This window comes from Amblyomma mixtum, chromosome 3 (assembly GCF_055824585.1).
Source record: "Amblyomma mixtum isolate Tamu chromosome 3, ASM5582458v1, whole genome shotgun sequence".
Classification (NCBI taxonomy): domain Eukaryota; kingdom Metazoa; phylum Arthropoda; class Arachnida; order Ixodida; family Ixodidae; genus Amblyomma; species Amblyomma mixtum.
The window spans coordinates 83,084,614-83,228,792 of NC_143014.1; the positions used below are offsets into that span (position 1 = coordinate 83,084,614).

The 144,179-nt window shown below is 48.7% G+C and overlaps 1 protein-coding gene and 1 long non-coding RNA gene across 2 annotated transcripts; both read right to left on the reverse strand.

Moving 5' to 3' along the window:
• Positions 1-14,806: 14,806 nt before the first annotated feature.
• On the reverse strand, positions 14,807-31,113 carry LOC149350816 (uncharacterized). Its single transcript, XR_016290455.1, has 3 exons — positions 31,046-31,113; positions 28,876-30,867; positions 14,807-16,126 (listed from the first exon to the last, which is right to left on the reverse strand). It is a non-coding gene; the product is annotated as an uncharacterized LOC149350816 (long non-coding RNA).
• Positions 31,114-57,084: 25,971 nt separating this feature from the next.
• Positions 57,085-87,528, reverse strand: sowah (ankyrin repeat domain family member sosondowah). Its single transcript, XM_089579970.1, has 6 exons — positions 87,225-87,528; positions 86,930-86,991; positions 82,734-83,195; positions 61,783-61,968; positions 59,896-59,928; positions 57,085-59,117 (listed from the first exon to the last, which is right to left on the reverse strand). Exons 1-6 carry the CDS (start codon positions 87,349-87,351, stop codon positions 58,668-58,670), a joined length of 1,320 nt encoding a protein of 439 aa, XP_089436096.1. The 5' UTR covers positions 87,352-87,528; the 3' UTR covers positions 57,085-58,667.
• Between the last annotated feature and the right edge of the window lie 56,651 nt (positions 87,529-144,179).

A 144,179-nucleotide genomic window follows, 5' to 3' on the forward strand; every position in this document is an offset into this window, starting at 1 on the left:
TTGGCGACAGCGCGCTCCGCAAGACCGACGCGGGCAGTCAGCAGCGCGTGCTGAGCGTCCTGAACGGTACTTACGTGCTAATCCGACGAAAGGACACGCCATTCCGCAGCAGATGGCCGCGGGAGGAAATCGACGTGATGAGCGTGAAGTGGGCGCGCCAGGTTGGCGTGAAGGAAGCCCCAGCAGCCGCCATGCGGATGAAAGAGAACATAGGCGCAACGCAAATCAGGGCTGTCCTCGCTTCACAGAATGATGAAAACACAAAGCAAATAGCAGTAAAATAAGCTCTTTTCGAAGCAAGCATGAACGGCTGCTGTCCGTCCCGGGAGCAGTATACCCATGCCCTGACGCGCCGATGACACGCTAACAATGACTCGGCGCGTCTGCACGACGACCCAAGAGCGTCGTGCAGCGCGTCCCTCGTCGTTTTAAGGTCAGCACCGACGGATGTATTCGACGAACAAAACGACAAACTGAGCTCCACGATTACGAAATAGCGACGAGTCGGCTGCAGTTCCATGAAGAACCCAGCCAGTTAAGCTCAATAAATAGCTCCTCTAAGTCTCCTATCACGCGCAAGCATATTGCGAGAAAAAAAGAATGGCTCACCACTGAAGCTACAAGCGTTCGCTGTCTACATCGATCACGAACGCGCGTGCCACGAACACGAAGAGCGGTAAATTAAAAGCTCTGCCTCCGAGATAAACAGCTTCCATGAAATGGACGTCTTTCGCTACGCTAGGTTGGATGCGGCTCATTCGGTGACCTGCACCACATCCACTGGCTTCGTTGTGTGCGACTTTGATACGCGCGAGACCTCGATATGTGCGCGACCTTATGGCAATATGTGCGACCGAGCTCGCCTCTTCACTGCGACAAAAGCAAAACGCATCGCACACTTCTGCAATTCAGATCAAATCTTCTGCTAGGCCCGTATATAGGCGATGCGCATTCACCTGTTCTCTAGTCCCGTTCGTCTTATAGTCGGACACAACTTAAGAATGAAGCGGCAAATGTCTCTCAAAGGAGGACACATATGAAGGAAGCCAACAGTCATCGAAACCAAGGAGCACATCAGTCAGAACACCCCCTTGAAAATCCAATGCAAAAGTATAGCCCTCTTGTTCGCGTTTATCGAACTCGCGTTCAGCAGAACGTTCGATATACCGAATGGCGCGCCGCACCTCTGCAAGTGTTGCTGTTGTTAGTGGCTATTTATTGGTAATAAGAAAATAAATTGAAGGAGCAGTTGTTGCTAGCCGCGGCATCTGCCATCGAAGCCTGAAGCACCTGAGCAGCAGCTAGCGGGAATAAAATCACACGCTTATCCGCGTTTTCGATCACTTTTCGCGCGCTTGTACACCTTGCTAGTATTGCAAGTGCTGTGAAACCGCGTGACGAGGTGAACGTGGGCTGTGCTTGAGGGCGGCCTTCGGTTTCCTGTACTAATTTTGCACGCCACATCCAACCAATTTAACTAAAGCATAGAGACGGCTCTCGCCTGGCGTGCTTTGCTCGCTTCCCTGCCGAAGGGATTGCGGAAACCAGCTGTAGCTTAACTTTAATGAGATTATCCTATTTGTAGTGTACGGGTCACAGGATTAGACATCTTACGATAAGCAGTGGCTAGTTCCAGACCACCGTCCACTGCGGTTTAGATCCGAAGCCAGTTAGGCCTAGCAACGCCTAGTGCGCGCTGCGAGCACGCCGGCGAGCGACATGCCGCTGCAAGAAGCGCGGTTATCAATGCATTCTTGCTTCTAGGTTACAGATAAGCTTATCTACTGTCATTTTTATACATCGAATTATCGATACAGCGACTATTTAGCGATTCATTTCGTGTTTGATATATCAGGGTTCGACTGTATATATAAAAAAGACAAATGACAAAAACTAACACACGACTCTTAGTCGCGATTACACTGTCAAAAAACTTCCCACTTGAGCCTCCCACTAGTTTTAACGTCATATGTTCCCATGCTAAAACCTTGCAGCAGAGGCTCAACCCAAAGCAAAACCATCGTACACTCTTCGTTTGCTGCAGATATGGCATGCTATCGGCTTTGGGTTCGTGTCCTATTTCTTAAAAATTATGGGTTCCAGTCGAAGCGCGCCCAGATTTCATCGAAACTTGTCAGTCACTTAGAAAAAACGAAACTGCCACTGCAATCGTTTTGTCGTCACAAGAATGCTGCGTGAACTTCGTATTTGGCTTCGCGTGTGCATGGCTAAGAATGCGGATTTTTCATCGAAAATTGTTTCTAATTTCTGAAGCGAAGCGTAAAAATATGGCTGATTTCATAGCACGCCTAATACAAAGTCCCCAAGACACGCGACTGGCAATTTGGCTCACGGCGGCAATGTGCGCCAACGATTGCCTGATTTCACACACAAATATGAGAACCGAAGTCCAACTTTCACCGCCCTAAGTAAAGCTCCGTGCTTTAGCTATCGCTCGCGTGTCCTGGAGACTTTTGTCACCGATACTATATTTCCTCCTCTGCTGCCCTGTCAATGCACAGCAGGTCCCGTTTACAAAAAAAAAAAATGGCGACGATTACGTTACTTCCTAAAGCGAAATTTGAGCGCAGCTTATGAGCCGCTGAAGCTTTTCGATAGATTGAGGCAAAGAATTCGAGCAAGACGTGTGTACAATTACAAACAACTTGTTATTTTTCACACATATTCCTTCTTCAAGAAACACTCTGCTAACAGTTCTTGACTGTCATGAAGGAGGCTTTGTGGTCGGAGAAATAGATGGATATACGGTCGACTTGCTGCACCAATGCCCGGTTCTCAAAGACGAGGTCTAAGCAAGTATTTCGCGAAGTTGTCACAGCTATGTGAGGCGTTACAAGCGAGAGGAACGGGATGTTTTCCCGCATAAGTGGTAAGCAATTCCTGTTTGTCTCTACGTTAAGGTCCCCACCCACCTTGCCACCCTGGCAGGTGGTAGTTAATGGCTGATCGCGAGAGTTCGCTCACCGTTATCAGCGCTAAAGCATGCAGCCCACATCTCTCTCTCTCATCACCCCACGTACCTATAAGCGGATTCAGGCGTCCACTGACCCAGGGTGCCAGCGCACTTCCTTTCCATAAAATGATCGGAGTGTAAAACGTTCTAGAGACTGGAACAGCCTGCCAATCGACTCCGTGCACCACTCCGATCCACTGCACTTCAAGGCTGCCATTCAGTCTCTCATTAGTGGAACACTCAGCCCATCCCTCATGTAATACCCCATTTCTGGGGCATTTGAGGTATTGATAATAAATAAATAAACACAATGAACGCCGTCGGCCTATGGCTTCAGCGCCGCGTTTCTGGCACAACGTTGTCAATGTCAATGCATGCAGTGCACACCTGTCACTACCGCCACTTAGCTTAATGCACGGTTGAGGTGTCCACTGTTCCAAGAGGGCAGTTACACGCCTTCCCTCTGGTTCAGGTGTCCACCGAGATGTGTGAGACAGATACTATGCCATTTCCTTACCTTAAAAACCAATTTACCAATTTTTACCCTCTCCTTTCCAAGCTCCCGCTGTCCACTGCTGGTTACAACGGACAACGGCGACGTCGCGAAACGCAGGAACGGGCGCCAAAGAGCTGCGCTCTAAAAAACATTTAAAATCGACGTAATGAACTGAAAAATTGTTCCATGTCTCTCATAGGCTTCGCTCCCTTCCTTTCCCGTAACAACATAACCACGACCGCCAAGACTACCCCGACAGCCCTAAAGCACCCAACTAGTTCTAAAGAATGCCCTTGTTCAGCCAATAAGTCACAGAACTAGAAGAACATGACTTCGAAAGCAGAAAAAGGTAGCACTTAACCCGCCTGCAAACTACGAGGAGAGCGCAGTGAGGGAACAGGCCACTCGTAATTAAACAGCTCCGAGAACAGACCGAGATACAGACACCCAGCCGAGCGGGCGAAAGACCCAGCGACACGCACTGCAGCGGCTGGTCTTGCTGCCCGCGCACCCCGAACGGAGCCTGACCAGAGGCAAGAGCGCGGGCCAGTGAAGGCTGACCCAGAGCCGAGACAAGCCTGGGAACAGCGCGGGGTCCGAGCGGGCGGCAGCCTCAGCCGCTGGCCCCGAGTCACGCTTGGGCCATTTACATAGCTTATTTGATCTGCATGTTCAAACACAGCTCCCGGCCGCCGAAAACAGCAAAGAAAGGAGAGCCGTGTCCCGCCGAGACAACACAAAACACCCCGGGAGATGCGACCCGCATCGCGGCGCTTGACACGAGGATTCCCGCTGGCAGCCCGACGGCGGTTTTTTACCACCGCCGCGGCTGACAGCGCGCGGGGCTTCCGACAACCGAAAACACCGCGGCGTGCGTTGTCACGACTGGCGTGACGCGGTTCATTTAGAGGAACAAGAGGCGCCTGCCTCGGCCGTCTTTTGAGGGAGCTCGGCAGCTGCAGCCTCGGCCAACAGCGCGCACGCATCGACCCCGCTTTGGCAGCACTATTTCCAGCCGCGGGATATACTCCGCATTGTTCCAGAAACGGCGCCCACAAGGAGGAGCGTCCCGACCTCCTCTCCGCCCGCGCCGGCGATGACACAATTTTCGCGACCAGTGGGCCAGGGGAATTTCGCTGGAACCGCCCGGCGGCGCAGCCAAACGTCGCGCCCAGCACCGTCCCGTCGGGAGTGTCACGAATCGAGCTCTTCGGAGCTTCGCGCGCTTTTGCGCCCCGAAGCCGGTCACGCGGCAGAACGTCTTGAGGCGTGCATTTGGAGGCAATAACTTATAATACAGCGATCCTAGTCTGCCGTCCCGGAACAGCGCTCCAGTTAGGTTGGGACAGACAGCTTTTCGAATGCAATCAAAAGAGTGGCTCGAGGGGTCCACCAACTGGAAGACAAGAACCACGCGACCGAGTTGCACTCCTTGAGGTGGGTGAACACACTTTTTGCTGCGATAGTAGCGCTAGGCGACTTTCTTCGAGGTAAACGCCGTCTTAGCATGTAGCCTGAAACACCCGAGACGGCGGCGCAGCAACCGCAAAGAGAACAAACCGGTCCGAAAGGCCACACAGACGACAAGACGGCACGAGGGAAGAAAAACACGTATTCTGCTGCTGCGTTCACACCTTCGCCAACAGGCAATGTCGAGGCTGCATGCAGAAAAAAGTCGCGCGTCGGACCCTGCTAATTAGCGAGCGTTACGGCGTATACACCGTCAACTTTACCGGACCCTACTACCGGCTCGATCTTCAACATCATTTGTACGAAATCGACGTCAGGCTGCGGTGGCGCCGCGATCTAGTCTAAGGAAGATCTGCGCGCGCGGGGCCATCATCAAAAAATTTACTAAAGAATCACTTTGTTCGCTCCGTTCAGCACCAGTCGGCTCACCGGCACATTCAGACATTGTTTTCGCATTTCTGCTGCAAAATATATACCTTGTAATGGATGTTTACATTACAACGAGATAGGAAAGCCGCTAAATGCCGCTGCGTGAGTTTAATGGTGCCAGCGATACGCAGTAGTTATGGGAACAGCAACTTTGCACGCTGTAGAAGAACGCCTGCAGGGCCATGAGAGGGCAGCTGACAGCAGGCATCGAGCATATATAAAAGATTACTTCCTCGGACTAGAAGTGCCACGTAAATATGAGGCGCCGTCTGTTAGCAAACATTGCTGTGCGCGCATGACTAATGATCACATTTCAAGTGCTAAGAGAATGGTGCCTGACTGCGTCTGTAAAAGCAGGCCTTTTATTACAGCGTTCGTGTGTGGTGATATGCTCCTTCGTTCTGCACAGAGAGCTAGGGGCGATATGATTGAATTCCGATTCAATTTCATTGTTTTTTTTATACACTTCGTTTTTGCCTCGTACCCTAGCTAGTAGTCACTGGAATCAGACACACGAGCGGATGGTTAGGATCGAACAGAATTAATAATAATAATAATAACAACTTTATTTGCCATCAAGATGTACAGCCTTTGTCAGAAGTTTAGAGCCCAGGGAGTTTGCTTCTGGGCCACACTGCTTTGCTCGTAATGCGTCCTCAACGTCCCAAATCTACTGAAGGTAAGAAGATTTTTGGTCCTGCTCCCTCCGATGCGTAGGACTTCCACAAGTCCTACAGGAGCGCCAAAATAGTGCTCAGAAGTAAACCCGCTGGGCTCTAAACTTTTGACAGCCTTCATCTAGCTCAGACAGCTTCCTCATTTTTAGTCTTCCCATTCTGCCACATGATGCAGTTACTAGCATTTATACATATCCTGCAGTAAAAAAAAAATAATTCACAGTGATTACAGATTTGGTGAACACTTCAGTTTTCAAGCAAAAATGCGCTTAGATGCAGGTCTTCAGAAATTCAATTATTTATTTATTCACTGAATTACCAGTTCTTTAGCTTGATCAGTTGCCATGGGAACCTATTTTACTTCACTTCGTTGTAAAGTGAAGGTGGTGAATGCCTTTCTCCCCATCAAACAGAATGCCTGTACCCTTACTGCTTTGTCCTTTGGCCATGCGTTTTTTCTTTGCTTGTAGTGCCGTCCCTCAAGGTAATACCAGGTTGACTCGTTCCTTGTGTTTGACTATTAGTCGTTTGTTAGTTGGATCGAAACGGAAGTGTTCATGTGTATTCAGTCTAATTTTTTTGTTCCTGTTTCTAATTGTCATCACCTCCTTCTTCTGGATGCCAGCATTGCGCAATCTCGGCGCCATGCATACACACGATGCCGCAGCCACGGTTGAAACCTCCCACTGCTAACTGCAAAAGCGCATGAAAATCTGCTCTTGTTGTCTACCCTAAGTACATCGCATTTTTATTGCGAAAGCAATACTACTCACAAGAACGGCCTTTCGCGTAGCGGCGGCCACTTGGCACGTTTGACCTTTAGAATGACCCCTGACGTCATACCATGCCTAGTGACGTCAATGCGTGACGTCATACCAGGAGCGAGAGACGGGCTACCAACTCGGCTCGTCGGGTAACGGCGGCCGCTTGGCACGGCGCGCCGCGCTCTTCCCACTAGAGGCGCTGCATATGCAGTATAAAACACCTGCTTTCGCAACCTACCAGGCTTAACCAAAGCTAAGCCCCCGCAAATTTTTTTTTAGTGTAAAAATCTACACCAAATATTCTCCCATTGCCAACCGCAAGTGCTCCGCCTTTTTTGGTGTGAAAATCTACACCAAATCTGCTCCGATTGCCAACTGCACGCGCTACGCATTTTTTTGTGTGAACGGTCGACGCCGCCGACGCCGGACAATTTTTGCCGACATGGGGTTACTAACGCTCTCGTCTTAAGAAGTAGTCTTCCGAAACGAACAGAGCAAAACGGCCGCCCGTAATAAGTTGCGCCCGAAACAAGGTCCGAAGACTAGAGGGCAGGTAGATGAGCGTTATCGTATCGTATACACAACGAACTTATTCTACAACGGCCTGCGCTCCGTCAACGGGAGTAGCGACAGCTTTGCACCTGTACGCCTGCCCGTAAGCCCACCAAAAATATTTCCCGCAGAATTACGACACCCCATAAACACCCTAAGCTCACTTTGAAAGCTCATTTAAACTGCCTCCAGTATTCGCTGCATGGAGCATTTGAGGCAGTACCAAATGTCGCATTTCTCGAGTGGTCCAACTGCGCTTATTAAGCGGCAAAAGCCCAAGGTGGTCGCCAGCCGAATTGAATAATGAATTCGCCCCATCCTTGAACTGAGACGCTCAACTTTACCCGAGTCACTTTCGTGAGTCAGTGACTTCACTGCATGCCGCCATAATACGAATCGCGTCCAGCGAAAACAGCAGGCGACCAAAATCCCACGAAATTCACAGACAAAAAAAAAATAAAAATAAGCATCTGCCTTTGACCCAGCGCCAATCAAATGTCTGCTTACTCCATGAACACCGCGAAAGCTTAACGCTCGCGCAAAACGTCCAACGCAGACGAAAGCACGACGCCAACAGCGCACCGCGTTCGCCGGAAGCATGTCACGAAGACGCTTTTCGGAGGGTCGGCAGTGCGCACCACGTGACTCCCGCGCCGTTATCTTCTTTTCTCTTATATTTTTTGAGTAACCAGCGCCTTCGCTGGGCGCATTAACCTGCCGCAGTTCTACAAGCGAATGTAAATGCTGCTTTTACTACCAACTTATTAATTACTGTTTGGTTTGGTTTACTAGGGGTTTAAGGTCCCAAAGCAAATCAGGCTACGAGGGACGCCGTAGTGAAGGGCTCCAGAAATTTCGACCACCTGGGGTTCTTTAACGTGCACTGACATCGCACAGTACACCGGCCTCTAGAATTTCGCCTCCATCGAAATTCGACCGCCGCGGCCGGGAACGAACCCGCGTCTCGGGTCAGCGCAGCCGAGCGCCGTAACCACTGAGCCACCGCAGCGGGTAAATTACTGTTTGCTAGAGCCTACTTCATAATTTATAGTTGGTTTAGCAGGAAATGCTCGTTGAGTACACATGAAGGGGGGGGGGGGGGGGGGGTATTATTTTTTATAGGAATTACCGTTGGCTGCGACTGGGGGCTGACATCAGATCGGATTCGGTCGCAAAGGGATGAGGTGTGTGTACTCGAAGTTGCTGCCTCGGCCGTACGTGCTCGGAACATTCGGAGCGGTCTCACGCCTTCCTTAGCTCTCGCTTGTCGCCAGTTTCACTGCTTTCTTCCTTTTGTAAAACCAAATTACACAGCAGGCTTGTTACAAATCATGTCTCCTTTCAGGCTGTAAGTTCCTTCATGCCGCCATTTCCGCATCGTGGCCACGACAATGCTGCGGTAAACGCTCCGCTGGCATACCTCGTGCTCGGAGGATGCTGCGCTTGCATTAGTGAAGGCTCCCGCTGAAGTTCATGCATATATTACTGCACTAGCATCTTTGCGATGCGTATGCTCACTTCACGACGCCGGACGTCTTGTAGGCAGGTTAAGCACAGCTGCAAGGCACGGGTAGGTTGAGAGGTGAACGAACGAACGAACAATGGGCGGGCATAGGGAAAGCGGACACCGAGAAATCGGACACGTTTAACCTTTCCATTCATTAAAAAAAATTGGCAGTGGCTTAGCTCGGCTATTCCAGGATATACGTAGCGAAAGCAAGCGCAACGACGCGGCAAGCGGTGTGACGTCATACCAAACGGCAGCGAGGCGCGCGCTGTGACGCCATGCCAGACGGCGCGGCGAGCGTGCGGCGGTTGCTAGGCAACGGCTCAAGGACGGTCCTTGTGCCTCCTCGGAGCACCGCCACAGCGAAATCGCGAGTTGGTGGTCAAAGTAGCTTTCGCTAAAAAAAAAAAAAAAAAAAACCAGAAAAAAACAGCACACAATGCAAATCGGCCCTCAATGCTCAAAACTATTTCACTGTGCAAACTACACACAGTATCAGGTTCGCTTATGAGCAATAATAAGCATGTTTATAAGATGCAGCGAAGAAAAACACAGCTAAATCTTGTTTTCAGGTCATAAATACCTCCGGCACAACCTTCACTCCCGTCCACTCCTATCAAAAGCCTCACGTCGCTCAAGTATTCGCTCCACGGTCTACATTTCACCGACAATTTGAAGCCTCTTACGAGAGATGACGCTGGCTGCTCAAAAATAAAACAAAAGAAACAAAATGGACGACACTGGCGCCGCGGATCACGTGGCGCGCAGCCGACCCCCTGAAAAGTATTTCCCGCGTTCTGCCGTCTATTATAAAGAAACTTTCTCGCAAGCTGGCGGCAATACCGACATCTGTTCAAACAGCGGGGAAAGAGCGGCACCGCGACGATCGCACCGAAAGCACAAGGAGAGGAGCCACGGGATCCGTTCGCCTTCGCTGAGCACTCGTCCTTCCCCGAGAGCGAAAAGGGGGCAGAGGGGACCGCACACGTGTCGACTCGGGGAGAAGGAATCGAAGCGAGAGCAGTCCAGCGAGGGACCATCAACGCCCAACAACCTACGGCCTGCGACAGCGAACTGCGCGGTGTCAGCACCCACAGCGCGAAAAGAAGCGATACAGGAGCGTAAGCGAAAGCCAATTTCATCCCATGTCACTCGCGACGACCTCGAGAGACGAAAAGAACGCCAAAAATCTACTACACGTGCAACAGTTTGTTTGCTGGACCGAAGGACACCGTTTGCTTAGTTCCCCCCCTTTTTTTTTCTTTCAGCACTAGGTATAGCGTCGAGAGTCGGCACATTCACTGCGCCCATTCTGACACATGCACTGAACCTCGCTTTAACGAAGTTGAAGGGGCCCGGCAATTAGTTATAGCCCGTGTTGGCCGAGCTTCCAAAATGAATCGTCATTCCTTCGTTATATCCGTTATTTCGTTATAAACCGTTTCATTATTATGAGGTTCGACTTATACGGCAGAAGTAGCTCGCCTCAGATTTTTTTTATCTCGGTAAATGTTGCGCATCATGAAATTTTGGCACTACTGCTAAGTTAAAAAGAAAAATTTACGGCATTCTTCATTACAGCGTTGATCGCAAAGAAGTCGACAGAAAGGCGTCAGAGATGCGTAGTTAAGGGGAGGAAGCTTGCTTTTCTGGTGTCCAAGGGTTTCGCCCGTTCAGTACAGGAACGGCTGCGGAATTAAAAAGGCTTCAATTCGCGTTTTGTGCGTGCTAATACATTCACGCGAGTCACCTGAGATATTTGACGGCTACTGCTATGAGCTCGAAATTTCTTCTGTAACCCTTCAAAAGCATAAGACACATTACTTTCCTGCTTTAGTGTCTGTGCGGACATGCAACATTAAAATATAACATCTACCTCAGAATACTACCTACTCGCTCCCAATACTTTCTTAGAAAAGCTCTGATTGGGACTGGCTCGTCTATATTAACGGCACTTACGCGCTGATACTTAATCAAACTGTGGCCACATAGTACGATTGGTGTTCATGCGCAGATTCGCAGTTTTCACCATGTCAATGCATGTGAAGTAGCGAAAGTGCGATTGCGTGAACCCTGCCAGCACACTTAAAGGTCACACTATAGGTTTCTCCAACAGTACAGTACGCAGGTTTCTCACTGAAGTAAGCAGCGCCGTCTAGTGTCGCGTAAACCATTTATTTCACAGTGGTGTGAAATATATGTGAATGGCGGAGACGCATTCTCCCCTCTCTCCCTCTTTACCGATCCCCTTGGACCACCCATTAGGGGCGGCAGATGAATGGGGAACAACACTGGCGTAGTCGGATTAACCGCGGTGTCAAGAAAATCGGTGGACGCCATTGGCTGGAGGGCTTCATTTGATGGGCACCCGCCGTTAAGTTATTGAGTTGTATCCGACTATATAGTTGCACGGCCTCAGAGCGGGGCTAAGAACTTCTACAGATGGCGCCACTGGTACTAGTGGAGAGCTCCGAATTACGAAAACTGTTGAACGGACGCAACATGCCCTTAATTTTTCTTCCCACCACGGATATTCTGCACGGTGCCATCGCACGTCAAGCAGATTCACCGCTTGAGTTGAAACAAGAACAGACAGCGATGAAACGCCAAAGCAGTCTCGGCACAGATTTCGAGAAACGGAACTGCCGACCGTACAGCGCCGGCACTAATGGAGGCAGTGACCAACAGTTTAAGCCTTTAACAGCAGCCGGCTGACTGGAGCTGGACCTTGGCCTCAATGCTGCCGCCCTCTTCCAACAACATCAGGGCACGCCCTCCCTTCGCCGACTAAAGACGGCGCCAGCTCTCACTTCCAGTGTCGCGGGCTACGAACTCAATATTTAGATAAGCAGGTCAGAGTCTCGAGAACGACCGATGCCTAGGCCGGACTACGCTGGTACATGGACGTGCACCGCGTGACCAGAGGAGATATGCTGAAAATTTTCGCTGTCGCAATTCGAACCTAGAAAGTTTATAAGATTATCCGTGCAGCAGTCATCGTTTTCTGCGCAGTACTCCACGAAAATAGTTTTTTTAAATAACCGATGAATCGCAATAACCGTTTTCACGAAAGAAAACGCTGTGCGGCAAGAAATCCGTCAGGTATGGCGAATGCAGTGAGCGGGAATGCGTGACTTCCAGCCATCTGCAGAACGGCAGCGACTATGGTGCCATTAGCAGCAGCCAGCACACCATGCACGACCATATACGGCAAGCTCGTCACAAGCAATTCGTAGTCGGTGCAATGGAATGACAGCCACTTCAGGGCACTGAGTTCGATTGCTTTTGTGCTCAGATGCTTAGTTTCCTAGACACAAAACTGGTCGAGCTTTCACTATGAAAATTTTTTCTCGCCTACTTGTACACTATTCAGGATGCGCTTTATCTCAACCCTTAGGTTAGTTTCAGCGCCAGCTGGAATTCCCAGCTATGCTAAAACTGCGAGTTGCGAGGCTGTACGCGGCACGGCTGAAAAGTATGCATAACGGGAGCATTCTTGTCCCCGGTATGCGTTTACGTTTCAGGCTAACACGCTTTGGCTGCGTGTGAGTAGTTAAATCAGTGCGCAGATTTCTACTTCAAAATAAACGTTCGCGCCACCCTAAGGTTCCTTCCCTTCATTTTACTTTTGACACGAACCAGACGCTACGTGGCTTAGATGCATATCGCGTTCCCGACATGGCGCCAAACGGGAATAATTGCAAGCACAATGCCTCGAGCTAACTTGAACACGAATGAACGCAGCCGGCAAGACTGAAGCGAGTGAAGGCGTCGCGTCCACACAGGTGGGACACTATTCTCGGAGAACGTTATAGGGACGTAAAACCCGTGCGCAAGGCTGCGTCGGGGGTTAAAAAAATGAAATACGAAAGACGCGGCAAGTGAGGCCGGCTAAGTTAGCGTCGTCTCGCTGCAAGGCCCGCCGCCAACCCGTGTCAGTGCACGAGGGGGGCGGGTGCACGGGGCCGGCCAGGGGCGAAGCGCCGCAATCAGGCCTGCAGGCCGGCCGAGCATTAATGAAGCCGGGAGGAGCAGCGCGTGATGGACGGCCGCCAGGCGCGTGTTTGCCCACGGACGAGTGTGCCAGCGCATGCAGATGCGCCCCCTCGCGGCCCGCAAATTAAGCGGCCGAACAAAGGGGCCCGGCGCATTCGCCGCTGCTGGCCTGGCTGCCCTCCTACATATGGATGCGCTGATTAAGACACCGCGGCCCAAGCTCCCCCCCTCCTCGCCCAAGATAAACACCCAGAAGTAGACTGGGCTGCCGGACGTTCGATAGCCGTGTCCACCGAGTGCGCGCTGCACCGCTAGGCCCGAGCGAAGCTCCCGTTTTTCGTGCTTCCCTCCCCGCGCCAAGTTCCAGCGTCGTTCTCTCAAGACGAACGAGCCGGCCCAAAGTGCGTTTTCGATAACGCGGGACCGGGCTCGACACTTCCCCCGCACCAGCTTCGTTCGAGCGGGAGAGCCACCCGGGCCCGCACAAAGCGGCCACCACAGATAGAGTCACTCGGAACAGCTATTCACGAAGGCAACGCATACGATAGGAAACAAACTCGAGACGAATGCGAAAGAAGCTGCTGCAACAGCTTCCTTCCAACTTCCTTCCACTCAAAGCAGTCCTCCGCTGCAAACGTCAAGTATCGTTCGGTGGCCTTTCATCAGCTCTGCGTGGCTAGAGCTGGCTAAGAGTACAATTTATTACGCATCTGTTGACCACACACGCAGTAAATTACCCTACGTGGGAGAAAACGTTCCCCTAGTGCACTCCCTAATAGGGGCAGGGTATGCTCCTCTAACCCCACAGTACAGACATCCACGCCGAAAAATACGGAATACTTACGGTTGGCAATGGGAGTAGATTCCCACCTCGACACATGGGGAGTTAATGCGGTTAGTAATGGGAGGAGAGTAACAGATTTTAGACTCCTCCCATGGCTACTCGCAAGAACTGCGTATGCTTTGGCATAGGAATCTGCTCCCATTGCCAAGCGTAAGTATTCCGTATTTTTAGGCGTGGAAGTCCAGTGATGGCGCCAAGGGGCGACGAGGGGTGGCGGCCGCCACCTGAGAAATTTGTTGGGCCACATAAACGAAAAAAAAAAAAATAGTCGAGTGCAAGGAAGACGTTACATGGCAACGCAGCCCGCACTGCAGCCCGCTGTCCACCCTGGAGGGTGGAGAGCGAGTGCATGATACCCTACCGCAGCGTTTTATTAATTTATCATTCATTTTATCAATTAATAAGAGGAGCCGCGTCCATGGCCTCCAGTGGTCTCGCCAAACATACCGAAACATCAGACCACTGGAATGACTGGGAGGCATGCAGCGGCACTGGCAGAAAGAAATGAGCTCCAGCGTTCAGACGATCGAAACGGCTGTCTAACTATATCGACTTCGAATCGAAATGACCGCTGAGTACAGCACTGTACTATCGGAACATTCGACATTACACCGATAGACGCTGCTTAGAGTGCGGGCTTCTACTGCGAACAACGTTCCGCTACGGGAGCCGAAACACGCCATTAAACTCCTTATACATAGATTTCCAACTTTTCAAAACTATTTTCTTGGCAGGCGTACTATAGGCTCTTGAACGAGCCAATTCTCTGCCATACGGGCAGTTGTAATTTCCTTGGTTACAATAAAATAATAAAATAATTAAACGGAAAAACCCGCCCGCGTATAATTTCCGCGTCGGGAAAGTAATAAGCGCTGGTAATGAAAGTGATGCGAAAAGCGTTGTGCTCTGTTTTATGGCTACCACGCGCCAAACACAAGGCTTAAAGAAAAAGTTCCTAACGGCGTTATTAAGCTGTACAAGACTACATATAAGCTACTTCTGCAATTTCTATGCAACCAACTCTTCAATTCGGCTCCTGCTACCATGGGCATTAAGACCCCCAGGATACTTTCATGTGATCAGCTTTGTGAGCATGACTCAATTTCGTTTATGGTTTATGGGGGTTTAAAGTCCCAAGGCGACTCGGGCTACGAGGGACGCCGTAATGAAGGGCTCCGGAAATTTCGACCACCTGGGGTTCTTTAACATGCACTGACATCACACAGTACACAGGCCTCTGAAATGTCTAGGCATCCCACCTAGTGGTTGTAAGGGCGTGACCCTTCAGGTCACGACCCCCAACACCTCTCCCTATGATTTAATAAATGTTTTCACCACCACCACCCATCGAAATTCGACAGCCGCGGCCGGGATCGAATCCGCGTCTTTCGGGTCAGCAGCCATGCACCATAACCACTGAGCCAATTTGATCAGTAATTTGACCAATGACTCAATTTGATCAGTAAAAGAAAAAGTGAAATCCATAGGAACACATATAACACCACCATTTTAATTCTGCAACTCTGTTACAAGTTGGAAGAATAAAACTACCCTATAGTCGCATTTACGCACCGAAAAGATCACTGATCGCTAAATATTAAAGGGACACTGAGGACAACGCATGTAAGTTTTGTTCCACGTAAAAATCGGTTCTATGGCTCTTTCTAGGCACATTTGTACGGCAGCAAAATCTTTCCCGCAATTCCATGCAAACCGTGACGACCACACCGAAAACGACTCCGTGACCATCGCTTGAAAATAATGGCGTTACAGCACAGCCTCTGGAATCCGTGCCGAAAAAATACTTGGGACATCGGCCAGTGATGGCGACAGCTGTATTTCGTTTTCTGGTATTTTCTAGTTATAAAATTTGTTTTCGCTTACGCTAGCCTCTGTGATTGGAACGCGGCAATATATCGACAAAGGCCTACTTCGATTTATCCTCAGTGTCCCTTCAATCACCTGCGACTGTTTGAAAGTTCTGGCCAAGGTGTAAAGTCGGACTCCACTGACGCAAACCCTCTAACGTTAATTTATCGTTCTCACCTAAGGCGCATTACAGCTGTGCTTTTAAAAATAAAAAAAGTCACGAAACAACCGAGCGCGACAGGCGACGACCGACAATATGCGCACGAAGTCAGGCGCGCCAGCGCCACACCAGCCGCTAAGTGGACCCCGCGTGAATGACCGGCACCCGACGGACCGCAGGCAGCCCACCAGTGCCAGCAAATATCCGCCAAACTACGCAGGAGAGGTCCCTGAAGCGAGCCATTCTTCCAAGGCTCATTTTTCCCGTTCCCCGAACAATGAAGTTCACCACCACTCACCGACTTGACGTTGGGGTTGAGATTGTAGGACCCGGCAATCAGCTTAACGATCTCGGCACTCCCATACTTTGCCGCCCAGTGGAGCGCCGTCTGAAAGTTGAGGCAAAAAATAAAAATGGTAAAATTGTAAATTGTGGTTAAGAGAGCACGCGCTACGCGGGAAGCCGTAGTGCAGGGCTCCAGATTAATTTAGGCCACCTGGGATTCTTTATTTTACGGGGTTTAACGTCCCAAAGCGACTCAGGTTATAAGTGGAGGCTATAAGTAGTGGAGGGCTCCGGGTAATTTCGACCACCTGGGGTTCTCGAACGTGCACTGACATCGCACAGTACACGGACCTCTAGCATTTCGTCTCCATCGAAATGCTACCACCGCAGCCGGGATCGAACCCGCGACCTTAGGATCAGCTGCCAATCGCCAAAGCCACACAGACACCGTGGAGGGTCGGAAATAAAATAGACGTTGCTATCTGATCGTAAGAGGCAGGCATGCTTTAGGTTCAAAGCAACTTAGTTCAAACATGAACCGAAACTGACCACGTGCAGAGCGAGATGGGCGCCATCAAACACAAAAATCGCCAACCTGGCTGTTACAGGACTTACACCGCTAATTGCAATAAAATTTGAACAAGTAGTCTTTACACCAATCAATGCGACTTGAACAGAGCTAGGCGCATGAAACGTTGGATGGGCTCGCGGAGAGATTTTTGCATATGCTGAGAGATTAAAGGCCCAGAAAAGCGATGTCATGCAAAGCTTGTTTGTTTGTTTGTTTGTTTGTTTGTTTGTTTATTGGGGTTTAACGTCCCAAAGCGACTGAGGCTATGAGAGACGCCGTAGTGGAGGGCTCCGGAAATTTCGACCACCTGGGGTTCTTTAACGTGCACTGACATCGCACAGCACACGGGCCTCTAGAACTTCGCCTTCAAGAAATTCAGCCGCCGCGGCCGGGATCGAACCCGCGTCTTCCGGGTCAGCAGCCGAGCGCCGTAACCCCTGAGCCACCGCGGCGGGGCATTACTCCCTAATTAACACAATGTCAACTGCGAAAAACATTCTGGCGTCACATAACACAATGACTTTTTCGAGTGTTCCTGGCGCCCGACCAGCACTCAGCTGGATGCATGGGAGCTCTTGCTGGCACACATGCATCCTGGCGCCAACGATGAAAAAATGAAACAAAGTAAAAAGTAGAAACGAAAAAAAAAAAAGAAAGCTACCAGAGAACGAACATTGGGTACAGGTTCATACGTCGGGGTCCGTGTTTGACACAACTGGATCAGAATGCGCACTTTACGCAACCACGCAGACAGGAGGAAAATGATTCGCTCTTGTTTGACCAGAATGACGACACTATACAAGTAGCCAATCGCCCAGCCCGTAAGGGGCCGAAAGCTGCCTCAAGCGTGATGCTGCGCCTGTTGTCGACTGCACGCCGCTCTCTCGGGCGAAAGCAGACTACTGAGTAGTACACGCGTGCTTCGGAATAAACGCGGACACGTTCACCCCTTGTTCAGTCGCAGTTCACTGAAGTATACACCTGGGTTTTCTAGTCACGAGATTGCTTTCCAAGCAAGGTCATTACGACGTTCATATCGTAACACTTGCTAAAATAAGCAATCCGAAAATATAAGCAAGCCGATTTGTAAACCTGGCTTCTATATTTAGGAGCCCAAGCGGTGCTTCCTTTTTCAATCCTCTGCTTGTCAGTGCGTGTTTTTCTTTTCTTTTTTTCAAAAACGCCCGTCGAGTCCTCGGACATATCGCAAATAAAAGCACGCCAAGCTGACACTGTGCCCTTCACGTATGCACTGTTGGGGAGCGTCAGTATCGCATTAAGGTAACTCGAGATGGCGCCGCTGGAAGACACTACAGTCAACACCTGAATTCTGGGGGCTAAACCTTCGAACTCGGACTACTGAAGCTAGCTTCGATCATGCTCGGTAAACGACAATCGGACCGCGACAAGAGTGACTGAAGGCGCACTCCTAAAATAAGCGACTTATTCCCGCTTACGTTCAGCTGACTTGTGACACAAAAGCAACCTCTTTCGAAGTCGTACAAGCTGCCACGTTTTAAACGAGCACTCTACGCCCGTCAATGCCTGCTTTAACGCGTGAAACTGTGCCTAGCCTGGTGTTCCATGCACGTCTGCACTTTCGGTGAGACTTCGTGTGAGGCCCGCCGGTTACGCGTCCAGGATGCCGCGCTTAAAGGGACCAGCAACTGGTTTTCAGGCCTCTATTTTGTTTGTTTTTTGAAGTGCAATGGAAAGCCTACCCTGTGTATATATATATTAGAGACTTACACCTGCAAACTCCCAAGTCCAAACGCTAAACAAATACTTCTAGCGACAGTAAAGTCCGAATGCGTTCTTGTTTTTCTCTCTTAGCAATGCGATTTTAAGCAAATGCGCGTAAGATGTAGAGCCCGGCTGTATTATTTCCTATTCTAGTGTCGTACTCCTTGTAAGAAGAGCGTGTCGTCAGCCCCGATGCTCCCTGCCATCCTTCTCCTTTTGTTCATCTTAGATGTAACGGCAACGCCGCTCCGTTCATTGTTTGTTTGTTTATTGGTGTTTAACGTCCCAAAGCAACTCAGGCTATGAGGGACGCCGTACTAGTAGTGAAGGGCTCCGGAGATTTCGACCACCTGGGGTTCTTTAACGTGCACTGACATCGTACGGTACACGAGCCTCTAGAATTTCGCCTCCATCGAAATTCAGCCACCGCGGCCGGGATGGAACCCGCGTCTCTCGGGTCAGCAGCCGAGTGCCGTAACCACTGAGCCACTGCGGCGGGTGAGCCGCTCCGTTCAATACGGGCTTTCTTTGCATCTCTGTATCATAAATTTGCACCAAGGAAGCTCGTTTCTTCCACTCGTACAAGTTTAAAGTAAAATATTTCTGTTTAAAAGGTCACGTTTCCTTTGATTATATGTCAGAAAGCAACTTTGATATGTCAGAAAGCAACTTTGTTTTTTCATTCTGACAACTGTTTAATCAGTACTTTGGTCGGTTGCTGCTTCCTTTAACTGCACTAAGAAGAAAATTAATGTAAAAATAGTCGCGACCCCAAATTAACGCACGGAGCCCACCAGTGGTGTGGTGCCCCGTACCTTAAATCGAAGCGCACCGATTCTCCAGATTGATGGCGTGAATACACGACCATACCTCCTCTCTTTGCTTATCTGCCTCGCATCGGAATTTAGCCAGTCAATGAAAACATATGCTACAGCGCATAAAATGACTTTTACTAATGAAACACGCATTAGCTCATATCTACGAGCTCCAAACTGGGCAACTCCCAGTAATGCCGGAGGTCCTTTAAAGAGCACACAGTATATGTGATGGCTCATCAGAAATAAACCATAAAACTGACGATGACTGCATCAGGTAGGGCCTCAGGAATTTGCGACTGGCGCACACGCACACCGTTTTCGCATATCGGATACGCGCTCCCGTGAACATAACTGCACCTGAAACTGCACATGTCAATAGAAGAGAGTGTCTTAAATACCACAAAGGGGAGTACATTTTAAAAAAAACTGATGCATTATTCACAATATTCTATACTTACATCAAAGCCTACGTGTTCGCTAACAAACTGACCACAAAGCGTCGCTTCTCTTGAAGTCTGTTGAACTAGAAATACAAAATGTGTTTTATCCGTTTACTTCATTTAGGACTCTACCGATAAAACGTCGGATCATTTACATCATAATTTCGCCGAACACTTTTTTCGACTTCCGCTCCATTTAATGTAGAACCCCTGATGGACCTACAAGCCACTCGCGATCCAGTGCCACCGCTATTGGGCGCGGGGACAAACCGTGGCGCCATCTCCCGGCAGCGCCCGCGTGACTATGGAAGGGGGATCACGTGTGCCACTCTCCTTGCTTTGCAATGCGGCTCAGGCCGTTCAGTCATATGGTTTAGTTTTCGTGTTTACGGCTGTGTGGTCGTGTTTACAGTCTATCTGAGCCATAAAATCGACTTCTTCGGTGACAAAGCACCCCACCGAGTGAACCAGCTATCGCAGAATTGTGCGGTCCTCCTACTCTTGGACAAGTAGGAGCCCACACTTGAGGATGTTTTGTTCTTATCTTGAAATTTTTCCTCCTCCTCCTCCAGTGGTGGATGGAGCTCGCGCCCAATAGCCTCGCTGCATTCTTGTCAGCCACGCAACGTGCACAGAATATCCCAAGGCGGAGAACTCCCTCATCCGGTTCGTCGTACGCACAAATGAAATGTCTCGGCGCTACCTTTTGTTTGGAGACACCATGTGAGCTCCACAGAAACGGGGCAGCCATGGCTTAATGAGCCTGGAGGGAACCTGCCGCTCGTTCCACCACGTATTCCAGAGTCCGCAGAGTATACCCGACGGGCGTCAGTTTACGTCGTACACAAAGCCAGCCTCCAAGGTGCTGTAACGGCGTGCTGTGCCGTGCACAAGTTCGCGATGGCAGGCAGGAGTCGGTGCTGCCTTTCACTGCGACTATGAGCTCGTCAGCCGTGTCATCCACCGACTTATTTCTATACACAGTGGCCAGCCGAAGGCAGCAGGTGGCGCCTGGGCGAGACGGGGAGTTCCTCCTCGGGGCCACACCGTGGTCAGCCGCCTCGCAGCGGCGTCCGGCGGCCCTCTCCGTCGCTCCCACCACGGCGGCCTGTCAGGCGACGCCGCGAGAAGACGCATCACGGCGGCGAGAAGAGTGCGATCGCAAGGCAAGCCACGCGGCGCCTGCGAGTCTATCGGGCGCGACCCAGCGCTAAACAAATCGATGGCCGGGGCCTGGCCACCCTTTCGAAAGGGGGAGAATAACGACCGCGGACGGGACGCTCACGAACTAGTACGCGCGGCGGTCGACAACTGGAGAACACGAAAACCAGCGTGTGGTCGGACCGCGCGCGCAGTTCGTTTTCCTCTTATCACGACCACGTCAAAGCGCCTGGCAGCGGGGCCGAGGAAAGGGGGGGAACAGGACGACTGGTGTAACAACCGCGAGCACGGGAATCGAGCCATGTCTGCAGCCCGACACCGCGATACAACTTCCTCTTTTCGAGACCGCCGCCTCCTCGCGTGCGGCGAGCACACAACATGGCAACAAGAGAGACACTGTCGGATACGCGTCGCAGCCCATTAAAGCTGCGATTTTACAGCGCCGATGGGCACCCCCGAGGGAAAAATAAAGGGCAGAAAACCAGAAGCGATGCCGCGCACGAAAAAGAGACCCCCCTCCCAGGCAATCGCACGACTCGCGCGTGTACAGGACATCGCCAACAGAAGCGCGGCGCCTGTAGTGCGTGCGTGCTCGCAACACGGGCTACACCAACCGTGTGGCGACAAATCACGGCAGTCCAACACAGAAAACTGATCCGTTATACTGTCATGAGGAGAGCGCGAGCGAAAATCCTCGCGCGCGCCCCCTCTCGCTCAAATCTTCCGGGCAAAGAGAAGCGCACACCGGCAACAAATACCCAGAGTCAAAACGAAAAGACAGGAGGAAAACCCTCTGGCAACAGCTTTTTCAAACTTTACCCGAGCCGTCGTCTCTCGCCGAACGTCAGCGGTGGAGGCTTTAATAACGCATATAATACGCCTGGCGCCACGCTGCGAAGGAGGGATGCGGGGAGGGTGGCGACGAGGGGGAAGAAAAAAGAAAAGGGCCAGACTAGAGGACGAAGGTTTACAACGCAAACACGGCAGCTTGCGCCACCCAAACAGCCTCGGCGGCCTCCTCGCTTAGACGACTGCGCAAAACTCCAGAACAAGTCATCTCGAGCCAGAAAGTAATCACAAGGCGGCGCGGACAAGTGCGCTAGGTGTCGATATAATCTTACAAGCGCGGGGCCAGGAGGAGCGCGCGGGGAGAGGGACGCCACGCGGAGCGAAGGGCGCGCCACACGAGAAATAACTAAAACCTATCAGTCTTCGTACCTTTTTAATTTGCTCTTTACACTGCCACCCTCCATCCCACGCACTCGACAAACTTGCCGCGGCCGTTTCCCACGTGCCGTTCTCTCTTCCTTTTTGTTGGCCCGGGCGCGAACAGTTTCTTCGAGTGAGCAGGTTCCGGTACAGCTGCTGCCTCGCACTCTAGCCCCCCTCGCGCTTTCTCTCTCTCTCCCCCTCCACTGCACTGCAGCAATATCGCGTGGCTTCGCCTGTTTACGCCACCACTGCCGTTTCTGCTCGATATCGGAGTCGAATAAATCACCAGGAGAAAGGCTCATTTTACTCGCGCGGAAAATTCGAATATCGAACCACCTCGTCCTTCCAATTGTCGCGTCGCTAATAAAGTCGTGCAATTTTTTGCGAGGATTTTTTACTGCTCTAAAGAGCAAAGATGGGTCTTACCGCGGATGAGTTGGACCACGGTGGGAAGCGGCATTTCGCGAACCTGCACAGCCTTTCCTGTACGCAACTGCGTTGCGTAGCTGGGTACAAGCGAAAAAAGAAAAAAAAAAACAAAAAACTTCGGCAACTATGAATAAAACCTGGGCAGCCCTCAACAGCACCCACTGACCTTTACTTTTGAACGTAACTTGCTGCGAAAGGCCAATGGAAAGGAAACACTTTTGCCCCAAACGAAAATGAGCGAGACTTTTAGACAAGAGAACGCCTGCGCTAAAAGCTCCCCTGCAAATGTCGCCGCCGTCAATCAGCTGAACGCGGGAGGGGCCAGATGCGGGGCGATGGTAAACGGAGACGTGCACACTATGCGACCGGGCGGAGTTTCCGGGTGGCTTTCTCAGATTAACGCCGAGTCGCCTCTGCCGGCGCCTGAAGCAGCAGCTGCTGTTGCCCAGGACCTCATTCAAACAATATCTTTCCAGCCAACAAGCACCGGACGCAAATTAGCGAGGGGCCTCAAAAGCGGAAGCGACGCGGCGGAGGCGAAAGAATGGGCGTGTGATTAGAACCATCAACGCCCATCGCAACGAGGCATTAGTCTGCCCGCCAGCGCCGATGCGAGCGGCCCGGATTGCCGCGCGCGCGCCGCCCCGGCGGAAGCAAGAAGAGCGCTGACAAGAACAGCCGTGGACCACGGGCGGAGGAGGAGAAGCGGCGCCGTAGGCAACAAAAGGAGCTTCGCGCGCGCCTACATTCTGGGTTCGCTCATAAACGGCGCACGCTGTAGACGCACGCACACGCGCCGATTAGCGCTTCAAAAGGCCTATCAGGGCCGGAGAGCAAGCCGCCAGCCCGAAGCAGCGAAGGGAAAGGGAGGGTAAAAATAAAGGGGGGGGGGCAAGAATGCTCCAACGCAACTCGGTCCCCCTCAGCCCGGGCGAACTCAACAACGTCCCGAAGCGCGAGAAGGAAGAAACAGCCGCGAAGGAGGGCGCCCAGGCGGGAAACAAACACTAGCGACAGCTGGCGGAGTGTGATTCGCGTAGATATAGAGATGGATGGATATCAAAAGTGATATTTTTAACGCGCGCCGACAAGCCATCGAACGCCGGGAACCCAGTGCGTGTGTGTGGCGCGCGGGGGAAGAACGCCTGCTGCAGCGATGCCTTTAATAACACCAAATAACGGCTCAGCCGTGTCTCGGCGGGCCACGAGAGAAGAAAAGAAGGAGAGGCGCCTGGAAAGGGTGCTGCCGCTGCCCGGAGGAGAGACGACGCCGCGCGCAGCACACAACACAAAACGGGGCGCGTGCACTGCGATGGCCCCCGTGTATGGCGCGCCCGGGGCCGGCCAGGAGATATTGGAATCCCGCGCAGGCCTCTGGGCCAGCGGCATGTTTCCAAGGGCGCGTGTCTCGGCCGCCACAGCAGTCGGGTTCAGGGCCCGCGCTAATAACGCTCGCACGCGCAAAAGCTGCGCCGGACGCCTGCGGCCGAAACAGCGGAAACGAGCAAAGGCCCAGACACGCAGCTGAGCAACGCGACGCCGCGGTGCATATGCATGCAAATGAAGAGCCACTGGACACCCGGCGCCTCGGGCACGACCCCGCGGGTGCGCTGGGGCCTGCTGGCACGCGCGCCCAAAAACTTTCTCGCCGGCCGCGGTTGCAGAACACGAAGGAATGAGAACAGGCTTGCAGCAACGAAATCGAAAGCGCCCAGGCCGGACATGAGCGGCTGGAGAAGAGAACTACGTGGTTCGCAACGCCAGTGGGCAACTGTACAGCATGAGCAGCATGCCGGGGCAACTTTCTAGCGGATCCAGAGGCAGTCATATGACAACACAAATAGTGCACTGCTTTGTAAGGACGTGTGGAAGCCACAGCGAACAGACTACACAACAACCTTGAGCGCCTTGCGTAATTTAAACTTTATTTTGGGACAAAAACCTGAAATTGTAAACTAAAACAGCACCGCAACAGAAGAGCAACTTCTCATGCACATAAAAAAATTTACGGAGCGATGAGACAACTGATGCAACAATTCTTCGAAAGTAGTTGGATTATCTTTGATTGCAACAGCGTAATCATAGCGCGGGAAACAACACAGGACAAAGACGAGACGGGACAAGCGCTATGTCCCGTCTCGTCTTTGTCCTGTGTTGTTTCCCGCGCTATGATTACGCTGTGGCAATGCATTACCAACCTGCCCAAGCCTATTCTGTTCTGAAGATTATCAATGACCCGTTTACCAACCACTTCGATGCTTTCGCTCTAATGAATGTTTCCTCGATTCGCAGGTGGCGCTTCTGGAGAGCTAAGTTGGGCGGGTAAGTGGGCAGCCTAGAGAGGTGGGTAGGGCAGGCGGATGGATGGGTAAGGGTAGTGCCTCTGGAGGGTGTACGCATACCTCTCCGAGGCTAAGATAGACGCCGGACTTTTCGCACTCTGGCACTGGTACTGATTTCGCAGTAAAAAATGGAAATCAAGCCGCAGGTTTTCTTTATATAAATCCTTCTCACTACACCTCCTGTCCTTTCAAAAAAAAAAAAAAAAAAGCCGACTGAAATAGATCAGTACGCGACTGCAACATTTTATAGGCCCTTTCTATGGCGACAGATTTTTACAACGTGTGAAAACAGAGCCCGAAGTGCAAAGGGGGCGGACACTCTTCAAGACCGCGCAGCGGGCGAGGAGGCCGAGCGGCGGCCAGGCGTCTCCGGGCGCGTACGCGCGCGAAAGGCCGCAGAGCCGGGTGACCGGCGAACAAACACACGGCCGTAGCTTACACGCTGTCAAAACTGGAAACAAGCTGTCCGAGGGACAAGCAATCAGTTCGTAAATTGTCCCGGGCCCAAAACAGAAATGGTAATGCCGGCAGGGCCCCGTGACGTACAGGCAGGCGACACGGCAGAGGAAAGCCACGGAAGCAGCAGGAATGCCACGCGAACGGGGCTCCCGCTCGCCTCCTCCGCGGCGGCCGGCGCTCACAACTTATGCGTCCGCATGCCACTGAGACGCGTGCCGGACATTCCGCGAGATATCGGCACTCCGGGGACAACGAAGCCTCGACAACGGCGCCAGCGATGAGCGAGGGGAGGCAGCGGCTTCTCCGGTTAATGAACCGAGGGAGGCCGCGAGCCAAACCGCGGATAAGGAAGGGGCAGACCGCCACCTGCGGCACCAGTGGCGCCGTGTTTGCAACAAACAGTGCGACGGACGCGCCATTTCCCCCGCTTGTCCCATGTCCTCCCCCTGCCCTGGGATCGATTCTGGTTACGGTAAGCTTCGCTACTGACAACGTGGTTGTGGAAAAGGCCCTTATTTCGCACCTGCGGGGCTTCCCGCGTCGGGGCTGCGGACGTACGGCACAGTGCGGCACATTTGCACATTAGCTGTGGCAACTTACGCGAGGAAAGGAAGGATGGCAGGGTGCGCGACTCGGCGTGCTTTCCGTGGAGACAATCGAGGCCAGGTGGCACTGATCAGTTAGACACGCAGCGGGCAGAAGAAGGGAGGTGTCGTTCATCACTGTAAGCGCCGGTGGTGCGCATATTTGACAAGTGCCATTAACTAGGTGCTCTTTGCAAGCCATATTAACGAGGCGCCAAATAAAGGGTATGAAGCATATTCTTCTCGTCGAACTGCTCTCACCCTTCACGGGTGAACAATTGCTCTTTACGCTTAACCTCCCAGTCACACACACAGCACACAAGGACATAAGAACAATGACTAGGCAGGTAGTATTGGCGTAAAATGACAAACAACAGAAGACGAGTTGTTTGGGGTTTTGTACTACCATTTCGAAACTCGGCAATGTTGGCTGTCAGCGTTTTAAAAATAAGCCAACAAGATTAATATGCCAACAAGTTACTGCCGCTCCAAACGTGGCAGTAACTAATTTTCGAAAGGCCCCTCTAAACGCCTCTCAGCCTCAAAGCAATAGCACAGGCCGTTGGAAAGGAGGGGAGGGGGGGAGGAGGGTGTAAGGGCTAACTATAGTCGGATACCACTCAAGAACAAAGCGGCAAAGGCCGCTTTAAAGGAGGTCATCCAGCTGATTCAGTGACAGGGGATTAACTATGGATGAACCACGACGTCATGAAAATCAGTGGATCCCATCGGCTGGAGGGTCTCCTTTGAGGGGCATTTGCCGCTTCGCTGCAGAGTTATCAGACTCCGGTCGAACCTCGTTATAACGAAATAATGGATATAACGGAGGAATGACGATTCCCCTTGGAAGCTCGGCCGACACGCGCTATAACAAAACTACAGCTATAACGAAGTAATGCCGGACCCCTTCAACTTCGTTATAAAGAGGTTTAACAGTATACCTTTTCGTGAGACGGATCTAAATACAAACGACTGCCTTTTGAACTGTACAAAAGTACTATGGTATGGCACGTGGGGTTTAATGCTCCAAAGCCGTAGTCGCGGGATCAGAATTAATTTCGACCGGACAATGGACAGGGTGAAAATGTACGGAGCCCGTTGTGACTTATGTATTATGGTACCGTTAATATGGGCAACGATGTGAAACAAATCGCGAGGGCCTCTGCCAGTGCAGAACAACAGCGAAAAGAAGTGCGAAACGGGCAAATGCCGTAGTAATGGCCTTTATGCACGTGCAAGATTTCATGCATTACTGTGGCAAGGTACCCGGTCAACGCGCCTTACCATTTCGCGCACTGCATATAAATGGCTGCGAAAAAAATTCTCTCCATGCCCTGCTTTGAAAACAACATTACCACATTCAGCAGCTGTCAGTCGAGTGAGTACAGAGTTTTTGAGATGCGAAAAGCCATAGCAGGAGGTACATCATCACACCAAGAGCCGCCACCAGGCGTCTAATTAGACCACTAGCCGCTTCAAACCTGCTTCAACCTGCACCGCACGATTTTAAGGATAATAGCGATGACAGTAATACACCTCGAGCATCAAAGATTGCCCGATTTCCACTTCACTGTCTGCCACTATGTAGAGAAGCAGTCCATTCTTATAGAGCATTTTTTTTTTTTTTTACATAATATTCCAGCTAGTTTTCCTTCACGATTCGTCATTACGGATGACTCGCTTTATGGACGCTTTTGCTCGGGAACCAAAGTGTCTATATTAACGATGTACGACTGTATACGGTCTTTTTTTTTTTTTTGCCTTCAGCCTCCATCGAAACGCCGCCGACGCAGCAGCGACTCGGTCCTGCACCCTCGGATTCAGCTGCCGAACGCAGTAGCCACTAAGCGACTGCGACTTGTGAACAGAACGAAATAAAAGCGGTCTAAGCATATTTCCAGGATAGACTGCTACCGGCAATCGAGAAGCCGCGCGCGCTCTACACAGCGCGGCCAGGCGGGTTCCCAACGACCTAGAAACGAAAGGGGGGGGGGGGGGGGGGTCGAAGTCGTATGCGGGGAAAAGAGGCTCGGCAAGGAAACGCCAAGCCAGCGTTCCTCTTCCCTGGCAGCTAATCCTTCGCTTTCCCAATCGCTCCTTGAATTATTTTGTCATTGTATTCTCGTTAAAAACGCAGGGTTTTCTACCTTTCGTTGTTTAAGATTCTTAGTTTTGTTCGAGATTTTTAATAGAACTGCTTTGTTTATAGTCTTGCACTGCGCCTCGTACCTCTGGTCAGCGGCTGATCAAACGCGGACACTTTTTACGCCTATACATCTATATATGTTGGCCCACCCCCTGCGAGCTACGAGAGTGCAATCGGAGAGACCCAATTAATTGGCGAACTAATCGGCACCGATCAACCGCGTGCCAATCATATAATGACAGAAGAACTGCCGCGAATACAGTGGAAAAGAACAGGGGTCGGACTTGCAGCAGACGTCGGTTCGTATATAGCAGCAAATTTCACTCAAAACGTGGACACGCAAAGAGACGGGCACGACATGCAACGTGAACAGCTATCGTGATCGGCCGGTGCAAGGAGCGCCGGTCGAACGCGAACCGTTCGGACACAATAAGGTTAGAGAATGTGGACCCGGTTCTCCTCGCACTAAGGAACGAAGAGTGCCGGCGCGTTTCTTCAACCTGTATGCGCGTTCGTGACACGACTTCGCCGCATGTCACGATCAAGGTAACGCGGAAAAAAGAAAGGGGGAGGGGGGGGGGGACCAAGCATTAACTATAGCCCAAACTTTTACATCCATGAGTTACCACTAAAATGTGTCCTCACCAACTGTACTGAACAACACCATTCCCTATTTCACTATCAAAAAAGAAATTAATTACGATAAGTAAGTTGGCAATGATGCACTCCACATGGAGAGGAAAACGTTGCGCCAACCACGAACACATCTCAAACACACCGCGCTGTTGAAGTGTCAATTGAAGAGTCGGGTTTCGTTCTCGGATCGGCCAATGGCACGCACACGCCGCCCTGTCCGCAGAAGCGCTGCGCCAGAAAAAGAAACCAGGCGGCCGGAGCGAGATAGACGCAGGGAGAGAGGGGAAGGAACGATGCCCTCGGATACTCACGTACTACTCGCACCGGCAAGGTCCAGCAGGGTCGAGGCATCCCGCAAACGAAGCACGGTGTTCCACAGCGGGGAGCATCAAGCCAGGGCGCAGTCGTTGCAGCGTCCGATCCAGAGGGAGAGAAATGGGGGGTGGGAGAGGGGGAGGACGCGCGGCGTGAGCCAATAACAGCAACAAAAACGCGCAAAAGGCGTGCGGCAACGAGCAGCCCAAGCAATCAAAAACAGCGCCGTGTACGGCGTGCGGACGGCGACAACCCGCGGCGACGGCTGGTGGCGCGCGCTCACGGCACGCATCGGCCGAAGGCAGCAGCCGGGGTTTACGGACGGCGCGCATCGTTCACGACGCGGAGAATGCGCACGTGCGGTGGTCAACTACGGCGCGCGCGGACTCTGGCCCGTCGGTGCGGCGCTGCCGAGTGCACTGGGAGGGACTTGCCAAAGGCCCTTTCCACCGCGAACGGCTAAAGGACTGGCAGCAGGTCGCGCTGACAAATCACGCGTACGCGAGCGGGAAACGACGCGGCCGGACGGGTGAAAGGAACTGACAGCGCCGAGGTGAGAAACTGCCGGTTCGGGAACACTACCTGAGGTCTCTTGTGCGTACACTCGACGGTTCAAGAACGCGGGGGGAAGACGAGAGCGCCACTTTTGAACAGCCGACGCCCTGCAACCGGCCCCGCGTAATCGTCGCGACACTAATTCTCCAGCTACATTTATCCCTGTCCGAAATCGCGACAAAAAGCTGCAACACATTACACGAATTAAATGGCCGCGAGGAACAACGCGAAGAATAAACGCTGCCGCATACGGCGACAGAAAAAGAAGAAAACGGGAGACGAAATGCGCAACCTGGGTCGCAAGTTTTTGAAACGCCTCTGGCACTCGGAAGACTGATTACGCAGGTTTCGGCGGTACTGGATGAGTGAACGGCGAAGCGCTCCATATCAAGCACGTTCAGAAGCAGTCTCGTTCTCGCGTTTTGCTAGGCGTTTGCGCGAGCCAACCTCTCACTATGTCGGAACTAACAGACATACATACATACCTACCAGTTACATACGCAGATTACATGGGGAATAAAATAAACAAAAAAATGTCCCAGCCACCAGTGACTATACGGCTAAAGAAAAAGAAGAGGTACACAGGTATTCTAAAAAAAAGTAAAAAAAAATGTGTCAAGGAACTCCGCATTTTTAACGTCTTTTTTTTTAACACTCTCGTGGCATTTAGCTTCTCCCTGAACCATCATACCCACAACAAATACAAAAAAAAAATAGTCATAATCTGAACCCCTCACTACCATTAGACCAGCAATGGAACGCGAACAGGACACAGTTGGATACTAAATCGGATACTTGCGTGGACGTTCTTTTTTTTATTTTTTTTTTAAGTAGAGGCGCAAATCTAATAATTTTAAGGGTACAGCAATCTCGCCAAATGTTCTCTGCGTGCACAAGGCGGTGCTGCTGTTTAGGCGATAGTGACGTACGCGTGACGCAGCGCAGTAGTCACGCGACAGAAATGCGGCGCTACTGAATATTACGTCATGTTTCAGGGTTACTGACGCCGTACGAAAACTTTACAGGAAAAAATAAGGAAAGCGACCTATGAACCTGACATATCTGTACACCTTATAGGCCACGTCACAACTACAGAGTACAATTTAATTCACCGTGCCCATAGAATAAGCTTATCAACTCTGATAAAAAAAAATAATCACATCCTTCCTCGAGCAAAGCTGAGTCACTACATATCCTTACCAAGTAGCCTATGTAGCGTGTTGTGGCAGGCTTTTTTAGCCACAGACCAGATATTTCCCCGATCTTTCCACTATATCTCTTATTCGCGTGAAGCGCTCCTGAACGCTGCACGCATCTGCCACCGAAACTTGGCTTTCGCCAGCGCGTTCACAGCGCACTGCGCTGGCGAACGCGAGCAGAGGAAAAGTCTCACATTTGACATCGTGAAAAACGAAACAGCTGGTACTCACGCCCTGGGTCCGATGACCGAGTAGCACATGAAAAAGAAAGACAGCGTGGACACGAAAATATAACACCATGACTATATATCACTCAATTAGAAATTAATACAAATGACCGAAAATCATTGCACGGCATCTAATATAACACACAACAAGGAACAAGAAAAAGATCATAAAGCTTGGAACATACCGATGTAAAGTCCTTGCGAAGCAGCGCAGGTGGGCAGCACATGAAAGAAAGAAAAAATGGGAAGGAGGGGGGGGGGGGGGGGGGGGGGGGCGAGTTATACTCTAATGACACGGTAAAGTAAATCACAACTAAAATGCTCACTGCGTATTTCGCGGTTGGGCTATTTTATGCTTGGTACATGCATGCCTAGCACTTTCAGCTGACCAATGACTGTTTCAAGAGCAGGACAAACGTAGTACGCAACGCTCCAATAAACCAACGATTGGAGTGTTTCACCATGTTATACTCGCGTACAACTTCTTACGACAATGCATCAGAGGCTAGGCAGGAAAGCGAGGGAGACGGTCCTTTGACCCCGTGTCGTGGGTTGTTCGGACTAGGGCTGCGAAGGGGGGTCAAGGAGGGGAGTTGGATAAGGGGCGAGGGGTCGCTTGTGCTGAGGAAGAACCAACTCCCCATGGCACTTGGACAAAGGGCCGCCTCCTTCCCTCTTCTGCCTAACCTCTGCTGCATTGCCGCAAAAAAGTTGTCCCGGAGCATAGTACGCAGTTGGCACATAAATATCAACGTGATACTTAGATATCAACGCGAGATACTTGATGGGAATTGCTTGGCTGGAAATATACTTTCCTTCCTTTGTGCATTTATTAGGAAACCACTCCTACTGCTACTACATATTCACGAGCGCCTCGTAGCACGCTCCCCTGTTTTCTTCATTCACTCCTTCCCGTTCGAATTAAACGCCAGCTCTTAGCGATAGCAGATGGATTTTGCTTCGGTTTTCCAAAGACAGCAAACCAACAAGCTATCTCATACCCCAAATGATACCCGAACAGATGGTGCGCGTCCGTCAGCAACCCAAAACGTAATAACGGCTCTCGAAGGACAGGAAATGCCGCATAAGCAGGTCGGGTAAGCGCTTTACACACAGGTGCCCCAAGTAAATGCGGAGAACACACGCTGGAAGAAGAAAGAGGTGTATACATTCGAAGGAGTGGTTCCAGAAAGCCCCCACTGCCCTTTAAGAGTTTACAATATACTTTGCCGCGCAGGACACAGTGCGGAAACAAATTCGCCCGCATATAAATAAGCCGTAAAATGACGCACGGAAAAAGAAAAACACAAGTAAATTGTTTGGAAAAATTGTTTTGGCAAGTTGGGAGCCCTGCAAATATTTCTCGGGCCCGTGAAACATGCCCATGTAATCGCCAGAATCGTGTACCATTCCCAGTCAACGCCACACGCAAAACATACAATCCATCACAAACGAAATAAACAAACAGGTTTGACGTCCACGTCTAACGTCTCATATTTATTCCCCTGCTGGTGTAGGGGGAGCAGGTGATGACTGCAAAACGCGGCGAAGTTAAAAGGCGTGGTGTGGAATCCTCGATACCTTCAGATGTTGCGATCAGGCAGATAACTTCAAGAAACATTAGTCTTGCGCCAATTGGGAAAATTACGCGCAAGGTGTACGGCAACAGCAATACTTCAAGACACCATGGGTTCGGTTTTTTCCTGCCTTTAATGAGAAACGCATACAAATAAAACTCGCAGGAAAGGATAACTCTCAGTAGTGAGCAATATATATTCCGCAGAGTGTGTACGTAGTGCACAAGCACACCACACAACTCGCAGCCTACGGGCATTTATCGTCGGTTTCGCGCACAATTAAAAGCGCAGAGAGTTGAAGTAATTCTGGCACCTTAAGCTGTGTTTGTGAACGCGAGATCAACATCTTGCGGTGCCAGCGACGATGTAGGTTGCTACTTCTGAGCAGGTCCCTGCGTGAGAGGCCCCTCGGACGTGACCTCCCTTGAACTGCCTGGCGACGACTACAAGCCTAACCGCGAAATTTTACTCGAGCCTCATGGCTTCGAGGGCATTAATGCAAGAGTTATGAGGGTGAAAGGTATACTTGAAGCAACTGAACATTGTCCTCCCTGGAGTTATCCAACTTGCAGCGATTTTCGCCGATCACACTTGCAGCATTTTGTACAATGGAATTTTTGTTGCCACTCAGATGTACGGATATGGTGGACCACCCTTAGCGGAGTGGTCCACCGTCTAGAGAAGCGAGCCGGTGCCAAAGCGCGCTGTCTCGTGGATTCGGCCCCAGGGGGCGTGGTTCTGCGGCTCGCAGCTGGGGGCGCCTCGCGTAGACAGCGTGGCCATGCAGTCTGACGGGGCCCAGGAATCGTGACATTGAGCCACGCACTCTGGTGCTCCTCCTAAGGGTAGTCCACCCTATGCACGTGTTGTAATTATTTGTGGTTCAGTCGCTGCACTTCCCATTTTCGAGATATAACGTTCCACGTTATTTGAAGCTTAATCAGGATGTTCATGATGACGCTCACTGTGCCGCTTTTACTACAGCGCGACATCCTTGCAAACTTCCAGTTCCAGCAGACAAGGAAACACACGCACGCACAAAAGAGGGACCGGCTACTAACGGCCGCAAACAAATCATCGACATTGAGAACACTTCTCGGGCTCAAGAATTCGCGCAGTGCAAAAATCCTCTCCCCGCGCTGCACCGTGCAATTCGCTTCACTGCCACTGAGGACACCAACGGAGTGCCGCGACGAGGCCGGGGAGCAACGCGCCGGGTAACGGCAACAATCCCTGGGGGGAACAGGAGCTACGCACCGCTGCTATAGTGCACGCACCACACATGCGCCCGGTCGACAGGGCTGCGCTCCTCGGTCCGAACGGTCGCTGCCGACCAGCGGTCCGGGCCCAGCTAGGGGATTCATTGCCCTCGGCCCCTCCCGCCACTCGAGGGTGCCAGCCAGCCACTTGATATCGAGTGGCAGTTTGATTAATAGCCACGCGAGGGCTTTATCTTCCAGTCGTTACGCCGCTCCACGCCCATCCCAACCTCCCCGCCGCTTTCTTTTCCCTTTGTCCGAACGCATAAAACGACTTCCCCGCCCGGCCCAAGCTCATCGCTGCGCTCAGACAAAACCTGGCGCTGAGCGCAAACAAAACCCGAGCGGCACAGGGTTCACCGGCTGCTGTCCACAGCCAAGGCTGCTGCGACAGACGCCAGCTTCCACACAGAAGCTACAGACGCAGGAAAGAGCGGCGCCGTTTGCGTTGCAGAGATGTGAAATGAACCCATCAACATGTCAATGCGAAAGCAAAGGCAGCGGAAACGTACACTCCTACCATCGTGCACATATGTCGGCAGGAGGCGCGACACGAATGGAGACATGACAGGAGTGACTTTGTACACAAAGCGACAGGCTTTTCGATGCTGTAATACAAGCTCTAAAGAGGCGGCCAGAATGCAAAAAGAAAAAGGAAGGGGGCGGGGGAGCAATCGCAGCAGTATCAGAGACGGCCCATGAAACTCTTGTCAATGTCATCTTGGCTCCTTCCTTCGGGACGCAGTGAGAAATTTTTCAACGACTTGTAGTCGACGCGGCAAAAGGGCACAAATGGAGAAACAGAAAAGTGCAAACACCAGCGACCTCCGAGCAGAGCAAGCGGTCAGATCGCGCTGAAAAGCGCAATCGCGCGCCGATCGAACTGCCCGGGCTTCGATATTTGATTCGAGGGCCCGGACAGCGCGTGGAAAACGGCGCAGCCCGCGTTGGCCCGTATCCACCGCCGCAGAACTTGGCTGCTGCTGCCTTCTTCCTCCCCAGCGCGCCGAGCTCGGGCCCGGCAGAACAGCGCCGCGGACAAGCAGGAGAAGGAAGCGAGCTTCTGCTGCGAAAAACACAGTCGCGAAGGGCCGCGCACAGCTGGTCAAGGAAGAGAGCGAGCGGTCAGGCGCACGAAGGCTAGTCACGCCGGAGACAGCTGCCAAAAGTGTCACAGTGGGCGACGTCAGGGCGCTCCCGCGCGAAGCCGGCGGCGCGCGCGCCCGTGAACCGCCGCAGCGGCGGCGCGCATCCCCAGGCCTGAAACGGCGAGACGTGCGCGCAACAAAGCACTGCCCTCCAGGAAAGTGACGCCGGCGTCACGACGCGGCCAGCGGACACGCGAAAACCGATCCCCGACGTACAAGACCGGTCAGCCGGCGAGCGGCACGTCGCGTCACGCGATGAGCAAAACAAAGGCGGCAGGAACAACGGCCGTCGGCGCCGCGCGCAGCCCCGAACGGCTTCGGGAGGAAATTCGGCGGCCAAAGTGGAACGAGACGCTCGGGACGCGGGCAACGAGCCGTGCGGTCGAATAGACTCGGACAAGCGCTCCTCCCGAACGGAGACAGCGCAGCACGACTGTAGCGCTCGAAACAAAGGAAACCACCGCGCGGCACTATCAAAATAGCCACGCGCGCTGGACCCGAGGGCGAGAGAAGGTTTAAAGTTGCCGCTCTCCGCAGCTGCCGAACGGAGAGTCTGCGCACCCCGCCCCTGCGGACGCACTGACAGCTCGCGCACTCCGCGACGTCCAAAGTATCGCGGCGCGGTCAAGCGCAACGCTGGGAGGGTTGGGGCAATCCGCCGCCCCCGCACCGGTCCCGGAGGAGAGGCGTCGGGAGAGAGAGAGAGACGCGTGCCAGCACCCACGGCGGCGCCTGCTCATCCATCACCCTGCCCCCGCCGGCTCAACAATTAAGTCCTTCCTCGGTTGTTAGCAGCCTTATTTACACTGAGCCACCCGCCCGCTGAAAAATAAAAGGGCTCCCTCCACCTGCTCCTTCGCTTTTGTTAGGAAGCGGGACGCGCTCAAGAGACTGCTCCCGGCGCAAGCAGCGCCGACGTCGAAGAGAGCGAGCGCGGCTGACGGCCCAGAGAGGGATACACGTGATGAATAGGTAAGGGGAGCCGGTGCACAGCGTCCCTCCGAGACCCGGAAGAGCACCCACTACTCTATCCGGACCGTGGACGCAAGTGTCCGCGGTGAGAGCCAAGCAAAGCCGTTCGCAAAAGACGGCATGCGCCGCGCCGGACAGGCTAAGCAGCGTGGCCAGCGAATAATGCGACTCGGTGCTACGTTCGCGATTTCTCCAGCCCAACAATTAGTGGAACAGTTGGGAACAAAATAAACGTGTGCTCCTGGGGCGACATGAGAAACATACGCAGCGCCGTGGACGTATGTAGGTTAATACTGCGACGAACCACAATCACGAGCGAAATCCGTTTACCAGAATCAGAGAACTCATTACCATTAAATGTTACAGATAATAATACGAGCGTTGCATGGAACATGTACAGGACACCCACCTTAATAAAGCAGTATTTCCATGGGGACAGAGAGTGCGGCTTGACTTTTCCCACAAAGAAGAATGCATACGCTGGTAAATGATCAGAAAATTGTTCCAGCAACAGATCAGAGCAGCAGAGATAACAGATAAGATAGCTCAGGCAAAAATATAAGAACGGACCAAGTAAGAGCATTGGTCAATCCTCTCGAGGTACGTTCTGGCACACTGGAGCCAAGATTCGAAGTCATCGCATTATCTCGAATCTTCACAGGCACAATAGGATCAACAACCAAATGGGATATGCGCTTCTTGTTCAACGATGCGCACCTGCCAGCAATTATTCCACAAGTTAGTCTCATTCTACCATCTTTCTTGCAGTAATTACAAGGCAGCTCTCAAGATGCACCCCTTCCTGTGACCTGAACTGTGACCGGCACCCACAACTTCCTAGTTCCTCTGATGTACAGGCGCGGCCATAAGTAAGCGGAGCACGCTATTGCGTTCGAAGTGCAATCGCGCTTTCTCCATCGGCAATGAAAAAGCGTTGTTTGTCTACGAGAAAGCCCACCAACCTGCGCTGCCAGCATGCGCGCACCCCAGCTGGAAATTTCAATTAGGTGACGCGTGAAAAATATTCGAAGACAGTTGCGTGCTCCGTTTACTTTTGTCCGCGCCTGTACTACGTGTGCTCACATAATAGCAATAAAACGAAAATTTTCCGCATCGCCTCTCCTCGCCATCTCCAGTTTACATGCCCTGTACTGTCGCAGGCGCGCTTTTAAGGGCGCAGATGATTTCACTATTGCTAAGCGGTATAAGAGCGCGTTTTTATCAGGTCGACAAGGCATTAGGCGACAGGCGCCACTGAACATGCGTACATCAACTACCAAGACCAGTGTGCATGCGCAGTAGTGCTGAGCTCTCACCACAAATGGTTTAGCATCGGAAGGGCACACGAGCTTTAAATCTCGACTCTGACTCTACGGTACGTTGCTCTTAAATATACGCCAGGTCCGAGGAACCAGGCGGCATAGGCGACGGGGGTACAGGGTTGGTCAGAAGTTCCTAGACCAAGAGGGCCTGCCTTGAGGCCTTGTAGTAGGGTATTTACGACATCCCTCTAGGCCTCAAAATATGCGCAGAGTGAGGACGGGTCTCATCCTCTCCCCCCTGAGAACCTTCACAGCTTCGCCGGCGCCGCAAGTTTCCGGTCATACTGCTCAAATACCGACCACGTGGCGTGGGAACTTCCGATCCACCCTGAACATTTTACCGCCATCATCGTTATCATCAGCAGCAGCCAGGATACATCCACGGCAGAGCAAATACCTCTGCCATAAATCTCTAACCGACCCTGTCCTGCGCCAGATCGCGGCCACCATATCACAGCTCATTTCCCAATGCCGTATCTCCACATGACACTCCAACGTTTCCTGCTGAACGTTTTCCTTCGCTTGGAATCTACGCTGCTACCCAAACATAACACCGATCATCTGTTCTCTGCAATGCATGATCCGACCTAGTCCATTTCCTCACCCTCCTTATTTCAGCCAGGAAAATATTAAGCCGAGTTTATTCTGCAATCCACGCTACTTTCTCATTCCCCAACCAACGGAAAATTGCAGCATATAGTTACCGTGCTTACGTTACCGTTTAACCCTGTTACCGGACGCCAGACTTCCCGGTTGGCGCTCTACAACGTCACAAAACGTTCTAGCCTAGCGCCTCTCCCCCAAACAATTACCGTTAAGGCGGAAAAGAGCGACAATAATAGCAAATCATTCAAGCATTTATTGAAAACATAAATGCGCACGCATTTCAAGAATTACTACGCAGTCAGATGCTGCATGCACGTTAATAATCTTTAGCTCTATATTTAAAAATGCACAGGCTGTTTTAAGAGGGAAACGGAGCGCGTGACCAACACGCTTCGCGAAGCGCTGCCGCCGACAACCGGGGAGAATGGGCGGCAAAGGCGCATGAGCAATAAATAAGATCGGCCGGACGCACTTTCCGCGTATGCGCCTGGTGCCGCCCATTCTCGCTGCCTCTCAGCGGCAGCAGTTCTCGAGGTGCGGCGGTCACGCGCTCCGGGTTTCCCCATAAAGTGTGGTTCACATGCAAGCGACTGAGCGGAGGGTCGCGGCGAAAAATTTCCAACTTGTTGGAATCTCGTCGCTCTTGGCGGTCGAGCCGCCGCGACGGCTCGAAATAGGCTTCTGCGCCGCGGCGGCAGGAATCGCGAGCGTTTTCTCTTGCATGTGAAACAGGCTTTAAACAGCCTGTACATGCTATGCGTTCCAACTCTGCCGGCTCCGCGACTTTTCAAATGCGCCCGTGAAGCTAGCCCCCTTGCATACCCTGACTATATCCAGCGTTGCTATAACGTAGCCAAAATCCTATCCAGTACCGTCAAGCCTAAAACTTTCGCCCATTGTGCCGGGCTTGCAAATGTGTTAAGGTTAATGATCTCTCCAAGAAGTGCGCGGTCATCGCAGAGGTAGCACCGCGTCCTGCACTCCACCCCGTAGCCGTTGCTGACGTGACCCATTTTGTCGACCGGACGTGCCGTCACGTTTTCTTTCTTTCCCTTGGAGTGGCTTGGCTCGGCTACGCCCGTCTCGCAGTTCGTCTCCCGGCAGTCTGCGAGCGACTCTCTGCGACCGCCAACTCTCCGCAATGCTAAAGGAGGTCCCCTCAAGTGCTCGGACTCAGGTAATGGCTGCGCATGCGCCGTTGTCGCCAGCCTAGCCCGGTAAACGGTAAGGCAAACATGGTAACGATATGCTACAGCTCCACTATATTCTAGTTCACTGCAGCTCCACTGTCCTACGGAAATGCGTGCATGGCTTCGAAGGCAGTGCGCATGCGCAATGGACTAGCAAGCAGCTGTGCGCACGGACAGCTGTGTCATTCCGCGCGATTTTCGAATACTAAAATGAACATCGAAAATTTATTGAGCATTCATTTGAGCAACGTACTTAAACTGAACGGTTTTGCCCCGACCGCTCCACTCCAAGCATGCCCAGAGTTCACTTGGGGGTCAGGAACAACGAACCGCTATCCATGCAACAGATGAACTGTAAAAGCTGCTGACAGCCCGGAGTTACCCATAAATGTCAATCACACTTAGCGTGGCGCTCTGAGTCCTGAAGAGGAGTGACATAGGTTTTTAAACCATGGAAGAAGTATCTTGTCGTCTACCACGATCATCAGCACAGCATGCGACCACGCTTTTCATTATCGAACAAAAAAAAAAAACGCATCAGATGGCGAAGAAAGACGCTAACTCTCCCAAGAACGACCGCAGCAACTCCTGCCATCAAACATGGCGTCAACGAAGCAGACCGACGTGTCACTGCAAAACTGGGGCAGCACACTGAACTCGTCCATTTAGGAGACTGCCCTTTTCCTGCCTGTGGGTCCGTCACCAATCCCACTGTTCCAGCGAGACAACCCCGTGAATAAGACAGATGCATCGCTCGATGCTCATTAAAACACAGCGCAAGAGTCACCCGGCGAACGTGGCACTGCTAGCTCAGTCACGAAAGGAGTACATATATACTTTAACACTGAGCTCAAGACGGAAACGAACTTATTGGAAAAACCGATGTAATAAGAATACGGCCTTTCTGCACAAAGTCAAGTCAGCGTAAATTAAATTTTCTCTCTCTTTAAATGCTAAAGCGTCGTCAATTATAAAGAACGTGTACGCTCAGTTCCTTTCAGCCAACAAACACCGAATAAGCAAGTAGGCAACACGACGTACCAGCATAAAGGTAATAATGATACAATACAGAGTACATGCAGGAATGTGACGATTCGGCACAACCGTTCCAGGAAACGCCGCAGTAAAAAGTTTCGAGGCGCCGGCCTGCGCAATAATTAAACCTAAACGTGTACACCGCAGGCTCCTTTCAGTCTCCTCTTCGTCCCTTCACCGTTACTCTACAGCTGCCACCTGTCGCTAGCGTGGCTGCACCCCATCGGTGCAGAGGAGGGAAGACACGACGTCAGCACACCCCGACAGCGAGCCAAATGGCCTCCTCAGAAGGTGGGCCCGCACGCATGTATCATTTTCACTCTTCCGCGGAGTGATGGCTGCCCCTGGAAGAAGGCACAGAAAACACGCCTCACGCTCGAAAGATGTCATCGCGGTCCAGCGCGCCCTCGGGGCCGGTCGGAACCCTTGCCCGTGCGCCGTCCCCGACGCGACAAGCGTTGCACCGCGGACAGGGGGGGGGGGGGGGGGGGGGGGGGGGGCGCCACGCGCAGCTGTCTCGCTGCCCGCGGCGCAGAGCCAAGAAGGTCCGCGAGGGACGGACAACGACGCGGTATTAAAACCCGTCCCCAGTGCAACGGACTCGGGGCGAGCGGGGCAGCCGCAGAACGGCCGGCGATCGACAAGGGCAATATGAAAGCAAGCGAACAGAGCTCCGCCACGGACATGCCGAGACAGCAAGGGTAATGCGGTCATTTCCATGCGCGTCCAAGGAGTATGCAAATGAAAACAGCCAGAGCAAGGAAGCCGCGCCTGGCATCATGCGCAGCCCCGGTTGCACTCCGCGCCTGGGCGGCCAGCGGGACCGCGCATGCACCGGTCTCCCTCCGAAGGCCACGCTCTGGGGGCAGCAGCGCCGCCTTCCAGCCCCTCCCCGCGTCTCGCAACGACATACACCAGCTGACGACGGCCGTGCAGGGGGAGTTGCTTGGGTGCTGTCCTCCGACAGTTGCGTCGGTTTTCTCGCAGAAATTTCAGGATGCGCTTTTCACCCGATCAGACAGCCTCGCAACCACGAAGTCGCTGAGCGATATAGCTCGTTCTGGCGTCAACGTACTTCGACTGCTCAGAGCGAGGACGCGTGCGCCGAGAGAGCTCCTTTCAGTCCCGTTAATCGCACTAACGATTCCGCAGCAAACACGAGGGGTGTTTTAACTCTTGGGCTATAAAATTCCAATATAAGCAACAGAAATTCCTTCAATTAAAGGTGGAATTTCCTCTCTCGGGCGACGTTTCCGTGTACAGGTGGCCCCACTTGCGTATCAGGAGAAGCCTGAAAAATGGTAGACTACTACATGAACGCAGGGCAGAGCAGCGCGTCGCGATCAAACTGCCGACTGCAGAAGCCCTATCGTCTGTCGATATACGTTGTCGAACGAGTGTGTTCGTGAGGACGTCAGTCCGGTCGGAAGGTGCGTGCGGACTTTACACGCTGACTGTCCGGCCAAGTCCAGTCTGAAAGACAAGCACCGCAGTGGACGCCCTGTCTCCGCATTGACTCCAGAGGAGGTGGCACGTGTTCAATTAATTTGCGGGGATGGCAGCAAAAAGCACGGGGAGGGGGTGGGGGTGATCTCAAATTTTGACGGTATACTATATCGCTCACATCCGCGCGTCGTGCCATCAATGACGAACTTCGGTTCAAGAAAGTGCACTCCAGGTGGGCCCATCGTCAGCCAACATGACGCATTTTAAAACTGCGGGGCCGATGCCCTTGTGGGCCCCGAGGAAATAATGGAATCCCCCTGTGCGCGCGGCGGAGCCGCGCACCGGTGACTTTAAGAATAGAGGCTTTAGCTACGCAACGCGCCAAGCGCTATTACGGCTAAGAAAACTTTAAAAGCAAAAAGATTAAAGATGCTCAAAATTTTGCGAAATATACATGGTTAATTTTCTGAAGCACAAAACGCGCGCATCGCGCATATTGACTAGAAAAAAAAAAGACAACAAACGCGGAGCGCCTGCGACCTTTCCCGTATTGTGTTTGCCACTTGCAGCACCATTTTGTGCCGCTTAGTGAACCGCTTAGTGATCAGTGATAACATGATTCAGTGTTTTTCAAACTATGAACCAACAACCCCAAAAAGCCCCGCCACTGAAATAATAACGAGCAATGCTTTAACAGAAGTTCAATAATTAGCTAGCATTTCTTTTTTCTGAGCCTAGAACAGTACGCGGTAAACGATGCGCAATCGCCAAGCCAGCTGTCCAAATCCAGAAGCAATCTCAAAAATCCGCCGCGTTTTATCTCGGTAATTTTGCGGTGCGGGCATCTTCTGACAAAGCAAAAGCTCAGATCGGCGGTGAACTTGAGATATAGTGAAGCGGCAATCACGATTCGATGATGAAACGAGCCTCCTCCGCTTCAACAGACGTCACCATATTGCCCCAACGCAAAGCGGCTTTGGGACGTACGCTATTGCGGAAAATAGCGTTCGCCCCTAACGCAAAAACCACGAGAGGCTCGCCTTCGACTCTGCGCAGGTGCGTTACGACACACCAAAATTTTTTCCAAACTTTTTTTGGACACCTGGCATTGGGACCCCAGTCCTTAGCATCCCCTGTTTTGTGGACTTAGCGCAGCGTGACAGGGGCAGCAGAAATGATGGAAGCGAGCAGTGCTGTCTCGTCTCCTGCACCAACCTGCCGGAATGTTCTCGCCTCAAGCATGCGTGCGCCTCCTCACTTTCACTGCCGTTTATTTCCTTTCCCAAGCCCGGCTGGTGTCTTGGACGTGTCTGTCGACAGAATCAAAACTCGCCTGCATAATGTATGCACCAAAGCTGTACACGTTGTGGGTGCAAAATGGCAAGGACGAGAGCAAGAGAAGACGACACAAGCGCTGCTGTCTCACTTTCTCTCGCCTTTCTGCGCTCACAACATGCGCGGCCAGTCACAACCCGCCCTATAGTTGCAGCGTTGCGCATAACATGTTCAAGTCCTCAGCAGTTTTCCCTGGGTATCTGGAGGCGCACAAATAACTCCGTCGCAAAGCGATGATTTTTTTTTTTCGGCGAAAAGGCAGCTTGGACTCAGCAGCGTCAGCACGTTTTAGAGCGCAGCTCTTTGGCGTCCGTTCCTGGGTTTCGCGTCGTCGTCGGCGTCGGCCTCGTAACCAGCTCCGCCCCCCTTTCATCCCCCCAGCGCTATCGGCGTCAGCGGCATCAGTCAGTCGCTGCTATCTCTTCCCTCCTCCCTTTATCGTGTTGTCCGCTTGCTGCGCGCGCTTCTGCCCCCATCGTTTGCCGCTGGGTGTACACGCCGCCCCCCTCCCCCCTCTTCCTGCGAGTCTCCGGTTGTCAAAGCGCCGGCTCGAACTTAATTCCTTTCTTCGCTCCTCCTCCAATGCAACCCCTGTGCGGTGGCAATCAGAGAGCCAGATCGGTGGCGGCGGATCTGTATATGTGCACCGCCCGAGCCGAAATTGCGAATACGTGTGAAAAAAAAAAAAAATTCTGCGATAGCGCATACATGTGTTGCTCGATTTCTTTGCCTCAATCTATCGAAAAGGTGAAACAGCTTATTTGCTGCGCTCAAATTTCGCATTAGGAAGTAACGTAATCGTCGGTAATTTTTGTTTTCCTACACAAGGTGGGGCCACCGACCCATTTTCCGACACTTATGCCACGCACAAGGCCACGGGAAAGCTTGTACCCATTGTATCACCGGTGGGTGCCCGGCGGCACAGGGGATCGAACCCCGTCGTAACTCCCGCATGCAAGGCGGATGCGAAACCACTAGGTCAGTCTATAGCAGTCAGTGGCCGTTTCAAGGACCTCTAATTTCGACAGCAGAGAAATAACTCCGGGAAGCAGATGTCGACGAAGAGGATTACTTATTTCCGAGATCTTTTTTCTGCAACTATATACAGCTACTTCGTCTCCTAGCCAAGACTAGGGCTGAAAGCCCAGGTAGATCAACTGGTAAACGCAAAGCGATCGGTTCATGCGGACCTTTATGTTATAACTGAGAGGAAATGGTCACGCACCTAAAAACCGCTAGATCTGTGCCATTAAGCGTCCTGATCACTCTTTCTGAAGGAATAAGTTATTAAGCCTACCGCTATTTCTAGGAAGTGCCTAACGGCATCGCAAACTCCATGGCATCTGAAGAAAGTACGCGGGTGACCGCATGGTGCTCCGAAATAGCCAATATTAAGAGTATTTTTCCGTATACATCAGATGATTTTAGCCCCGGTTAAGAGAATCTTCGGGCTGGTCTCGAACATATCAATGTTTCCGACGCCCGCCAGTTACATATGATTGGTGCAGCGTTTTTATGAGGTCCAACAGGCGGTGAATCCGCATTCGCACGTAGTATCCTTTTCCGAGCTTTCCCACACCTTTCCCACCGGCAGAACTCCCTTATTAGGCTCTTGTCTGCTGTTAGACTATGTCTGGCTAGGCTGGATACACTTTAGTGACCATCTTAATCATTAACACTACGTGGATGCACAGTTTCCTTCCCGACAGCATTTCAACAACTAGAGTCCCGGTCTGCATCGACACCGCCAAAGTCAATGAGTACTTTTACTGGATGTAACGATCTCAGAAATATTTCTGCCGACGAAATACCTGGCCCAAGCATTCGATCATCGCTTTTGCATGAAGAACGTCCGAGATGACGCACAATCTCACAAAAGCCAAAGCATTCAGCGCAACGGTATGCCAGAAGACTGGTCGCATTCTCAGACGGATGCACGACGGTAGAACCACGCCATTCTCGTCCACATTTCGCAATCCGAACGCATATTATTACACGAGCGCAAAGCGACGCCACAGATGCGCTTTCCATCCCGGAGCACAAACACAAGCTCCGGTTTCTCTTCGCCGTCTCTGGGCGGCCCGGGCCAACCTCAATACGCGTGCACGCGCGCCGTACATGCGGAAAGGAGAGTCGGCACGCGAAATACGGCTTTCGGGCTGCAGCCCCATGGCCGCCAGCTGCTCTGGGGTGTAATGCATGGCCAGGCGAACTCGGCCGGTGACGAATGCGCCTGCCTCTCGGGCGAGCTCATTGGTGCGCCGGGCACAGCGCTCGGGTTTCCCGACATGCAAAAATGCGCAACCTGGCTGGCGCGTACTAAAAGGCTGGCTGGATTTATCGGTGGCGGCTCGGCGGGGAAGCCGCGCAGAATCGCGCTTTTGCAGTCGAAGCTGGCGCGCCAGCGAAACAGGCGGAGGCCAATGGACCCGCGGGCCACCGCGGCCATCCCGCGGAGACGGCCACGGGACGAAGCGTGCTCCTCCCGCCAGGCACCCGACGCCGTCGAAAGTTGCCGAGAGAAACCGCACCGCGCAACTGCCTCCGCCATAACGTGACAGCGAAATGCACGCTGTACACGCAAACTGGCAAGATTTGGACGACCCTCTTCGGCCCAGCTACGCCCAAACCGCGTTTCCAAAGAGACATCAGAAGGCCGACAGCTTCAGGACTGTTCGCCATTGAAGATGGGCATTTTTCGCGCCAGTTCCCGCGAGCCGATTTCGACTCGGACTTGGCCCATTAGTCGACACACCCGTTCGAACGACCATTAAGCCTCGGTCTCCAGTACGAATCCTCGGCAAAAGTGTCGCCAGCCTCACAGCACATGTGAAAATATGCGGTACAGTCATTGCACCGACGACCGCGTCTCCCAGAGAAGTGAGTCCAGACATATGCCACAAGTGCGCTTCTGTCGTGAGCAATGGAGACCTCCCACCCACGGGCACTTCCGAGCCCGGCTGAAATGTCGAGCGCGCCAGACATGTACCGCTGCGACCTGATCCTGAAGAGTTAGCTCGCCACGTGCCAGGTGTCGCTGCATGCATCCGTAGTTGCAAATAAATGGGGTTTGCAATCAATATCAGCAAACGAAAAATGTCGCCTATCTCGTCGTCGAGAGGAGGTGCAATATTGAAATGCACTGCAGGAAAGGCGCATCACATCCCAAGACGACTCCCTCCCGAGAAGGGCTTTCAGAGTGGCGCGCGTTCCATGGCGTAGAGCGGCAGCGGTGTTGACCCGGGAGTCATGCCACAGCGTCCGCCAGAATACACAGAACGATATACCCATAGCGCGGTAGCAGCGCTAAGCACTCTGCTTTTGTAGACGCACCGCGTCCGCAAACACAGCCTTGAGTCCCTTCCACACGCTGACCGCCGCCGCGGCTTCAGAGCGATGTGGAGAGGGAATCGGCGCGCCGCCGTCGGTAACCCGATCTTCGCCGTAACTCACTTGGAAGTCCCGCAAGCGGCGCACTGGTTACTTTAGCGCGGGCCAAGTTGCGCACCCTTCAGACGAAAAGTTTCGGTAAGTGCGCTTCATGGTCGGCGTCAGGTTCGCAACGATTCCCGAACAATGTCTGCCTGAGTTTGCAGAGAACGGAAGCTGAATAGTTTCATGCTTAAAAACACTGCTGATCAAAATTGCGTCGCTGTGACGCAGCTTAGTTACTCCTATCTAAAACGCACCAAAACAAACAACATACTACCGGCCAGAGCACGTGCATGCTGCTTTTGCGCTAGCACGCTCGTTTACTGCTGCTGCTAAGGGACGCGATATTGAGTGTGCTGACACAATTTTTCGAATTAAGCCGCATTGAATACGATAAAACCTATCTTAATATTTTATAACTTTTAGTGAACAATTCACCCTTCCGTACGTTTAATTTTTAGTTCGCATTTCAAAGTTTCCCGTGCAACAGGGTAGCAGCCTTCCATCCGGATCGGACTGGTTCACGACTGAAACTGGCCGCGTAGAAACGCCGGATCTGCACTGCGTTTGATCTTGAAGGTCTCGATCGGAATCTAAAGGTGCCGTGTGACAGCGGTATTCGATTAATAGCAACTGCGAACCTGGAGGATCATGTACCGCTTGCAACGCCAGCGTCTTTTGCGTGCGTCAGTTTCTTGCACTATCATGTTTCCAACAACAGCGCAGTGCCCACTAGTCAAAAAACAGCCTCTCAAGCTATGTTATCCCACTAGCTAATATAACCGCCGAGTAGTCCCAACGATTTACAAGTGACGTACAATGGAAAAAACGGTGCTCTACAGCAGTAACGACACCACGCCGTATGCAAGTTGTTGCCCACGCCGCTATTTGCGCCGAATAAGCCTTAGCAGCACATAGTGACAAGCTTGCGTACCTGACATATGTATATGCCTTGAAACTGCATACAACACAAACCAAAATGAACAAGGGTCGAGGGGGAACCTCAGTCCGCTAGCCATCGTTTGGAAGAGAGGGCCTGTTCTACGTGCAAACGTTAGCGCAAAATACGAGACAATCACAAGAAAGGTGGACAAGAAAACGCGCGTGCTTCTCTTGCGCGTTGTCTTGTCCACCTTTCTTGTGATTGTCTCGTATTTTGCGCTAACGTTTGCACGTAGAACTATGCATCGACTAGCCCAGCAACACGTGTTACAAAGGACCTGTCTTCGCCTGGCCAAGTACTCTTGTCAGAACGTTGGCTACCGCACTGCTCAGTGTTGTCAAGAATCCCACCTTCATGCTTGCAGTCATTTAACTTGGCCAGCAGGTTTTGGAGATGCAAAAACCAGCCAATACTGAGAATAACACAGCGATTCTAGGATACGAGAAAGTAACTGAACACAAAATCTAAATTATGCCGCTGAAGCACGCCCGGAAGCAAGTGACGCCTGTAAACAAGTCCTGATTCTTTCATTCGTTTCTGCACTACGCTGACGCCTGGAGTATTTCGTTGTTCCAATCACTGTTTTATTTATTTGGTTTATTGGGGTTTTAACATCCCGAAGCAACTCAGGCTATGAGGGACGCCGTAGTGAAGGGCTCCAGAAATTTCGACTACCTGGGGTTCTTTAACGTGCACTGACATCGCACAGTACACGGGCCTCTAGAATTTCGCCTTCATCGAAATTCGGCCGCCGCGGCCGGGATCGAACGCGCGTCTTTCGGGTCAGCAGCCGAGCGCCGTAACCACCCAATCACTGTGCATCGAATGATTATCACCGCAGGAGAAGTAAAAGCAGTGTCAAGTATTTAACCTTGCGCAATGCACCTATGAGTGCAATTAAGTAACTGCTAGTTGAACGACGTACTTCTCACTTGAGCACTTGCTTTCCTGGATGTTAATGTTACATCGGTGCACTGAACAGGCGACATAAAAACTAAAATTTCTGAATGCGCACTTGTTAACTGGAAATACAGTTCCAAAGCCACAAACTGCAATCAACAAAACGGGCGACAAAACATTTGCCCAAAACACCCGCTGAAAAAAACGGCCCGAACGTCACAGCAGTCTTTGCTGCCCCGCGACACCCCGTATCCAGATAAGAAGGGTGCATAGACAGATATCGCGATGCCCTTCTTCACCACAGAGCTAGCTGGTCCAGACTACCACCGCGCGCGGGCGCTGCGGCCACCCAGCCGGCAACAGATCATCGCGGAAATGAAGGCGAGCATTACATAAGGCGCGGTCACCGTCCACGGACGAGTCGCGCACGGTCGGAAACGCGTCCAGCGGCGGCGGCGGCGCCATAACAGTAGCGGCCCTTCGCCAGCCCATTTTACCGGACAGCTCGAACAAGATTCAACACGGCGTACAAATCATCGGTGAGCGCGCTGTCGCGGCACCTCGGTCGGCCGAAACCGGTCGCAGCGCGCCCAATGTAAAGCAAGCAGCCCTGACGCGGTTGACAGCGGGCAGGCAAACTGATTACCGAACGGCTCGATAATTATGCGCGCCAGAAGGATTCCCATGGCTCGACCCCGCGGCGACCGCGAGGCGTCCCTCGCCGAGAGCGCAATCACCGGGCATCCCGGATCCCGCAGCGGGGCGCGGAACCCCCGCGGCCCCGCTGTTTGTTTTAACCGCGGGGGGCCCCACGTCGCCGCCGCCGCGGAACGAGGAAGGCCCCGAGGTATGCGCGCACGCCCCCACCGGCGGACCCCCTCGCAGGCCGGACGCCGAAGGTGCCCTGCGTATTCCGGTGCACAGCCCCTGGCGGCAGTCGGCAAAGCCCGTAAACAGGCACAGTTCCTTAACAGGGCGCGGTGCAGATCAACGGATAAGCGCGGCTGCGCTCACGCGAAAGAAGCACGCCCGCCCTCAACTGTTCGTCCTGGCCTCTGTCCATACTGAATGACATCGCACAATGCGTACACATTAGAAGAATGCATAACACCTACGCGTTGCCCTGTCACCAAGAGATATTGTGGGGTTAAATCGTCATGTAAGCTAATGATGGTCTGTTGATTTGAGCACCCGCCACGCACGCGGGAGGTGGCGAGTTCGATCCCCAGTGCCGCCGGGTAGCCACCGGCTTTCCAGCGGGTACAAGCTTTCCCCCGGCCTGCTGGTCGGCTTTTCAGCGTGAAATGCTTGGTTAAAGGGTCTTCGACCAAACCGTTGCTTTGGCGGGTTAGTGATTCGATCCGCTTCTGCGGTAAAGCCCAATTCTATATGCTAATGAGAGCTCGCTACCTAAATAGCTAGGTTTGGCCATGTCCTCGTATGGAACTACATACAAATGCAAGTCGCCACTCACAGGTGAAGAATGCACCAACGAACACCCGTCAAGCTGTATTAAATCCCCAGCCGGCTGTGAGACAAGACGAGAATTTCACAACGCGACGGGGCACTTGACTCTCGTCTGTTCGCTAATCCACGATAGCGAACAGACCTTTGGCCATTGAAAAAAAACTTGCATAACTGGAGCATTGCAAACCTAGTCATCTTTAAAGTAGTCTACTTGGGACTCCACACACTTCTCCCAGCGGTGCTGCCATTGTGGGAAGTATTTCAAAAAGGCCCTTTTCGGAATGGAGTTTAGCTCAGCTGTCGTTACAGCCATAATGTTCTTCCTTGTCTGAAATCGCGCTCCTTTCAATGGCCTTTTGATTTTGGGAACCAGCCAGAAATCGCAGGGGCCATATCAGGAGAGTAAGGAGTCTGTTGAACAACAGGAGTCTGGTTTTTCACCAAAAAATCTGATTCGAGTGCGAGGAATGTGCAGGAGCATTGGCGCGATGGGTGCGCCAATTGCCTGTTGACCTCAGCTCCGGATTCTTGCGCCGCACAGCATCACGTAGGCAACGGAGGACATCCCTGTAGTACTCTTTGGTCATTGTTTGACCCTGTAGAGTGCGTACTCGTGGTCTGCCACACAGAGGGTGTCAAAGAAAGCAGTCAGCATCACTTTCACATTGCTGCGCAATTGGCGGGCCTTCTTAAGTCTTGGTGACGTGGAATGCTTCCACTCTGACGACTGGGATCTGGTTTCCGGGTCGTACCTGTGCACCCAAGACTCGTCACTAGTGACTATGATGTTGATGAAGTCGGGGTCACTGTTTGCGGAATCCAGCATGTCCTGTGAGACTTCAACACGAAGCTGCTTTTGCTCCACCGTGAGCAGCTTCGGCACGAATTTCACCGCAACTCTCTCCATGGCCAAATCTTCGGTGATAATGAAATTTGCGGAGAAATTGCTCATGTCCACCTCTTCCTAAATTTCTCGGATAGTCACGCGACAGTCCCGCATCACCATAGCGTTCAGTTCGGCAATGACCTGGTCATTTTGGCATGTTGATGGCCGATTGGAGCGTGGCTCGTTCTCCACCGATGTGCGACCATCTTTAAAACAATTGTAACACTGCTTAAACTGTGTGCTGCTCATAGCATCTTCACCGAAAACCGTCTGAATATTTCGAATGGTTTCCACTCGGCTGTCGCCAAGTTTATGGCAAAATTTGTTGCAGTAGCGCTGCTCCTTTCACTCCGCCATTTTCCTTGCAATAAAAAACCGACGAGAGCACTGCACACTGCCTCACTGAAACGCTGCTTCCCAGCGACTGACGCTATCGGCAGGCGGGAAAAAATTCGTGCATGCGCATGAAGGTTCAAGGTCGCTTGATGCAAGCGCGCTTGTCTCATATCCATCAGGTGTTCGCAAAAAAAAATAAAGTCGGATACTTTTCTAACAGACCTCGTATGCCTCAGCTGTCCACTCAACCCGCTAGTTCCTCGAACATCACTGCTAGACTAGCCTCACATAAGGTTCCAGCGTTAAACGTTGCTAGGATAAATTTCCAACGGCGGCCTGTCCGCAGCCAGAGATTCTTGGCACCCTCCGCTGTGTTGCAGGGCTAACCGCCACCCTGGTCAGTTGCTCCGCAGCAGCTAGGGATTGAGGGCCGAGAGTTAACTGGTTTGTTTATATAGGAGGCTGTGGCCAAGTGCTACACCCGTGTGGCCAAACCCTGTTCTGGTGAGGGAGTGCATTGTCGATTCTGGGTAATCCAGGATTCTAACCCCGCCACCGGGATTCAAACCGCGGTCCGCTTGCACGCGAAGTGAATGATCTACCTCCACGACATCGCTACGCCCTCCGCGCTGAGATACTTTGCCTTTTCGTGCGCGGTTATTTGAACCTCCCAAGAACATCGCCTAATTTCATCGGTATATATTCGGATACAACTAAAAAACCAAGTGACAAATGAGCCTCAAAGGAGGCCCTTCGGCCAATGACGTCGACCGATTCTCATGACATCGTAGTTAATCCCCTTAGACCTGCTAGCCTGACATCCCAGGGGGTGGCAGATAAAAGGGCCACGACATAATCGGATTAGCTGCGGCGTCATGAAGATCGGTCGACGCTATTGGCTGGAGACCATCCTTTGAGGGGGCATTGTATCCGACTACAGCTCAGCAGCGGCATACATCGGATCTAGACCAGTGACTTCTAGAAACAAAATGCCTTTGCTATCTTCCTGCGACGCAACCGCACCTTGCCCGGTTGACCATACCATGCCATGAATTAAGACCGCAATGCTCAAGAGGCGACGGCCGCCAAGGAGGTGAGGTTACAAAAGGAGTGGCCTTTATTTTCTATAGAAGGCACTGCACAGATCCGCCTGTAGTGCAAGCAACCATTTTACCGCTCGCATCGCGACACTGCACAGCTATCACCGCTAACAAAGTCAGCGCATTACCGACGTGTAACCATCGTCGGCAGCCTACTAGCAGCTATGTCAGTTATGAGTTGTCGATTACAGCTCACCCACAGGAATGCCGCAACCTCCTGATAGCAACATGCTCTCGTTCTGTACGGATAATCAGATGGCGATATCAATGTGTCTTCGCTATGTAGCAAGCAGTCTCAACGAATGACGTCAGTGCTACGAAGGACGCGCAAACAAAAAAACTTGGGAGATGCTTAAGCTTTGCCTTAGCGAAACGCGACAGCGCCGCTCTTTATACTATACACATGATGGCATCAATCCGCGCTGTTCCTAGAGGCCCCGGGGCGCAATGGAGACTTTCGACTCCCTCTATATAATTCCGTTTCCTCAAGGACGAACGATGACGTCACACTCACTCACAGCGCTCCTGGTGGCCTCCGCGAGAAGTGGAAAGCTTCTGTTCTCTCAAGCTGCGCAAGGCCTCCGCCGCTGGTGCTCCTGGGATTTTCGGGTTCTAAGGTCGATTCACACGACGGTCCGTTAGCCCGCGGCCCGCGCACTACGTGTTCATGCGTCACCACATTGAGAGGCGCGCTGTCGGCCCGCGGCCTGGTCAGCGCGCCTCTCAATGTGCTAACGCATGAACACGTGATGCGCGGGCCGCGGGCGAACGGACCGTCGTGTGAATGGGCCTTTAACGACGCGACGGAGCCGCAGCAGCCAAGGGACACATGTGCGGAAACTTGGCCGGCGCGCCGCACCGATCGCCGCTTGCGAACTCCCGCCCCACAGCAAGCAGGGCCACACGGAGCGGTATGCATCGCTGCGCCGCTCTACCCAAGCTCCGCCCACAACCGGTGTCGCACTTCGCCGCCGTGCAGCAGTGCCTGAGCGCTGCTTGGCTTGGTGTACAAATCTCACAAGAAAAGACAAGACCGCCTTGTTATCAGAAAGACTGCCAGCTATACTCGAGCAGCGACAAAGCATGCCTGCTTATGTTTCGAGCTTTCGGCAACGGCACCGCTCGCGGGCGCTCCGGGCGACGAGCTCTGCTGCTGCCGTGGTCGTCGCTAGGCCTATAGCCTGTTTCGCATCGAAGCCGCAGCGGCCGGCGCTTCGGAAGTCGCCTGCGCTATAATAAAAGGCCTACTCTACACATCGCTTTACTGTCAACAGCATCATCTCACAATAAAATTATGGTCAGTTTCCGCGACGCCTTCGGCACAAAGCTAGCGGGCGCCAGGCAAGCAGGACCCCAACGTCGGGCCAGCGGCAGCTGCGAGGCTGTTGTGGCAAGAAATTTGCTCGTATCACAGTTGTTACCTTTCTTAGCAGCTCAGGAATGGTCAGCGATCCTCAAAAATGAAGAATTTTTCACATTTCTTATGGAATGAAGACTCAACGAATTTGTACCTTCTTGAGACCTCAACACATTGCGAGCACCAAAAATGAATCGGCTATGCCAGCCACATAGCCGAAAGCAAGTCTAATACTGCAATGCCCTGCATATTGGTTGGTTGGTTTATTGGGGTTTAACGTCCCAAAGCGACTTAGGCTATGAGGGACGCCGTAGTGAAGATCATGGGCGACACAGACTGTACGAATGTCAAGAGATTTTGCTTCTGTTCACAAAAAAATATTAAATCCTAATATATTACACAAAACATATTTCTCAGAGCAATGTGAGAGTGTTGGCTCTCAGATGCAAAAAGCACGCTGCAAGATCACTCATTGCAAAAGCTAACCCTCCTGACGAACCACCCTAAATTTCAATGGGCGCATTGCGATGTCAGCCGGTGACACAACGATTACGAATTTTGCCACCAATTGATTTGTGCGCCTGATTGCGCGCCACTTCCTCGTTTCATTTTGTTTCGTTTCAACATTTTACTTTTTTTTTTCAACAAGTGCTTACATTTTCGCGATGCAAGGAGCGAGTAAAAAAAAAACAAATTTCGCCCCCGTTTTCACTGACTGGGCATGAGGGTTTACAGAGTAAAGAAACCAAGTCTTTTGACTGTGTTCCTGCGCTGTAATGATGTGCAGGCATATGTAAACATAACTCGCCACGTATCAATCACTTACGCCCTGAAAATAACATATAATTTCTTCTTTCGTACTGTTTCAGCTTTGGTTCCAACGGTGGCTATGACGCAAAATTGTACTTCAAGCCACGTCAGTCATAAAAAACTGCGATGCAATCACTGCTTCCTCATTTTATTTCGCTCTAGCTCTTCCACCAGCCTGCCCCAAGAGCCGGAATGATTAATGAACTAGCAGCGATCTCAGTGCAGTATTTTTTTATGCCTCACGCGGCCTGAAGTACAATTTTGCGTCATAGCCACCACTGAAATTGAACTGACACAGCCCAAGAGAAGAAATCATGTTATTTACAGGACGTAGCCGAATTACATTTGGCGTTATTTTTACAAATGCCTTGAGCATCACTACAACGAAAGAACTCAATAAAAAATTTGGTGTTCGTACCCGTTTGAGCATGCGAAAGATTTTGCGGAATAAGCGCAGTACACACTAGGCGTAATAAATCGTTTACTGGAGTCTTATTAAAGCGTGCGTATAATGCAGCAAGCGAGACAAAAACAATGCACCAAAGTTCATGATCGAACCATGAACAAACAAATGCTTCTCGTTGTTAGTCCAAAGTGCTACGCGATATCTCGACCTCAGGGGTCGTTCTTCACGCACCCGGCGAGTTATCTTTGATGTCCGGTAGTTACGAAGGCGTCCATTTTTTTTCAGTCCCGCGGCCAGAACGTTACCGAGCTAAAAATAAGGCAGCTCCAAGCACTCAACCCTCTCCTCCTAACAAGCAGTTCAAATGACCCAAAACGAAGGGGCGGATTTATAGCCACTCTTAGAGAGACCCGTTGGGAGGGGAGGTCAGATCTGGACCATGTATTTGCGATATTTTTTTGCCCCAAAAATGGTATTCGGCATGATTTTCCTAGGTAAAATTTCACGCTTAAGGGAGGGGGGGGGGGGGGGGGCTTCACCGCACCCCCACCCCACAAATTTGTCCCTGCCAAAACGCCCTGTGCTGTCGCGTGCCTACGAAATGCGAACAAGACAGTTTAAAGACGACAGTATGCGAAGATTTCAGTTCAGCGAGATTGATATATCAATCGCTTAGAGTGCGCGATTGCGATGACGGCTCTCCAAACGTGGTAGCAAAGCCCGCTGACACTCCTCTCTCAGTTATTATTTCCACGTTTTTGCGTTCCCGTTCGAGCTCTCCCGCGCATATTGTCACGTTGTAGTGACGGCAGTCCAGCGTTCAGGAAGACAGCAACAAAGACTTTCAAACGAAGCTCTTTATTTGGGCTGACTTGCGCCCGCAAAATAACTGAATCACTCGGCGGCGGCGTTAGCAACAAACGTGCTCGTCAGTCGAACTACGAATGTCCGCCGCTCGCGGCATCGCTCAATTTAAAGGCGGCAAGGAAACTTCCAGATAGCAGGACAAGATCATCTACAGTAATCTGGAAAAACCTAGATGCAGCCTTTCATGGCTGCGATCGATCGAGATTAGACTGGTCGCTTCTCGCGTCACGAACAAAAATGATAACAGGCCTTTCCTGAAGCCTTGAGCGTGAACGAACAAACACTACAATAATACGTGGCAATATCATCGTCGTCGACAGTACATCACCGAGAGAAATGATTCGATTGGTTTTATGGGGGTCTAACGTCCAAAAGCGACTGAGGCTATGAGGGACGCCGTAGTGGAGGGCTGCGGATAATTTCGACCACCTGGGGTTCTTTAACGTGCGCTGACATCGCACAGTACACGTCGCCGGGATCGAACCCGCGTCTTTCGGGTCAGCAGCCGAGCACCATAACCGCTGAGCCACCGCGGCGGCTCCAGAAAGGATTCGAGAAGTAGCGCATTGGCCGCGGGTGGACCTTCTCCTGACTCCTGAGGTTGTTTGTGAGCGTGAGAGGCGCACACACTACACAGCACGTGAAGTGACAAACCGCATGGGCTCGCGCTGCTCCGCGGTTTTACACTGCAAACACCCGTACTTCCGAACTGCGCGCTAGAGATACGCAAACAGATACGAACCAAACGTACGCCCCCCCCGTCATAAGTACAAAGCCCAAGGGGTTAGCTTCTAAGCTATTTAGCGGGGCTCCCTAGCACATCTAGCAGTTGACAGCTTCGGAGGATGAATGCAGTAGGTCTCACAAGCAAACTCCTTGGGTCGTATACTTTTGACGGGGGGCGTACGTATGGCGTCACTGTAGATTACAGTCGTAATAATGAAGTCGGGGGCACCAAGTTCGAACTCTTTCCTGAGTGCACCGTATGCTATCAAATACGTTACCGGTGGTCTGTAGTACGAAAAACAGAACCCGACACTTTTGGAGAAGTACCTTCGTATACATTCACCTAACCATTTCCTGACACGCTAAAGAACCTTGACGAAGAAAAATATGAACGGAAGTGGCGGCTTCAACTGTGCAACACTGCATCCGAACAGTGTCGCGCACCTGAAAGGTAACGACAACGCTAATCGCGGGCTTGACACGGTTCAACAGTAAAACCTTCTTGGTTAAATTCACGGCAGTTTGGATCGCTTGTTTTTATCTGCAACAGGGACGGTTCAGTAAACAAGACGGGACACTCGCTGCGCAGCCGAGGTGAGTACTGCCGTAACTTCCGCGTCGAATTATTATTATTATTATTATTATTATTATTATTATTATTATTATTATTATTATTATTATTATTATTTTAGAGCGCAGCTCTTTGGCGCCCGTTCCTGGGTTTCGCGTCGTCGTCGGCGTTGTCGTCGGCCTCGTAACCAGCTCCGCCCCCCTTTCATCCCCCCAGCGCTAGCAGCGACCGACTGATACCGCTGGATGCCGCTGACGCCGCTAGAGAGTCAAGATAACGTGACTGCATAGAACACCGTCGCCGCCATGCAGAAAGAGGAGGAAAGGGTCCCCCCCCCCCCCCCCTGTTCTTATGTGGCGGATAGGGTGCTCTTCAGTTGCCGACGCGCCGGTTATTTCACGTAGGCCCCGGCACGTCGACGAATACGTGACCACCTTCCCACGGCTAGACCTGGTTCTTAGCGCTGCGGAAGCGAGGGTATCATATTGTTTGTGTCGGCATCGGCGGCGTTGTCCCTGAAACCAACTCCGCAGCTGGGGTTGACTCACTATCGGCGTCAGCGGCATCAGTCAGTCGCTGCTATCTCTTCCCTCCTCCCTTTATCGTGTTGTCCGCTTGCTGCGCGCGCTTCTGCCCCCATCGTTTGCCGCTGGGTGTACACGCCGCCCCCCTCCCCCCTCTTCCTGCGAAAAATAAAAAAAAATTCTGTGATAGCGCATACATGTGTTGCTCGATTTCTTTGCCTCAATCTATCGAAAAGGTGAAACAGCTTATTTGCTGCGCTCAAATTTCGCATTAGGAAGTAACGTAATCGTCGGTAATTTTTTTTTTTTTTTTGAAAGCGTTCATTTCGCAATCATGCAGAGCGCCCATCTCGAGAGAAGCCGCGCATCCTGATGTCGCGCGCTTGCGCATTCCAAGTCACTGCGCAGTAAGCCCACGAAGTGCGCAGAGCGAGACGAAGCGCGCGATTTGCAACGAAAATGCGAAAACAAGGCAAAAGTTTTCTGCACGGCGCGCCAAGTAAAGCGGCGCTTTGCCCGTATCCGCACCACAGGTTTTCCGCATGGCGCTGCCGTCGAAAATGACAACTCCATGACGCGCCAAAAACGAAACAAATTTTCAGGCGTGGCAGAGCTTACGGGCCCAAAGCCCGTGGGCATGGTGCGGCATTCTGCACACTATCGGTTCTTACCTGCAACAAACATTTGCTTCTGAGCGCATTCCTCTTTGTTTTTTTAACTTAGTAAATGTTCATAAGCTATTTAAACAAACTCTGGACACTTAATTAAATTGACGCATTAATAACCTACATTTAAATATGCCACATTATTCAGTAAAGTGAGCAGTCACCAAAATAAATATTACATGGAATCAATGAAAATGACCGCGTTTCCTGCATCGAAGAAAATTCTCCGAACTCCACAGATATGACTCATTCTTCATGGCATTACCGACTGCAACGTGTCACCGAGAGAGACACGTAACAGCCACTCATGAGGAATCAGTAAATAAATGAATAAATAAGTAGACAACGATGAATTAAATCCGAAGCGCAGATTAACCCATCTGTTTTTAGCTTAAGAAAGCCCTTGACGCAAAGGCTCGCGTCTGGCTCTGCGCACGATCCGAGATAAGGCAAAACCTATGCGGCATCATCTTGCGCTGCGCACGCGCAGGTTCGGTTTCAGCTTTCGAACGCTCACTGCCCAATCGGTATCACATGGAGATGTGCAATCTGTCCACGAAGAAATTCCGTTAATTCGCCCAACAGCATAAATACCCCCTCCCCCGCGTTTACTTTTGCGTGATGTGTCAACAGCGACCAATTTAGTTCTATCAAGACACAGTGCTGCCCCCTTCCTCCGCCAGCGAGGAACTTTCGGCGCAGTCGCGGCTCGGAACAACCAAATAAAAAACGCGAAGGTTTACAACGTGTCTCTCTCTGCATAAGCCAGACTGTAGTTTGAGCGCAACAACGCACTGCCGCAGGGGCGCACGACACACGGGGATATAAGCGCACACCGAAACTGCGCTAGTTTAGCCCCGGCGCCGTGAATACGGCGCGCATATAGCTCAGCATGCATGAAATCCAGAACGTTGGTTCGGTAGCCACTTACGAGTACGCAGCGCCCGAGAGAGCACTGACCCCTCTCTTTCGGCGACTCTCCGTTCCTGCCCCAGTTTTTGTGCGGCTACACAATGCCGCTATTTCTGCAAATGAAGATCTGAGAGGGGCCTCATACACGCACTGGGACTGCCGGCACGGACGAGCGCAAACTCCAGACGCTCGATCAGGCACGGGTCGCGAGCTAGCGCTGTGCAAGAAAATTTGAGACGGTCTGTGCGGTTTCGACGGACAGTGCCGGGAAGACAGATCACAGCGGCTGTCAGAACAGCGTGGCAGATGCGCCGCACCCACGGCGGCGGACGTTGGACGGGCAACGACGGACGCAACGCTTACCTCAAAGCGGTACAGGTCCGGGTCCTCCCGCAGAAGTCGCACGAGGGAATGATAGTCAGTCTGAGCAGCCCTAAGGAGCCACTCGCGTCGGCGGGGATCCAGCTGCAAAGCATTATCGCCCTTTCGTTTGGAACCGAGCGATATGGCAGGCATGGCGCGATACAACGAAACCAGTGTCTGCTCTGCATCTGGCACGCAGCTTCACCATCCCGCCTTCGACTACAGGCGCGGTGCAGCGACCACGAGATATCCCGGCGGCACCAACTACAACGCTAGAGAACAAGCCCGGTGTCCGGCGCTTTTTCGTGTCGTTTATTGCCAAAACTTGCCAGCCGGAATAACGGCTGCCATACTACGCCAGCAGCGACAGCCTAATCATCGCCCTCGCACAGTGAATTCCGCGAAATGCGAAAACGCGAGATAAATGACTAACGCCGCCACCTTCGCGCTGCACTATCTTGAGTTCGCTACGCGTCGCTTGGCGAACGAAAACGCCCGCTTAGCGCCTTCCGCCGCGGCCAATCCGTCCACTCCCGTAAGAAGCCGAGAAATGAGATCGAAGTGGCTATAGCTTCCGCTACGCGCGAGCGGCAGAACAGCTGTGTCTACGATGTTCCAAACCGCTACGCGACAGAAGGTAGAGGAAAGAAATACGACGCCCCGGCACGATACAGCTGCAGCAGCGATTGCAAGACTCGGGCGCACGCGCGGATCCCGCATCTTTTTCTTCTTCACTAATGAACAAGCACCCAAATTTTTCTATCCTCGCACGCGACGCCAAGCCAACTGTTGGGGACTGAAGACAACACGAGATCTTAGAGCTACCGAAGCGAACAGAAAGGAGTGCGTCAAGAAAGAAACAAATGTCGGGAATACTCACCGTATTCACACTGGTTGTGTCATCGTCCGGCGCCTGCAAGGACAGAAGGTATGGCAAACTGCAAACCTAGTAAGAATAAATGTATACAGCTAATGCCACCTGCTTGTCAAGGCCCAGTCCTACCCGTTCGCGAGCAGCACAGACGTCGCCACGCGCTCGAACAGGCTGCCGCGGAGCAAAGAAACCTAAACACGGCACCGGCTACTGGGCTCGATCGACAGTATTATGATTACAAAACAGAAAACTGAGCAGTGGACATCACAGGACAGAGGCAAACAGGGCGAGCTCAGACCAACACCTGTTGTTAGTCTGAGCTCGTCCTGTTTGCCCCTTTCCTGTGACGTCCCCTGCTCAGTTTTATGTTTTGTAATCATGTCATACCAACTAGCCCCTCATCGCACACTTGGAATTCGATCGACAGTCAGTGCTTATGTGCAAGTGGGGCCTGTAGTTGTTCGACCCACAAAAACGTGAGCTCCGCGCCTCGAAGCCAGCAGATTCTGCTCGATTTCACAATCGTCTAATCGCACCGCTCATGGACCATGGCTGGCGAGGTCTACGCATGAATGTTAAGGGAGGAGGAACTTTGCGGCACTCGTACACACAGACATGCAGCGCCGCACTGTGACCGCTTCAGGTTCCTTAAAATGCGCTTTCCTACTGCCCGAGAAATGCAAGCAAGGTTGGCGAGGGAATATCAAAAGTGAGCATGGTCAAGTCAGGCCCATGCCTCCGCGCACCTCCCTGAACATGCGGCCGTTGGCTGCTCGCGTTTCGTAATTGCCTCGAAGCCAGTTTACAGCGAGATGTGTGAGGGCCCCGTTGAAAGGTCTACAACGTGAGGGTGTGAGCTAAAAAATAAGGACGACAAGCCATCCGAAAATCGAAATCGCAACTGCTGGATCAGGATACAGACGCGCCCCACTGCACCATTGAGACAGATCAGATGTCTGAGCAGGACAAAAGTACATATTTTTTTGTTTTACTTTAATGGGGAAGAAGTACACGTTAGTCACGAAAGACTTGTCGCTGCTTTCGCATAAGCCCTTCCCCCTTTACGCCGACAGAACCCAATGCGAAGCGGTCTCGGGGAGTGTCGCACTAGCCAGAGAGATTTGCTTTCCGATGTGAGCGCAGCAGCTTACACTAACTGCTACCAAGTCTATAGCCCATTACGAACAATAGCTGCATGACCTACAGCTAGCCAACTTCAGAAACTAACCGCTTGGATGCGACAGCATCGGCATAGTGGGTGGTAGTACGTAACCCTGCACGAGGCGACAGCAGCTCGCCTGTTTCGGCGAGCCGCTGTTCTAGGCGAGAAGCGCGAAACGCGTCTGCGATGCGGACTTGACGTTCTCGCTCGGACTCTGAGGAACTCCAAGGTTACAAGGCATCTGCAGTTCCAACCAGGTGCGTTTACGGGACTAGTAATTCTTAAAAACGTTTATGGACCCACCCGCTTCTCAGCACCTAACACTAAACCCAGCATACGAGTCTTGCCGAGAAGCTTCCAAGTGTCTCCCTCAGGTAAAATTTTCGAAAATAACAAGCCGCACTGGTACAGATGGGCCTCGGAAAGCTGAATAGCGGCTGTCGCAGTGGCTTATGCAATAAAAGGCTCAGGAACATCCACTCAAACCACGTTTATATATAGCGCGGTCGCAGTGGCACGCTTACGCGAACCGCGACCCGGCAGTCAAGAATTATACCCAATGACATGTAGTAAACAATGGGGATGTCACCAGGTGAACAAAAGGCAGGATGCTACTCGACGTCCGGCACTGCGTGCCCGACGACAGAAACGGGGTTTACCGAGACTGTGACATCGGCGTCTCCGTTCTATAGCTAGCAGAACCTGCGGGCGTGGGAGGATTGAGTACTCACAGCGCGCGCTCCGGGCCCTTCCCGGCGCTTGGACGTCATCGCTCCCAAGCCGCTGGATGGCAGCGCAGGCTTGGCAGGCACGCCGCTGCTCTCGGCCATGCGGTTTATAATCAGCGTCTTCTCCTTCACGGTGCCGGGGCTTACCGTTACGTCTTGAATAGTCTTCTCCTTGGGGCTGGCGTTCCCCTGCGAACACGGAAAGCCCTATGCATATGTAACACTGCAACGTGTAGTAACTCACGTTCAACGTAGATGGCGGGTCATGTTCAGCTCTGGTTCGAAAGCGCTGCCCACGAGGCTTTCATTTCACCACGAGACAGAGAAAAAAAAATGCACTGCGCGAAGTCCGGACAGTAGAGAAAGCGGGTAATGGTTCAATGGAGTCTTTTTTCAAGAAGGCAAAAGCAGTCGGAGGTCCCGCGACTTCTCAGTCGTTTACGTCGAAATTTCTGAATGACCGCTGACAGGGAAACGATGACATGCCATTCGGCAGTCACTGCTACCTGTCTTTTGAAGCATATAACCACTGGCCTATGAGAAAAGTTATCCACCTTTTTTCTTTTTTTCAGCGCTCTTCGGTGTCGCGACCTACACCGACTAGATACTTGCTTTCGCGCCGTATACTGCGTGTATCAAGGTCCTTGCCAGCCACGATGTGCCGATAGTCGTCGCTCTGAAGCCGATGCCACATCTCTAGGCACCCTTCGACCAAACTTTTTAAGCCACTTTTTAAATCGCAGCGGGAGCGTCATCTCAAGAATGTCCTGTCTTTCCAGACTTAACGACATTAATACGCGGCAACTGGCCCCCAGCTCTCGACCTACACTGGGCATGCGGCTTGCTTGCCGATAGAGATCTGTATACAACGAAAGACTGAATTCTCGCAGCAAACACTTCTCTCGCTTCTACTTTTCCAATCTCGCGCATTTCAAAAGTTTACTAGTAACGCTCGTATGTGGTCACTATGATCTACTTGTTCTGCCATGCACCTCTACCGTACCTTCTCTGCAGCACGCTAAGTCAGAAACGCATCGTCTGCGTGCCAGCGCCTCAGTCATGCCAATATAATAAACGTCGGACGGTGCTGCGAAAAAATCGACAGCCTTTGTAGTTCTGCAGAAATTCTTAGACCAAAGCGCCGCGATCACTAGTACTGGTTGGTTTTTGATTAAAGATGCCGTAGATGAGTGCCGCCATTGCTTTACGTCCGGGATGAACGGATAAGCACGGCCGTTTCGCCAAGCAAATGCGTTCGACCTCACGCCGCCACGCACATGCCGGCCTGGGAATTTCGCAACAGATGGTGCTTGCCGCTAGTTTCTAGCAGTCATCATTTACTGCATGTTCTCGTTCGTGCCACATAATGTTTGTCCTGCTGCACACGCGCCACAGTATGCCTGACAAAGGAATCAAACATGGCATGATCTATCCACCTTTCCAGTTTTGCTCGCCATGAACGCACGGTCATAAGGAGGACTGCAGCGCTATTTTCGTGCGGGTCCAGCCGAACGTATTGTTACGACGCAGTGGAAGTGGAAGACGAAGTGGACTCCCGCGTGAAAGGGACGAACGAAGAAGAAGAGGTTGATGGTGCTTCCTGTTCGCGTTGGTGCTTCCTGCTGCTCGCCGCTATGAACTATTCACCTACCGCTTGTAAATAAATGTAAATAGTATTTCCCCGTAACAGTATCATTAACTGCGGTATCAGCACAACGTCGAACGCGTTAGCACGTAGATGAACTCACCAAGTGCTTATACACTGTAAGAGTGCAATGCAAGCCTTTCAAAACCTTCTCCCGCGACGCAGACTGCGGAACAAAACAGTTCTCGTGCGCAGACTAACGAGGAAAGTCCCAAGCAGCACAGGTAATCGGCCCAATATCACTTTGGTCCTTTGCCAATACATTTCCAATATTGAAGCTGCCGCGGTGTGTCAGTGGTTATGGCGCTCGGCTGCTGACCCGAAAGACGCGGGTTCGACCGCGGCCGCGGCGGACGAATTTCGATGGAGGCGAAATCCTAGAGGCCCGTGTACTGTGCGATTTCAGTGTACGTTGAAGAACGTACACTGAAAAGGTGGTCGAAATTTCCGGAGCCCTCCACTACGGCGTCCCTCACAGCCTGAGTCGCTTTGGGAAGGTAAACCCGCGTAAACCTGAACCTATTTCCAATATGGGGCCGATTACATGTGCTGCTTGGGGTGGTTCTGCTAGTACCGGGAAGACTAGCCCACCATGGACTTCTCGCTGCTTTAGGAAATGAACCACAACCTTGATTCCATAAACAGTTTGACAGATTCGATAAGCTCCCAAATCTCTACACCAATGACGGTTAATTTTCAAGATGTGAGAAAAAGCAATCATCCTTTCCGGGCATCTGTCAAGCAAAAAGTATATATATATATATGGAGATAACTATCTCGCACAATTTCCTCCGGAGGCAAACAAGACGAACGTGGCTCGAACAAACCGACGCGAGACCAAAAACACGACAGTCGCTGTCTTCTCTCTTGAAAAAGGAAGCGCAATGTCGGCGCCAAACAACGGGTTCTGCGTCAATAACAGACGCCAGAAACTGGGTTTCGCAGCCGTTCATGAAGAGAAAATTAAACGAAATGCGCGCTTACACGACTAATTATTAAAAAAAAGCTACAAAACAGAACCAGCCTTAAATTCAAAAGCAATTTCACGCCGTTGTAGACGCTGTGGCGACGTGTCTTAGTTTAAGAAACCGCTCCACAAGAGCCTTCCATTAATGCTTCGGATTTGGATGTCGCATAAGAGTTAAAATTCCTGCACGGACCGTGGTGAGATTTTGAACATTTTTCTGCGCTAAACCGACCAAAGGAAGGCAAAGGAATAGCAATGCAAAAGCATGTTCATTTTTCTTTCTTTTTTTTAACCATGCGTAGACAAAGAGTCATCAGGCTGAACGCGATGCTAGTTCCAACCAGCGAAGCGAACATTGTTTGCGGCCTAAAGTGCTGTACAAACCGGAAATCCAGCGGTTACACGTTCCACTCAACTTTGTTTCCGGGACTAAAGTGGGCTGATGCGCTGCCATACAGAATTCAAGCAGCATACTTTGCTCGTACGTATGCGCCGCATTGTCACACTTGTGGAACAACACGAGACTCCTCCAGAATCGCCAAACAACGGATGACGGCGCAATTTGACAACAGGACAGTGTTAGTAACTTTAACACCACTCGCACATCCGCATCTTATGCCGCGGCTTATCAACTCCACTTGCAGGCAAAGAGCACACTCCCACTGCTTCCCTAGAAACTTTGCCCGAATCCTGCACCCACAGTACGAGAATGGAGTGCATCCTGAACTACTTCAAAGCACAAGGCCGTTGCTAAGGGTTTATCGTAATGTATACGTGGAAGACAAAACGGGTCCATTTGCAGCAGTTGCTCATTAAATCCGCCTTCTCTTATCGCGCTGTAAAAGTAGGGCACCGGCCTAATCTCGGGCGTGTGCAGTCCACTCAGCCGATATGCACACATCACGCACAAACGCCTTCGTTCTGCACGCACCAGGCCTGTTCATTTATGCACAACTCCGCAACACATTGCTGAGATGCATATGGGCGAACGCGAGCGTTTTCTCTGCCACATTATAGGCACACACTGGGGAAAACCCCTGCACGCGAATATTCCATTGCTTTTTACCTCCATCCACGTATACTGTATTGAACCCGATTAATCAGAACCTTTGAATCGACGACAAGGACGTGTTGGACGCAGAAAGCAGCACACTGCCTTGCCTACATGACAGAAGAAGCTCTAATAATAAACTAATAATAATAATAATAATACCAACGACGCAGTCCACGTTACGTCAATGTTCCGCGCAATCGAAACTTTTGAAATCGATGGACATCGACTAGAGCCTTGAATAACAAAAACGTTACTACCTACGAGTGCAGGCTGCCGCTGGCGTGGTCGCACTCCACGGCGGACACGGGGGAACCAGCCATTTTCCCCGGAGCCCGCTTGTGATAAACCGCAGCATACAGAAGTAGCGCGACACTACTACCGGATGGTGGCAGCGCGGCTAGCCAAGCGTGTCCCCTGTGCGCTCATCAGCAATCGGGCACGCTCCGGCTATTACAGGGCGACCTATGCGCGATTCAGTGAACTGAAACAGTAGCCGCAGTTGTCCCTACTGACCACCAGGATGACGCCGAGGCTTAAGCGCACTGACTATGCCTCGACGGCGTTCAGGGGCTCAACGACTGCATGTGATAAAATGCACACACATCAGCACATTGATAGCAGCATAATGACAGCACGAATTGCAGCCAAGCTACAAGCACTCCACAATGCCGCCCTCAGACTATTTGCGAATCCTAATTGTTCGGAGGCTTCAGTGATGTACACGCTGATCGTCTGCTGCACTCACGCTGCGAAATTCGCCGTGCTTTCTGCACTACAACTGCAGCTTTCAGCGCTTTTTTTTTTTTTTTACCGCGCAAATTGTTTGGTTCTTTACTCGCCTTCAACCCGTCTCTTGAGAAGCAGCTAAACCGTTTACTCAGAGGCAAATGCCTTTGTTCATTTCCAGGATGCCTTGCGTACGAAAAATTTTGTGCAAGAGTCAAGTTGGCATGCGCTAAAGCTGCAAAGAGGGGGGGGGGGGTGGGGGGGGGGGGGAGAGAGGCAAAGTCCAGTTAGGAGATCGTCGCAACACTGCACTACCAGCAGTTAGTAAAGAAAAAAAATACCGGCCTCAATACCTGCTCACTTATCAACGCATGCTCAAGTGTGGCCGGAGGTGACTAATAAGCACAGGCATGTAAACTGCACGAAAAATTCCATCACAAATAATATGACGACCGCTTCAGACATGTGGAACACCCTGAAACTACATTGTAAACATGACCGCCAGGACTAGGACGACGTGCCAAACGATCAAATATTGGAAGTCGAGGAAAACAACACAACAGCTGAAGTCAACTGTCCCTTACGCAATCTGGACGCTTCGAGCACTCTCTTCTACCTCAGCGCGGCCAGCTTGAGGTGAAGAACCATTACAAAGTAAGGAAACTGCAATGTGCTGACGTGCCAAACGCCACCTGGGTTTTAAAGAAGAGTACGATGTCCGATCGTTTCATCCTCGTCGTACGAAATTGAAGCAGAGCGCGATGCGTCAGAACGTACATGCAACCAACCAGCTGCGCATAAATTGAGGAGCCTGCAGTACCGACAACATAAAAATACCTAGCAAAAACACAGCACACAAAATGCTTAAAGTCCATGCTATTAACGGTACTCAAGCTTAAACACGCTCCAAGAGTTAGCCTCACAGTTCGCAAGTCACATTGCCCTTACAAGTCGCCTTTCGTTCATCTTGAGAACAAAAAAGAAAGAAAGAGGCAAAACTAAAAGCTCCCGAAAGTATACCGCTGCCAGAATAAGTATCAGTTAGAAAACTCCTATAAACAGTGCAAGCCGGGCCGCGACCATGGTTCCCTGAGCGGTGTCTTCTCGGAAACGATGTCACAGTCAGCAGCAATAAGCAGCGGATGTTCAAGCCTCCCTACCCCCCAATCGTCACCTGCGGCACCGGCCCAGAACAGACGAAACGCGCACAGACACTCAGGGAGGTGTGGACAAGGCCGAACTCCAAGCAGACAGCTTCGAAGCATTACTCCCTTCATGAGTCACTCGCCGGAGCAGCTGCCCCCTCTCTCCCCATGGTCTCCACATCCGTCGCTGATGGCAGTGCAGTTATGGTGGCTAGTGCAGCGAGGCAAAAGCGCGGGCTGAAGGAGGAAGGCTCCCTTACAGAAGGTCCTCGAGGTGGAGCGCGCGCGCTCCGGTGCAGTCTGCGCGGGGTGACAAGTGGTATACGTACGCGGCGCGGTCTGCGAGGTAAGCACGAACCGCAGCTGAGGCGCGGAAACCTCGGGTGGAACGAACCAGCGCAGCCGACGCACATCCTGAGTGCGGCGCATCGCTCGTGCGGTGCCGAATGCGCGCAGCAAAGCTTACTCGATCCGGGGCAGATGTTTAAAGCAGCGCGTGCCGGCGCAGGAAAGGGAGCCAGGTAGCGGTACTCGCGCCGGGGTTTACACAACTGGCCCCGAAGCGACGAGGCTGCCGACAGAGCGCACGATGCGCGCACACGCACCGGTTCCACACTGAATCCCTGCCGGCTTCCTTCCCATTCCGGACGGCAAATAACGCGATCAAAATGCCGCCCATCAGCGACGCCGCTCAACAAGTAATCGACCGGCACGCTTGCTTCGAGGCGAGAAAAAAAAAAATGGCCGACGATTAAGTTACTTCCTAATGCGAAATCTGAGCGCAGCTCATCAGCTGTTTCAGCTTTTCGACAGATTGAGGCAAAGAATTCGAGCAAGACGTGTGTACAATTACAAACAACTTGTTATTTTTCACACATTTTCCTTCTTCAAGAAACACTCCGCTAACAGCTCTTGATATTCATGAAGGAAGCTTTGTTGTCGGAGAAATAGATGGATATATGGTCGACTTGCTGCACCAATGACTGGTTCCCAAAGACGAGGTCTATGCAAGTATTTCGCGAGGCAGCCGTGGGAGGCGTTACGAGCGAGAAGAACGGGATGTTCTCCCGCATATGTGGTAAGAAATTCCGGTTTGTATTTATATGTACATCAAAGTCCCCACCCACCCTGCCACCCTGGCAGGTGGTAGTTAATGGCTGATCGCGAGAGTTCGCTCACCGTTGTCAGCGCTAACGCATGCAGCCCACATCTCTCTCTCGTCACCCCACGTACCTATAAGCGCGATTCAGGCGTCCACTGACCGAGGGAACCAGTTATGCGCACTTCCTTTCCTTAAAATGATCGGAGTGTAAAACGCTGTCAACGCCAACGCCAATGAACACAATGAACGCCGACGGCCTATGGCTTCAGCGCCGCGTTTCTGGCAACGTTGTCAGTGCCTGCAGCCCACATCTCTCTCTTATCACCCCACGTACAGCCTTTGTCAAAAGTTTAGAGCCCAGGAGGTTTGCTTCTAAGCGCTATTGTGGCGCTCCTGTAGCACTAATGGAAGTCGTACGCATCGGAGGGAGCAGGACCAAAAATCTTCTTACCTTCCGGAGATTTGGGACGCTGAGGACGCATTACGAGCAATGCAATGTGGGCCAGAAGCAGACCCCCTGGGCTCTAAACTTTTGACAAAGGCTGTACCTATAAGCGCGATTCAGGCGTCCACTGACCCAGGGGAGCCAGTTATGCGCATTTTCTTTCCTTAAAATGGCACAACGTTGTCAATGCCAACGCACGCAGCACAGATCTGTCACTACCGCCACGTAGCTTAAAGCACGATTGAGGTGTCCACTGCTCCAAGAGGGCAGTTATGTGCCTTTCCTTTGCTTTCCAAGCTCCCGCTCGATTGGTTTCTTGGCTTAAAGCGCGACTAAGGGGTGTCCACTGCTGGTTACAACGGACAACGGCGACGCCGCGAAACGCAGAAACGGGCGCCAAAGAGCTGCGCTCCAAAAGCGCAGCACCGAGCTATTGGCGCATACGACAAGTCATATAGAAGCGAGAGAGAGAGCTTGAAAGCAGAAATGGAGTTCTTCCACAGTACTTAGGTGTTATAGAGCACGAACAAGCCAGCTCCGGTTCGATACGTAACGTCGACGCGAAGTCAGCTTTTGGTAACGGCTTCCGATGCAATTAACGCAGTTATTTGCAGTGCCGAATGATTAATAAATTATTTTTCTCAAGTAAATTTGGTTAACGGGACATCCTTTAAGATGACAAATGACTAATAAAAGCTACACTTTCACAGAAGCAGTTTGTGCTACAAGAAGAAACAATTTATTGCCGCGTTGCGCGAAGTTTCTTTTTCAATAATGCGGACATTTGAAGACCTAAAAGAGCGCGAAACGCTGACTAAACGGGATAATGTGCTTGTTTGAGCAAGCGCTCGATCCTAAACCTCGGCAGGGGCCAATAGGAGCGCCGTGTTAGAGGGACATCGCTAGAAACCCTTACGGTCAAGATTAACGATAGCCAGCATTGCATGTGGCCATAAACTTCTCCGCCAAATATTGCCCACAGTGCGAGACATATAACTGAGCAAAACATTAAATCCATTTCTTGTTGCGGCGCTAAGCTCATCGCATTCGAAGTAGCTTCCCGCGTCACCGAACTCGAGTCTCTTGCTGGCTGGTCGCTGCGACAGTATGGGAAAACAAAGTGGACTCAACGCACGCCTCAACCTCACAACGAGACGGGAGAGGAAAAGAGAGGGTTTCCACTAACATGTGTAGCTGAAGTAACACGGCTGTAACGGCCAGGCGGGACTGGTTTCGCACTCAGCCGGAGACCAGTCGAGGAACAAGATGAGGTGACAAAAATTCTGACCGCTGCCTTTTCACTAGCCCTTTCAAAGAACCCTTCAAGAGGCCGTTCTACGGACAGCGCCTTACCATGCCCCATGCAATTCATAGGCTGTGCGTACCTCACAAGCTCATTACGGCAGAACAAGCGCAAGTTACTTCCTTATGAGAGGAGGTAGCTTTCTTCGACGCCGCTAGCTCTATACGGCCTTCACCTTATAGTGCTCGGCGTATCGCGCGTATCGCCTGTGACGGAGTGAGCTAAACTAGTGCACTGCACGGGCTCGGGCCAGCCCGAAAGCCCGGGCCCGGCCCGGCCCGCGGGCCGGGCCGGGCCGGGACATGATTTATTTTGCCGGGCCTGGGCCGGGCCCGGGCCTGAAGTTGCGGGCCCGGGCCGGGCTCGGGCTTAAAGCTGCGGGCCAGAGCCAGGCTTCGGTCCGTACAGAAACGGCTGGTGTCCGACTTTTCATTCAATATTGCAGAGTGAAGTGCAGAACTGCGGCATTGAAGCAGCGACACGGATGAGCTATGAGTTATAGTACGCGCTGAGGAAAAAACTAAGCTTTATTCATTGACTTATTTATTTCCTTATTTCCACACCGCGGTGCAGTGACTGTAAAATTCAACCGGCCTTAATTGGCCATTGATCATTCGCGTTCCCAAAACATACCTATACACTATTAGAAATGCATTAGGGAAGAACATATTAGTTAAGGACGCTTATGGTCTTCAAGGGGGGTCTAAACACACTTGCCATGATAAAGTTTTTCTCTCTCTCTCTCAAGCACATACCATGAAATACGCAAGCCTTTTAGCTTTTCGTTTCTGCTGAAAGGTGACCAGTTCGGCTATGAGCTCAACCTGTGAGATCGCGTTCAGTAAAAAAAAAAAAAAAATGTCATCCTACTGCTTGCTAGGCAGCCTTAATATTTATACTTCGCAGGCGGCAGAATATAACTGATTACAATCATGGGGGAACGCAGAGTAGACTAATACGCGTGTATGCAGCCCTTTTTATTTGGCTCTCGGAACTTCCGAGTTTATCTTTGCCCACCTACACGAGATCAGTCTCCAAAAGACGGGCCTGGCGAGAACTACTCTTCATCACTTCCTTCTGGGTTAAAGAGAACCAACTTTCTTTACTCAGAACCTTTGTCGGCCAGTTACTTATCGGTGTAGTAGCAGTCTACTTGCTCAGTTACTGTGAAACGGGCCGGGCCGGGCCCGGGCTGGGCTTCACTCCGGGATTCACGGGCCGGGCCGGGCTCACTAGGGTGATAATTTAGCGGGCCCGGGCCGGGCCCGGGCTTGAAGCCGCGGGCCTGGGCCGGGCTCGGGCTTCAGGTCGCGGGCCCGGGCCGGGCTCGGGCCTCAAATTAAGGCCCGTGCAGTGCTCTAAGCTAAACTGCAAATAATTTTCATTTCAACTCACAGACCTACATACATTGCTAACATGCCTGAAGAAACGGTCTTCTCCAAAAAATTTACATGGACAATGTCCAAGTGTCCGTTGCCGGAGACGCGGAAAGCGGGAATTCTGAAAGATAAATTCAAGCAAAGGATAACCCGAACGGCGAAACAACCAAAAAATGTATTGGTCGTAATGCTCCACTGGCAGATGATGGTGCAGTTTTGAATTCTGCTCTTGATTTACTGTATGGGCCTGAGTATTTGCATGCAGTTCTACCCCCTATAGGCACATTCAGAAATTTATCAAAATTAGATCAGTTTAGTTATGCTGCAGATAATTTTTTTCACATTTCTGCAATAAAGGGAGACTATCAGAGATGAAAACCTGTAAGTTCGTAACGCTTATCCAACGTTTTCAATGCTCGGGCACTTTAGACTTAAATCCGCCAGCAGCTATAACCATGGGCTTATGTTTTTTGGGGTTTAACGTCCCAAAGCGACTCAGGCTCTGAGGGATGCCGTAGTGAAGGGCTGCGGAAATTTCAACCAGCCGGGGTTCTTTAACGTGCACTGACATCGCACAGTACACGGGCCTCTAGAATTTCGCCTCCACCGAAATTCGACCACCGTGGCCGCGATGGAACCCGCGTCTTTCGGGTCAGCAGCCGAGCACTATAGCCACTGAGCCACCGCGGCGGCAGCTATAATCATAGATCCCGGCAACATGACTGTAGATGAAATATACCAAGTGCACCAACGCACACCCACAAAGATGTTCCAGCCGAGCACAGTGAAATTTCATTTTTTATTGCGTTAGCAATACTACTGTAGGTTTCGAATAGTCGCGTAGCCCCGGTCGGTAGGGACGGATGACCTTGAACAGCGTTGCTTCAGCTGCGCTCCGCCAGATTGCAGCGCCGTCGCCGCGCGGCAGCGGCGCCGAGCAGTTTGCTCTGTCTACGACAGATGGCGCCACTAGGAGGTCCGCCACTTCTGGCACTCGAAGCCAGCGTTAGCAGCATTGGTGCTCAGTGCATCGATGACATTCGAATGATATAGGTTAAACAATAAGCCTAATTTCTAGTCAGACCACGTAAATAAATAACACGAGTAGGAAATTGGTCGAGTTGGGGAATCGAACCACGGTCTCCGGAGTGCCAGACGAGCACGCTAACCACTCCGCCGTGCCGGCTCGATGGTTTGAAATGAACAAAGGCACGTCTAGTGAATACGGTGTCTTCGTTCACTCCCATCTTCCTCCTTGCCTGTTACGGCGAGGTTCAGGTGTCCACCGAGATATGCGAGACAGATACATTTCCTTTCCTCAAAAACCAATTTACCGACGAGCAAGGTGTACAGCCGAACGGGCGATGGCGTTCTGTGGACTCCCTGGCAGCGTGGCGGAGTGGTCACGTGACCAAATATCGCGGCGCCCATGCGGCCGCGTTGTAAGGCGTCTATAAATGCACGCTTGCCTTGGCATAAATGCTTTGCTATGCAGTCCTCTAAGGAGAAGTGGCAGCGACAGGAAGAAGCGAGAAAGCGACAACGTGCACAAGAGACGCCAGAACAGCGTGAAGAACGTCTTGCAAAGCGCCGAGCTAAGGATGCAGCTCGGCGACAACCTCTACCTCGCAGAGTGGTTCCACGTCATCGGTCACCGATGAATCTCAACACCTGACCATAAAGAAACATACTATGACCTGACTGCTCAGGAACGCCGCAATGCTACCAGGCGAAGGCAACGCGCCGAAGAATCGCCAGAAGAACGCGCGCACAATTGCTAACGCAATTTACCCGGTTTACCCAGAGCTAAACCACTGCCAATTTTTTTTTCAATGCTGCATTCTGGGGGTGGCTGAAAACATGCGAAGTGGTGTCACCGTGATCGGTCAAGAGCTGAAATTTAAAAAAAAAATTGTAAATTATAAGATTAATGACATGCACGTAAACTCAACTCCACTGTTCACAAAGACCCCCCCCCCCCTCACCCTCTGTAAGATTTATAGAAGAGTAGGGCAAAGCATGACACTTTGTTACCTAATGCCTCCAAGCTTTCAAATAAGCAAACAAATTAGACATGCAACTGGCATGACCCGGCACGTGTCCACTACAACTCCACTTAAAGCTGACAAGGTTGGTCTCCTTCAAGCATAGAGAAAAAAATTCCATAGCTAGCATTGGTCAACGAAAAAGCACTCGAAAGGCACGAATTTCAGCCCGCTATCTTCTTTAGCAATGTGCAGCTCCACTGACCAAGCATCTTGGACGAACATAAGAACACATTTATTACAAATGGTTACTGGTCTTAACGTATGGAAAGTTTAGGAAAGTTCGCGCCTCGCGTTCTTTATCAGCAGGCTACACGTGGGGTAAAAAATGCGACATGGTGATGTTCTGCAGGGCCTAAATTAACGGCAATGGCTTTAATGCTCGCTCCAATGGTTTTCAATGGTCTTAACGCTCTCTAGGATGGTTCTAATATACAAAAGAAAATCACTGATTGCCAAATGGCACTAAAAAACCTCTGGAGAGCATCACGCAGCACCGAGGCCGCAAAGCGCTTCAGTGTCCCGAAAGAGAAAATGAAGGAATGCAGAGGACACGCAGTTTCTTTGGGATCTAAGCAATGCCCACTTTCCGGCTAGCAAGAACAGCTACTTGTACAACATGTTCTGACAATGCAGCGCAAGCTCTGTTCAGTCTGGTGTACGGTCACGTCCAAAAGATTGCATTTGTATACTGCAAATTGAACCAAGTTGCATGCCCATTTGACAGGGGCGATGTGAATGGACAACAGCGGTGACAAAAAAAAAAGAAGTTGCGAAGAAGGCAGGAAATTCAAAAGGATCGCGTAAACTGGCTATGCGCGAAGTCTGGCAATAAAAGTGCCTAATCTGTAGCTGTAGCAGGTCACAGAGCCAAAGAATGCCGGGTTCCGTTTGAATGCAGTGTTTGCCATGCAGATAGGGTCAAAAAGATATGCAGCTGCCCATGAAGACAACTTCATGCGAATTCACTGAAAGACTGAGTAACATAATGATTTTGGAAGAGCGTCTGATTTTGCTCCGGTGGTCGGGGTAAAAATGCAACATTTGAATTTAGCAATATCATTAAATTTTGCTGTGTTCTGTTTGAGCTGGCTTTCTCATATTTACTGAACGCGAAGCCAGTACGGTAGCAAATAACAGTTACATTTGGCTGTTGACACTTAACAATAAAAAGAAAGCTACGATTTGCAAATTTTCTCGTGTTTTCCCCACTCTCCCTTAATACATCAGATTATGACCTTTACAATTGTTTTGGGGTCACCTTAATGCATCCCCCATTTCCTATCCATGTCATTTGTATAGTCATGGATAAAAGTTTGCCGAATGCGGTTTCACGAAATTATATATATACTTTTGTGTTTTGTAGACAAATGCAGGTTCATAAATAACACTGAAGCACAAGGGGACATGCTTTCTCCATTTCCTATTCCAACGCAGAAATAATTTTTTTGCCCTCTAATCCACATTCCGCAAACTTCTGTCCATGACTGTAGAGGTGCCGTCAGAAGTAAATAGAAGGCAATACTAGCAAAAAAATTTAATCATTGCCCCCCCCCCCCCCCCCCCCCCCCAATTCATGCATCCTTGAATACATATGTGCAGCCTAATTGTGATTGTGAAATTGCATAGTGCACCAACAAACATGGACCATTAATTAAGCTTTAGATTTAAAGAAATTAAATTTTTTTGACAAAGTCGCCTTCCATTTACTTTTGGCGGTGAGTGTCCATTATTATCCCTGTACATTGTACCTCAACTTCTTTGTCTCATCACTGACCCTTTCATCTTTACACATTTTCCACAGGAGTCCCCAATCACGTTGTCGTACGCACCGCTAGTAAATTAACTGTGGGGTTTAACGACCCGAAGCAACACATGGGCTAGGAGGGACGCCATTGTGGAGGGCTCCGAAATTATATAGATCACCTGGGGTTCTGCAACGTGCACTGACATCGCACAGCACACGAGTGTTTTTGCATTTCGCCTCCACTGAAATACTGAACCCGTGACCTTAAAGGGCAACTGAAGCGGTTTTAGAATTAGATGAATTTAAGCTTGCCGAATGTGCAAAATGTGCAGGTAAAGCCTGCGAAATCGTTTTGCCCTAGCATTTGAAATGGTGGCATAATCATCGAATAAAGTCGTCGTCAGCGTTGAGACTTCTCTGAAGTGCACAGAGACTGGCAGAGTCCCCGATTATGACATCACATATGATGGCACTACATTTCCAGCGAAGGAACGGTTATTCCATGGAAAAAAAATGACGCCACCGAAGGTGAAGCTTACGATGCATTGTTTGGCGCCATCTGACGACACACAGCAGCATGCAGGCGTAAGCAGCGGACGTCTGAAATTTCAGCAACAATGACGTCACTGCAGAGTTTTCTCGCACTCCTCCAACGTAGTGAGGAGAACCCTAACCTTGGCCGCAGATTTAATCGACGATTATGTCACCATTTTAGATGCTGGTGCAAAAATACTTTGCATGCTTTATCTAAAAGCTTGATAAATTCGAATTCTTCAATAACCTCGAATTCTCAAAAAACCGCTTCAACTTCCCTTTAAATCAGCAGCCAAATGCCCCATCCATCGCGGTGGGTACGCATCGCTCATGTGCAGGAACCTTTTCTCCACCCCCCATATTTTTATACGTAGTGTGAGCAAGGAAAAGTTACCTAAGCCATTCTGAAGTTGTTCCAATACCTTATAACATTCGGTTTAAGGCTAGCACCTTTAATTTCATTACTTGCATTGGCAACCTGCAAGTAACCGACATTATCCTAAGAGGCGCCAAACACGTGAGACATTTAGATGAGCGGCTGGCTGCATTTGGATAGTGTTTGCCGCTCACAACCTCCTTTCAGCCAAAAAGTGAAACATTTATATTAAGCATGACAGTGTTTAATTTACTGCAGTTTCTTTTTTAACTGTATAGTTAATAAAAGAAAGAACACATTGTGGCAAATACAAAAAAATCTGACCCCCTTTCTGGAGCAAGGAACATCAACCTATTTAAAAATACTGCGCTTTCTGATGACGATATCAATTTATTGGTGAAAACGTAGCTTAGCCAGACTGTGCCGTGCCCAGCGTGTTTGGTGCTCAGCTTGAGAAGGGGCCACCAAAGACTCATTTTCCAAGTGTTTCATTCCAGAGAAGCCACGCTCCAGACAAGGGAAAGCATGTACCCATTGGAAAACGGGTGGGTAGAGAGGTGGGTAGAGAGCTGTCACTAGCACCTATAGAGTAAAATGTCGATGCTGCGAAATCGCGATGAAACTGTCGCTGCTGAGCGGGGTCAGTGCGAGAAGAGGACACCACCTTGGGCGTCATGCTTGCGCGATAGCTCTGGATTGCCAGGTTTCATGTGAAGTTTAAAAATACTCTAATTTGAATCTAACACCCTTAGTAGATTGGTGATGAGGAATGGTGTTATAACTATGTGGGAATTGTGGCATGATTTGAACTGACAACAAAACTAATTCCAAAACTGATATGGAGTCCTTTTGCAGCATACTGAATGGCATAACTTGTCCAGAAGCGGCTCAGATAGCTCAAAAGGGGGCATTTTGCGCCATCATTCAAACTGACCAATTTGAATAGGCATTATAAGTAAAGAGTTAATAATATAATATAATAATATAAGGACTACGGAAATTTAGACTACCTGGAGTCCTTTAACTTGCACTGACATCGCACAGTACACGGACCTCTAGAATTTCGCGTCTATCCAAATTCGATTGCCGTGGCCGGGATTGAACCCACGTCTTTCGGGTCAGCAGCCAAGCTCCATAACCACTGAGGCACTGCAGCGGCCATACCCTGCAACTCTGGTGATCAGCTAAGTCACTGTTCCAAAACATATATGGATTACTTTTGTCAGTGAGTGTACTGCTACCCGCTAATAATACCAAACTAATACCAACAGGTTTATTTCTCAACTAATACTTTAGGTGACAAATCAGTGTATTGTAATGTCCATTCCATCAAATTCGTTTCTTGGTTGCATCTGCCCAAAGTATAAGTGCCGAATACCTTCTTCAAAACGAACAAGCATTTTTCTGAGCACCAATGAGCCACCAAAGAACAAAACATAAGCCACTTTACTCCCAAGGTAATATACAATTCAGCCTAGATACCACTGCAGCTGCAGTTGAGACAGTAAAGCACAACCCACAGACCTTCACGCCATGTGCATTTGTAGAACTACTACACTGACGTGACGGATGTAGCAATTGAAATGCGGGGAGCAAATCTCGGCCACAGTGGCTGTGTTTTGATGGAAGTGAAATGCAAAAGACGCCTGTGTGCTGTGAGATATCAAAAGATATCCTCTGATACCAGAGGAATGGACTTGCTCTGTGTAATATCAGTGTACGTTAAAGAACACCAGGTGGTAGAAATTAATCAGGTGCCCTCCCCTATGGCACCTTTTTTCCTCTTCCTTCTTTCACTCCCTCCTTTATCGCACCTTTTTTCCTCTTCCTTCTTTCACTCCCTCCTTTATCCGTTCCCTCAAGGCGTGGTCGAGGCATCCACCAAGAGTGAAACAGTTACTCTAATTTTCCTTTCCCCACAATCAATTAAAATTAAAAATCTGAGGCAATAAGAGTGAAAATATAAACAAGTAGATGCTTGTAGGACTAAACATCAAGGCCTGTCACAGCAGTATGACATCCCAAGAGGTGTTAGGTGAGGGTTTTTCATGAAGCATGAACATGCCATTCTTTGTACATTAAATACTGGTTTAAGCCTTGCTCTTCATATCGTTTTAAGCATGCTAGTGGCCACTTTCTTCACCCTGGGCTCCCCTGCAACCACCACAGTAAGCATAACACAAAAGTGCAAATACGACTACCAATGAATGGTGTAATGAACCATTGTAATGAACCATTACTAAATTTTGCACCCCAAACATAATGAACAGCATGGTGTAGTTCCAATGCTCATGATGTGCACTGCTCTCAGTTGAGATGTTGGGCTCTTTACTATCGGCAGACGGTCCGCCCCACGCAAGAAAACAGTCGAGGTGAAAAGATATAATAAACAATATGGATGAAAAGCTAAGTTTACATAGAACTCATTCTTCTTTGCATCAAAGACAAAACCACGAAGCAAGCTTGACTAGTGAATGGGCATGCATGGCAGTATTCCTAGCACTATGAACAGACACCAGATAAATGACAAAAGGAACGTACAGTAAAACCTCACTAATTCGCTCCTATTAATCTGGAAATTTGTACCGCCAACGGACTCCCGCGAAATGTAAGTCAATGACATCTGAAGCTAATTTCTTTGGACGTCCATCCTGGGGGCTAGCATCTGTTAATTCGACCAGGCTCCAAAAATGGTGCCATGCAAGGTATGACCTACTTGATGAGTGATCGTCCAAATATTCATCCTCAGGCTTGAAACAGATATAAGATTGTTTCCCTCACCCCTCAGACATGTGTGCAACAGCAGGTGTGTTGACGCGTAAAGGTGCGTGATTTGCCCCTGTCGACAGGCTGATACAGTCCAGCCACATAGTTTCGTTTTGGAGCTTCGTCGCCAGCCCACGACAATGGCAGCTATCAACCGTGCATATTAGCAAGCCTAGCCCATAGCTACACGCCATTTAGAACAACAACTGCTTAGTTTTTTTCCCATGTTTTTCTGCTTGTTTTTCGAAGGCGTCATACTGCTCTGGTGCCAATGCATGCTTCCCTCGCTTCAGTCCAAGTGGCATTTCTGTTCTTCCAGCGTGCGAAAACTCTATGCGGGTCCCGTGCTGCTCGCTGTTTGCACAGTGAAGCCTCTTCATGCAACATCATACCCAAAGAACCTTTAGCACTAGGATTGCACAAATATTAAAAAATTTTGACTAGCAAATCGCATACCCTCCTATTCAATTTGCTAATTAATCATACAATTAATGTTAAAAAGTTATTTTAAATGAATCGAATATGTTCTCAAGTTTTCAAATAACTGGCATGAGTTTCAAATAAGGATTGCTGCAGTTCTTTGACAACTGTTTCAAAAACAGGGCGTGTTGCTATGCCGCACAGCATGCAGGCGCTATCGATTCGCACGGGTTGTATGGTTCAGCCCCGCGACACATTATATTCTAAGTAGTGGCGTTCACAATTCTCACACATGTCCTCAGAGTTTTGGCGATACAGCAGAGCTCCTCCAAACTGAGCAAACCCTGTTCTGGTACCTTATCCCAGATGCCATGGCTTACACACAGCTCTCGACCTCATACTAAGACATGGCACTAGACTATTCGCTGTCATCATGAGTAGCAAAAGGCAATTTTCTTACGGCCTTAGAGTTTATTGTACAGACTTCCTGTTGCTTATCCCCAAGTGGAGGTAAGTTCTGCACCTTTTTACAGCTATAAATACAACTCCCTAAGTTAGCATAACACTGTACCGGAGCGCCGCCTAATATTTGCACAAGTAGCGAATATGCATACAATTATCCGATTCATATTTGATTCAGTTTCAAAGAAGTGCTATTCACATACCCTTATCCAAGTGAAAGAAGCCGCGGAGACCTTTGCCATTATGGTTCAGTCCTGCTTCCCACACTCCCGATAATGCACACAAACTAAATCATTTGGCAGAACTACGAAAAAACATCACTGTCATGAAGGTTTCATCTTGAAAGGAGATGATCATTGGTCCAATTTTCCCCAAATAAATCTTACTTTCACACACAGTTTTTGGCAGCGTTGCTACTCAGTAATTTGACATTGGATCATTCAGACCATTTCTCACTCCCTTTAAGACGGAGTTAATGAGGTTTTAGCGTACTAACACGCAACAAGTAGCAGTGGTAATAAAAGGGGTTAAATGTCCCAAAGCTACATCTGGGTTACAATGGACACCATAATGGTGGGCTTCATATAAATTTCCACCCCTTGGGATTCAACATGCCTTGACATCACAAAGGACAAGCCCTTTTTGTGTTCTGCCTCCATCAAAATGTAGCCACTGTAGCTAAGATTCAGTCCCGCAGCCTAGAGCCCAGCAGCAGAATGCCACAGCCACCAAGCCACCATGATAGGTAGCATGCAACAAGTCTTATTTATGTATACTCTATGAAGAAAGCCTACTGACACCTGTAAAGGGAGACACATGCAAAAAAAAATATCTGGACATCAGATGTGACCAACGAAGGGAACCTTTTTTTGACATACTTCTACTGTTGGGAAAGCTGCATACAACTGCCCATTCTTAGTTTTGCGATAAGCCCGAACATGAAGGCTTAATCCGCATCATTACTACTGTACAGGACACAAGAATTTTCATTTAAGCTTGTTATCAAAAAATATAAATTGTGGTTTTTAACACACCAAAGCGACACATGGGCTATGAAGGATGCTATAGCAGAGGGCTGAATTCATTCAGACCACATGAGGTTGTTTAACATGGGCTGATATCGCATAGCACACAGGCGTTTTTGCATTCTGCCCCTATCAAAATGCATCCGCCGCAGCTGGGATGGCTTGTTTGAAATACATAACATTTCTGAAAGAGCCAGTGAAGACAGACGACGACAAACAAAAACCAGTAGTCATTCTCTTCGCTGTTCTTTGTTTGTCCTCACCTCCTCGCGCTGCCTCACTTTGCCATGTACAGGACAGTCATCTTGTCGAGACGGCACATTCTCACATACTTTGCAGTGCACTGCTAATGGCGAAGAGTTTACACACCTCTCGATGTTTCTGTCACATTCGGTGAGGAACGCATTCACTTAACAGGCACTTTGTCTCAGACACACTGCTAGAGATGATGGTAGTACCTCATAAACACCACATCTGGGAGTTTTGTTTCTTTCACTGTAGTTTTCCCTTCATTTCACTTAATCCGGTGCCACGTTTGCAGGAAAAAGTACAAATAAAACACTGTGTTGCCCGCACATGCACTCTGCAAGAGGCATTCGTATGACCCTGTGCATGCACAAACAGCTTTTTTTAAGCAAATGGCATCAGCTAAGCCAGTGACCCCTGTGTCTTCTACTATGTCCCCTGTCCATCCGTGGCAAAGGAAGTGCTACTGCACAAAATACAAGACAGTACAAACTATACTTGGATACAACTTAAGTCTGCTGTGAAGCTCCATCCACATTCATGACTGCCACAAACTACCCCTATGCAATATGAAAGCAGTTCATTGTTGAAGCTTTTCTTGCTACCTAAATAAAAATGCAATCATCAGACGAAATCATAGGCAGAAGAATTTTGATCCTGTGACTTGTTTAATAGAGTGAAGCAATAAAATGGTTCCTTCATTTACTAACGTGATTGGTTAGTGAAGTAATACAAGACCCTACGGGTCACAGTCCATTATCACTAACTGCTGCTGCCTTAAGTTGTATCCTACTGCAATGACCCTGCACATTATAAGAGCACAATTTTCTTTCACCAAAACCTGATGAAAGTTAATTTTTAAATTTTTTTTACTTCAGAAAGAACAGCTCAGCTCAATCTGCACCTTTTTATTTCTGCAACTACTGCTGCTTTGTCCCTCATCTCACATCTTTCTCGAGGCACACCAGTGACGGCTGAAAGTGAATATAGGAAGCCGAAGAACACACACTGCGATACCTCTTCAGCAAAAATTATTTTCCAGACCATGCACGACTCACACACACAAGTGACTAATTCCTATTTTTGCTCTGTTATTTTGGCTAACCACCAGAAAAATCTGAGGTTGCTGCTGCAATCCAAACTTCATCTCACATGATCACACAATTTTTACATGCTTCGATGTCAACTTCATAATGAGAGAAAAAAATAAAGTATGAAAGAGTACAGAAACGACTCATACTGCCACAGAACAACATCCAATAACCGGTACCAAGTTTTTGTTCTTCACATTTCTTTCACTGGGGCTGGCTTCACTAGGGAGTAGAGAAGGCACTGACACTACCATGGAACAGGACCCATTAAGTTTCCTTGAATATGACTGAATGTGACACTTTCAAGACATATTCACAGTAAAGCAACATTTAGGTGGTACTTTAACGCTGCTTTAACATTTTGGAATTTTGGAGAGAGTTGATCTAAGGTCCCTTTAAATGCAGTGCACAACTGTGGTTAGAGTAATCCTGATTTTCTACAAAAACATTTTGATATAAATGCAAAGACAGCTCACCTCAAGTTCTTTCTCCACGCTGAACTGGCGCACCCGTTCCTCAACTTGAGACCCTCGCCTGCCATGGTTTTTTCTTCCCCTTGGCGGGGGTAACGGCATGTCGGGCCTCTTCGGTGAGCCCCCAAAGGAATTCTTTTTTTGAGGTAAAGGTGGTGGGACGTCTTCGTAACAATGGTCTTCATCAAGGAGACAAGGGCTGGAGCGAATCCGGCTCACACCAACAGGTGAAAGAGGTGGGTATTCGTCAGCCATAACTGGGTATTCTTGCGAATATTGTCTCCACTGATGAGGCTTAACAGTCTGCCCAAGTGGAGGTGAGTAATACTCGGCATGGTCTCGATGCATGATCCTGAAACAACTGTCCGTTTCCTCCGCGGCACCATGATGTGGCACAGTCAATTCTCGCCTGCTCGATTGAAACTTTTCAGTATATTCACTCCTAAGGATTAGGTACTTTGTGCCCTGTAAAATAAAAACAAGTAGCTCTGATGGGGCATGTTCACACAAATGATATGATGTTCACATCAATGGCAAGCAAGCCAGTGCTTACCCCTGCAACATATGCCATCATTTACCATGCTAAAAGGGACTCTGAGGACAAACAGAAAATGGCCTATATTGACGGATCAACACTTTCTCATGACAAAAAGCTACATTCACTGAAAACAAGAAAGAATTGGGATTACGGGGTTTAACGTCCCAAAGCGACTAATGCTATGAGGATGCCGTAGTGGAGGGCGCCGGATAATTTTGACCACCTGGGGTTCTTTGACGTGCACTGATATCGCACAGTACATGGGCCACTAGCACTTCGCCTCCATCAAAATTCCAGCTGAAACAAGGCTCTTATAAGCTAGAAACAAGCAAAAAAGCCAAAGGCATACATTATTACCACTGGCTGTTTCCCTAGGTACGCTACAGTACGTCTGGTGAAATTTCTTCATGCACAGAATAGAGAACTACAAAATAAGCATCTCACTGCTACATAACTTGTATGGCTACCACTATAGTCACATACAACTGAAGAACGAAGTGACAAACGTCCCCCCAAAGAAGGCCCTCCAACCATATGCATCAATTTATTGTGAGGATGCACTAGTCAATCGCCAAGCACCTGCTAGCCACCTGCAACGCCACGCTTGCAGGTGCATGGTGGGTGACCACAATCTCATGACAAGAGATCGAGCCCATTGGTTGGAGGGCCCCATTTGAGGAACATTTAGCACAGCATTCTTGAGTTGTATTTGACTACAGTGAATTTTACTGCACAACAAGGCCAAATACAGTACCTAAACAAAAAAAAAAAGAAAGCAAACCCAGAACACTCGACATCCCCACTAAGGTCATGAATTTGAATCAGGGCGGCAAGAGGAAATACACTAAATTGAACTCCAAATTTCTCATAAATGAAAGTGTCTTTTGCTGCTGAAGAAGCATCAACAAAGAAATGAAATGCCTAGCAATCAGATTTTACTGCAAAACAAAAACTCAATACAGCTGGCCTCCAACTCACTTTTTAACACTAAGTGCCGAGAATTCGCAACATGCTGTTTACACTGTTTACACACTGTTTGCTCATTATTACATAGCGGTAGCGTAAAACTTTTGATGCCAACATGTTCTCATTTGTCAGCCTCCTCACAATGTCCCTATGCGGAAGCTGTGTGAAGAAAAGGGGCATGCGCATATGCGACTCCCAGCTAAAAATGAGGAAGACATTTATTTGTTGGCTAAAAGCTGTCTACTGTGATTGGGCCTTCGAGTTGGTTTCAGGACTTCGACTCTGTCTTTTACGTGACTTGGACCAGCTGTGCAAATGGACCAAACGTTCTAATTGGCAACATATTGATTTCTCAAATTTTAGCAATGCTACCGATTCTTGATATCGCCGTTTGAATGTGGGTCATTAGCTAGTGACGAGGCAATAACTTTTTTTATTTTCATCCCTTCATAATTTGGCTATTAGAGAGTTAAGTAAAGATTATGATGGATTTTTATGGCGCAAGGGCATCTGTGACCAAAAGAGCACCATGGCACAAGGCTTTTTCTTTTTACTCAAGGTAGGGTCAAAGACCCATTTCCCAAGCATTTCACCCTAAAGTAGGCAGGGGAAAGCTTGTACCCATTGTATCACCAGTGGGTACCTGGCGGCACTGGGGATTGAACCCCGCAGCTCCCGCATGCGAGGCGGGTGCTCAGACAACTAGGCCACCGCTACGGTAGGTTAAGTAAAGAATGAAACACCTTCCAAACATGCTCTGCAATGCACATCTGCGAATTTATGAACTGTTACAACATTTAGTAATGCAGCAAAGGCATGCATGAAGTGACAAATTATACCAGACTGCCCCTTCAAACTTGCATTTGCAAATGACTGCTGCTTCGCATGTCATGTGGAGGTTCGACACGTAACGTCTGCACACTTATTCCCAAAATCCACCTGTAGCACATGAAGCACTTCTGGCATCGAAGTGTAACATTTACAGAGACAATGAGGATACTCCATCCAATTTCTGTTCTCAGTAAAAAACATTTCTACCGCTCTTTGCACCTATGTCTGTGTTTTTCCAGCAGCAAAAAGGCACATTTATTGCTGAGAAAATTATATTTTAAAAAATTTAACATTCTATCCTGCTGCTCGGTTGGAACATGTGACATCGAGGCCAAAAAGAACTCTGTGATCCCTTTTTGGGAGTGAATAGTGGAGTAGCCTAGACTCAGCAATCTGCATATAAAAGTAATTGTGCTGCAGTTTGTTTGCGAGAAATGGCTGGTGGTGGCAACACCTGTATTTTATTCTTTTGGCTTCTTCTATCTTATAAAAAGTCCGTTTTCAGTGAAATCAGCCTCTGTGTCAGCAGAACGCAGTCATCTATCGATGCAGACCAACCTCAATTTGTCCGTAGTGTCCCATTAAGAAAGCGCAGCTGGCAATGCCCTGACAGGTAAATGATGAATTTTGTTTTGCACAGCTTTAGTTATATTACAGCATGAAAATGAAAACTGCACCAACACTGAACAATGTCATTACGCTTGCAGTAACTGCATTTCCAGGATCAAGGCACAATAAATGCATGTCACAGTGATGAAACACATCCAAAACATAAGTGGCAAATAAATTGGGATAATTCTTACTATCCGAAAACAAGTTGCACAGCTAACGTCCCAAAACCTAACAGCCCATGAAAACTGAAATCTTGGTGCGAGCTAGACTGTTAATAATCATGAAATTAAATAACCAGCAAGAAAAAAAAAACAATGATGAGAGAGACAGGAATAACAGGACTGTCGTTCTTGTGTCTCTCGATGACCTCGCATTTTTCAAGTACATAATGTCAATCCATGCAATCACACCATTTCCAGGCACTAAACAGTAATCAGCATAAGAACAGCAGAAATACACCTTGTTTAAAAAAAAAAAAGCGTGCTCTGCTGTAAACAATATGCAAGCTCATGGTGCAAGAAATTTTACCTCCCGAAGCAGTGAAACAAAGCAATGCAAAACATGACAGTGGAACACTCCAGAATAATTACATCAAGAACAATGACCAAAATGACAAGCACTCCTGCATTTAGTGGAATAATTGTAGCAGATGTCCAGCCCTGTGAAAATATGGTTGACCCACCACTTCATACAACAGTAGTTAAAAAAGTTGTGAAAAGACATTCAATATATTAAAAAATCCACACAGAACCAATGTTTAATGCCTGCATGTCTTCAGAACAGTACATGTAAGCGAACTTCACATCAGGCACAACACAGAAAACAAGTGCATTAGACAGTGTGCATGTTCACATCGATGCATCATAATGACTTAACGTGTGATGGAGCGCGACCTACTCGAATCGAACTGCGTTAAAATGAGCAACATCGCAAGCATGAAGACGAGCAGAATAGCGCACTTATAGCACGCACAATGACGTTACACAGAATAGCCCACGTTATCGTTAACATTCGCCGTCTCTTAGTCATCACATACCGCTTTGCCTTAGTATGGCGCTTAGGATCCGCAATGACACGAACCATTTGACAAAACGGAAGGTGTTCATAAGCATGTACTAGGTTCTAAAGTCGTGCATATGCCTGCACTTTCCTTCAGACGGAGTAATTACGGTTAGCGGGTCAAGGACCAAAATAGACTGCTTAGTGTCGATTTTCCGAATAGCCCAGTATAAAACAACGTTCGTGTACTCACATTCTCTTCTTTAACACTTGCCAAGCGGTTCACAAAGTCTTTGAATCGCTGTCTTGCGTGATCTACAAGCAAATAAGATCATATTCTCCATGAGTTTCAGGGCAGCGCAGGTATGACACTATAGCCACTCGTACCGTCTCACCGACACTGCTAGAGACCGATTCATTGCCAACTGTCTCTTTACACTGTTGTACAGCGCATTACTTAGCAGCATCAAATGAACAATCGACGGCAACACAACACGGAAATAAAGTGGCAAGACACGTCCGACAACGGCAAGAGCCGAAGTTCTTACCTTTGTGAACTGGATCGTTTAAATAATGCCTAAAGTGCTTCACAAGTTCCGGGTTAGTAACTTTTCCTCCTCTGTCCAGTAAGAACTGTTTTACGAGTTCAAAACTGAACTCCTCTATGTCTGTCATTGTGAATTGAAATGGTGCCGTCGCTGACACCTGTTTACAGCCCTCGATACCTTGGGAGGCCGCCCAGGCCACCGCGTTTACCGTTGCTTGCCTGTTGCCAGACGGAGGCAAGAAAGTTTCGCAGCGACCGAGAAAAACAGGTTCTCCTCAGCTAAATCTAGCCGAAGTGTGTCGTGACAAGAGCGGTTTCGGTATCGGAGCCTGCCTTCAACGACTCGAGCGCGCATTTAGCCTTCGACGCAACTTCATTACTGTTCTGCGCAAGAGCACAGCGTAGTTCTTTTTTCTTTTTTTTTTCTCATTAAGGGCCTACAAAATATGCTACTATAGAGAAGATTTACGCGAAGAAGAATATCGTTGGGCTAGGGGGAAGAAATGTTGGCCAGAACACGCTAACCCAGTTTCCCATTTTCGCGATGTGAGGTAAAAAAAGTGCAAAGTGAATAAATAAACTAATAAACAAAAAAGTCTTACTTCCAATAACAGCCTCCCAAAACCAAAAAAAAAAAAGGTGATGACGGCTGATTCACATCTTTATTTCTCTACTCCTTTCGAATTATATCTAGTGAAGCGATAAAAGTTACTGGTGAAAAGAAATACAGTTCGGATATCTGTTTGGAAAGACTAGAAAACCATGAACTGTTGAAGCTTCAACACATTATTACTGCACTGTAGCGCAGGATTCCTCTTTAGCTAGAATATTTCATTAACGAAACTTTCAAACCTTTTGCGACCTCAGATGTTGGGTTCTAGGAGATAGTTTTGCTTTAATTTGTGGAATAATGCAGGTGCTCATGGAAGCAAATTTTTTTTTTTGCAGTGAACAAAATGGGATGTTCGTGCCAATTATTGACAGCAAATGACAAATGGCAGCGAACTAAATAACAGTGAAACCAGTGAATCGATTAACGTAGTTTGACGACAAATCAAATGGTCACAAAGCGGGAGGAATAGCAGTGTGTGCGTGTGTGTGTGTGTGTGCATGCGTGCGTGTGTGTGTGTGCGTGCGTGTGTGTGTGTGTGTGTGTGTGTGTGTGTGTGTGTGTGTGTGTGTGTGTGTGTGTGTGTGTGTGTGTGTGTGTGTGTGGGCGCGTGCGCTTGCAGAAACAAAATGGCTCGTCTTCAGACCAATTTAATGCGTTCTGCAAGAGGACATACACACATGGGTTTTTATTGAACAAGCTGCTTCATTAATCGATGCACGAGTCCAGCAAAATTCGTCACTGGCGCTGGCACGCGAAAATATTCAGTGGAAAATAAAAACTTAATTGATGCATCTATCGACTAAATTTATGCACGAATTCCTCAGATGCCAACATTCTTTCTCTTAGCGAACAAAAAAAAAATTTAGACACGTGAACTATTCGAGGGTAGGAAAGCCTCAGCCGTTCAGCCAATCCTGTCTCCACAATCAGTGTGAATTGGTTTTCAACTGCAGCTACTGCTGCCGCACACAAACTGCGTTCCTCTCTTGTTGCTTCGATACTTTGCGCCCTTTAATGGGCGCAAAAACTACTCCAATAGCAGATTAACTGTAGCATTAGCTATTTCTTTACTCTTCTTTTTTTCTTGGCATCTTACAACTCTTTTTATGAACATTTTGGAATTTTTAAGCTATTTCGATTCGCTTAGCCAGGTGAAGTAAACGATGCTTCAGAAATTCTATGATAAGGACAACAGTTACACGGGCGTCGAACTCTAAACGAGGTACTTTGGACCCAGAAAATTTGTCTCTGCAACGCACGGACCTTTTTCCTCAGCGTGCACAGGACAGAAATTAACGCGCAAACAGTGTTCCACCATTACCCTGCTATTATCAAAATGTAGGGCTGTGCGAATGGTACTTTTTCCAGACCGAATCTAATACTACTAGTCTAGGTTTAGCGAATACTCGTACGGAACAAATAATCGTGCGAATCAGAGCAGTGCAGTGGCAGCGCGGTAGGGCGATATAAATTACTGCGCTGTAACTCTAGCTGTCAAAAGACGCAACATTGATCTTCACCAGGGGGTGCGCAACAGCAAGTCAGCATATACAAGTACACTCTGTGAACGTCATGCTGTGCATATTGGAAAATTGCCTAGTGATGGCGACAGCGAATAAACTAGCGCCGCATCGCAGCCGGTGAGATGGGTGAGAGCATGGAGAAAGAACTTCCCCCATGGGTGCGATCTACTCAGAACCCATAGCCTCCGAGATCGGACACAAAGGCGGGGTTCGCTGCCTTGGCACTGCCGCGTCGCCTAATCTTGGAGGCCTATACGAGGTCTGTTAGAAAAGTATCCAACCTTTGGCCGAAGTAAAAAAACTGGCATAACTGGAACGTTGGAAACCTAATCACCTTCTAAGTAGTCTCCTTGGGACTCCACACACTTCTCCCAGCGGTGCTGCCATTGTTGGAAGTATTCCGAAAAGGCCCTTTTCGGAATGGAATTTAGCTCAGCTGTCGTTGCAGCCATAATGTCCTCTCTTGTCTGAAATCGCGCTCCTTTCAATGGCCTCTTGATCTTGGGAAACAGCCAGAAGTCGCAGGGGGACATATCAGGAGAGTAAGGAGTCTGCCGAACTACAGGAGTCTGGTCTTTCGCCAAAAAAGTCTGAATCAAGTGCGAGGAATGTGCAGGAGCATTGTCGTGAAGGATGCGCCAATTTCCTGTTGACCTCAGCTCCGGCCTCTTCCGCCGCACAGCCCCACGTAGGCGACGGAGGACATCCCTGTAGTACTCTTTGGTCATTGTTTGACCCTGTGGGGTGCGTACTCGTGGTGTGCCACACAATGGGAGTCAAAGAAAGCAGTCAGCGTCACTTTGACGTTGCTGCACATTTGGCAGGCCTTCTTTGGTCTTGGTGACGTGGAATGCTTCCACTGTGACGACTGGGGTTTCCGGGTCGTACCCGTACACCCAAGACTCGTCACCAGTGATTATGGTGTTGATGAAGTCGGAGTCACTGTTTGTGGAATCGAGCATGTCCTGTGAGACTTCAACACGAAACTGCTTTTGCTCCATCGTGAGTAGCTTTGGCACGAATTTCGCCGCAACTCTATCCATGGCCAAATCTTCGGTGATAATGGAATGTGCAGAAAAAGTAATGATGTCCACCTCTTGCACAATTTCTCGGATAGTCACACGAAGGTCCCGCATCACCACAACGTTCACTTTGGCAATGACCTTGTCATTTCGGCATGTTGATGGCCGACCGGAGCGTGGCTCGCTCTCCACCGATGTGCCGCCGTCTTTAAACTAGTTGCACCACTGCTTAATCAGTGTGTTGCGCATAGCATCGTCCCCGAATGTCGTCTGAATATTCCGAATAGTTTTCACTTGATTGTCGCCCAGTTTCTGTCAAAATTTGATGCAGTAGCGCTGCTCTTGTCGCTCCGCGATTTTTCTTGCAATAAAAAACCGACGAGAGCACTGCGCACTGCCTCACTCAAACGCTGCGTCTCAGCGATTGACGCTATCGGCAAGCGGGAAAAAATTCGTGCATGCACACGAAGGTCCATGGTCGGCTTATGCAAGCGCGCTTGTTTCATATCCATCAGGTGTTCGCAAAAAAAAAAAAAGTCGGATACGTTTCTAACAGACCTCGTATAAGGATCATCAACCCCTCCACATGGACGGACCGCGTCGCGGATCTGAACCCTGCCGCGCTGACCGATTGCGGTGGCACGCTGTGCGGCGTCAGAATGGTCCCTGATCTTGAAACAGTGGCCGAAAAAAAAAAACGATGCGCTTAATTCGAATTTCCGGCAAATTATTCCAACATGATTCGAGAATTTCTGACCATATTCGATCCGTTACGAATAATTTTGGTCGCGCACCATTTCATTCGTTTAGTGAATCGAATAGGAGGATATTGGATTCGCTTTCGAAAATTTCGATTATTCGCACAAACGTACGCAAAATAGGACCAATACTCCACTGTAGATACCAAGAACGGTTTGACTGCTTGCTCTGAAATCAGTTCATACGTGTGATTATAACCGTACCAGCGCTCTCCCGCTGTACCACTCTTCAAAAGCGAGTCGTATGCTTCGCATCTTTCGAAGGCATTAAATTCGGTTTTCGCACCACTTAACTAGCAGAGAATTGTCTGACGTGATGAGTCATGACTAATAAAGGTCGTAATTTCAATGCACATCTGCCAAGTGGCACTTCAAACTGAAGTGTCGTTCATTCCCAACTGGGGTGGAGTGAAAATCCATCAGAAGGATTTTATCAATACAAAGTCCCTGGCGAGAATTTCCATTGTTAAGCGACTAAACCAAGATTTTATTTGATTTAGCAATAATGCATTATAATGCATGGTTGCTAAGCTACCAAGAACGAAAGCGATATCTGATTTTCTTTTTTTTTTTTTTTTGAAGAGGGCAGGTAGTGTAGGTCAAAATAATACAGCATTTTGGGCGAGTTGGTTACCTACATTCATTATTACAGCGCAACGACGGCACAAAACAAGAGCGCTGTTGTGTCCCCCTCTTGTTTTGTGCCGTCGTTGCGCTGTAATAATGAATGTAGGTGACAAACTCGCCCAAAATCAGCGCTGTTGTGTCCCCCTCTTGTGTTGTGCCGTCGTTGCGCTGTAATAATGAATGTAGGTCAAAAGGTCAGAAGGAGGTGGTGCACTGTTAAAAGCTGTAAATAAGAAGCTAAATAAGAATAACTTTTTGCTGGGCTAGTTGGTGCATTTTTTGTCCGCGATTTTCCGTGTCTCTTTCATTTGTTCGTCTCTGTTGGCGCTTCATCTTTCCGTAAAAAAAAAAGGGGGGGGGGGGGGGGGGAGCTAAACCATGCTCGTATACAAAACGCACCATAACAATCATATAAGCCGCCGCGGTGGTGAAGTGGTTATGGCGCTCGGCTGTTGACCCGAAAGACGCGGGTTCGATCCCGGTCGCGGCGGTCGAATTTCGATGATGGCGAAATTCAAGAGGCCTGTGTACTGTGCGATGTCAGTGCACGTTAAAGAACCCCAGGTGGTCGAAATTTCCGGAGCCCTTCACTACGGCGCCCCTCATAGCCTCAGTCGCTTTGGGACGTTACACTCCATAAACCAGAAAACAGTCACGTAATTGCCTTTTTCAGAAATCAGTCATTAAATGACTCAGACAGATCATGCGGATACAGAGAGTGCGGATACTGAGAAGTCACTTTGCCGAGCCAGACCACGCATCCAAGCTGGGGCATTCGAGCTAGATGATTTCGAGTGCGTCCGGCGTGCACCTTTTTACATTCGAATTCCCTAAGACAGCCTGAGGTAAAGCTAGATCAGAAACGGATGTGCAGCAGCAGCGGACCGGCTTGGAACAGAATTCAAAGCGAATGGAGTTGTACGCTAAAATAGAGCCGTTGAATATACAACTGTATCTTATATAGGCCTCTCCCGACTCCCGTCACAGGTGCACGTGGAACCAGCGTGGTAGACAAAACACTCAGCTGAGCGTGGAACAGCAGGTGCAGCACGCACGGAGGCTGCCATGATCGTGAGAGAAAAAACAGGGAATGGACACGTGGGAAACCGAACTGAACTCCTTTGTCCGCGTTGCCCAGCCTTTTGAAGTCAGGTCTATGTTATCAATGTGAAAGCGACTAAGGGCACCCAGATACGTGTCCCGAATCCATAAGGTATTACTAGTCTGCAGAATGTTTGGAAGCCAACATGAAACGTCAACCTAAGTGACAGAGTGACTGGCGCAACACGTCAACGTAAACTATTTTAGCGACTGCATTAGCCATACTGTCACAAATGCAACCTATCGCCCCCTTGACGTGGCCATGAAAGTTCGTTTGCGCGCATGTAGCATTATTATAGGTGTAATTAAAAAAGTTCACCTGAAAATTTACGGCAATTAAGGTGCTATAATAGACACTTCAGACTTGAAGAAAAGGTTTGCCTGTCTGGCGATAGCTCGAGTGAAGTTCACGGTGCTGTGCATTGTTTGCCGCGTCCGGGTTCGCGATAAAGGAATGTCCATTGAGTTTTTTTCTTCTTTTTTCTGCACACCGCACACATAACTGCGTAAGTTACACTCGCTACCCAGCGGGGTAAGGGGAGCCAGACAGCGGAGGATTCCGAGAATACGGGAAACGTCAAACCCCCTCCGGGAACGTACACATCAGGTCGCATCCCATTGTGCACGTTCTTGCGGCGAGGCGGATCCGCGTAGCGTCGCGTGGCTTTTGTCCCATGTCTACAGCGGCGCGCGTTGACAGCTTGAGGCGTGGTCAACAGGACATTACCACGCTAGCTGCAGGCATGAAGATAGCTTGTAAGTGACGGTACTGAACAGATGCGCCTTGAGGTGACTTTCTTCGAACCTGGGTCAACCGGAGGTTGAAATACCGTATTTACTCGCATATAGGTCGACCTTTTTTTTTTCCAGAAATGTTGCCCATAATTATTTATCGACCTATATTCGTGACCAAAGCGAACAAAAGTAGCGAGCTAATGGAGTTCTGTTGTCGCGCCCGCCGTTTCAAGCAGCGCCGGCTACACTGGAACATGCTCGTCTTGGACTCCTTCAGAGGCCACATTTGCCCGGGCGTCAAGGAAGCCCTACAGAAGGCAGGCACGGACCTAGTCGTCCTACCTGGGGTATGACGTCTCAGTTACAACCACTGGATGCCGCCGTGAACAGGCCTTTTAAGGACCAAATCGCAGAATATTACAGGGAATCGCTCGCGAAGGACAATGCAGCCATGACGCCAACGGGACGCCGCAAGAAGACCCCACTCAGCGAAGTTGCGACATGGGTCAAGGATGCGTGGGAAGATTTTCCAGCGGAAATCATCACTACAGGGTTCAAAAAATGCTGCATTTCTAATGCACTCGACGGCAGCGAGGACGACGTCATATATGATGCCGAGGTCGCCTGCGAAGCATCCCAAAAGGAAAACTTTCCCAACAGTTCCGACGAGGATGTGGCTTGTGACAGCGACTAGCGGTATTTAGTGGCCAAGTTTATGTGAATAAAAGTTTGTCGCGTGCATGTTTTTCCGTTTTTTCAAAAGATATGGGTCGACTTATATTCGAATAATTTTTTTATTTCTCGGCGAGCCCAATGTATCGGGGTCGACTATATTCATGGTCGACCTATATGCAAGTAAATACGGTAACCTGCACCGTGGGAAAGCGAGAATTTTCGCGAAGCTCACGGGAGGAAGGGAGAATCCTCCGAAATCGTGATGGTGGAAAGTGTACATATTTGTACAGTGTTTGTTGAGGTGATTTTTCTTCTTTCCCCAATCATTGATTGGCTGTGTTGTCCTTTCCCAATTTTCGATTGATGATGTTTTCCTTTCCCCAATGATTGGTTGGTTAGATGTTTGTGGAGTTACATGATTGGTTACTGTCCCCACCGAGTGCGGGGACATAGGCTTTAAAACCAGTAGTTTCGGCGGGACCGAGGGTTGGTTTCGTCACGTAAAACTACGAGTCAGTCAAATGTAAATAAGTTTTCTCCTTGCTTGTATCTTTCTTTGTTTTATTAATTGTTAATAAAAAGTGAACCTCCCCAGAAGTGTCCCTTACCAACGTGATTGAGCAATATCGAATCTTCAAGACGTCAAGCATCATTCAACAATCATCATCAATGCAATTTCCCTCTACAAGATAGAGAGCGAAACTCAACTACTCGTGTGCTGCATTGATCATCAGTGTACTTAGAACTTGCTCAAAGTAGTCAGAAAGAATGAGGCTACGGAGTAGCTTGAAACGAAGAACGCAACACATTCCACTACATAACAATGCTGCGGCGATTGGGGTTGCAGCAAGAAGGTAGAAGGAGGACGTAGCAAAGCAGTACCATGTGCCTACGAAACAACAAATTTGACAATTATAGTGACGAAAGGGCTGAAGAAACTGCGCACAGCTCCGAAAAAAGAAAACCTTGTTACCTCTGTCGCCAAAGAAAGACGAAGAACGCAACTAATATGCGTTATAATGCAGATAAAAAAACTGGTGAGGACACTCAAGCTCCGCCCTAAGTGTATGACGCGATAGTGCAGTGGGTTAATGCCCATATATGAAGAATTGGTCATTCTCTACATTACATTCATGGATCCCTGGGAATCCTCATACCACTTCTTGCGCGGTGGTGTAGAGGTTAATCGATGTGCCACTGTCCCGGATATGGCAGGTGGCGTCACCGGTGATGGTGGTGGTGGTGTGACACTTTTATTAGAACATCCTTTCCATTAGGTGTTCAGTAGGTCCTGGGCCAAGGCGACGAGGGCACGTTGCAGATTCAGACCCAGGGAGGCGAGCCAGATGGGCAACGGTGGGGGAAAGGATAGGCGGGGGTTTGGAAGGCTGCGTGGCACTGTGTAATGCAGTGTTCTATGTCTGTTTGTGTGGACAGTTTGGGCACTGAGGTGTGGAAGAGTACCGGTATAGATAAAGTTTGGCTGGTGTATGTAGGAGATTGAACTGTATTCGGCGAAGAATGCGAGCTTCACGGATCGATAAGGATGGGTGTGGCGGTGGTAAATCAGCTAAGTCCAATTTTTTCTGCGTGTAGTATTCGTCGACAGTGCGTTTGTAAGCCCTGACCGCCTGCTCCGTCGGTGGGCTCGTCCATGGGATCCCCGGCGCCCGGTGTACAGTTTCGCAGGCAAGCTGGTGAGCCAGCTCATTGCCGGGAATGCCCATGTGACCAGGGATCCACCGAAGGGTCACCGGTCGTGGGCATAATGCTATGAGGGCGGCGTCTAAGGCCGATTGGGTAGGGAAGGGGAGGGCTCTTTCGTGGAAGGCACGCAGAGCTGCCTGCGAGTCTGTATAGACAACGTATTGGGGAGCGGGGGGTAGGGTGGCAAAGTGTGTGATGGCATCGGCGATCCCGTGTATTTCGAGGGCGAGAGTGGAGGGTGGGGAGGTGTATGGACCGATTGTGTGAGTGCTGGTTGTAGAGAGGCAAGGGTGGAGGAAGAAGGCTGCTGTGGAGCCCGCGGTTTCCGTGAGACAGGCACCGCTAGGTAGGCCTCGTGCGACCCAGGTTGCTCTTCTCGAACGGCCAATCATTAATTTAAATACCACCTACCACGCTGGGCAGCCTGTGATGCCGCCACAAAGTCACGTGACCTAGGTGGCCCATCTGCATGCCTCCTAGGTTGCTTCTCAGGGGATTTTTCGGGGTTTTTTTTCGCCCACGATCAACGACGCCGGATTTTCTGCAATACGAGCTCCTTGACGCTATCGCGTTAAAGAAGGAACGAGCTGTATATAGAAAAAAAAAAGGGAAGCCTAAGTCCAGTCAACAACGTTTTGACTAGAAGACTTTTCTTCACCCAGGTCCTTGCGAAAATAGCCGCTCTTTTGCAACGGAAATAAGATGCCATTTGTTCAATGCAACTGTCCAGGGAGAATGGACATTGGCAGACTAGGAATCAGAGAAGTTGAGAAAAAGCTTCCCCACACGTGGGCATGGTGGTCAGTCTGACCTTGAAATCTATGGCCGCCCATCATTGGATACTGCCATCCTTACGAAGAAAAGCGAGGAGGCTAAATGACTTCATATACTGGGTGTCCCAGCTAAATGCAACCAAACTTTTAAAAAAGGCGAAGTGTCCTAGTCCAGTGAAACCAACTCAGGGTTGTTCATAGTCGCGTGGCCTAGTCTTGAGTATTTTTTTTGCCCTTCAAAGCTAATTAATTAGTTAAGTTTAATTAGCTAACTTTTTAATTATTGACTTCAGGAAGAAAGTTTCAATGCAAAATTTTAGATAACCTCGAAAAACCGCTAGTAGTGCTGTTTCCGTCAAGTTATGATTTACGTAGCTTCATTTATTGGCCTTAAAAGAAAGTTATCACGTGACCAGCTGCTCGCTCACTTCTCTGCCCCAATGTGCACCCAAAGTCTCATCGAGGAGAGGACTTCAGAAAAAAAAAACGGATTTTATTCTTTAAGGCGCGTCTTGGGACGTTGAAGTGGCACAGTTGTCATGTGGAAGCTTTTTCTTATTGTGCGGGGTTACGGTCAAAGGCCGGTAAAAAAACTACTTTACGTAAATATTACTTTGCTGCAAATGTCTCAGTAAGCTGTTTCTCAAAGCGATCTACAACTTTTCCATTGACACCTTGTTCCTCAAGTCAATAATTTATTTATTTATTTAATATACCGTCAGGGCCATTACGGCATTACAGAGGGGAGTGGTCACAAAAAATGAAATTTAACAAACAGAAGTTAATTAAACAGGCAAAGTACAAACATGACTACTACACATACATTGTTAGCTAAGGCGTTCAGGGAAAGAAAAAAAACAATAACAGTATAAAATACATCCTAGTTAAACAATGTTAGCTATGACATTCTTGAATAAATGATGATCGGTGATGGTGGCCGTCGAAGAAGGAAGGTGATTCCACTCATTCGATGTGCGTGGTACGAATGACTGAAAAAAAGTTTTTGTTCTGCAGAAAGGGATGCCAACCTTATGAATGTGATCTAGTCTTGATGATACGTACTGAGGGGGTGAGATAAGTTCGGTATGAAACTGCGGGTGATAGAATAACTTGTGAAAAAGGGAAAGGCGAAAAATTTTGCGACGTGATGATAAGGATGGTAAGTTAAGGCTAGATTTCATGGCACTGATGCTTGCTGTTCTGGTATAGTTAGAAAGAATGAAGCGAGTAGAGTTATTCTGAACCATTTCCAAAGCTTATGTTAGGTTTGTTAGGCCGGGATCCCAAATTGACGCGGCGTATTCGAGTTTGGGCCGTATTAGAGTTTTGTAAAAGAGTAATTTTAAAGAGGATGGTGCTTTAGAAAAATTGCGTCGTAAGTAGCCAAGCATTCGATTAGCATTGGATATTATATGCGCGATGTGAACGGCCCACGTTAGATCAGAGGTGATGTGAAGGCCAAGATACTTGTAAGTTGTTACCGGATCTAAAGGTGCGTTATTAAGAGAATACACAGGAAGCTCATTAGCATTTCTTGACACACGCATAAATTTACACTTGTTAACATTTAATTCCATTAACCATAACTTACACCATGCAGAAACAGCGTTAAGGTCTGATTGTAGTCTGGTGACATCGTCATCACAAGTTATTTCGGTGAAAATTACACAGTCATCAGCAAAAAGGTGAATGTGGGAGGAAACGCAAGAAGGTAAGTCGTTAATATAAATGATAAATAAAAGGGGCCCAAGCACAGAGCCTTGAGGTACACCCGAGTGAACTGGACAGTGCTCCGAGGTTACATCATTAACTGAGACAAACTGTGAGCGGTTAGTCAGGAAAACCTCAAGCCAGTACAGAATTTTGGCATCAAGGTTTAGTTGATGCAATTTATAGATTAATAAACTATGACACACCTTATCAAATGCTTTGGAAAAATCTAAAAATATTAAGTCAGCTGCTGAAGAGTGATCAAGTATTAGGTGCAGTTTATGCGTGAACGAGACTAGTTGGGTTTCACATGAATATGTTTTGCGAAAGCCGTGCTGAAATTGTGAAAAAAAATGAGTTCGTTTCTAAAAAGTTGGCAATCAGAGAAAAGAGGATATGTTCAAAAATTTTGCATGGTATACTGGTTAAGGAAATGGGCCGATAGTTAATTAAGCTTGACTAATTAGTCAACCTTGAAGAACGAAAAAATACTGCAGACTAGGTCACGCGACTCTAAACAACCCTCATTTGGTTTCAGACGGCTAGGACACCCCGTGTTTTTTAAAAGCTTGGTTACATTTAGCTGGGGCACCTGGTATATATATATATATATATATATATATATATATATATATATATATATATATATATATATATATATATATATATATATATCACAATAAGATAAACGTACTTGGTTGCTAGAAATAAGATGCGAAATTAAGAAACGCTTCTTTTAAGTAAACATTTATTAAGAGTCGACGTTTCAGCCAGAGGCTGTCCGAAACGTCGACTCCCAATAAATGTTTACTTAAAAGAAGCGTTTCTTAATTTCGCATATATATATATATATATATATATATATATATATATATATATATATTGGCGGCATGTGGTTGTTTTTTCTTCTGCTTTTCTAATCAATTAGCTTTAAGCGAACACATATTCAGTAATATTCTTACTTGATCAACACCACAAAAAAAATTAAAAAATCCCCTGTGCTCCTTGGTTTCTGTGGCTGTTGGCTTCTCTCATATATATATATATATAGGTTGCGAAAGCGTGAAGTACTAGACTGCTTATAAGAATATATAGCGAAGTATACGCTTCGTTAAAGGAAACATATTTATTCAACTCGACGTTTCGATCGGAAGACCGACCTTCTTCAGAAGGTCGGTCTTCCGATCGAAACGTCGAGTTGAATAAATATGTTTCCTTTAACGAAGCGTATACTTCGCTATGTATATATATATATATATACCCAACAAATTTTGGCTATTTCGACGAGTTACGTGCACTGGAGAGGTTGCTTTGCCTGCAAGCTTCTCGAAAGCGCATGTATTTTAGCGCGATGTAGGCAGAATTTGTGGGGCCACAGCGCCGAGGATAAAAGCGTTTTTGAAATTATAAAAAATGATATGGATATTACTTACGGTGGACTACACGCCACTCAATAATTAAGCAGCCTAACAGTAATATAGTTCAAAAATTAACTATTAAATGTTAAATAACAAACCTGCTAGCAAGCACGCCTTAGCTATGTTCAGATGTACTTCACCGCTGAGATTGCTATGCCGAAAAAACGCTCTTGTAACTCAAAAAGCATATTTCTAAATATTGTGTAAAGACTTAGGTGAAACACCATGTATATTTGTTTCTACATAAATGCAACAGTCGCTCGGGCGTAGTACTGAACCGAACTATGTCTTCGACACTCGCGCTCGAGCGGCGTTATTTTTACTTTTTATCGCGTGATTGTTCGTGCGTATGCGCTCGAGCGGCGTTATTTGTACTTTTTATTACGGGATTGTTTGTGCGTATGCGTAAATAGTGTACATACATAGCTCTATACTGAACGGTTACTGAACAGTTTATACTGAACAGTGTCTATACTGAACAATACTGAACAGTTGCTGAGCCAACTTCTTGACGGTCAAAAAAACCTAGAGCAGCGATTAAATGCTATGGAGTCTAAGCTTGAAACCGTGGATGCCATAGCAGCCCAATATTCCGTTCTAGCAGAGCACTTCGAGAACATAGAACGAACGATACAACGTCTTGAAAAGAAGATGGTAGATTTAGAGGACAGAAGCAGACGAAACAACTTGATCTTTTTTGGCATTGAAGAAGAAGAGGCGGACGAAACACTCGAGTCGCTGATGACTGCTCTAAATGATAGTGTTTTCGAAGTACCTAGGTGTTCAAGTATCTTCCGTTGAGAGACCGCATAGGATGAGCCGTAAGCAGGCAAACAAGCACCGGTCTATCATTATGAGGTTGATAGACCACCGAGAAAAGAACGAACGTGCTGCGTAACTGCCACAAGCTCAAGGGGCAAAGTATTTCAGTTTCAGAAGATTTTTCAGCAGTGACTCGGCAGATTAGGAAAAGCCTTTGGGACCGCACGGCTGAAGAAAGGAAAGCAGGTATAAAAGTAAGGCTTCAGTACGACAAAATTAAGGCTGACAAACAAATATATCAGTGAGACAGCGCTCAGATGGCAAGAGTGCCAGCCAGTCCGCGTCCTGAAAGCCCTAAACAGCATTGACTTAACGACTGTGTTAAAGAAAAATCTGAACTTCGGTGTCTAAACTTAACGCTCGAAGCATACTAAATAAAACTGCCGAATTATAAAGCATTGTAACCGCACACAAACCCCCTATTCTAGTAATAACTGAAGCCTGGTTACATAGTGGCGTAACCGACTCGAAAAAAAATACTCAGTCGGTACAAAATTTACAAACACGAGAGACGCGGCTCCCGTGGCGGTGGCGTTGCTATTATTCTCAAAGAAACGTTGAAGGCTACTAGGTTGCCTGATATTACAGGAATTGAATGCGTTGTTGTAAAACTTTTTCTTAATGATTGTAATTTAATTGTAGGATGATTCCATGGTCCACCAAACTGCGACAACGTCTTCTTCGAAAATCTTAATGGGTTCTTGTGCGCCTGGAGGAAAAAGCGCTGTGCTATGCTCCTTACGGGAGACTTTAATATTCCATCTATCAATTGGAGTCACTTTCCTGAGCCCCTTTCAAGTGCTTCTGAGCCTTTCGTTGATATAGTAATTCTCCACAACCTTACTCAGCTTGTCAAAGGACCTACCCGTGTTCACAATAACACACTGTCAATTCTGGACCTTTTTCTTGCAAATGCCGCTGTTATTCTCAGAAACCTACAAGTTCAGGTGTTCGAAGGCATATCAGACAACAAAACTGTCTGCCTAACTTTGGAAGTAAACTTCGATCCACGGATTGAAAAACAAGAAAGAACCATCCCTATTTTCTCGCGTGCCAATGATATTGATGTACTTGATGCACTGGAGAGCTCGTTTTCTACATTGCAAGTTATGTGTGAATCAAACGAACATTTAACTAATGACCTGTGGTGCTATTTCAAATGCCTTGTCTTAGAATGTGTGCAATTGCTTGTTCCGGTGAAGCGAAAAGCTCTGCGGAAACGCAATCCCTGGGTAACAAAAGAAATCGTGTGCTTACAACGTAAGCTAAAAAAGGCGAGAAAACAACACAAGCAACGCCCCATTATTTCCACGTGTAACAGGTTGCTTGGCCTCCGTGTATTATTAGCTGAAAAAATTTAAAAAAACGCAAAAGATCATTTCCGGAAAATAACGTTAAAAACTTTCTGATCTCTTCCCCGGGGAAGTTCTGGCAGCACTTATCGCCGAAAGCGCAAGTTGCACCCAAACTCTGTATCGGTGATACTTTTACCGCTGGCAGTGCAAATATCGCAGATGCGCTCAACCAGTACTTCTGCTCGGTGTTTATGCATGATGACAGTAGCAGCCCACACTACCCAGTCTATGAGCCCATTCTGCCAATTGGTGACGTCACGATTACTCAGGAAGGGGTGTTTACGCTTTTACTCAATCTAGACACCAAAAATTCACCTGGAGCTGATGGAATTCCGAACGCATTTCTTTTCCGGCACGCCGAGTGGTGTTCAAGATAACTAACCTTAATATCCAAGAAGTCATTGTCAAGTGCGGAACTCCCAACCGAATGGAAGTACGCGAAGGTCATTCCCATACCAAAAACAGAAAAGCCGTGCCTCCTCACGTCATACAGGCCAATTTCTTTACTTTGCACATGTGCTAAATTGCTCGAGCACATATCCGTCTTTCTGAATGACAACGCATTAATTGATTCCAGACAACATGGGTTTAGGCGAGGGTTTTCCACTTTAGCTCAGCTCATAGAAACAGTTCATCATTTAGCAGCAGCTTTAGATATGCAAAGCCAAGTTGACATAATATTGCTCGATTTCGAAAAGGCATTTGACCGCGTCTCTCACTCCAAATTACTACTGAAACTAAGACCCATACTAAAGAACAACACGTTCATTAACTTGATTCTAGGATACCTGTCTTTACGGAAGCAGTGTGTTCAAGTCAATGACGCAGCTTCTTCTTCCGCAAACGTACACTCAGGCATTCCACAAGGCTCAGTTTTAGGTCCGCTATTCTTTCTGATTTTCATAAATGATATCGTCAGGGACATACCCATCAAGATCAGGCTTTCCGCAGACGACTGCGTCCTGTATCATCAAATACGAAATGCGAATGACCAAGCAGCTTTAAACACCTCCCTGTCTAAAAAAAATCTCTGCCTCTCCCGTAACCGAGAGTAGAGTAAGCATGAAATGTTTACGGGCCTAATGTCATCTCGGTGGACACCCGAACCGCACCGTACAGGAAGGGAGGAACGCCACCACCCGTTCAGCGCGATGCCTTGCCATTTGAACGCAAGGTTTTTTGAGGAAAGGAAATGGCGCAGTAATTCTCTGCCATCTCGGTGGACACCCAAACCGCACCGTAAAGGAAGGGAGGAACGCCACCACCCGTTCGGCGCGATGCCTTTGAACGCAGCGCTTCTCCCCCGGGCCCCTGTGCGCCTGCGCGGCTTTGCTTCGATGCGCGAAGCCCCTAAGAGATCACGTATGACAACGAAGTGTATCGTGGAATTTATGTGCTTTTTGCACGCGTTATTAGAAATCGGAAATTATAATTCCGTGCATTATCAAACGCACAGATCGACTGATATCTTGATAAACATTGAGAAGGCACTGGCAGCAGTTATTTTTTGTGACTCCTTTGGAGACCAACCGGCGCTTGCATGCCGGTCGCGTAGGAGGGCTTAGAGAGTCTCGTTAAATCTCGTTAAGTCCCGTACGGTGCCCGGATGTTCTCGTTTCAGAGCCCGGATGACTGGATTTCAGTGCCCGGATGATGGCTCTCGGTCTTGGCGTGACGTCACCACACTGCCGACAACGGGGGCTAAAAGCATTTCATGCTTAATACAAACTGGGTGCTCGAAATGGCAGATGACTATTAATCAAAAAGACCGTTGCAATGACCGTTACATGCAACAAGAACCCCTTAACGTTGGCTTATAACGTTAACAACCAGTGCTTATCCGTCGTTTTCAGCTACAAATACTTGGGAGTAATAATTTCATCAGAACTTAGGTGGAATGAACATGTAACACACACCTACAATAAGCAATGAAGAAACTCGGCTTTTTAAGGCGTACGTTAGGGAACGCTTCACCTGAAATTAAAATATTGGCCTTCAAAACATTTAACCGACCCGCACTAGAGTATGCCGCGATTGACTGGGATCGACATACACAATCTAATATTACCAAACAACCCGCCGCGGTGGCTCAGTGGTTACGGCGCTCGGCTGCTGACCCGAAAGACGCGGGTTCAATCCCGGCCGCGGCGGCCGAATTTCGATGAAGGCGAAATTTTAGAGGACCGTGTGCTGTGCGATGTCAGTGCACGTTGAAGAACCCCAGGTGGTCGAAATTTCCGGAGCCCTTCACTACGGCGTCTCTCATAGCCTCAGTCGCTTTGGGACGTTAAACCCCAATAAGCCTAAACCTAATATTACCAAACTTGAGAAAGTTCGAAGAAAATCAGCTAGGTTGATTTTTAACTCATACAGCTGGCGCACGTCCCTATCATTACTTCTAGAAGCTGCAGAACTTGAAAGTCTCGCATTCAGACGTTACCGGGATAGGATGAAATTTTTATATTTGCTCTATAATAACCAGTTGGGAATAGACAAAAGTTTACACATTCTGCCAGCTAACCGCCGTTCTACGCGCTGGTATGACACCAAAAAGTCCTATATTTTTCGTGCAGGACTAACGCATTTAAAAATTCCTTTTTTCGCGCACTATTTGAGACTGGAATATGTTATCCGCCGACACGGTCGACTACACAACGGTTTCGTCATTCCTCTGCGCACTTGCGCATAAATCCTAAGTGACATGTGCCTCCCCCCATCAAAATGACATTCATGTTGTAAATAGTATCTTGTGTTTTTGTTCTGATTTAACATTAAGCGTCCTGTATCTTGTTTGCTGATTTTGAATTTGTTGATTTGTATTGTCAACTCCTGCCTAAGGCCTGATAATAAGGCTGGCAGTATCTGTAAATAAAATAAATATCCCCGTCCTTTTGAACTATCGCCCCTATCTGTGTTTCCCCTCTATCTATTGTTGGGCCTGCGGTCCCTCATGTCTCTGCGTATAAGGCTTCGAGAGCCGAGCATTGTCATCCTGCGTCCTTCGGCTGCAGAGCGGGTGCACCCGAGCATACAACACCACCGCACATGCCCGACGCGGCTAGATAAAGGCCGAGCGAGCAACGCACGAGGGAGATTAGCGCGGAAGCGCTGCCCCGGTGCACTTCGTGGTCCGGTGGCGAGACGTTCGTGGATCGCGCTCTGCGAGAGCGACCTCCAGGATCTGGCGCGGCGGTCTGAAACCACCCGGCGTGAGTGGCTGCAACACCATCAGCCCGTCATTTGTGCAGCGTTGAGCCTTGAGTATCTTTACGAGGCCTGTTGGAGCGGAGAGTGCCCTGTGTTTCGTGTTGAGTGTCCTAGCATTGGATTGTTATTGGCAGAACAGCCAGGTTCCCTTTGATAATTTCAGCGCAGGTGTGTGTATGTAGCTGCGTCGGTAGCTTGTACCGCGGCTAGCGGAGCGTCCTACACCTTCACAACATCATGTACCAACTAGGCCCAACGCAAGTTTTATTGTAGCGGAGCGTCGCATGGTGTTGCTGGAACCGCCGGGATTTCCCCTCCATTGTAGCGTTCAGAAGTTCGGACGGTATCGTGATGGTACGCTGTAGTGTGTTTGAACCGCCGTGCGGGTTCATTGGGTTTGTACACTTTAGTGTTTTTTTTTAGCCCACAATAGACTGTGCTGTCTGCTGCTTGTGGTGTGCTACTTGCCGGGTGATACCATATGGCTCGCAAGCACCCCTGAAGAGGGAGGCTGCTTCACTATCTTCACCCTGTCCCTTTATTTCGGCCGGCCGCAGCATCTTTTCCTTAGTTTTTTAAATTTTATTCATAAACCACTACCGTTATACTGTCATATGGTACATCGAGTATACGCATGTGAGAAAATAATGGCAAAAAAAAAATTTAACGCACGTATTCAACAACATAATTGGAATGTTAGCGTACAACGAATTAGAAATCTGCGCATGAAACTGGTCTTAAAAGGAGGGGAGAGATGATGCGTTTTAATAGAATATGGCAATGAATCCCACAGTTCAATGCATGCACCACCAGTGGTTTGAGCGCCAACTTCAAATATAATTTTTTAGAGACTGTTGGTAAGGGCACGTTTCCCGATTTTGCGGCGTTAGCGCAACATGAAGGATAATGAGTTTGGGTGGATGGATAAGCGACCGTCTGCGACAGGGCGCGACGCATTGTTTCTCGCGTGACATACAGTCGCGCATGCCGTATCCCTAAAACCCAACCCCGGCTCCACACCTCATGGTTACTGAAAAAGGCACTCCTACTCATTTAATAAACTGGCATCGACATTTCGGCTCCCCCCCCCCCCCCCCCCTGTTATCACTGCAAGAATGAACGGCAAGTTAATTTCCATTCACGAGATCATGTGCAAAATGGGAGTGGCTATCAGGGAAATTGCCCCGACCGCTATACAAGGTGATGGGTGACGACAGAGCCATATATGGCTCTGTGTGACGAAGGGGGCAGGTGAAAAAGACGCAATATAAAGCAACTTTTTCAGTAGCAAATTTTTTTCCTAAGTAAAAATCTCGAAATATTTGGATTACTTCTCCATTCATGGGAACAAATTGCGGAATAGGTTATGACAGATGGTCAGTGTAAAAAGCAATCAATGAGCGTTATATAAGACGAGATCGCAAGCACTGAGCGTATTAAGCTATTGAAGCAAGTAAGAAATAAAAGGAACTGATTCAGAATATGACGGCAATAACAGAGATGGAAGTTCTACGTCAGTCCCCGATAAACTGTGCAGTAATTGAAGTGTATCATAAAATGCATTCTGTGCATAAAATGCATTCAGTGAAGGCGGTCAGAAAACTAGGAATGTCATTGATATAATGAAAATAATACCCCTGTCATACGGGCACTTTCGATCCTCATTGAGTCAATGCTAATCGAACTCAATGCAGATCGACGGTTGTCACACGGCCACTTTCAAGCGCAATCGAGCTCGATCCTGCTTGACTCGATGCCGGCCCCTCAAGTGTGCTTGAGGTTCCAAGCACAATCGAAAGCACTCTCGCTCTCACGAAGCTATAAAAATAAACACTAGTTAACAAAACAAAACTACAACTGCTGTTGTTGTAATTGATTAAAATGCAAGACAGAACTTTTCAGGCACTATGCCTGCTTATATGCAAACATATTTATATATAATCTCGGCACCACGCTCCAAGCTTCGCCGTCAGTGTAAACAACAAAGATGGTGTCCTCCTACTCGTCGACGCGCAAACTGTGGAGCGAGCGCGAGACAGCCGCTCTCATCGACTGCTGGCTAGGCCGCGTATATAATTTGCGGCACCAGAAGAGAAACGCCGTAGTCTACGCAGAAATCGCGGAGGCGTTGCGGACCCTCGGGTTCCATCGCACAAAAGCAGAGGCACAGAGGTGCGTCGCACGTCTGGCTACGGATTTGGCTGCCGCTGCCCCCGACTGCACAGTGTTGCCCGACATCACCTTGTTATGGCTGTTGGAGGAACGTTTGGCGCCACCTAACACACATGAGGGAAACTTCTCAAGGAGCATTGAAAATGCCGTGTGGCACCGGATGTTTCGAGCGTGCTCGAAAATGTCGATGCAGATCGAGTTCAATGAGCATCGAAAGTGCCCGTGTGACAGGGGTATGAAGGACAGGCGTTGTGATGACCGGTGTTTGTATACGGTTAATTTTTGTCCTCTGTTGTACTTTCTAGCTCAATTCGTTTCGAAGAATGTGCATACCGACACAACCACCTTGCCTACAAACTTGCGTGTCTGATACTAGCGACAATTTTCGCAGATAACTTCAGTTAAATGCATCAAGTAACCATTACAACTACACGAAGCCTAAAACTACGAGACAAAGACCCTGGACATCGTGTTTTTCATAACGCAACTATCAATTTTCCCCTTATGATGCAAACCTTTTTCCTAATGGCGTTGCAGCCGTGATTCTTGTAGTGCGTCAGGATCCACATTTCGTTACTTTTTTTTGTTGGTTCCTTAATTACTAGAAGTCATTCAAACGTGAAAGCAAGCCATACATCTGATCTTGATGTGGCATCGTACTAAAGTGAAGAAAAGTTTCCTAAATATTCATTCGCTTCATGCAGGTCATTCACGCTTTCTAAATACTGGTGGTGCTGGCGACATTTATGCGTACTATGCTGTTCAGAAGACGATCAAGTATACTGGCGTACTGTATCCGGTTGTGGGAAGGTTTCGTCAATGTGTGCAACGCTATCCGCAAGTAAGAACTGTGGACGTATTTAGCGACTACGAGCATCAAGCAGAGCCGATAAGAGAAAAGTATTTCCGCTTGTGATAGGCTTTGTTTTACCGTTTACAAACTTTGCCTTACTAATTATACGGTAGTTGTACGGGCTAGTTGGTGTTCCATGAAGAATTGCAGCGCAACACAGCCAAAAAAAAAAAACGAGCGCAGACAAGTCGACACACAAGCGCTGACTTCCAACTGACGACAACTACTTATACTGCTTTAAAAAACAACCAAGAAAAGGACGTTTCATGGTGCATCACCTAGTCAAGAAAAGCAACTCTGCATTTGTCAGGGCGACGGAAGGCGCACTAACGCAATTATCATGCAGCTTGGATATCTCGGCAGCCTCCACAATCTCCCGCACTATCTGGTACGAGTGCCTGTTGACCACAGAACAGCTGGAAAGATCCGGTTCGCACATTCTTTCGATGCCGGAATCTTCATCTTATGTTTACATTCGCGACGATGCAGGGCGAGATTCCCTGTGCCTGTCTTGTGGGTTCTGTACTCGTATTCCTTCAGGCGCTCATTCAGGCATCTTCCCGTCTGGCCAACGTAAGCTTTGCCGCAAGAAATGGGAATAGAATGCACCACATCTTCTACACACTCAACGAAGTGGTCATGATGCCCCGAGTTACACTGCCGACGCTCTTCGTCACCCCTGTTTACGCACGCGCAAAGCGTACGTAGCTTTACAGGGGCCGAGAAGACGATGTTTACATCGCTACGGAGCCCAATCTTCTCAAGTCGGCGCGATACGTTGTGTATGTTGGGTATAACGACCACACTCCCACTCTCGTGAGGCTGCTTTACGTCATCTCTGCTGCTGGCTTTCGCTTCTTGTTTTTCTTCTTCAAAAGGCATTCAGCGACAGACGTGGGCCGGAGGGTAACATGCAGTGTAAAGACGAGCCACATGGTCTTGTAAACTTCGTCGCATGTAATGGGCGGAAATAGATCGCATTCCTCAGGCGCAGGCTGGCAATCCCTCTCTTAGTCAACTTGGAATGGGCCGACCGGAATTGCAGCAGCTGCTTTCAGCTGCGAGCTTCATATTTCCAGCAAGTGCGACTTTCGGAGAACACAAGCCGTAGATCCAGAAACCGAACAGAAACCTTCTAAGGGGACCATGTGTGTCACTTACAGTGGCTCCAGGCATTGCTTGAAGGTCTCAACTCATAACCAAGGTCTCTCTCTGCTCGTGTTCCCGTCCTGTGCTCGAAAAGGACTAAGTAATCGTCCACAAAACGAAATACTTTGACAACAGGGGAAGCTGAAAGAAGGGATAGCAAGATGCTGTCCTTCCGGACTAGAAAAAGGTCGCTGAGCACCGGGGCAAAGCAGGAACCAATGCAAATCCCACTATTTTCTGCACACAGGATTGCTTAGCACTGTGCAATAGTCGACCTCAGGTACATCGTAAAAAGTTCGAGGAAGCCTCCTACTGAATCCCCGAAGAATTCTACAATCCAAATATCCCGTAAGCTTCGAGGCTCTCCTCCACGCGAACGAGCAACTAATCCTCAGGAGTCGAATAGTAGAGGCCCTTGACGTCCATGGAAAACGTCAAAAAACCTTTGTTGGACACCTTGAGAAACTCGATGACCTCATTCGATCCTCCTACTTGGAACGGGTCGTCGGTAGACAGGATGTTGAGCTTTTGCTGAAGGAACACACCCACTGATTTTTGCCAGGCGCCATTCTCCGAGATCATAGCGCGAAGCGGCTGCTCGAGCTTGTGGCTCTTTACGGTAAAGAATACATTAAGACTTCTGACTGTTCTCAATGGACTGGACCGGGGGATTCAAATTAATTTCGTTGCACAACTCCTTGGCCTTGATTTTCAGCCTGCTTAGCCCAGTGCGGTTTGTCACATTAGAGAGGTCGTCAAGAGCAGCAGATGCTTTTGACGACAGCAGATTTTTGGGAAGCACAACGAATCCTCCCTGTTTATCTGTTGTCATAAGTGCTAGTGACCTCCCTTTCAGAAAGGAAACGACAAGTGCCAAAGGCAACTTTCGGCTTGGCGGCTTGTAGCGGGAAGTAGCGTCTACACGTCCCGCTATGCACCTGCTTCTATCATAATCGGGAGCTGGCTTTGCAACCCGGTGCACGAGGGACAAAAGCTCAGCACATGACGCAGCTGGTTCCACGGCAAACTTGGGTCCTTGGCTGAGCAGCTCGCTCTCCTGTCCTGGCAAAGAATCCACTTCAAGAGTATGGAAGGTCACCCGCGATACATTAGCGGTGCGGGCGAGGTCTTGTTTTATCGACCTCAACCTATAGTAAGTATGGAAGGTGTGCGAAGCAGCCTTGCTCGGCTTCGGACATCCTTTCCGCAGTCTTGCAAGAGGCAGACTCCAAAGGTGCTCCGTTGTGTTGTATACGAGTCGAAGAGCTTCCCGCCATGCTCCAAGTGTCCAACAGTGTGACTTCAATGGTGCGGAAAGGTGAACATAAAAGGCAGCCTTTGGAAAAGTGCGCCTGACAGTAGATAGAGCTTTGGCAATCAAGCCAATGCCGCCAAATTATAAGATTGCTCAAGCAAACAAAAGTAGTTTTCTGTATACGGTTGAGGACAACAAACACCAAATAGACATAGACTTGATTTCTAGCTAAAGATACAATCTCATTAATAAATATACCAAAAACAAGACTCACGGCATCTATCTTTGGTTGCGTTCAGTAGGTGAGGAAGAGCAGACCTCTGTCCCGTGCGATGTAGCGCGGTTGAAGCCATAAGCAGACTGTCCCGGCTGCCGGAGGAGTGGCACTCCGAAATACCAATAGCCGCAATGGGCGGCAGGCTGCCAGCAGTGGACTCCGCCTGCGCTCCAGGCCCAACATGCCGCACTTCGGGTGGCTCACGTTTAAGCACAGCTGAAAGGGAATATCACTGTAACAGCGGTCGTGCGGAAATCTACACAGGCGATATCTAGGCCGAGCAAATTGGGAGTAATACCTTATATATCAAGGTCAAAATAACTGAATCACCTGGCCTTCGTTATCAACTGAGAATTACGAATTACGTAAAATTTTCACATTCTTTTCGCGCCGCGTTTATTTGCCTACGAGAAAGTGTATCTCGCGGTAGACAACTTCCACTGGGCCCTGTCCATAAAGTATACATGCAACCATTGAGCCTAAAAAATCTCTCAGAGAAAAATAGCTTCGCAAATGCCTGTTTGCGGAATCATTAAGCACCGTCGGTGGTTAAGAGCTCTTGTTTGTTATTTTTTTGTGGCTGATCATTTATTGCTCTGCCTACCTTTACCTGGGGATATAATTCTCGGATCGGGAGTTTTACACTGCAGCACTTTTTGAGCTTCTTTGTAAAGCAGGCGAGAGAGATAGTGTAAGCTGGTGTCCAGGAGAGACAGCGGCGTTAAAACTTCTGCACTCGCTGTGTCCTCGAGTTAAACGTCATGACCTCCATTGCACATCACCGTCATAGTTTTTTGGTTATCTTTGCTTTCATATGCAATTCAGTAAGTACAGAACATAATTATGCACTTACTTATTACACTATTATTTCAAAATTTTAGAATAACAAATATCACTGAAACATTTCAATTAATGTATAAATAATGGCGCCAATATTTAAAGTTAGGTTGTAACATTTGCAATGTAAGGGCAACTGCGTTTTCCTGCTGCAATACTTCTCTGGTGATATGCTAGCTTCAATAGGCGCAATATCGAGCGCGACGAAGTCTAGCATCGGTTACCTTTGCACCTTGAAATATTTCACGGCGTAAAAGGACCGGATCTGCTTGTTACAATATTTTACATCTTTTCCTTAAACCTTTGCCCCATTTTTGCTTTATTTGTTGTAAATAATATAATAAACAATATCTTTATTGACACCATAGTTAATTCCAATATTCATCAGACCCGTCTGCCAATAGCGGCTTGTGGGACTTGGCCCGGCAAGTTGGCACGGCAAAGCAATTTTTTTTTGTTGCATTCAGAATACAGGAAACTAAAAATTTTAAGAACAGAAAGGTCACCTGCTCCTGGCAGTTGGGGGAAATGAAAAGATACACACGTCAATGAACTACAAGGGTAAGATATTCAAATCAAACTACGTAGATTTTTCAGCTTAGTCATACAAGTAGCAGAAAAAATATCAAGTCATTGAAAACCTTATGCACATAACAACAACAACCATAATAATAATAATAATAATAATAATAATAATAATAATAATAATAATAATAATAATAATATATGAATCGCCGAAAAGCACGACGATGCGTTTCCTACAGTTTCCCTTTTTTTAGATCTCCAACCCCAGCCCGAACTTGACTGAAAGCTCCGCGAAAATGACTGTTGGCTGTCCATTCTTTACGACCGCTACCGTAGAGGCAATCGCACGAATATACCTTTTTATTTATTTAATTACACTGTCAGGGTGTGATCAGATAGGATCTGCACGATGTGTAGTTTCAGAATAATGCTGCATATTTCCAGGAAAGAAGAAGTGATGTAAAAGAATAAACCATTCACTTGTGGTTGCATTGATACACACAGAGCATACTCAAAAACACATCTTTTAAAATAAAATGCTACAGCTTCAATTCGCTCAGAGCATAAAGAAATCAAATTCAACGGTCATACGGGATAACAATCGTCAGCAGCTGAAAAAAAGAAGAGCTACGCACCGTGCAACGCTTTTATCACACTCTTACCCAGCATTTTAACTGTTTTTTCAAACGATACAAGTTCTGTGTGTGTAACGTAATATGGTAGTTTGTCCTAGACATCTATAAACCTAACTATAAAATAATTATTGAAGCAATCGGTTCTGTAGTTTGGTGGTTTAGTGTTTGTAAACTGATGCAATGTATTTTCTCACATGCATCTGATAGCATGCACCCAAGATTTAAAAAGAAAGAAAGTAGGTCTAATGTATTTCATTCTTTGATTCAATGTAAACAGAACGGCCTTTTATCGCACATTTTTAATAGACTTTGTCCTAGTGTATGCACTGTAGATAGACCTAAGCGCATTGCTCGAAAACTAGTTCCATTTCTATGCATCTTCTTCCGTATAATGCAGACAAACATGACTTGGATAAATTCTAGAGATAGGCAACAGTCATATCATATGTGCAATAAGCCCCTGTCGTCATGTCAGTACTGTTGTCCTCAATGTGCTAAGTCGAAAAGTCGCCCTCTTGAGACATGGTCTACATGAGCAGACCAGTTCAGATCACTTGTGAACTAGATGCCGAGACGCCTAACATGAATTAAAACTGTTTTCTCCGGATTTTAATTCATTTTCTATTTTTAGCATCATTAGTCGATTTTATTCAAATGGTTTGACGTGTTTCGTTCGTGAATGAAATATCAACGGAACTCTGCATTGCCGCATAGATTACAGCGGCATCTGCGTAATGCCTTATTGTTGCATATCAGTGAAAGCCAACATTCATATCATTGATATAGAACGAAAAGAGCAAAAAATTTATGAACAACTATTACGGAATACCTGATCGAACATGCTCATTAGTGTTGCACAATTCGTTAATTGAAATGAATTGATACCTGCTGACATCCATCATGCTGAAAGAAAGTCGGGGCTTTCATTGGTGCATAAAACATTCGAATTAAACCTGGCACACGGATTCTCTAACAAGTTTGACATAACCCTGTGACATAGCGGCACAATTTCGTATCCTTACGCCGCGGCTGCCAAGTATCACTAATCAACCTAACGAAAAGCTCTGCATTATTCTGTCCAATAAGCGAATGAAACGGGCATGTCAGAATTTGCCACTAAAATGAAAGGAGACGAGTGGAGACGAGATTTCGGAGAACCTGAGCCGTAGATCCAGAAACCGGAAGGAACCTTATAAGGGGACCACGTGTGGCACTTGCTGTGGCTCCAAGCATTTCTTGAAGGTCTCAGCGCCGTTCATGACCAAGACCTCTTCTTGTGCTCCTGTACTGTGCTCGAAAAGAACTAAGTAATCGCCCACAAAACAAAATCTAAGTAATCGTCCACAAAAACTAAGTAATCGTCCACAAAAAGCTTCTGTCCTTCCGGGCTAGAAACAGGTCGCTGAGAACCGGGGCGATGCAGGAACCAATGCAAATCCCGCTCTTTTGTGCGTACAACTTTGCTTAGCACTGCGCACTAGTTGACCTCAGGTACATGGTAAGCAGTTCGAGGAAGCCTCCTACTGGTATGCCCGAAAAATTCTGAAATCCAACTATCCCGTAAGCTTCGATGCTCTCCTCCACGCAAACGAACAACTCATCCATAGGAATCAAATAGCAGGGCTCCTTGACATTGTGGGTTTCTACGTGGACACAGGCCACCACCCACCGCGGGTTCGAGCTTCGCGCGAGCCAAGGGCCCCGATCAGCCGTCACCACACACACACTGGGACACCGATGCAGTGCACTCAACCTCCGCTGGGAGGAGAGTGATTCACCGCAAAGAAATAGGCCTCCAAGTTCACAAAGGAGACGTTTATTCACGTCGTCCTTCAGCAGTACACACACACTCAATCGTCACCCCGTCCCGGGGGCGCGCGAGGAGCGAGGCTCCGCTGCGCGCACGAAGCGACTCGAGTAATGCGCGCCGCTAGCACGCCGCTGCAGGAGAATGTCCCCGCGGCAGTGCTGTGATCTCTCTCTCGTGTCGGCCGTTGGGCCGGTTGCGAGAGAGAGTGGGCAAACAACGCAAGGTACGCCTGTCGGAGGTCGCTGGACCCCGCTGGACAGGCTCGAGCCGCTGCAGGTCAGAGGACACGTGCGGGCGAGCTCGAGTATGCACTGGTCCGAACGGCAGAGGCCGGCACGGACAAAACCAGTAACGTACGCACCTTACGCTGTCTCGGAGGGATCTCTCTCTCTGGGCCCCGCTCGGACGGTCGCGGGATGCGCGGCCGCCAAAACGGGTCCCGGATTCCCGCCAAAAGGCGCCAATGGCAAAGGCCCTTGGGGAGCCGGGGCGGAGCTGTGGCTAAATGACAGTGATTAGTCACCCAGCCGCCGCTCCACCGCCTGAGGCGGGAGCAAGGGAAAGAGGAGAAACGACGCGGTAGGCCGGCACAGCCGCGCAAAGGCGACGGCGGAAAGCCAGATTCCCACAACATTCATGGAAAACGCAAAACACCCTTTGTAGGACCCCCTGAGAAACTCGATGACCTCATTCGATCCTCCTACTTGGAACGCGTCGTCGGTAGACAGGATGTCGAGCTTTCGCTGAAGGAACACCGCCACTGATTTTTGCCAGGTGCAATTCTTCGAGATTATAGCGCGAAGCGGCTCCTCCGGTTGTGGATCTTCACGGAAAAGAATACCTTAAGTTCATACTTCTCACTGTTCTCTATAGAGCGGACCAGGACGTTCAAATTCATTTCTTTCCACAGCCTCTTGGCCTTCATTTTCATCCTCCTTAGCACGGTGGGGTTCATCACATTAAAGAGGTCGTCAAAAGCAGCAGATGCTTTCGACGACAGCAGATTTTTGGGAAGCATAACGAATCCTCCTTCTTTATCTGCTGTCATCAGTGCTAGTGGCCTTCCTTTCAGAAAGGAAACGACACGTGCCAAAGGCAACTTTCGGCTTGGCGGCTTGTAGCGGGAAGTAGCGTCGACACATCCCGCTATGCACCTGCTTCATTCATCATCGGGAGCTGCCTTCGCAGCCCAGTGCACGGGGGACAAAAGCTGCCCCGTAATGCAGCTTGCTCCATGGAAAACTTGGGTCCTTGGCTGAGCAGCTCGCTCACCTGTCCTAGTAAAGAATCCACTTCAAGAGTATTATATGGAAGGTCAACGCGATACATTAGCGGTACAGGCGAGGTCTTGTTCTATCGACCTCAACCTATAGTAAGTATGGAAGGTGTGCGAAGCAGCCTTGCTCGGCTTCGGACATGCTTTCCGCAGTCTTGCAAGAGTCAGATTCCAAAGATACTCCGTTGCTCTCTACGAGACGAAGAGCTCCCCGCTATGCCCCAAGTGTCCAAATGTGAGGCTTCAATGGCCCGGAAAGGTGAACATAAAGGCAGTCTCTGGAAAAGCGTGCCTGACGATATGATGCAGGTTTGGCAATCGAGCCAAAGCCGAAAAATTATAAGACTGCGCACGCAAACAAAAGTAGTCTTCTGTAAACGATTCAGGGCAACAAACAGCAAATAGGCACAACTCCGTTTTTGAGCTAAACATGCTACCCATGAAAAAAATCGCAACATCAATACTCACAGCATAGATCTTTTGCAGCGTTCAGTAGGTCAGAAAGAGCAGACCTCTGTCCGGCGACACGTTCGGATGATGTCATAAGCTGGTTGTCCCGGCTGCCGGAGGAGTGGCACTCCGAAATACCAGTAGCCGCGATGGGCGGCAGGCTGCGAGGAGTGGACTCCGCGTGCGCTCCAGCTCCATTGTGCGGGGCTTCGGGTGGCTCACGTTTAAGCCCAGCTGAAAGGGAATATCGCTGTAACAACGGTCAAGTGGAAATGTACACAGGCAATATCTAGGCCGCGTAAATTGGGATTAATACTTTATATATTAAAGTCAAAATAACTTAATCATCTGGCCTTTGTTATGAAGAGAGAATTACGCAAAATTTTCTAATTCTTTTTTAGCTTGTTCATAAAGCACGCCAGAGAGATAGTGTAAGCTGATGTCCGACCGAGACAGCGGCATTAAAATTTCCGCACTCGCTGCGTTCTCGAGTCAAACGTGATTGCCTGCACTGCACATCACCGTCACAGTTTGTTAATTATATTTGCTTTCTTATGCAATTCAGTAAGTACTGATATGTTTTGCCGGGCTAGTAGCGTGTTCCACCAGGCATCGGGTCCAGGAGCACCGCCGCAGTGCCGAAGGAGGAAGGAACGTGGGCCGGAGACAGGGGGTAAAAGAAGCGAAGGAAAAACTGTATTCACATATTTACAAAGTTATTTACAAACAATGAAAAACAGGGTAAAAGCTGAGAAGTCTCAGGGAAACGCTGAGGGAATAGCTCAGGGAATCGCTCCTCGATGAACGCGTCGAGCGCTTTAAATAGTCCCTCCCGAGGTCTTTCCGCCTTTTTCGACCAATCGTAGGACTTCCTGGGCTGAGCCACTTGGATAAAGTTTCCTGGAAGTGTCCTCTCCGACCAGGTAGATCCCGTATCTTGTTTCAAGGAAACGTCCAACGGCGAACACCTGCAGCGGCGTCACCCCGCTTCATCGTCTTCCTCGGCTGAGGCACTTGGATACCGGGAAGTGTCCTTTCTGGCCAGGTGGATCCCATATCTTTTTTCAAGGAAACGCCCGAAGGCGAACACCTGCAGCGGCGTCACCCGCGCAGTTGACGAAAGAGCCACGCGCGGTTGAATGGCAGACGATCGTCTCCGCACGTGGCAGCAGGCGTTGAGTCATGTCACCCTGACGGTTGTACACACAAGGTCGCAGGGTCAATACTGCTGCGTTGGGTGCCGTTTAAGGGGAATTCGGGAAAACACGTCGTGGCAGTTAGGCAGAAGTGGAGGTACGTGGAATCCAGGAGTCGTATCCGTCCCTCGTGTTCGGTTCCACCTTTCTTTTTAGGAGGTCGCATGGGAGCGCGTGCACGGAGAAAGACCACAATAGCAGAACCACGCACTGCCTCTGGGAATGGCCTATGTGGATACAGATGTGGCGGGAACACACAAAGAGAGTTAGGGGGGCGGGGTAGAATCACAACAGCACGTCCGCCGCCCGAAGAGGTCTCGCAGTGGTTGCAGCCAACGCTGCTGCGCGCAGAGACCTGGAGTTGTGTCCGTTCGGGTTTTCGTCACAGCTGGGCCCAAAGGTTCTTGTTTCATTGACAACTGAAACGGTCTCAACCAGCAAAGTCCAAAGCCCAACAAGCAGAAAGCGCCAAACTGACTTTAAGAACTGCCAAGCTGTTTTCGGTCAACAAAGCCTCTGTCGAGTAATTGAGCTGTCGCGTGAAATCTACGTCCTCCTCCGAAAGTTTCCAAGTTTGACCAAACCAGAATACAGAGAGCTTGTTTAGCCAAAAGGGAGGAAACATTTTCTAAAATTTGGAAGGGTGCCGTAGCACGGTATATGTCACAGAAAGCCACCTCCCGTGAGAGCATAAAGGGAAGGTGGAGCTGCTGAACACACATACGAACAGACAAAAAAAATGATTCACGCTAAACAAAAAAGAAAATGCAAATTTGCCCAGCGGATTAACGTCTGGGGAGTCAGTAAAGGGCATTACACGGGAAAGCTTCGGCTGGGGCCATCAGCGTTGTCATTTTCTCGCACCTTTCTGTAAAGCATGTGAACGGAATGCTCCCGCAACGCCAAGCTCCAAAATTTTTCTTGCATTTCTGTACAGGAGTTAAATGAACAAAAAGAAACAAGCATTAAACTCAAGATGGGATTGTTCCTCGAATCCGCCCACAAACAGCGTTGCGACTCAAGGAATTTACTTGTTCCTATATTCTTCAGCCGCCCCCTCCGCGGCCGCGGTCCGTTAGCTGGTCTAGCAGGTGCAAAATGGCACAAGGCTAGCAAATTCAGCTTGGGACCCTGAACTGTTCCTCGTCCAAGTCTCGCGGTTCTCAAGTTTAGCTGACGCTCAGAAAGCAGAATGCGAGAAGGGATCGAACGAGTGCTAAGGCAGTGCCAGCGTATCCGCCTCTCTCGGACTGGGTTCGCGCGTTGCGTCCTCTTAACTTGTGTTCCTTTCATGCGGCCCGTGCGAACTCTTCAGCGCTGAGGTGCCAAATTGGGGCGGTTACACGGTTGTTCGGTTTTCAGTGTAGCAGTCAACTTGAGCCGCACTTTCCCCTTCATTAACACTTCCCGTTTGGCCACCTCTGTACGCTGCCGCTCTGTGGAAACTCTCGCTGTTGATTTGCTTGGCGCGTCACTAGCAATCGCGAAGCCGTCACGGTTTAAGTCGCCGGCGTTCGTCTCATCGTCAGTTTGTAATAAAGCCTGCTCTAGCTCATCACCGTGAGAATTTATCAGGCTTAGAGGTTCAGGTTCGCCCTCTTCAACTACGTGCTCTGCTGGCGCTGCGGCCTCATGAGCCTTCGAAATGGTAAGGACCTGCGCAGCGTTATCTCCAAAACTAAGGCCTTTTTCTTTGGGCAGCATATCCGAGCGATTTGAGAAAATGGAGGGATGCTGCTTAGGCAGGTTTTGAGAGACGGCTGCCTCGGTCAGACGCACCCCGAGCGGGCTCTCGATCGCGACGCGGGCAAAGACACGCTGGTTTCAGTGGAGCATAACTCATTTTCGGGTGTTCGGTCGCGAGCGCCTGTCGTTTCCTCATCGTTGAATTGATCTTTGTTTCGAGGCAGCGCTGAGGCGCATTCCTCGCGTACAGTGGAGCTTTCAGCTGTCACTTTCAGCGTGCGACTGCTTTCTGGAGGACTACATCTCGGCGCTGCGCCTACACCTTTCTGGGTTGCAAGGGCAATCTCTGCGGCATCCCGCTTTTCAGCTAACGCTGCGCTCTGGCTTGGAGCGCCACAGTCGCTGTCAGGTGACTGACAACGACGCTCTGTGCCGCAGATTATCACATCAACTTCCCGACTGCCACTGTTTTTCTGAGCAACTACAATGTGCGTAGCTGACCAAGCGGGGCTCTTTGGCTGGTCGCTGACGCACTGATGGGAGCTCTGCCCGCTGCTATCACTTCGGCTTTTAGACTCGGTCTGTACACGAATTCCGAAGTATCGGAAGAGGGCACTTTTCGCTTTGTCGTAGTTGTGGGCATCCTCATCGGACAGCCGCGATAATACGGCGGCGACATCACAAGGGAGAATAGCCAGCAACATCATTGACCATTCGCCCTGATCAAGCTCCTCTTCCGCACATATCTGTTCAAAATTCGCGAGGAAAGTTCTGAAGCTCTCGCCTCTTTGAAAAGTCCTCAACCGATCTCACGCACTTCGCCGTCTGAGAAACTGAGTCTTACGTGTGAGCTCCTGTTGCTCTCGTTCACGTAGTTCCTCGAGCTCAGCGCGTCTCTTAGGACATTGCTCCTGCCATTCTATTTCCTCCTCCTGACGAAGCCTTCGCGTTTCCTGCTCCGCTTTTTGTTCCACAATCATCTCCCATGTCTCCGAAATTTCGTCATCCTCAGCACCACATTCCTCAATAGCCCCAATCAGCTGCGGCTTTCTGTGGCTTTTCCCGACCTCAATACCCAGCTCTTCACACAGCAAAATCAACTCTGGCTTCCTTAGTTTGCTCAAATCCATGGCAATTCTCGAACGAGGACTTTCAAAAACGAGCTGCTACGTGAAATGCTTTAGCGAGCACGTGCCGAAAAATAATCCACAGGTATTGATAAAATTTGTAGAGTTATCAGCCTGGCAGATTCTTAAAGAAAGTCAAGCGCTCACCACTGCTGAAGCCAGGACCAAGCGCGGACGATCCCGCCGCTGCCAACCAGTTGATATGTTTTGCCGGGAAAGTAGCGTGTTCCACCAGGCATCGGGTCCAGGAGCACCGCCGCAGTGCCGAAGGAGGAAGGAACGTGGGCCGGAGACAGGGGGTAAAAGAAGCGAAGGAAAAACTGTATTCACATATTTACAAAGTTATTTACAAACAATGAAAAACAGGGTAAAAGCTGAGAAGTCTCAGGGAAACGCTGAGGGAATAGCTCAGGGAATCGCTCCTCGATGAACGCGTCGAGCGCTTTAAATAGTCCCTCCCGAGGTCTTTCCGCCTTTTTCGACCAATCGTAGGACTTCCTGGGCTGAGCCACTTGGATAAAGTTTCCTGGAAGTGTCCTCTCCGACCAGGTAGATCCCGTATCTTGTTTCAAGGAAACGTCCAACGGCGAACACCTGCAGCGGCGTCACCCCGCTTCATCGTCTTCCTCGGCTGAGGCACTTGGATACCGGGAAGTGTCCTTTCTGGCCAGGTGGATCCCATATCTTTTTTCAAGGAAACGCCCGAAGGCGAACACCTGCAGCGGCGTCACCCGCGCAGTTGACGAAAGAGCCACGCGCGGTTGAATGGCAGACGATCGTCTCCGCACGTGGCAGCAGGCGTTGAGTCATGTCACCCTGACGGTTGTACACACAAGGTCGCAGGGTCAATACTGCTGCGTTGGGTGCCGTTTAAGGGGAATTCGGGAAAACACGTCGTGGCAGTTAGGCAGAAGTGGAGGTACGTGGAATCCAGGAGTCGTATCCGTCCCTCGTGTTCGGTTCCACCTTTCTTTTTAGGAGGTCGCATGGGAGCGCGTGCACGGAGAAAGACCACAATAGCAGAACCACGCACTGCCTCTGGGAATGGCCTATGTGGATACAGATGTGGCGGGAACACACAAAGAGAGTTAGGGGGGGGGGGGGGGGGGGGTAGAATCACAACAGTACAGAATAGCGTTCAGTGAGGAAAAATATCACTGAATTATTTTAATAAATGTATAAAAAATGGCGTCAATACTTAAAGTAAGGTTGCGACATTTGTAATATAAAGACAACTGCGTTTTCTTGCCGCGATACTTCTCTGGTGATATGCTAGCTTCAATGGACGCAATATCGAGCGCGAGGAAGTCTAGATCGGTTAGTTTTTTACCTTAAAGTATTTCACAGCGCGAAGGGACTGGATCTGCTTGTTACAATATTTTACATCTTTTCCGTAATCCTTTGCCCCACTTGAGCTTTAATTGCTATATATAATATAATAAACAAGATCTGCATTCTAACCATAGTTAATTACAATATTTATCAGACCCGTCGGTCAATAGCGGCTTGTGAGACTTGGCCCGGCTAGTTGGCGCGGCAAAGTAAATTTTTTGTTATTGCATTCAGAATACAGCAAACTGTTGTCCTCAATGTGCTAAGTAGAAAAGTCGCCCTGTTGCAGACATGGTAAACATGTGCAGACCAGTTCAGGTTACTTGTGAACTAGATGCCGAGACACACAACATGAATGAAAACTGTTTTCTCCGAATTTATATTCATTTGCCGTTTTTAGCATCACTGGTCGATTTTATCCAAATGGCTTAAAGTGTTTTGTGAGTTTCGTTCATGAGTGAAAGATCATCAAATTTCGGCATTTCCGCATAGATTACGGCGTCATCTGCGTAATGCCTTACTGTTGTATATTATAGAAAGCCAACATTCATATCATTGATATAGATCGAAAGCACCAAAGAATTTAGGCCAACTCTTGCGGAATACTTGATCGAACGATGTTCATTAGTGCTGGACAATTCGTAAGTTGTAACGAATTGATTCCTACTGACATTCATCATGCTGCAAGAGAGTCAGGGCTTTCATTGGTGCATAAAACATTCAAATTAAACCCTGCACTCGTATTCTTTAATAAGTTTGACATAACCCTGTAAGATTGCGGCACAATTTCGTATGCTTACGCCTCGGCTGGAAAGTATCATTATTCAAACTAATGCGAAAAGCTCTGTATTATTCTGTCCAAGAAGCGAATGAAACGAGCATATCAGAATTTGCCAAGAAAATGAAAGGAGACGAGTGTCATGCAGCGATAAAACATTTGTGCTTGAAGCAGAAAAAACTTCAGTACTGTGTCGCATGTTCCTGGGCTAGTTGGCTAATACCCGAAGAAGCTACCCGAACTAGATCCCGAGCTAGAATACCTGAACCCAGTGCTGCGCACCACAAATTCATTATCGAGAACTTAAGCGCTATCATCATCATCATCATAATTAGCCTGACTACTCTCACTGCAGTGCAAAGGCCTCTCTCACGTCTCTCCAATTAACCCTGTCCTTTAAGCAGCGATGACGTAGAGGTAGAGCATCCGGCTCGCGTGCAAGAGGACCGGGGTTCGAATCCCGGTGCCACGCAATTATCCACCAGGTTAAAAAAAATTCGGCATGTCGATGTACTTGCATAACCAGGCCTGGTGTGCGGCCTGATCTCGGTGACCAGAACCGACAACGCACTTCCTCCCCAGAACAGAATTTGGCCGCTCTGGTGTAGTACTTGGCCTCAACCTTTTATGAACAAACCAATTAAGCGCTGTGGTTGAGAGTTATTTGTGGAAAAAGGTGTAGTATCGCCGAGGTTAAAAGACGCTACGTAGGTGTAGTTAGACAGCTCGGAAGACCATTGATATCACTGGTCTGGCGCGTATTTTTCGCTTTACGGTGTTGCACTCTCGTTCGAGCTCATAATATATTAAAGAACGTGCCGAATAAGTGGGACTCTGCTCTTACTCATTCAAACAAATTTTTAAATTGCGATAGCTGTAACAAGCCAACAGCAACGTTTCGTTAGCTTTGTTAGTTTCCTACTCACTAGCAGTCATTAAAACATCTAAACAGGAAGCAGCAGGCTAAATCACGATCTGGAAGTTCACTTTATTCTAGGAGACAGATTACCAAAATATTCGGCTCTTGCAAACTGTTTACGTTATCTAAACTGTGAGGTGCTGACGGCATTGTTGCATAATGTCGCCGTTCGGAATTCGATAGAGTGTACACCCTCAGCGTGTCCATTTGTTAAGGTGTTTTGTCGATGCCATCAAAGATATCAGTAAAAAAAGAATAGAGATTTCCTTTTTTTTACGCACCGCAGCCTCTCATGCGGCTATGGCTGGAGAAGGAAAGAAATGCACCAATAAATCGCGAAACTCAGGATTAAAGGAGATACTATGAAAGCACAAGGAAACTGCCTAGTGAATACATGTCAGCTACAAATCGCGGAATTTAAAAATTCGTTTAAAGGCAGACCGCGAGTAAGTATGGAAAGGGATAGAAATGGCAATTGCGCTACAGCAAGACGTACACAAGAAAGACTGAAAACAGGACAGCGCATGTCTTGTGTCAGTCTTTCTTGTGTACGTCTTGCTGTAGCGCTATTATCATTTCTATCTCAAATAATTGGTCAAATATTTAGGGGAAACCCCCAAGGTGGAGTAGATTTGTAATAAGGGAGTAATTACTCATGACGTCCACCCGATAGCATAGGGGGTTTCCCCTAAATATTTGACCAACACTGTTCCCACTTCGAGTTATTGATCAATTCGCTCTCGCCCTACCATAAGCTTGCCGTCCCGGTTAGCTGAATTGGTAGAGCGACTGCTCCGGTGAAGCGGTGGTCCCGGGTTCGAACCCCGGACCAGGACGAATTTTTCTTTAACTACGAAGTTTCTGAGGAAGCTGTATAGCTTTCCATTGTAGCCGTATGGCTGCGCTCGGGTGGACGTCATGAGTAATTACTCCCTTATTATCTCAAATAATGCACCATCTAGCCCAAATTGACGTTCTTCTAAACGATGGAAAGGGAGTTCCAGATTTCAGTATGGTGCACGGAAAAAAACTGTTCGAACGAGACAGTACCAGGACTGAAAGGCGTCATGGTTAGTACGTGAAAACTTCTTAATGACGATGGTTTAGACAACTTGAAATAGTTTCCAAGTGACACAAATCATGGAGGGTTAACGTGTGCAGGCACATTCAGTGCGACGATGTGAGCACCAGATCAGACAGATGAGAAGAAGGCGAAGTGTCTGTCATATAGGTGAAATATAATTTGGCAACTGCCCGCCATAAACCGAGCCAATTAGCAAAAAGTATTAACACGTTAGCGTTAAGGCTCCCGTTCTGCAGTAGATCCGGCGCCGCCGGCGTCGGCATCTTCGACGGAGAAGAGAGCGAAGAATACCCGGAGAAGCAACATAGGTGGGCCACCTAGGTAACGCGATCATGTGGCTTCATCACAACCTTCCCACCGGATTGTCAGCAAGCTGACCACCATGGCAGTTAAATTAATGATTGGTTGTGAAACTTGCTCGGGAAGAGCAACCTTGGTCGCACAAGAACCATCGGTGGCAGCACCTGCCATCGCAGGGCAGTGGCGCGTCGCTTAACCGCTGCACCACTGCGCCAGGAGGGGAGTGAGGACTCCCATGGATCTATTAATGTAAAGTCGGGATTGACCAATTCCATGTATATGGCATTAACCCATCACCGCTATCGCCTCATACCCTTAAGGCGGAGCTGAAGTGTCCCCTCTTATTTTCCTGCTCAAAACATTAGGTGTGTGCGAATATTCGGAAATTTCGAATACCGACTCAGATATCCTCGTATTCTATTATTGGAAAAAATCCAATATATTGTGCGTTAAATATTATTTGAAACGAACCGAATGTGTCCTTAAGTTTTCGAATACTCTTCGAATAGTTGGCGCGAAGTTCTAATAAGGCCTGCCGTATTTTTCTTCCACGACCACTCCAAAAGCAGGCTCCGTACACGCGACGTGCCATGCTGCCGCGATCGGTATGCGTGGGATGGAGTGTTCAGCGCCGCGGTGCGACCCATTCGCGTGACAGTGTTCATAATCCTCATACAAGGCCTCAGAGATTGGACGACGCTGGTGGGCCCAGGCAGGTTCAGCAAAGCCGGCCTTTATGCCTGATTTCGGAGGCCATGCTTCATAAACAGCTCTCGCCCGTCTGGTGCACTGCGATGTGGACCTAGCTTATTATCTGCCGTTGTCAACAGCAAAATGTACTTATCCTGTGCGCATAACAAGACAATGATAAAGTTTATACACTGACTTTGTGTTGCGACTCCCCAAACAGAGATCAGTGTTCAGTCTTTTAACGGATAGAGCTATAACTGGGAAAGCAGCGCTTCACTGTTTCTCACGATTGCTCATTGAAGATTCGCACAAGCAGCCAATATTCTTAAATACAGGGTGTTTCACCTAAGACTTTCTGCAATTTTTAAAAATAAGCTATTTGAATTAGATGCGCGCTTTTTCTGGCATAGCATTGTCAGTGGTGTAGTACACCATAATTCAACGAAGACGTGCTAACTAGCAGGCTTGTTAACCAATATTTAATAGTTAACTTCTAAACTATTACCGTTGGGCTCCTTAATTATTGAGAGGCATGCAGTCCACCGTAAGTAATGTCCATATCCGTTTTTAGAATTTCGAGAACGCGATTATCCTCGGCGCTGTGGCCCAACAAATTTCGCCTACATCGCGCCAAAATACATGCGGTTTGAGAAGCTTGCAGTCAAAGCAACCTCTCCAGTGAACCTAACTCGTCGAAATAGCCAAAATTTGTTGGGCCACAGCGCCGAGGATAATCGCGTTCTCGAAATTCTATAAACGGATATGGACATTACTTACGGTGGGCTACATGCCTCTCAATAATTAAGGAGCCCAACGGCAATAGTTTAAAAGTTAACTATTAAATATTGGTTAACAAGCCGGCTAGTTAGCACGTCTTAGCTGCATTATTATGTACTACACCACTGACAATGCTATGCCAGAAAAAGCGCGCATCTAATTCAAATAGCTTATTTTTAAAAATTGCAGAAAGTCTAAGGTGAAACACCCTATATTCGAATCGTATTCGATTTGGTTTTAGCTAAACTATTCGATTCGGTAGTAAAGTTTTAGTATTCATATTCGATTCGGTTTGGAAAAAGTACTATTCGCACACCCCTACAAGACATAATTCATTTGGACATTTAAAAATAAAACTAAACTGAATTTTCTGCACACGCTTCCGGAGCTTCAGAGTACTATCACATGCAAAATATACACAAATGCTGGGACTCACGGGGTGTGCCCTTGATGCCTCTGAATAAGCGTAAAAGGGTCGACCTCGCGGCTGCAACGCGGTGTTTCGCAGAAGCGGCGGTGGGACAACGCAGTAAACACAGAATGCCATTCCCTCTATTTAAATATTTGGGACAGAAAAAAAAAGTGTTAAATATTATACGAAATCCAAAGATACACCAATATTTAAAACATTCGAGATAAGAAATTTTAGCTGACGCAGCAGTTGCTTGGTGCAGCGTTGACTTGGAAAGGAAAGCTGTAAATTGAAGTGTGCCCTGTGTACTTCGAGATATTTGATAGAACCAACGAAAGTTTACTTATTGTTCTTGAAGACGTCAGCAACTTCCGTGGCCAGCTGCCATTATAGAGAGGGGCGCGTGATGCATATGATCACGGTAAATTTAGTGCTTGTGAAACAAGTAGGTAAAATGATATTTCGCGAGGTCTATTCTGTACTCGGAAAATTTAATGCAAGCAGATTTCTTGCGTGCACCTCTCTCATTCGCTCCTTTCCAGCAAGATCAGTGTAGCATTCAAGGCTACCAATATACATTTGGCACCGGAAAGCAGCCTGAAAGGCACGGCGACCGCAGTAAGATGGGACGGGACAACAGAACTTTTCCATTGTAGAAAAACCAGCGCTTACGAACACGGACAGAGGACAAGGGAAACAGACTGAACGGCGCTGCGCCGTTCAGCGCCGTTCATTCTGTCTGAATCAGCGCCGTTCAGTCTGTTTCCCTCGTCCTCTGTGCGTGTTCGTAGTAGTAGTAGTAGTGAAAACATTTATTTTTTTTTTTTCAAAAGGAAGAGTTAGGGAGTAGGGGGATGGGGATAGATAGATGTAGAGCTTCAGTGGTCGGTATTCCCTAGTCCAGGATCCCGTTGGCCTCCGCCGCTGCCTTGGCCCTCGTCACCAGCATAAGCTGTGTGCTCGGGTCGGAGTCAGCCAGGAGGGCCTCCCACTGCTCTAGACTAGGGCTATTTACCTTTGGTAGTAAAGGGCTTTTTTCGCAGCCCCAGGTGGCGTGGTACGTTGTGGCGTAGCCCCCACACCACACGCACTCTTTCGCGTATCTGTTCGGCCACATTTTGTGATACATGGCTCTGCTTGGGTAGGTGTCTGTTTGTAGTCGTCTGAGCGTGGTGGCCTGCTCTCTGTCGAGGATATCCGCCGGAGCCGAGTACTTCTTGCGCGCTCCCAACAACGCCTTCATTGCCTCCCCGTAAGATTCTGGCGTGCTGAAGGGTTCGACCGGCAAACCCGCCCTCCGGTTCGTGAACCCTCGGACAACGGTGTCTGCCATGAGATTTCCCTCAACCCCAGTGTCAGGGACCCAAATGATGGTGTGTTGAATGCTTGTGTTGTTTGATCCATGTCTGTGTTGTTTTTGTTCGAAGAGGATACTCGCGGCTTTTCGGCCGATCCTTCCATCTCTGTATGCCCTTGCTGCAGCCTGAGAATCCGTCGCTATCCAGTAACTCAGTCCCTGCCGATTGGCTTCAGTCAGGGCTAGAGCTATGGCGATCTCTTCCGCTGCTTGTGTTGTCCTTGTGCGCACTGATGCACCAGTAACTATATTCCCATTGGCGTTCACTACTGCTACCGCCCTAGCGTTTTCCTTCGTTCTGTACTTGGACGCGTCAACATACAGAACCATCTGTTTTTTCTTTAGGAACCTGTCCAACTCCAATGATCTCGCCGCCCGTCTTCCTTCGTGGTTCTTGGGGTCCATGTTTCTGGGCACTGGTTTAACCAAGAAAGTGCTCCTAATTTGGCTGTCAATGTCTGTCTTGTCTTCGCCCTCGTCTTCTGCCGGGTATCCTAGCTTGACCAGTAGTGCGCGGCCAGCGGCTGTTCTTTTAAGTCTTTCCATTTGAAATCTGAGCATGGTTTCGCTGTGCTCCTCATACGTGCCGTACACCCCCATGTTCATCAGCTTCTCTGTCGAGGCGCAGGTCATGACGCCTAAAGCTTGCTTATACGCCCTTCTGATGCATGTTTCCATTTTGTTCTTTTCCCCTTTGTTAGGTTGTAGGTACGGAAGCGCGTACGTCATCCTCGGTATGATGAGCGCAGAAGTGATCCGTAACGCATCTCGCTCCTTCACCCCTTTTCTCTTGTTCGTAATTCGGCTTAACATCCTGCATATCTGTTTCGTGGAGTGTTCCAAGAGCTGGATGGTATGGTCCCGTTTGCCTTTCTCCTGCAGCCACATTCCCAAGATGCGAAGCTTATTTGTCCTCCTTACGGGTTGTCCATCTATCTCTAATTCTATCGTTCCCCTGTCCTCTTTATTTTTGTGAAGTCTAATAAATTCTGATTTTTCTGGGGAGCACTGCATGCCGCTAAAGAAAGCAAATTGACCGATCTCATCCGCCGCTCTTTGCAATATTTCTTGCTTGTTTCCCGTCGATCCTTTTGTCGTCCACACTGTGATGTCGTCCGCATAAACTGAATGTTCGACATCTTTGATGTTTTTCAGTCTCCTAGTTAATCCAATCATTGCTATGTTAAAGAGCAAAGGTGAGATGATGGATCCTTGTGGTGTCCCTCTGTTTGGCGTCGTCTTCTTTTCTGACCTTATGTTGTTGATGCCGATCGTTGCTGTTCTGTTAGACAGGAAGGCCTTTACGTATGCGAAGATCCTCTCCCCACAGTTTGTTGCCGAGAGTTCTGTGAGAATGGCATTGTGGCCGATGTTGTCGAAGGCCCCCTTGAGGTCTACGGCCAAGATTACGCCTTCTCGAGTGCCCGATATTTGTTTTAGTACCGTGTCTCTTAACTGGAGCATCACGTCTTGCGTGGAGAGCCCCGTTCTGAACCCGAACATGGTATCCGGAAACAGACCGTTGTCCTCCATGTAAATGCTCAGTCTAGTCTTGACCACTTTCTCATATAGTTTACCGAGGCATGAAGTTAGGGAAATGGGCCTAAGGTTCTCCAAACTGGGTGTTTTCCCTGGTTTAGGTATCACGATAATCTCAGCGTGTTTCCACTCCGCCGGGACCGTGCCCCTTTCCCAGTGCTCGTTGATTAGTCCAGTCAGGCTTTCGATTTGGTCATCACTGAGGTTTCTGATCATTGCATTTGTTACTTGATCTTTTCCCGGTGTTGTGTTCCTTGTGAATGACCTGGCAGCGCGTATACCTCGTAGTCTTTTATCGGTTCATCCAGCTTCGAGTTCCTTGTCCCTGAATATACCATGGTGCAGGGTGGCACCTGCGTGCTTCCGACGTACCTGGACCAAAGAAAATCTGTAATCTGGGCGTCCGTTCCCTGAAAATTGTGCGTGATACGTTCTATCGTTTTGCTGTTTTCTCTTTTCGATTTTGTCGGGTCTATGAGGTGCCTGAGCAGCGCCCATGTTTTAGCGCTACCCAAGTTGCCGTTTAGTTCATTGCAAATTTGGTGCCAATTATCTCTAAGTAAGTTTGCAGTGTGGTCTTCTATCTCCTTATTGATTTCGTAAGCGCTGGTTTTTCTACAATGGATCACCACCAACTCGCCCAATCCTCAGTCCTTCTGCAGAACTTTTCCCACCTTCTTTTTTCCCAACACCCCTCGGTATCAAACAATACGCCTCTTTTTCCATCCACACATTTGTTTTGACGCGTTACCGAGCACCTTGCAATCTCCGAAGGAGCAAGAAGAAGAAGAAGTTAGACAGAGTTCAAAAGAGGGCTGCTTGATACATATATAACAGTTACAGGCATACTTCGGTATCGTATCTTTTAACCTAAGCTGGCCTGCCGACAGTAACTAAGCGAAATCGTTCTAGCCGACTTAAATTCATGTACCAGTTAATTAAAGGACGTTACAGAACTGAACTAATCGAATTGCTTTTGTTTTCGTCTGGATACGCAACACTACAAAGACATCAGCTAACTTTAAGTCCTTTCCATGCATGCCGGTAACAGCTGCTTCAAATACTCATTTCTTCCTCTTTCAGATTGAACTATTTCAGACTGAAATAACCTCACTAACAATGTGATGTTGCAGACGACACTAACATCGTTCGCACAACGTATTGCCTAGTTTATATTGCTGCATTTCACACATTGATACTGTATTGTATATTTATTTCTTTTTATTGTTTCTGCTTTCGTGTTCAAATTATTGCATTGCTGATGCTGGCAGCAGAGCTTCAACTTTTACTGTTACTTTATTGCTTATGTTTGTCTGTTTTGTAAAAATATTTTTTTCCCCACCTTGCTTAAATCCCGAGACCAAGGGGTTGCAGTATTAGTCAATAAATAAATAAGTTCAAAAGAAGGTTGTGGACTGCAAAGAAGGCGTATAGTGTATATGGTACCACTGCCATGCGGGAAATGCTATATCGGCAAATTGGCCGATGCGTAAATGAGCGTTGGGGCGAAAGTCACCGCAAGGTAGAGCAAGGCGTTGAAGGACACATGGCAGAGCACTGTCGGCCGTGCAAAGGGTGCAGTCCTATCTTTAATGGCTGCCGAGCTTTGTACTCCCACTGGACTCAGGAGAATGTTGACAGGGAGATTGTCTAGGCGAGGGAAACCTTTAGATATGGCCCTGGCTAGTGAGTGCTCCATCAGCGGCTTTACTCAAAGTATTGAAGTTCTTGGATCAGGAAATCGTATTAAAGGGTCGCATTTTGTTTTCGACACGTGTGGCATTGCAGTTGCATTTTTCAGGCCTGACTGATCATCCTGATTGTGAAAGCATATATACTCCTTGCAATCACAATAAACTCCAGATAAGTTTTCTCCTCTGTGTGTCTCTCGTCCGTTGTGCATGCAAAAATGTCCAAAAAGGCCTTTTTTTACGCTTTAGATTCGGCTGATATTAGTTTATGCGAACGGGTCCTAAACTACAGCAGAATAATCTTGTATTGAAGGTACGATAGATTTATATTCATAGAGAGGTTTGTTTCTGTGATTCATCATTAATCAGACCCAAGTTAGAATACGCTTGCATTGTCTGGGACCCATTTACTAAAACTAACATTCAAGCGCTTGAAATGATCCAGCGCAAGGCCATTCGATTCATCTTTTCAAAATACCGTTCAACCGACTCACCTACTGCCATAATGCGAGCAAACCGAATTCAAACATTGCAGGTAAGACGTAAAATTCTCAGATTAAAATTTCTTTTCCTTCTCAAACATAACAAGTTGTCAATGTGCCCGGATCCCTACGTCAAGCCATTTTCCGCTCCACGACCAACAAGACATCGCCACTCTGATTCACTAACTCCATTCACCGCCAGAACTAACCTATTTAAATACTCCTTCTTCCCCCGCACCGTAACTGAATGGAATGCTTTACCTTTAACAGCACTATGTGACATTGACTCCATTGATGAAATAGAAGATTGACGCCATCTAACTTATTTGCTTTGTGTTTCGAATTTTCTTTCAGTGTTTTATTTTGTATATTCATTTTGCACTGTATTGCCCCTCCTGCTAGGGCCCAGAAGGGCCTGCAGTATTCTGTAAATAAATAATAAATAAATATCCGGCACGTTTCGAAGACGCATTTGTGATTAAAGTAATGCTTCTGTCATTACTGCCTGGTCGAATAAAAATGTCTCTACTGTTGTGATTTCTCATTACTGCGTTTCACCAACGCTGCTGTCGTTTTCCTTTGTGATTTGTCCTTTCGCGGCTCGAAATGCGCGACGTCATTCTAACATCCCTAGCGCCTCACGACCGCTCTTTTAGCCTGTTATGACCTCTTTCATCAACGCAGCCAGCTCCAAGGAAGATGTTCGTAGTTCAACCACTCAGAAGCGTCGAGTAGTCCCGTGATCTGCAAGCGGGGAGCGCGCTCGGAGGGCTGCATGTTTGCTCTGACGTCGCGGCTCAGGGTCAGCAGCCGTGGTACTACGCCAACGTCGAGGCATACAGTGGGAATGATCTACTAACAGCTGCGTTGTAAAAAGGCCAGGAATGTTGAATGCACCAACATTTATACGGCCAGGAACACCGATATTCAAGAGGGTTTCATGGCGTCAGGGCTGGCGCCCACTGAAATAGCTTCTGCCGGATGGCGAGGGAGAGGGAAAGAAAGAGAAGGGTTCGGCTGCACCATGCTGCCCCCTGCTCATGCAGCCGGATCCGTTGCTGTGGCAGCTCTTTGACATGAATGACCATAGTTATCTGTCACTCTTTCGAAGATTATGCAAGGAATGCCCCATTCAATTTAAACAACATATTTATTGTGTTCTCAGGTACATAGAATCAAGCAACACATGTACAGACAGAGGAGGTACAACGAGTTGTGTCGGTTTTGATGACTGTTGGCTTCCTTTGTATGTCGCTCCTTGCCTTAATTTGAGCTTTATGTCTGACGTTATGTACTGCCCGATCTGCGCGCAACGACGGTCTTCATGTCATCATCATCAGCCTCACTGTGCCCACAGCAGGACAAAGGCCTCTCCAATATTTCTTCAAGTAACCCTGTTCTGTGCACTGTCCTGCCCTGTGACCTTCATGTGAGCATCATGTGAGCATCCCTATGTAGACAAGCGTCATGTTTGTAAACAAAGCGGGTCACGGTCGGCAGCGACGCGGGGTGTAGACGCAAAAACGCAGCATGCCTACACTGCGCCAGGAGACGCTGCCTCCGAAACAAACCAACTCGCATATTCGAATATTTCAAAGCGTGTGCGTTTCTTGTCGTTATAATTATTTTTGCTGCTGCCCGGAGACAAGTTCTCCACCTTTTGAACCAGTTCGTCCGACTCAATTATCGGGGTGAGTGCTGCATCGGCTTCCTACTCTGCTCCTAGTTGGCAGCAAGTAACAGCGCAGCTAGGGCGACTACGTTGACTTATAAAACGAAATCGAGAAAGAGCGAGGTATAGGGAGAAACTAATGGCCTTCTGTTCTCAACTTCCGGGCCGATACATCATATCCGATTGCTAGCGCAAGAAGAAGGAAGACGCGAGGCACGACGCGAAGCAGGTTTTTTGCATGACGAACCTTGTGATGATCCTGTTTTCGCCGATCCACTTCACTATCCGGAAATTACTAGACACTGAATTGGTTTGGTTTGGTTTGGTTTATGGGGTTTAACGTCCCAAAGCGACTAAGGCTATGAGAGACGCCGTAGTGGAGGGCTCCGGAAATTTCGACCACCTGGGGTTCTTTAACGTGCACTGACATCGCACAGTACACGGGCCTCTATAATTTCTCCTCCAAAGAAATTCAGCCGCCGCGGCCGGGATCGAACCCGCGTCTTTCGGGCCAGCAGCCGAGCACCATAGCCACTGAGCCACCCCGGCGGCTATGACACTGAATTGAATCACAGTTACTTTAAATGAGGCAAGTGCGACCTCAGAGCTGCACAAGCGCATATGTAAACGCGTTCCTCCAGCTTCAAAAGAAATTTGCATTTACTCTGCCGGCCTATAAAGAAGTCATTCTGCTTCTCATTTCAGAATTTGCTTTCAAGGGTGCACCTCCTGCTTGACCGGAGTGTCTTTTATAAAAGTGTGGTTTTGCTGTGCACGCCAGGTTCTGACCGACCTACAATGGGAAAATTCAAATAATCTAGAAAATAACAGTGCGTGACTTTTCTGACATCCTAGCGTTGTTGAATCGCTCTATGGGACAGGTGTTGAAACGACATACTGGTTGAAGCTCGCGGAAATGAAAACAAAGAAAACTATGCGCGTCGTACCCGATTCCGGTGCTGCTACAAAGCTCGCGCTTAGCGGCTCGCTGTGGACGCTGAAGGCGACTGGCAGCAGCTGTTTTCTCTTTTTTTTTTGCGCGGTGATTGGCATCAGAAAACAGCCCCCTGCGTTCAACTTACGATCACACGCAAATGTAATATCACGTATAAACTTCTTACGCCGAGAACACGAGAGAATGCGAACCAGATGCAGGCGCTGATTCTTGCACTGCTCGGCGCGCGACCGAAAAGCAAGCGTGCGGATTAACAGAAGCAAATTAACTGATCAGATTTAGATGCAGAAATCCAACGCTAGCCGCGAAGCCGATCCTTCGCCGAACTTGCCCCGCTCCTCGGCTACTGCTCGTCCTTTCGCCCCGATCTGACCGCAATAAACTTGTCGAAACTTATGCCGCTTCCTTTCTTCTGCCTTGTGGCTCAGCCAACCGCACCACAATTTATCGGCATGTCGCGAATTATGTTCAAAAGCACGAATGCACACCGAATGTGGACGGTCCCGCCTTTCGCCTGGACAAAGAAAGTCACTGCTGACGCTAGCGCCGCCGCATCTCCGTGACGTCACGGCCTGACGCTAGTCTATATCGAAATGGGCTCTGTAGGTCGGCTTGGCATGCCTGCGCGGAGCCCACACTTGCCACATGGAACTCGGGTCAGTTTTTCAATCGACGCCTCAATTTCCCACGGAATCGATTTCCCACGGAGAAGGCAAGCGTAATAGGGGGCGGCACGAAGTTAGGTGGGCAGATGAGATTACGAAGCTTGCGGGGATACTGTGTCCGCAGCTGGCAAATGACAGGGTTAACTGTAGAGACATGGGAGAGACCTTTGCCCTGCAGTGGGTGTATAGTCAGGCTGATGATGATGATCGCTGAACACACACGACTAATGGAAGCGCTAGGAGTATTGCGCAAGAATGTCCCTGTAACAGTGGCAGGCCATATTACAGCGTGAATGTATGATGACTTGTTTTCCCCAAAAAGCGGGAGGGGAGGGGGTGATATAATGATTTACTCGAACTCCATTTCGTTATAACTCTTTCCGCACTCCGTTATTGCCCTATGCCTTCGCTGTGCCTGGAAACATGCGCTCATATACGGGCGAATGGTAAGAGTTACCCAACAATCGGGCAAAAAGACTGCATCGTAGCGGCCTTAAATTCATTACGTGCCTTCCATCTACTGCTGACGATTAAACAGAGAGCGCAGGGTGCAGTTGTTTCGATAAAATATTGCGTGGGGAAGGTAATCTCATATTATTCTCACTTTCGACCTATAATCGTGTACAACTCAAGTCTGCATATAAAGCTACACTCACATTCAGGACCGCTGAGCAGAACTACTAAGTGACTAAAAAGTGAACTGTTGTTAAAGTTTTCTTGTTACCTAAACGAGAAGCTAATCACGAGAAGAAATTAAAAGCTCGCTAACTTCGACGTCTCTGTCTTGTTTGATACAGTCAAGCATTAAAACGGTGATTTTGTTCACTGTTGTAATTGCTCAGTGGAGTAATACAGCAGGCCGCGGACCATGGCCCACTGCTACCAACTGCTGTTTCTTTTTAGCTTGTATCCCGCTACAGTACATGATCTGTCTTTGAGCATTGACAACCAAAAACAGGTAGATATGATTTTTTTTTCGACTTTTCGAAAGCATTCGACCGCGTTTCACGCACAAAATTAGTCAAGAAATTGGAATGCACACTTGGTAACAGCCCCATTGTTAACTGAATTACTTCTCTGGTCACTCCCAATACGTTGTGATTAACCACCAGCCTTCCTCATTAGAACGTGTAACATCAGGAGTACCTCAGGGTTGCGTCTTAGCTCCAGCTTTATTCCTGATCTTTATCAACGATCTGCCCTCATATGTCAATGTTAATATTAAACTATTTGCTGATGACTGTATAATTTACCGCGAAATTACCACACCAGATGACCACATGGCCCTAAGCCTCGCTGCAGAAGCCGTATCTAGGTGGTGTACAGACTTGCAGACGGCCCTTAACATTAATAAGTCCGCTCTTCTCACAATAACCAGAAAAAAAAAAAAAACATCAGTGGTCCTACACTTACGTTGTCAACAACGCCCCCCTCACTCGAGTTAACAGCGATAAATACCTCGGTGTAATAATATTCCATGATCTCAGATGGGATTCACATATCACCTATGTCACATCAGCCGCCGTTAAAAGACTCCTGTTCCTCAAAAGGCATCTTGAACAAGCTCCTCCTCTAACGAAACTAATTGCATACAACGCTTTCGTACGATCGGTACTTGAATACGCGAACGTTGCTTGGTTCCCGCATACTAAATATCTCATAGGAAAATTAGAAGCTATTCAAAGAAAGGCAGTGAGATTTATGTTTAGCAAATACAGGTCTACTGACTCACCCACCGAACTACTCAAGACAGTCGTCATTCTCACTCTGGAAAATAGAGCTAAACTTGCACGACTAAAATTACTTTACCAGTTACTCCACAATCAGCTTAACCTTGATAAAAACTAGGTACAGCCTTTTTCAAAAGTTTGGAGCCCATGGGGTTTGCTTCTGAAGCACACTGTCTGGTTCGTAATGCATCTCCAGCGCTCCAAATTTGCTGAAGGTAAGCGCTTTTTGCTGCTCCCCCCCTTGTCAAACACAAGAGAATAACTTATCACTTGATGTTAATGAAACGAAAATGTTGTACACATGCCCACCTGCTTGGTCTCCTTGAGACCACAGTACTTGTAAATACATAAATAAAATTTCTGGTTCTGCCTCCTCCAGTCGGTCGGACTACCACGAATGTTACAGGAGTCCCACTGCGAGGCTTAGAAGCAAGACCCCTGGGCTCTAAATGTTTGACAAAGACTGTACCTGATGGCCCCAGAGGCAAGACCTATACGTTACAGACATTCAGAAACATTAAAAGAGCACACATTTCGTACTGAATGCCTGAAATACTCCTTTTTTCCGCTTACAATAAGAGAATGGAACATCCCTGACCACTCCATTACCCGCAGCACATCACTAGATATCTTCACTCAGTCGATAGAAAATTATCTTCACTCGTAAACACACTTGAATTCTGAGCCTTTGTTGGCAGCTTCCTTTTTATTGCCTCGCCATTTTTCTTACCAGTGCTTCTGTGTTTCTAATCTCACATATATCCGACGTATTGAATATGTTAGCTTGTCTTCAACTAACTGTACAATCCGACGATCCTATTGTTGTATCCCACGACTTTTATGTATTGAACCTTAATTAGGTGCGACGCTGTAGTCGTTTTATATTGCCCTTCAATCCTTCTTCTTGTTCACTCTTTGTGTCAATAATTCATTGAAGTTGTTGTAGTTTATACTTTGATGTGCCTTATTCCAGCGCCATTCCTGTTAATATCCCCAGTGGATTGACAGTATCTCTAAGTAAAATAAATAAATAAAAGATCTGTATTCGTATCTAAAGTGAACATTAAAATTTATGAGGATATGAAAGCGCAAAACGTGGCCAACTTTAGCAGTTAAAAATCATGCGGCAGTTAGAACGTTTCTAGGTTGTTTTCTGTGCAAGCTGCATGACACTCGCTGAGTCTTGCTTACCTGTAGTGCTAAATGCAAAAAAAAAAAATGCAGGGGACACTTAATCTCCGCCGTAAGGGCATGACGCGATAACGTAATGGGCTAATTCCCATATGTGCAGAAGGTCCCACATATGCAGAAGGTCATTCTCTACTTTACATTCTAGATTCCCGGGAGTTCCCATACCTCTCATGGCGCAGTGGTGCAGCGGTAAAGCGAAGCGTCACTGCCCTGCGATGACAGGTGTTTCAAGTTGCTTTTCCCGAGCGACCAACCATCAATTTAACTGCCACCTGCCACGGTGGGCAGGTTGTGATGACACCGCAAGGACACTTGACCTAGGTTGCCCACCTGCCTCCTAGATTGCTCTCTGGGAACCACCTGCCGGAGCTATATGGCCGTCATTTTTCGCCCACAACACCGACAACGCTGACACCGAAATGTCTGGTGAACGGGGCCTTTAGCGCTATCGCGTTAGAATTGCGCTTCAAATTCTGGCGTTCACCCTATGTACAAGTCCACGAAGCTCATATTATTGCTTTTAAATTTTCTCCAAAATGCGCGTCTACGGTTTGGTTTGTGGTTTATAAGGGTTTAACGCCCCTAAGCGACTCAGGCTGTGAGGGACGGCGTAGTGAAGGGCTCCAGAAATTTCGACCACTTGGGATTCTTTAACATGCACTGACATTGCACACTACACGGGCGTCTAGAATTTCGCCTCCATCGAAATTCGACCGCCACGGCCGGGGCCGAACCCGCGTTAGTCGGATCAGACGCGTCTACCATCCACCGCTCTGCGTTCACAACTGTTCTCACTTGCCAGAGAGCGATTTCTGCCTTGCCTCTCGCTTAGTCTTAGTCCTTATCCTCCGTCGAGCAACGAAAGACCGACTCACGCTGATCACGCCGAAGTAAGCCGAGATTATAGTGAAATTTCAAAACAAGCACGATTCCACCTATTTTGCGCCCAGGATTAGTTTTCCGTAGTGCCGCCATATTGGACAAACTGACGCATCACCCACAACGTAGTGAAAATCGTCAATACAACTTCTACTTCACTCCGCATACATAGCTTCCTTTGCCCAAGGTTTGAACTCTCTTGAATAAACACCAGCTGCTCGACCGAAGTGAGCACTGACCGTGCCTTGGACGTTCGTCTGTAGAATCAGTGCAAGAGGCTGGCTAGTGTGCCTTCATTCCTGGGAGGTCCCCATGTTTGCGCCTATGGTGATCCCGTAGTAGTGTTGTACCCTGTTTCCTATTCACTCAGTCTACATACTATCTTCAAGCGTCGCGCATTCCTCCGGTGGCCGTTTATATGGTCTTGAAAGGAACATTATGCGCCCAATCTAGCGTAAGGACAAATAACATAACAAATACCACATTATCAATAATAGCGGAGTATTTCAAATTTATAAACGACCAACTTGAGCGACAAAAACTGTTTCACGGTACTCGGGTGGGGTTCTAAAACTCGCTTCCAAACTAGTTTAGGTAGGAATGCAATTCATTTTGATTCAGATTTCTGAACTTTTGATATGTTTAAACCCTAAAAGTGAAACATCGATTTTCGCAGATAAAAAAGAAATCGAGGCCTGTATGTGGCCTCATACAGTAAAGAAGATAGCAGGCGCCCCCATCTCCCCCCGGTTAAGAGGCCACATTTCAACGTAATGTAAATGCACAAAGGAGGCCAAAGGGCACAAGCCTGGATGCGCCACATGGTTGCTACTAAATGTTTCAACCTGCCAGAAAAAAGCAAAATGAATGTCAACACCGCCTAAAGAAACGAGCACACGAGCACTCCAATTCCAAGAAAACCAGCGCGAAATAGACAAGGACTAAAGGAAGATACACACAGACAGGCGCCTGTCTGTATCTTCCTTTAGCCCATGTCTATTTCGCGCTGGTCTTCTTGAGAACGGCGTACCAACTCGCCCTAGCATCAGTCCTAACTCCAATTCCACGACTGAGAAAAATATATAAAATGATGAGCATGTTTATGATAGTATTCTTTTAATGTTCATAACAGCGTTTTTAGAAAAGTAAATAAGAGCTGGCCAGGCCACAGGCAGAAGTGCAAGAGTTGCCATATAAAAGTTTCTCCATTTTTGTATTTCTGTTTTCTGTATTTTCAGTTTCTGTAGTTTATGAATTTTCTCTGTTTGTATTTGTGCTGTCTAATATGGTCTACTTAAGAGGCTACTAGTTGAGTTCATACTTCTGCGAATTGCCTTGCGAGAAGTCTGAGTGTGACACTCTTTAGTAACAGTACACGTTGTCGTTACCAAGTTCACTATTTATGACCTAAATAGCCAGAGGCTGGAACACTGATACCAGTGTTTTATATATTATCCAATGCATCTAACTACGTGGCAAAATTGTTTTCCGGTGATGTAATGAAGGGGGTGGCATGATTGATTGATTGATTGATTGATTGATTGATTGATTGATTGATTGATTGATTGATTGATTGATTGATTGATTGATTGATTGACAGTCTTTATTTCTTCAATATTCTCAGATTATGTGGGTGGGCCGCCTAGTCCGGTAGTCCACTGGCTGTTGCTGCTGCTCTGGCCCTCCCCACCAGCTAGTGCTGACGGTCAGGATCATCGCTGAGCAGAATAGCCTCCCACTGCTCCTCCGAGGGGTTGGGAATGGGGTCAACTAAGGGATTATATTGGCATGCCCACACCATATGGTAGAGGTTAGCTACCTCTCCATAATGTGGACACTGCGGAGAGTATAGTGTAGGGTACCACTGGTGTAATTTAGTGAGAATGAAGACAAAGTGCGGAGCTCGAGTGCGTTGATAAGAGCATGAGGGAGTGTGTCTACTGTTGCACTCAGCACTGACACTCGCCGCGTTGGCTGGGGTCATGGTATTCGTCAGCTGAGAAAAATTTCACGGTTTTAAGCATAAACTTTCAGATCTCATTCTCGGCTCAAGGGGACATCATTCTGAAACCGCGCCGAAGCCGACGCCGAATGTAAAGCCGAAGAAAAGGCAAAAAATGAAGCTGAACATTTCCTAAGCATTCAGAAATTTTCTGCTCGAAATAATATCAAGCCATGAAAAAAAAAGAACTTTTTCCCATACTGTAGCCCCAAGCTGATTTTAAACTGGCACGGCAGCAAAAAAAAAAAAAAATGCAAGAGACACTTCAGCTCCGGCTTAAGGGTATAGCAGATTGCGTTGATGGGTTAATGTCCATATATGAGGAACTGCTCATTCTCTATTTAACATTCATATATCCCTAGGAGTCCTCATATAAATGGTGCAGCGGTTAAGCGATGCGCCACTGCCCTGCGCTGGCAGGTGCTGTCACCGATTGGGCCTGTGCGACCGAAGTTTTCGCGACCAATCATTTAACTGCCACCCGCCGCGGTGGTGAGTTTGCTCACAATCCGGTGGCCAGGTTGTGATGACGCCACAAGGTTACGTGACCAAGGTGGCCCACCTAGGCTGCTTCTCCGGAGAATTCTTACAGCATCGCCGCCGCCGCAGAATTTTCTCCACAACGGGAGCCTTAACGCTATCGCGTTAAAAGAAGCTTTCCCGACGTCTTAGGGCACCAGGACATCACCGCAGTGTTTCTAATTGGTACAAAGCACTTTCTAGCGGCGAAATCGCCGTTGTCAACATTCATCCGTTCGTTGTACGCTTCCATGTACTGTGCGGCAGTAGCGCTGCTGCCGTGGCCTGGCATTGGAAGCGAGTAAGTCAAGATATAGAAAAACTTGCCAGTGTCGCAAACACCTTCTAGCAGCGGCGCGCGAAGCTGTCAAGGTGGTCGAACACGTCGTGGTGCGTCAAGCAGCGCAAGCAGCGATGGACGCTGAATGCGGCGGCACGCAAAGCACCGAAAGCAACGAAGGACGCCGAACATGCTCCAGTTGGAAGAGAAGGGGCTAATGGCGGCGGCTCCTCAAGTCGCCAAAGCTGCCAAAGAGAGACCATGCGCGCTGCACAGCTCGAAGAACAGAAGCGTACGGAGGTGGCCGCATGACAAGCAGCCAAAGGAACCTGGCCGATACCCGAGTGCGGCTATACACCGTCTATATATGAGCCGTCCTAGATACGCTAATGCATTTCCTGCTCTCTCTCTCTCTCACACACACACACACACACACACACACACACACACACACACACACACATATACGCGCGCGCGCACGCGCACGCACACGCACGCACGCACACGCACACAGACACATATATATATATATATATATATATATATATATATATATATATATATATATATATATATATATATATATATATATATATATAGGTTTATTGGGGTTTAATATTCCAAAGCAACTCAGGCTGAGGGACGCTTATATATATACCGGGTGTCCCAGCTAAATGTAACCAAACTTTTAAAAAAGGCGAAGTGTCCTAGTCCAGTGACACCAACTGAGGGTTGTTCATAGTCGCGTGGCCTAGTCTTGAGTATTTTTTTCGCTCTTAAAAGTTAACTAATTAGTTAAGTTTAATTAGCTAACTTTTTAATATTGACTTCAGGAAGAAAGTGTCAATAGAAAAGTTGTAGATCGCCTCGAAAAACCGCTAGTAGTGCTGTTTCCGTTAAGTTACGATTTACGTAGCTTCATTTATTGGCCTTAAAAGAAAGTTATCACGTGACCAGCTGCTCGCTCACTTCTCTGCCCCAATGTGCACCCAAAGTCTCATCGAGGAGAGGACTTCAGAAAAAAACGGATTTTATTCTTTAAGGCGCGTCTTGGGACGTTGAAGTGGCACAGTTGTCATGTGGAAGCTTTTTCTTATTGTGCGGGTTATGGTCAAAGGCCGGTAAAAAAATTACGTAAATATTACTTTGCTGCAAATGTCTCGGTAAGCTGTTTCTCAAAGCGATCTACAACTTTTCCATTGACACTTTGTTCCTCAAGTCAATAATTAAGAAGTTAGTTAATTAAGCTTAACTAATTAGTCAACCGTGAAGAACGAAAAAAATACTACAGACTAGGTCACGCGACTCTAAACAACCCTCATTGGGTTTCAGACGGGTAGGACATCCCGTGTTTTTTAAAAGATTGGTTACATTTAGCTGGGACACCTGGTATATATACACTACTGACGATGAGATAGGCTATGCATATTTTTGGTACCACCCGCATGAGCCGTATTTCCATGGAGGTGAATTGCGAAATCACGCGTCTGTTGCAGTTTTAGTACCCCTTAAAGAACAACAGTATTAGAATGCATCTTGGGACCACGCAAAAAGACAAGGGACGAGAAAGAGACCTTTTCCTCGTCGCTTGTCTTTTTGCGTGGTCCGAAGATGCATTCTAATAGTCACCAACTAGCCCGCCTTTCTCTGTTATATTAGAACAACAGGAGTCGGGACTGGCTTTCGTATGCGTCGAGACCCAATGGATGCCATTATGAACATCGTGACATATGGCAAGCACGAGCGAAGCCGTGGTAACGTCACCATTGCAGTATCTTTGGATATCAAACGGCATTCGACACTGTCAATCATGTCCACGTGCTCCTGATCTTACGTGACATTGCTGTGAGTGGAAAGCCGCTGCGATGGATTTGATTTCATATGCGAAAACAGCAATGCTGCCTTTTAGACGAAAGTAGCTGGGCTGCACACGAAAAAAAAAACTCTAGAAGAGCAGGTGAAGACAGCTGCAAATGTGCTTCACAGACTTGCTACTTCGTCTTGGGACAGTTCGACGTCATCACTGCTGAGTGTACCCAATGCCATCTAATGTAAAAAAAAAAAAAAATGCGTACTCTGCACCGACACTGCACGGGTTTTAACGGACCTCGTAGAGGCGCTTGCAGGGGCTGATACCTGCAGGATTTCACGTGTGCTTCGGTGCTCCCACTAGCTCTCAGGATATTGCAGAGGGACGGCAGCCTCCAATTCAAGTGTTGCGAACAACTGAGTCTTGCCGGCACATTTTCCGTCGAGTGTCCCAGCATGAAAGATACCGGTTTGTTTCCGCGCTACAGGAGCGTGATGGAAACCAAATTCATAAAGTGTTTCCAGAACATCGTTAACGCCTACCAAGTAATGAACTTTGGAAAGGAGATGTAGCGTATACCCATGGCTCCTGCTGACCC

Excerpts from the sequence above, each read along its gene's own strand:
- sowah (XM_089579970.1), bottom strand. The coding sequence starts at position 87,351 with ATGACAGACATAGAGGAGTTCAGTTTTGAACTCGTAAAACAGTTCTTA. Across the intron at positions 83,196-86,929 it reads CAAGTGTTAAAGAAGAGAAT|GGCACAAAGTACCTAATCCT; the intron begins GTGAGTACACGA and ends TTTATTTTACAG. Across the intron at positions 61,969-82,733 it reads GCGTGGAGAAAGAACTTGAG|GGGAACGCCAGCCCCAAGGA; the intron begins GTGAGCTGTCTT and ends CCGTGTTCGCAG.